The 125,611-nt window shown below is 45.7% G+C and overlaps 13 protein-coding genes across 17 annotated transcripts; 4 read left to right on the top strand and 9 right to left on the bottom strand.

Annotated features, from left to right (window-relative positions):
• Positions 1 to 8,021: 8,021 nt before the first annotated feature.
• Positions 8,022 to 11,367, bottom strand: LOC311351871 (uncharacterized protein). The gene is made up of 2 exons (XM_084472030.1): positions 10,568 to 11,367; positions 8,022 to 10,345 (listed from the first exon to the last, which is right to left on the bottom strand). The coding sequence occupies exons 1-2, from the start codon at positions 11,019 to 11,021 to the stop codon at positions 8,958 to 8,960; spliced, it is 1,842 nt and encodes a 613-aa protein (XP_084328156.1). The 5' UTR covers positions 11,022 to 11,367; the 3' UTR covers positions 8,022 to 8,957.
• A 1,632-nt stretch (positions 11,368 to 12,999) lies between these two features.
• On the bottom strand, positions 13,000 to 49,457 carry megf8 (multiple EGF-like-domains 8). 2 transcript variants are annotated; one of them, XM_084472023.1, is made up of 44 exons: positions 49,082 to 49,457; positions 48,264 to 48,453; positions 47,914 to 48,077; positions 47,395 to 47,604; positions 46,865 to 47,045; positions 45,883 to 45,971; positions 45,453 to 45,666; positions 44,740 to 44,923; positions 44,309 to 44,454; positions 43,580 to 43,690; positions 43,186 to 43,340; positions 42,972 to 43,073; positions 41,607 to 41,754; positions 40,922 to 41,085; positions 40,022 to 40,228; positions 39,187 to 39,387; positions 38,367 to 38,606; positions 38,045 to 38,163; positions 37,450 to 37,581; positions 36,743 to 36,856; positions 36,411 to 36,494; positions 35,820 to 36,062; positions 34,956 to 35,140; positions 34,094 to 34,310; positions 33,703 to 33,943; positions 32,461 to 32,593; positions 31,702 to 31,955; positions 30,888 to 30,998; positions 30,627 to 30,745; positions 29,649 to 29,886; positions 29,374 to 29,545; positions 28,448 to 28,611; positions 27,832 to 27,967; positions 27,023 to 27,254; positions 26,441 to 26,567; positions 25,593 to 25,803; positions 25,083 to 25,297; positions 23,060 to 23,255; positions 22,433 to 22,601; positions 21,396 to 21,588; positions 20,445 to 20,615; positions 19,454 to 19,584; positions 17,438 to 17,570; positions 13,000 to 15,699 (listed from the first exon to the last, which is right to left on the bottom strand). In XM_084472023.1, exons 1-44 carry the CDS (start codon positions 49,109 to 49,111, stop codon positions 14,062 to 14,064), a joined length of 8,814 nt encoding a protein of 2,937 aa, XP_084328149.1. In that variant the 5' UTR covers positions 49,112 to 49,457; the 3' UTR covers positions 13,000 to 14,061. The 2 variants fall into 2 exon arrangements, with proteins under 2 accessions (XP_084328149.1, XP_084328150.1); XM_084472024.1 differs by lacking the exons at positions 13,000 to 15,699; positions 17,438 to 17,570 and adding an exon at positions 18,659 to 19,006.
• A 409-nt stretch (positions 49,458 to 49,866) lies between these two features.
• On the bottom strand, positions 49,867 to 54,120 carry trim35-28 (tripartite motif containing 35-28). 2 transcript variants are annotated; one of them, XM_084472033.1, is made up of 7 exons: positions 53,803 to 54,120; positions 53,189 to 53,645; positions 52,997 to 53,092; positions 52,506 to 52,736; positions 52,373 to 52,395; positions 51,751 to 51,869; positions 49,867 to 50,826 (listed from the first exon to the last, which is right to left on the bottom strand). In XM_084472033.1, the coding sequence occupies exons 2-7, from the start codon at positions 53,612 to 53,614 to the stop codon at positions 50,291 to 50,293; spliced, it is 1,431 nt and encodes a 476-aa protein (XP_084328159.1). In that variant the 5' UTR covers positions 53,615 to 53,645; positions 53,803 to 54,120; the 3' UTR covers positions 49,867 to 50,290. The 2 variants fall into 2 exon arrangements, with proteins under 2 accessions (XP_084328159.1, XP_084328160.1); XM_084472034.1 differs by having other exon boundaries at positions 53,189 to 54,120.
• A 5,025-nt stretch (positions 54,121 to 59,145) lies between these two features.
• Positions 59,146 to 60,042, bottom strand: LOC311350987 (uncharacterized protein; the record flags this gene model as incomplete). The annotated part of the gene is made up of 2 exons (XM_084471076.1): positions 59,146 to 59,630; positions 59,898 to 60,042. The coding sequence occupies 2 exons, from the start codon at positions 60,040 to 60,042 to the stop codon at positions 59,146 to 59,148; spliced, it is 630 nt and encodes a 209-aa protein (XP_084327202.1).
• An 8,000-nt stretch (positions 60,043 to 68,042) lies between these two features.
• Positions 68,043 to 70,893, top strand: cxcr3.1 (chemokine (C-X-C motif) receptor 3, tandem duplicate 1). The gene is made up of 3 exons (XM_084472037.1): positions 68,043 to 68,070; positions 68,875 to 69,246; positions 69,630 to 70,893. Exons 2-3 carry the CDS (start codon positions 68,884 to 68,886, stop codon positions 70,368 to 70,370), a joined length of 1,104 nt encoding a protein of 367 aa, XP_084328163.1. The 5' UTR covers positions 68,043 to 68,070; positions 68,875 to 68,883; the 3' UTR covers positions 70,371 to 70,893.
• A 127-nt stretch (positions 70,894 to 71,020) lies between these two features.
• Positions 71,021 to 76,088, bottom strand: LOC311351874 (C-X-C chemokine receptor type 3-like). 2 transcript variants are annotated; one of them, XM_084472036.1, is made up of 4 exons: positions 76,018 to 76,088; positions 75,603 to 75,646; positions 74,816 to 75,160; positions 71,021 to 74,117 (listed from the first exon to the last, which is right to left on the bottom strand). In XM_084472036.1, exons 3-4 carry the CDS (start codon positions 75,152 to 75,154, stop codon positions 73,065 to 73,067), a joined length of 1,392 nt encoding a protein of 463 aa, XP_084328162.1. In that variant the 5' UTR covers positions 75,155 to 75,160; positions 75,603 to 75,646; positions 76,018 to 76,088; the 3' UTR covers positions 71,021 to 73,064. The 2 variants fall into 2 exon arrangements, with proteins under 2 accessions (XP_084328162.1, XP_084328161.1); XM_084472035.1 differs by having other exon boundaries at positions 75,951 to 76,066.
• Positions 76,089 to 79,038: 2,950 nt separating this feature from the next.
• Positions 79,039 to 81,420, bottom strand: cxcr3.2 (chemokine (C-X-C motif) receptor 3, tandem duplicate 2). The gene is made up of 2 exons (XM_084472395.1): positions 81,305 to 81,420; positions 79,039 to 80,459 (listed from the first exon to the last, which is right to left on the bottom strand). Exons 1-2 carry the CDS (start codon positions 81,338 to 81,340, stop codon positions 79,359 to 79,361), a joined length of 1,137 nt encoding a protein of 378 aa, XP_084328521.1. The 5' UTR covers positions 81,341 to 81,420; the 3' UTR covers positions 79,039 to 79,358.
• A 3,478-nt stretch (positions 81,421 to 84,898) lies between these two features.
• Positions 84,899 to 86,188, top strand: cnfn (cornifelin; the record flags this gene model as incomplete). The annotated part of the gene is made up of 3 exons (XM_084471075.1): positions 84,899 to 85,022; positions 85,430 to 85,566; positions 86,099 to 86,188. The coding sequence occupies 3 exons, from the start codon at positions 84,899 to 84,901 to the stop codon at positions 86,186 to 86,188; spliced, it is 351 nt and encodes a 116-aa protein (XP_084327201.1).
• A 2,048-nt stretch (positions 86,189 to 88,236) lies between these two features.
• On the top strand, positions 88,237 to 91,035 carry tlr21 (toll-like receptor 21; the record flags this gene model as incomplete). The annotated part of the gene is given in 2 exon segments (XM_084471074.1): positions 88,237 to 89,280; positions 89,284 to 91,035. Coding segments are annotated over 2 exon segments (2,796 nt in total).
• A 603-nt stretch (positions 91,036 to 91,638) lies between these two features.
• On the bottom strand, positions 91,639 to 94,462 carry prr19 (proline rich 19; the record flags this gene model as incomplete). The annotated part of the gene is made up of 3 exons (XM_084472158.1): positions 91,639 to 92,295; positions 92,904 to 93,034; positions 93,292 to 94,462. The coding sequence occupies 3 exons, from the start codon at positions 94,460 to 94,462 to the stop codon at positions 91,639 to 91,641; spliced, it is 1,959 nt and encodes a 652-aa protein (XP_084328284.1).
• Positions 94,463 to 95,145: 683 nt separating this feature from the next.
• pafah1b3 (platelet-activating factor acetylhydrolase, isoform Ib, gamma subunit) lies at positions 95,146 to 97,508 on the top strand. 2 transcript variants are annotated; one of them, XM_084471131.1, is made up of 6 exons: positions 95,146 to 95,181; positions 95,463 to 95,554; positions 95,775 to 95,864; positions 96,011 to 96,127; positions 96,274 to 96,396; positions 96,489 to 97,508. In XM_084471131.1, the coding sequence occupies exons 2-6, from the start codon at positions 95,474 to 95,476 to the stop codon at positions 96,747 to 96,749; spliced, it is 672 nt and encodes a 223-aa protein (XP_084327257.1). In that variant the 5' UTR covers positions 95,146 to 95,181; positions 95,463 to 95,473; the 3' UTR covers positions 96,750 to 97,508. The 2 variants fall into 2 exon arrangements, with proteins under 2 accessions (XP_084327257.1, XP_084327258.1); XM_084471132.1 differs by lacking the exon at positions 95,146 to 95,181 and adding an exon at positions 95,227 to 95,247.
• A 1,309-nt stretch (positions 97,509 to 98,817) lies between these two features.
• On the bottom strand, positions 98,818 to 104,901 carry ceacam1 (CEA cell adhesion molecule 1; the record flags this gene model as incomplete). The annotated part of the gene is made up of 11 exons (XM_084471073.1): positions 98,818 to 98,906; positions 99,130 to 99,387; positions 99,780 to 100,064; positions 100,207 to 100,461; positions 101,803 to 102,072; positions 102,430 to 102,681; positions 102,929 to 103,201; positions 103,316 to 103,579; positions 103,695 to 103,979; positions 104,308 to 104,613; positions 104,847 to 104,901. The coding sequence occupies 11 exons, from the start codon at positions 104,899 to 104,901 to the stop codon at positions 98,818 to 98,820; spliced, it is 2,592 nt and encodes an 863-aa protein (XP_084327199.1).
• A 1,636-nt stretch (positions 104,902 to 106,537) lies between these two features.
• On the bottom strand, positions 106,538 to 111,027 carry LOC311350983 (cell adhesion molecule CEACAM2-like; the record flags this gene model as incomplete). Its single annotated transcript, XM_084471072.1, has 5 exons — positions 106,538 to 106,638; positions 106,910 to 107,173; positions 107,534 to 107,812; positions 110,431 to 110,739; positions 110,976 to 111,027. 5 exons carry the CDS (start codon positions 111,025 to 111,027, stop codon positions 106,538 to 106,540), a joined length of 1,005 nt encoding a protein of 334 aa, XP_084327198.1.
• Positions 111,028 to 125,611: the final 14,584 nt, after the last annotated feature.

Genomic DNA, 125,611 nt, shown 5'->3' with positions numbered 1-125,611 from the left:
TTTAGGGTGAATAGATTTATAGATTTTTGTCATGAAATCTAAACACACACGCAAATAAAGTAACTTTGATTGACGGTGGAAGACAATTGTTGGTAGCCTGGGGTATCACTGAGTGGAAGTTGAAAATCAATAGTAAAAAAAAAAGGTAAGATGATTAAGGAGGGACTGTTATGATTTATAATATGCTTATAGGTTAATTTAAAAAAATCACAAAGTAGCCTTCTAAAACAAAATAGACGGGGGGGGGGGGGGGGGGTGGGTTCCAACGCTGGAAAGTCCAGCAGTGGAGAAGTGGTTACATTTGGGCCGTTGTGTTACCGAGCGGGTGAAAAAATAATAGGGGAAAACTTACCAAAAAAGAAATGAAAAGAGGCAAAAGCGCAGTGACAAATTGGTCGAGTGTGTCGCGAATTCCCTTTTAGATTAAAGCCGCATGTAGCCTATCGTCATATCTTTCCAGAGTAATTTATTTTCTCATTTCTCTCTCTCTCCTCAGCCCCGCCGACCCTCTCCCGCGCGGTGGATTTATCTGGAAGCCCCCGCGCGCGCTCAGTCACGTGGCGATTGAGGAGGGAAAAAAGTCAATAAAAGTCCTCGGCGACAACTGTTTCCCCCGTCGGCTTCTTGTCTCCCCAGCATTATCTCTCATGCTCCGATCTTCTATTTGTTTATTTGCCGAAGTTGCTTTCTTATTCTTAACTTTTCTACTCTTTTTTTTTCTGTGCCCATTATATTTCCTTTTATATAAAAAGAATAAGTAGCGTTAAGTCTATTTCCCCTCTCATATAGGCTGCTGGACTTGGTCTCGGGGGAGGATGTATTGATTTTATTATTTCACTTACAGCAAGCCCATGCTTTGATATTACAAAATACGGGAAGCTATCAAATCTAATCCAGATGTTTCTGTGGCCACCACTTTTTTTTCCCCAGAGAGATCAGTTTTTAGGTCCAGTCTAAGGCAGAACGCGGCGTTCATGATCACCATAATGAATTACAACTGGACTGATGATAACACTCACGAGACCTATAAAATACCGTTTTTATTTCATGGAATGTCAAATAAGTGAATATCACTGAGGGTCTAATGCAAAAAAAAACAAAAAATAACATCTACTGGGACATCCAATTAAGAAGAGTGTGAAACGTCTGGGCAGAACGCTACGTGTAGACGACGCAGTTCTCCACGTGTGTAAGTGTACATGGTTATGTAGGCTAACTCATTAATAGGAATCCTCCAGACATACCCTTGTACTTACACTTCAAAGACAAAGCCCCGGGCGCCCCCCAGCCGCATCAGAGGATCTCCCACCAGCTGCAGCCCGGGCTGCCCAGGCTGTACGGTTGAGCGGAGCGGGTGTGGGGGACAATTGATAGGTCCTCCAAGTCTCCTCAGCACCCTTGGGGACATACACTTCCACCTCAAACAGGACTGATGACCAGCGCCACGCGGCAATATCACTTGTTCACCCAGGCCGTCTAACACAGTGGGGGGGGGGGGGGGTCCCTATTTCAGTGACCACATCTGTTATTGTCTGATTCTTAAGAAAAAATAAGAAGCGAAGGGGGGGGGGTGGGGGGGGGGGGTGTAGGTAATGAAATGAAATCAAAGTCCAACACACACACACACACACACACTGGTTCAACAAGCCTCTGGTAAGAAACACGCTGTGTCAATATTAATCTCTCGGACAGAAAGTCGAAAGATGGGTTCTGTCACACATCATCTTTCCTTGCTCCTGTCTTTCGGTGGAGAGTGGAGAGAGATGGAGGGATGGAGAGAGGATGGAGAGAGGGGGTGGGGTGAGAATGAAGAGAGAGGGAGGAGAGGGAGGAGGAGGAGGAGGAGGAGGAGGTTTTGGCTGAGAAAGGGAGGAAGTGCTTGGAGATTCATGTGACCGTGGAAAGTGTCAAGGGCTCTCAGACCCTCAACAAACATGTCCCATCTTGTAAGTGAACTGGTGGATTAAGAACGGCCACGCAAACCAACACTGCAGTACGTAGTGTTGATGGCCCAGAGCTCCAGAAGGGACCTGGATCCCCTCTGCCCATGGAGTGTACTACATGTCTGTGTTTTTATGCAGGTCCCATAGTGCTGTCCACAGACAGGGCTTAGACTATATGGAAGGGCTTGATTGCCAATATGTGTTACAGTATACTGGGGCAGGATTGTGTAATGGTTAGGGTGCTGGACTCGCAGCGATAAAAGAGAGTTGAGGTGAGTTTCTGCCGGCCCTATGAACACAGCAGAGCAGGAAACAGCTCGTATCTCATGAACTTCATCAGGAATCAACTGGCGAAAGTTTTATACTATTGCGGATAAAAGGCCAATGAAATGACATGAATGAAGCACGTAAAATGTTTAATTTAACAGATTCTTCAGTTCTACACTTGCTCTACACCTGAACACTATGATGAACCAGTGATGTTTGTTGTGCACACAGGTAGATGGGAGAATGCTGATGAGAGACCCAGACCATTGGCAGTCGGGTAGATCTAGTGGTTCAGAATCTAAAGCATAGGCCGGGTCCAATTCGACCATCACCTCCTCCTCGGGCCACGGAGGGAGTACGAGGAAAATCAGACTGTGGTAAACATCATGGATCAACAAGCCTTGGTGCGATGACCTTCTCCCCAATGTTGTGGCGGGAGTGAAATGGATTCAGATTCAGAGGGGCAACAAGTATCACCACCACCACCACTAATACTACTACTACTACTACTACTACTATATGCCATCAAGCAGCCGTCATGGTGATGGACCGCTAATGAGTGATAACAAAGGCGGCTTTCCTTGATACAAGGCTCAAAATGTCCTCCCCTATTTCATCCACCGCGTCAAAGGGTTCGCTGCGCGCACGCGCACACACACACACACACACACACATCTTTTATTTAGTCTGCAATCAACGCCATCTTTCCCCACCCCCCCCCCTCACAGCAGGTCGGCTCCCACTCGATCCGTCAAGAACACTTTCCTCTCTTTCACCCCCTTCTCCATCTACTTCCGTTTTTTTTCTTCCCACCTTTCCTTCTTATTCTTACGCCCTCCCCACTAGCTTTACCTGTCACGCTCTCCCTCTCTCTCCCCTCGCTCTGCCGACTTCCCCTCCCTCCCTCTCACACCACCCCCCCCCCCTTTCTTTTTGCTTTCTACTTTCTTTTTTCTCTCCCCACCTCCCTTTTTTTTCTCTCCCTCTTCTTCCTACGCACGGCGCCGTCGACTTAAAGGCCCCTTTCCTCCTCATAGTCTCTCTCCCTCTCTCGCTCTGTCTTGTCTCCCTTCCATCCATCCCTCTCCCTCTCTCTCTCTCTCTCTCTCTCTCTCTCTCTCTCTCTCTCTCGCCTCGGCATTCCCTCTCTCTTTCCCCCGTGATGAATGAGTGTGTCGGCTGGCTGCAGTTCATATTTACTGAGCAGGGGAGCGCCGACTGTCAGTCCGCCCCGGCCCTCCACATCTCTATCCCTCCGCTAAAGAGACACAGAGAGCCAAAGGTTACCAGCGGGACAAGAGGAGGAGGAGGAGGAGGAGGAGGAGGAGGAGGAGGAGGACGTGCTACGGTCCGAGGCTGGAGACAGACCCGCCGCGGTAACCACGGTAACAGTTGGCTTGGTGGCCAGCTGCTCGGTGGACCCCGCCCCCCCCCCGCGCTATACCTACGCCCACACGCTGCCGCCGCCGCGTCGAGGAGTCAAACGGGTGCTATGACCTGTGTGCTGACCCCTCCCTGAATGAGAGGGAGGGGGGGTTGGGGGGGGGGGGTTGGGACGTGGGCCGGCGAGACCCCAAAGGGATGGGGCCGAGAGACACCCCCCCCCCCCCCAGCCCCTCCGCCCCCCCCCCCCCGACTCCAAAGCCCTGCAGAGCCGCGGTCTCTTCCCACTCACTGACCTCTGAGGCCGGCTAACACCACAGCCGCCGTAGCGTGACCGGCGCGCTGACACCCCTCCGCCCCGCGCGGCAGTGTGTTCCCCCCGCCAAATTGACAAAAAATATAGACAGTAAATACGAGGAAAATTGGATAGCTCAAATTACCTTACAAAAAGAAAATCCACCGACAACACCCCCCCCCCCCATTCCTCCTCCTCCAGCCCGCCCGCTCCAATTGGACTTTTATAAGATCCAATAAGGGGTAATTTAATTTTATATATTTTTTTTCAGACCACAACACCAAAGACAACCCGGCGTCTGTCAAGGAGGTCAAATTGAAAATGCCTTTGCCGTTCGGCTGTTCAACCGGGAAAGGCTAAATAAATGTTGAGTTTTGGGTTTCCAATTGCTGGCGATTTTGAGTCCTATCAGGGTTTATATATCTGGTAACAATAAACCAGAGATATAGTCTTTGTAGATATATATACAGCGAGGGGCTAAAAACTGTACGCTGCCACTCTGAATCAGAGAGCAAATAGGAGCAGAAAAAGAGTGGAAGACTGAGAGCATGGAAGGAAAGCATCAGCCACAATCATCTAAATATTAGGGAAAATTGGACATGGAAAAGGGGGAAATTGGACATGGGAAAATATATTCTTTTGTTGCACAGCCCTAAATGCACCAACTAGGAAGACAATGTCTCAGAACACAGGAAGAAATGAACAGATAAAGCCCTATCTGTTTACCACTATTACACAGCTATCTAGACACAGGGGAGATAAATGCTTGACTGATTGATGATATTGTTTATATACACAATAATATTCAGTAATAGTACTGAGGCTGTCAGATGGAGAAATACGACCTATCTTTCCAAGACAATATCCAAGACAACATAATCCCTCATTAAGTACTGCATTCCTCTATTCAAGAGCGCATCAAACAGGGGCCAGAGCCATGCCTCATCTCCACAGCCTCAACTTTACTGAGCGCGGCTGTGGAGTGTGGAGACAGATCTTCTGACATGGCCTTCTCCCACAGCATCCGTTCTGCGGCTATCTGTTTCCCCCTAATGTCAGCTGGGAGGAACTGCTACTGCCGTTTCCACACACACAGACACAGACACACACACACACATACCATACCGCTCTCCAGAGCCAGCGAAGCCCTATCAGCATCCGGCCTGACACAAGGCTCCCACACGCTCCCCTCTCCAGCAGTACAGGGCACAGACTGTGAAACCAAAGAGGAGACACGCTGAACACAAAGCCAAAGCAAAAAGCACCTTGATCTGTTAGCATCCATCATCCGTTGCCATGCTTACGTTCCATGTACCCCCCCCCCCCCCTTCTGCACACACACACACGCACACACACACACACACGCGCGGCTCTAGATCATATTTGTCCATCTACCTTCCACGCCAATGGAACATTCCAGAAACATCTGCTGTGCAATCTATCTCAATTTTCCAAATCTATTAACTTTCTTTGTGTGGCCTGCTGCTCCTCAGGCCCGATCTTTAAAAGCCGTGGTTGTTCAACAATTATGAGAACTGCGACAGAGGGGGGAATTAGAAGACGCTCCCATTCATCTCTGTACCCCTCCCCCCCGTACCGACATGACGCAGCTAAATGAAAAATGGACACGCTTTAAGAAGTATTGATTCCAGCTTTAAACAAAGGTACACTCAATATTATTTACCCCTAAATACATCTTTGTTATCCGTGCTGTAGTCGTCGTAGCCGGCTCTGTCCAGGTAATCGCGGACATAAAAATAATAGGCCAATTCTCTTTCAATTGAGCGAGACAGGCTTGTTTGGGGCTGCGTGTCGTTGTGATGCACGGCCTGGCGTCAGTCAAGGTGTGTGGGGAAGAACGGCTTCTGATGAGTTCTGCCCTATCAGGGGTCCGTACAGCCACAGACTGACAGCTAGAAGCAAACAGGAAAAAAAAAAAAAAATAGTAGTGAGGGTTTTTTACAAAAAATAATTATACACCAACATTTCCTCCACATTTGATTGGTAATTGCTTTTCATCCTTAGAGATTTTTTACGTATTGATTTCAGCGTGAATCTTTTGAATACGCTTTTTCCTGTTTCTCTCAAACAAATACTTTCGAATAAAAATGAAGACACTTTGTTTTTGTTTAGTTCACATGCACAATATTTAATCATCTTATTCCTTTAAAGTGTCCAGGGTTTAAACCAAAGCCAAAGAACAGAATAAAGCCTCTTCACACATGAATGATGCTCATGCAGGCACACACCATTCGTTGTCATTGTCAGTTTGCTTGTCATATTAAATGTTTAACCAAGAGGCATTGCAATAAAACAAACATTTCACAGCTGTTGGCTTAATGTGGGTGACCAAAAGAAACAGTGTTGTCATCCTAGGATTTTACAATCCATCCTAACACATTGCAAAGCGGTTTTATACATATACAGGTACATATATATATATATATATATATATATATATATATATATATATATATATATACAGTATATGTGTTTGTTTTTGATGATACAATTGGTATCTGGGTTTTCAGACTTAACAAAGTAACTTGATTCTTTCACATGTTAAAGGATGATTGTAGCTTGTAAATATGTATCACTATAAATACATATTCACAAAGATATATATACACAAAAATTATATTTTTGTGCGATGAGAGTAAAAAAGAAAAGGTTGTACATTTTACGTTACGTTTACCTCCATGTAATTGTTAGATCCCAGAGAGTAACACATCTTCCATTCTCCTCCCAACTATTTTGTTCAATATTAAACTAGAGCTAACGTGATGCCATTCATGGCATTTCCCATGGGTCTGTTGAGGAGCTCCTGGGCTGATGGTACACTAATGTGTATCATCAGGGGCTCGCTGCGTCCGACGCGCCCGTCACAGCGGAGCCACTGACACTGCCTTGTCATCCAAGTGGATCTTCTTGTGCCTCCTGGGCTGAAGTTGCAGACAAAATGCCTTCTGGCACACGTGCGGCTCTTGCCCCGTGTGTATGCTCTTGTGCCCGGGCAAGGTTGCTGGACAGCACCTAGGCCTCCTCGCCTCAGTCAAACTCGTGCAGACTTTCGCCCCATGTGTGTGTGCTGGTGGTCGTTCAGGTGGTCTAGGGGTTTGAAGCAGGGGGGGGGGGGAGAACATGAGGAGCTTCTGGGGTGGAACCCCAGGGTGGGCCTGGTTCCTATGTGGCCTCATGTGCCCCGGAGACTAGGAGGTGCAGCTGCAGCGGGGACAAGTTTCTGTTGTGCTAGCCGTAAAAATTGCACAAAATATTTCATCATTTACCTGAAGACTCCGACCTCGTTGACCCACATCTGACCCCAGTCTGCCTCTTTTGGTTTTTGATTTTGATCTTGGTGGATGAATTCTCCTTCAATGGCACAGTCTTTGTAAGGTTACTAAATGTGTCATATTTTTGTTCTCCATCTTCCTTTCAACAAAACAAATACACAAGCAATTGAACAAACCATAACGTCATGCACGCAACCACGTAATGGAGAAGTAGACACTTGTGAAGGCAGCGAGTGTATAAACTGTTAGCACTAGCTTGCATTTATCTTTTAATTACCAGACAGGCTGTACGTGTGTTTTGTGCGACACCAACGCACATTTGTGTAAAAAAAAAGTTATTTATTTATATAAATAAATTTATAATAGAGGATGGAGTCGTGTGGAAATGTGCATTCAGCATAACTTAGCTCCCCAAACCACCACATGAAAGCTCCTGTTCCACTCGGAACAATAAGAACTTAAAGCTCCGTTTTGGATGGCGTTAAGAGATTCCGTCTGGCGCCGGGCTCCAAGACCCTATGGCCCGGACCAGCAACAACTTCCATCGTCACCAGGACCACATCTGTATGATGTAAAATGATACTGATGTGGCCATTATATTACTAAATATAATTGATCTCAGGAGTTCATTTAAAATCCAACTTCTTTATACATGTCTCTTTAGTATCCTACCCAAGTGACTAAGTATTGCATTATTTGCTGTGTCAACTGTGCCCATGCACAAATGAAAAATTAATGTGTTAATGTATGTGGAATATAATCAAGGCTCAGACTGACATCATGATCATACCCGCAATGGCCTGCTATTCAAAAGCAACCCATATATACCGGTACCTTTTATTGATATATTTAACTTCACAAATACAAACTAACTAATTGAAATCAGGACAGTTAGTCATGTAATTATCTAGACAGATTTTACATTTCCCACATTCATTAAATACAAAACAATGAGATATAATGAATGGCTTGATAAATAATAGCAACTGTCGTAGAGTTTTTTTAAATAATGAAGTGCTGTAGCAATAGTGTTGGAATTAGAAGTATACACGCACACAATTACCCAACCCATTTATGAATTAAAGTTTTCAAATTGCGTGACATAGTTGTCACATGCAGTAAAACAATATATTGATGAAACTACGTTCCTCAAAATAATTCAACTGTAAGAGATCAGGAGACATCGACTGATTCAGTTATACAAACACTTACTAATCTACCTATGAAGCCAGGGATCTGTGTGTGTGTGTGTGTGTGTGTGTGTGTGTGTGTGTGTGTGTGTGTGTGTGTGTGTGTGTGTGTGTGTGTGTTATTTCTAGAACCCTGTGGACCCAAGGAAGTGCAGAGTCTTTCGTGAGGTTGTTTGAATGACTTAAGGAGCTGCAAGCTCCAATACAGGACCCAATGAAATCAGCCCCTTCTGACCGGGCACTGCACTAGTGAAATCTACACCAAATCTACACATCTCTTTGAACCAAACCTGGTGACCTAAAACACTGATCTGTTGCCTGGCCCCTGGTTCCTTGCCCGTTCATATATTGCCGTTTCAATTTCTCCAATTCTGTAACTCGAACTGGTCACGGTTAAATGATAAAGTGGGTCTGGGTAGGAAAAGATACAGCAGCAGATGAGCTAATCGTCCACGTCGTGTCTTTATCTTTTGATACCAAAGTGTTTTTTTTTCCCCTCCAACGCTACTCTAGCATCAAAAGGACGCGTCACACATCGGCTCGGAGTTCTAGGACCAAGTCATTCACAAGCACCCCCCAGAGTCACTCAGCGACATTTGGCCACGTGCCCGGTGAGGTGGTGAGAGCGGGCGAACCGGCGGTGGCACTTGGGGCAGGAGTGAGGCTTCTCCCCCGTGTGCGTCAACATGTGGGTCTTCAGGTGCCCCGAGAGCCGGAAACCCTTCCCGCACTCCTGGCAGGTGTAGGGCCGCAGGTTGGTGTGGATCCGCATGTGCTTGCCCAGGTCCCCCGACGACGTGTAGCGGCTGTGGCAGTCGGCGCACTCGAAGGGCTTCTCCCCGGAGTGCGTCCTCTTGTGCTTCACCAGGTCCCCCGACTGGGCGAAGCTCTTGCCGCACTCGCCGCACTTGTACGGCCGCTCGCCGGTGTGCGTGCGCTGGTGGTTGCGCAGGTGGGCGATGCGGATGAAGCGGTGGCCGCAGACGGTGCAGTGGTAGGGCCTCTCCCCGGTGTGCGTGCGCAGGTGGATCTTCAGGGCTCCCAGGTCGCCGATCTTCAGGCCGCAGTCGCCGCACTGGTGGGCCTTCTCGTGGGTGTGCAGCTTGCTGTGAATGCGCAGGTTCTTCCGGGACTTGAAGTCCTTGCCGCAGGCGGCGCAGTGGAAGGGCCTGTCGCTGGAGTGCGACCGGAGGTGGATGTCCAGGCTGGCCTTGAAGCCAAACTGCTTGCCGCACTCGGGGCAGGCGTAGTCCTTCTTGCCCGAGTGGGTGGTCAGGTGGCACTTGAGGTGGTAGGAGCGCCGGAAGGCCTTGCCGCAGACGTCGCACTTGTGCGGCTTCTCGCCCGTGTGGATCTTCGCGTGGTGCCGCCAGCCGCTGCGCTCCGAGAACCGCTTGCCGCAGTCCTTGCAGACGAACGGCCGGTCGCCCGTGTGCGTGCGCATGTGGTCGCCCAGGCTCTGCGGCGTGGCCATCTGCTTGCCGCACTCGGGGCAGCCCACGCCCGTGTCGAAGCAGACGGGGCTGTCCGGGGGCCGGGCGTCGGCGTTCTCGGGCTGGTGGCACACGTGGGGGCCCTGGCCCCAGGTCTTCTCGAAGCTCTTGCCGCAGTCGCCGCAGCTGAGGTGCCCGCCCCGGGCGACCACGGACATGTCGTGCCAGCGCTGGCAGTGGTTCCGGAGGTTCTTGAGGTACTGGAAGCTGCGGGCGCACATGGGGCACGGGTGCAGCCGGCGCGGCGGCGCGGCGGGGTGCGCCTGGCGGCCGTGTGCCCGCAGGGCCACCTTGGAGGCGAAGGCGCCGCCGCAGTCCGGGCAGCTGTGCTTGGGGGCGGGGCTCAGCTTTTGGCTGGAGAGGCATTTCTTCAGGTCGTCGAGGTATTCCTTCTGGTGGACCCACTTGACGTGGTTCTCCAGGAAGTCCCAGCTGGTGAAGGAGACGCTGCAGTGCTGACAGGGGAAGAAGGGCGTACCCCCTGAGGAAAACGAGTGTCAGAAGAAGTCAAATGTCAATTCTTTGATAGCCATATTATGTGCAAAATGGTTTTTTTTTGTTTTTTTCTTTCACAAAAAGGTTACAATTAATGCTTGGGAGAAATGTAACACAGAACAGTTCACTAGATTAACTGATCACATGAATACATCGATATGTTAATTTACTAAGTGTAAATATTGAAAATTCGTTTTCAGTAACCTACCTTCACCGTCCTCTGCTCCATCAGTATTTTGGTTGTTCTCTGCATCTTCATCGTCGTCTTGTAGCTGGCTACCACTCTCCTTTTCATCATTGGACTCTGGTTCTTTCTTTACCAATGCAGATGTGATATCTGGTTGCAGTTCTGTAGCAGACTCCTGCTTAATGTTATTGCTATTTTTTTCCGCAGATTGAGCTGCCTTGGATGTAATCGTGTCAGAGTCGTTACAACTCGACGTGGTGCTGAAATGTTGTTGCTCGCTGATGGCAAGGACCTCTGGCTCCTCTTTTATGTCAATGTTCAATTCAAGGGCATTTGCGTGACGTTGCCCAGTGTCTTCCTCTTTACCAACATCCAACTTCAACGTGGATTCAGTTTTGGTTATGACCAGCTCGGCACGTTTAACTGTCTTAGTCTTTCTAGGCAACGACTTCCTTCTTGCATACTTGATCTTCATTTTGTCACTATTTTCATCTCTGCTTGTAGCCTAACATTGTCGTTGTGCACTGCACACGAATAAACACACAATTTTCAGATGCGTGTGAAATAGTTTAGATATTGCGCATTCAAATAGTGTACCAACATTACATAAAACGCCCCTGAAATGATTCAAAGTGCGTTTGATTCTTCCCTTGTCATCATGTCTGTCTAGCAACGCTCAAACTCAACTAGTCCGTACTGCTGCCAGATTCCGTTATCCGCGGGTTTCCCCTTCCGTCTACGATGTGGTGTGCGTAAGAAATGAGAATACCTGCTTACTCTGAGCGATAAAGCTGTGGTTGCCTTTGAATCGGGAGTGGTAGTTAGCTGGATCGCGTCCTGCCGACGGACACCGTGGTGGTCAGTAATCACAAGAGCAGCTTTGACAATTTACCGGAAATATGTCGGGAAAGCCAACCACTTCCGGTGGCTCTGACCAACCAGCAGTCCCCTTGTCAATCACGCAAATGTTATGGTTTGTTTATTCTCACTATGTCTGATTTCATAAATAATGTGTCAATCGAAATAATATAGCCAGCAAGTGACGGACAGAGATATGTTAGTATTTGTATTTAGGTAAAACAAGTTTTCTTCCACTTTGACTTTATTGCCGCCAACTCATCACCAGGACATAATCTGCAGGCAGTCTTTACAGTCTTCTGTACAACACGGTTCCCTTCTTTGAAAATACAACACAGAAAAATAATCCTATACAAAGATAAGACAGCATGTGAACGAAAGTAGGAAAAAAAAATTAACTGGTAAAAAAGTTGTGATGCTTACTTGTGTGTTAATGTGGTTTGTAAATACATATTTTCATTCAAACGAAGTTCGTTTTAGTGAGATTTTAGTTTGATACAATTTTTCCTTGCTTTGATAAGAGATACAATAGCACCATTCACACACGATCAACCACAACTGCATGCCATTCAGCCTCTATAAACAGCTTATTATCGTGTAGGTGGATGAATATCGATGCGGAGGAACCACCTCACTCGCTTTCACATAAATAACGGATGCCTCCGCCGAGTGCACAAACAATTAAATTAAGACAAACTACCAGTACAATGCAACAAAAAGCACCACACACTCCTTGATATGGAGGGTGGTCAGAAGTTCAGCAAATAAGCATGTATTTTTTCTTCTATAACACATTTCTCACCAGGAGAAGGCCACTTTCCCACTTCATTCACTGTACTTTTCCAACATCATTACAATATATGAAGAACAATTCCCATGCTGTATATGCATCTCACTTGTTTAAATTAACAAACCATTTTTTTTAATTGAGCCATTGAGTCAACCCCATGAAAGGGATTTGCCATCCAAACTATTACAGCAAAAGCCAAACATTCTTTGAAATTTTAAATCACGAAAATAATGTTCAGTCCTTCAATTGTTTAGCTTCATAAAGAAAAAAAAAAGAAAGAAGCAATCCTTTAACTGCTCTGAAACAAAAACAAAACCACTTTTTAACGTCCTCCTCTATAAAGCCCAGTGGTGGATGTTCACATCCAGACAGTGGAGTCTCTCTGCTCCTCCAAGGCTGACGTCCTTCATTACAGTGTGACTCTGAGCCGCGGGGCGGGACTTTTTATTTTCCACTCCGAACCCTCCCAGCCCCCCCCCCCCCGGGGCGCGCCGTACATGCGTACATGACGCGTTGTTGAACTAACATAGTTAAGCGTGCGCCGGTTGACCACGGACAAAGGCGAGCGGACGTGAAGGCAGCAAATGAGCAAATTGAGCAAATGAACCCAAAGACAAACAAATAACACACACACACACGTCCGAGAACGCCGACCACGCTCACATGGTTGACGAGTAACAGCTCACATGAATGAATACGCAAAACTACTCTAAAGTTTTACACGGATGAAGTAGCCTGCTATACATTAAATAATTGCATTCACACAGGATATAAATCCAGCGGGTAGGACCAATCATTCTCTCCCCCCCCCCCCCCCCCCCACCCACCCATCGGACGCAACCGAAAGTGTTGCACATCGCGTTGCAGTGATCGTACGTATCGTCAGTTTTTTCCCCCATTGCAACTGATGATTGTCGCTTTGACAGGTTTAAAGCACATATTGGTTCCAAAGCAACTCTACCCTGCATGGGCCAACGTGACGGAGAAGAGGAGCCAAGGCTGTCCAGGCCCCCCCGGTCCTGTCCGGCGTGGACCGCGCCAGGCTGGCCGGCCACTCAGCGCACTCACGCCTCACAAACACAGAGCGCAGCAACGGTGTAGCTGAGCAGAGACGGGGAGAGCGGGCGCGGTGCATTCTGCAGACAGCCGGCTTGGTCGTGTGCAGCATTGAAACATAGCGATTCATAACGCAATAAAGGACAATCAGTTCATAATAACACAGTGTATGTACAAATAAGTTCATAATGCTGACCTCTACTGACATTAAATACCTCATCTTTTGGCCGTTTTTTCTTCTTTGACTTGCAGCTTTTCGTTATTTTCCCCGTTTCCTTGCGGTGCATCTACACTGAAACACTTTGAAACTGTTTTTTTTTTTTAACCTCAGGGGACGTCGTCAAAACATGCTACATCGTGTTACCATGGACACGACCAACGTGTGGAGAATTGATCTCAGTCCATCGGTTAAGTAGTAATTGTGTTTCCTCCGCAAACATTGAGTGCTTCCATTGTCTGTTCACCAGTCCATCCATGTCGTCTACGGGGCTATAGTGGTGAGGCGGTCCATCCACCAGTCCCCCTACAGGACCATAGTGGTGAATTCACCAGTCTCCCTACAGGGCACATCGTGGTGAATTCACCAGTCTCCCTACAGGGCACATCGTGGTGAATTCACCAGTCTCCCTACAGGGCACATCGTGGTGAATTCACCAGTCTCCCTACAGGGCACATCGTGGTGAATTCACCAGTCTCCCTACAGGGCACATCGTGGTGAATTCACCAGTCTCCCTACAGGGCACATCGTGGTGAATTCACCAGTCCCCCTACAGGGCACAGCGTGGCGAGGTGGTCCCGCTCACCGGTCCCTCTACATGGCCATCGTGGTGAGGTGCTGGTGCCCCAGCAGCCCCTTGCGCCCGCCCCCTCCCCCCGGGTGTGCGCCCGCGTTGCCGTGGCCGCAGTACTCCTGCAGGTTCTGCCGCAGCGTGACCAGCGCCGAGCCCAGGCAGGCGCGGTTGGGCGCCAGGATGCCGCCGGGCAGCTGGATGAGGACGGTGGCCACGCCGGCCATGCCGTCGTCCGTGGGCTCCAGGGTGATGGGCCCCACCTTGAACGACGAGTAGGAGAAGCCCATGAGCTGCGAGAGGAAGGGGTCGGAGCGGCAGAAGTGCTGGTAGCCGCTGTGCGTGGACGGGTGGTGGTGGTGGTGGTGGTGCGTGCCCGGCCCGCCGCCGCCGCCGCCGGTGGCCGTGCCGGTGTAGTGGTGCGTGTTGAGGTAGTGCAGGGGCAGGTGCTGCCCGCTGTTGCCCCCGCCGCCGCCGCCGCCGCTACCCAGGTTGAGGTGGTGGTGGTGGTGGTGGTGGTGGTGGTGGTGCGCCGTGGGCCCCGAGCCCGGGGAGGAGACGGCGCCGGCCCGGCCACGCTGGCTCACCACCACCGCGCCCAGCTTGCCGCTGCGGGCGTGGGCCAGGGACACGGTGCCGCCGCCGCCGCCGCCGCCCACGCCGCCGCCACCCACCGACGGCAGGTAGATGAGCTGCGGCTCCTCGGGCTCCAGGTACACGGTGAGCTTGGCGAAGGGCCGCGACGCCATCTTGGTCATCTCCTGGATGTGCCGCTGCTGCTCCCGCCGGAAGTCCAGGAACTGCTTGACCTTCCAGAGGAGCACGCACACCGACAGGAAGAGGAAGAAGCAGGAGAAGAAGACGGAGAAGAAGACAAAGAGGTCGATGTGCGCCTGGTCCTGCCGCAGGAACAGCAGGCCCTGGGACTCGCCGTGGCGCTCCGCCGCGCCCACGCCGCTCAGCGCGATGTAGAAGCGGCTGGACTTGAGCGCGTGCACCTCGTGCGGGAAGGTGACCACCACGCGGTCCCGCACGCCGCGCACGATCAGCACCGTCTGCGGCTTCCACACCGTGATGTAGGAGATGAGCCCCTCCGCGCGCTCCTCCCGCACCTCCCTCTCCGGCGGCCCGGCGGGGGACTGCTTGGCCGCCTGCTGCTGCTGCTGCTGCTGCAGCGCGTTGCCGGACGACGACGACGACGACGACGTCGCCGGGCCCGACGCAGAGGCGTTGGCGAACACCTTCATGGGGGACGGCGGCGTCTCCTTCTCACCGCTGCCGCCCACCACCGCCCCGGCGCGCGGTGGCGGCGGCGGTGCGGGGGCCGCCGCCGCCGCCGCCGCGTCGTCCTCGATGCGCACCGAGTGCACGCCCGTGTGCCGGTCCACGTCCACCGTGAAGGTGTCGTGCGAGTTGGACACGTACACCTCCACCTCGCCGAAGGTCACGTCGATGGTGACGCGGATGTCCACGTTGGTGAACTTGGGCTGCGCGCTGAAGAAGACGGTGCGGCCGCGCGGCAGGTTGCGGATGGCCGGGTCGTGGAAGCAGTTGGTCTGCGACGTGGGGTCGAAGCAGCACTCGCTGTCCACGTTGAACTGCCGGTAGCACTGGCGCCCGTTCACCGGCGTGCCGTTGAACGAGTCCTTGCACTTGGCGCACTGCGGGGTGGGGGGGGGGGGAGGGGAGGGGTGGGGGGGGGGGGGGGGTGGTGGGAGAGGAGAGGGCGGTTAGGGGGGGAGGTTTGATAGATCGCTTGAAGAATAAATCCCGCCTCCCTCGGTCAAATGTCTATGGGGAATAACGTGTTTTTTTTTTTTGAATGATCGCGTACATAGCAAACCTCCTCTGCCACTGTAGGTGGCAGAGGAGTGAAAGCTGCGTCACGTTTTAAACGACACATATTTTCCATCTAGTTTCGACTGGCTTTTTGGATTGTCGGTGCCGTTAAAATAGCATTTATAATCGTTTACTACTTTAACGGCACCGACCAATCCAAAAAGCCAGTCGAAACTAGATGGAAAATCTGTAGTTCAAAACGTGATGCAGCTTTTACTTCTTCGCCACCTACAGAATTTGCTATGTACGATCATTCAAAAACCGATGTTATTTCCCGTAGACGTTTGACCGAGGGAACCGGGAGCCTCGGAGGCGGGACTTATTCTTCAGAGGTCTATTGCGTCAAACTAGGGCCTGGGCGATATGGCTGAAAGACATATCACGATGTAACTTGATCGTATTGATAACTATTGATCATTTGAATGACCTAAAGATACTAGGAATTACCATGCTGGATTTAAACACTTCTGGTTAACACTCATTATTCTACTTTGTTTGAGAATGCTTGATTCTGATTGGCTGGGAGGAGGGCATTAACCCGGCAGGTTGCCCGCTGACCTGTCGGTTGTACTGGCTGCTGACTGAGCACAGCGTCATCCAATAGTAGATCAATACGCCGCTTGTATTTTTTTTCTATCACAGAAATTTCAAACATGAGGTCCATTGTAAAAATGAACCTTGTTTAAAAAAGTTTCTAAAATGTGTCGGAAATCTATCCGAGGGTCAGTCGATGCATAGTTTCGCAAGCGAGATACAATGTAGCAACTACGTTATTAAACTAGTGATCAGATGCAGCCTTGTGTGGTTGCTATAGAAACTAATTAGCTACAGCTGAGCTAACGTTATTCACCGTAGTTCTAAAGGGGACTACTTTTTGAGGGAGATGAACTCAAACAGAGTATACATTTAATAAGCATGCAATACGAATAGGAAAAAGCATAATTATTATATAAGTATTTGAATTAAAGTATTTGAATTGTTTTATTATGTTGGCAAGCAAGAAGTAGAATAAACAGGATAATCACCTCAAGGCAGGGCAATAAACAGTTTGATATGCCCGGCTCGTGGAAGGTTACCGTGAAGGTAAGCTGTCCACGAGCCGGGCATATCAAACTGTTTATTGCCCTGCCTCTCGGTGATTATCCCTTACACATGACCTTGCACTGTTGCACACTGTTCCACATTGATAAATACTCCAATGTCCATACAACAATGAAAAACCCTCAAATATTGTAAATAAGTATGGAACCGTGTTTGTGTAACAAACCCAGCTGCTAGATTCGGTGGTCCAGACTCTTAATGATATATATATTGAACATGTTTTATATTGATATTGATCAAAAGTCTATCACGATACGATCACTTATTGTTTTATTGCCCAGGCCTGCGTCAAACTGACCTCTGTAATCATGTTGGGGTGTTTTCTGGGGAAACCACTGGATGGAGCCAAAGGCCCATCTCTCTCCACCCAACGGACCAAATACATCTGTTCCCCCCCCCTCCCCATTCATCGTTCATTCCTGCCTGGCCCTCGGGGGGGCCCTCGGGGGGGCAGCGTACCTGCTGTCGGTAGCAGTCCTTGCGGTCGCTGGACGAGGTGCTGGGACACTGCACCGTCTCCGTGTTGTTCTGGCAGGGGCAGCCCGTGCCGTCGTGCTCGATGCAGGTGTCTGCGTGGCCGTTGCACTGGCACCTGGGGGGGGGGGGGGGGGGAGAGAGAGACGGACTCAGCAGGAGACAGCAATGACACGCCAGGCGGTGATCCATCACCTGAAGCTCCGGGGGAGGGGACACCGGGCGCCACGAGGAGAATGAATAAAAGAGGTGGGGAGTAAAAGGAAGGACGATCTTCCAAATAATCCCACATCGCGGTGGAATGTCGTCTGTTTTATTCATGCAAAAGCATAAGGAAATGCATGAATATTGATTGTATGAATGTATTATGAAAATACATGAATATATATTGTACACAATGGAGGATTTGTTCCTTGAAAGTTAACTCTAAATGACCACCACCTCCATTTTCTTCATCAAATAGTAATTTGTGAATGAATAATTGGCTATAGAGATTAAAAATATGACATGGATATATCAGGGATAGTAAAAGATATCAATAAAACAGAGCACTGCTCAAGAGGAACAGTGGAGTTCCTCCCTTTTCAACTCAAACCTCTTTAGTGTATAGTCTCTCTGTCCCTCTCAATGAGAGCTATAAGTTATTAAGTTATCCTTTATTGTCCCTTTTTGGGGGAAATTCTTTCTCTGCTTTTGACCCATCCGGGAGCCGGTGACCACGCCCGGAGCAGTGGGCAGCCGCAGTTCAGCGCCCGGGGAGCAAGTGGGGGTTTCAGGTGCCTTGCTCAAGGGCACCTCATCCGTGGATGAGGATGTAGGAGAGTGCTGCACAACTACTCCCCCCCCCCCCGTCCATATTTTTGCCTACCGGTCAGGATTCGAACCGGCGGCCACCATCCGGTTACCGGTCCAACTCCTTAACCAGTAGGCCAACCAATGACGTCAAGTATCAAGATTCATCTCGAAGACCTTTAAGGTCGATTCAAAAGTGAAACAGAACGGCAAGTCCCACGTCATGATGGAATATTGTCTGTTTTATTTATGCAAAAGAATAAGGAAATACATGAATATTCAGTGTATAAATGTATTATGAAAATACATGAACATATATTGTATACAATGGAGGATTTGTTCCTTGAAAGTTAACTCCAAATGACCTCCACCTCCATTTTCTTCATCAAATAGTAATTTGTGAATGAATAATTGGCTATAGAGATAAAAAAATATGATATATGGATATATCAGGATAGTAAAAGATATCAATAAAACAGAGCACTGCTCAAGAGGCCCAAGAGGAACAGCGGAGTTCCACCCGTTTCAACCTCCTTAGTGTTTAGTCTCTCTGTCCCTCTCAATGACAGCTGACAGCGGGCTGGGCATTTCTCAAACAATGACGTCTCAAGATTCATCATTCATACATTCAATGAAGTATCAAGATTCATCTCGAAGACCTTCAAGATCGACTCAAAAATCTAACAGATCGGTTAGAGTCCTGCCATCTCCCCACTGGGCTCTGTGCAGCACGGCCGCCCGGTCTGTTGACCTGACACGCCCCTGGAACAGCAGGGGGTAGGGGTGTAACGATACACAAAAGTCACCATTCGGTACGCACCTCGGTTTTTAAGTCACGGTTTCGGTATGTTTTTCGGTACAGCAGTTTTTTTTTTTTTTTTTTTAAACAATTCGATTTTGATTTGATTTATTAAATTGTATCAAACAAATGCCTTACACAAGACATTAAATACAATTGAGGATAAAAACACAATGAAGTCCAGGACTTATTTCCATTGTGGTCCTCAACACAAAACATCAGGACAAGACGAGACACTCACAGAGTGTGTGATAATCAATAAAAAACGGAATTAATTATTATTATTATTAATTTATTTTTTCTGTACGTACCGAAATGAAACGTGCATCGAACCGTTAGACCCGTAGCGAAAGATTTCGGTGCGAATTACGTGCATCGTTACAGCCCTAGCGCTAGGGGGCGCTACTCACTTCTCACACTTCCCCTGCAGCAGGAAGAAGCCACTGAGGCAGCTCTCGCACTTGTCCCCCACGCTGTTGTTCTGGCAGCTCACACACATGGCGCTCTCCTCGCTGGGGCCCTCCGACACCCAGTTCTGGATCTGGTTAGGGGAGCAAAACAAAGGGGCAGATATAAACAATGTCTACTTACGACCAGCATGGTCTAGTTACTATGGTTATATCTACATTTAGAGCATTTAGCAGACTCTTTTACACATTCACACACCGACGGCCGGCGGTGTCAACCACGCAGGGCGACAAGCCGGCTTGTCAGGAGTTGGTTTGGGTGCCTTGCTCAGGGGACACCTCGACACTCAAGATAGGAGGAGCCGGGGATCGAACTAGCAAGTTCTTGGTTCGAAACGCAACGTCCTCTCTCTACTGCATCCTTGAGAAAGATGCCTACAGGTTCACTGTGAGTGTCTCTGTATAGAAGCTAAATCTGCTAAATACAGTACTGCTCAGCAGGAGTAGTACAAACAACAAGCGGTTATCTTTACAGGCTCTTATCCAGACGGAGCCGTAGTGATAGGCCTGGGCGATATGGCTGAAAGACATATCACGATATAACACGATCATATTGATCGATATCGATCGAACTATTGATAATTGTAATGACCTAAAAAGAGGAATTACCATGCTGGATTTAAACACTTCTGTTTAACATTTAATATGACCTTCCACTGTTCTTCATTGAGAAATACTCCAATGTCGATACAACAATGAAAAACACTCAAATGTTGTAAATAAGTATGGAACCGTGTTTTGTGTAACAAACCCAGCTGCTCGATTCGGTGGTCCAGACTCTTATCGACATATATTGAACATGTATTATATTGATACTGATCAAAAGTCAATCACAATACGATCACTTATTGTTTTATCGCCCGGGCCTACGTAGTGACCACAGATACACGCGACGCGGGCGCAGAGAGAGCCGCCACCGCCAGCAGGTACTCACGCTGACCGCGTCCAGGGGGAAGGCGTTGCTGTTGTCCAGGGCCTTCTTGTGCTCGTCGCGGGACAGACACAGGGCGCTGTTCCCCCGGCAGAACTCCCGGCACGGCCGGCACGCCCCGCCGCCCTTGGCCGAGCCCACGAACAGAGGCTTGCACTTCTCACAGTGCTTGCCCTGGAGGAGAGGAGAGAGAGAGACGGGGGTCGGTGCAGGTCGTTGCCATGGTGAACGACGCCGACGTGCGAGGCATGCGTGTGTCTGTTAGCGATAGTTGTCAAACCAAATACTTTGTTGTCTTTAGTTACAAGTCGTGTTTAAATTGGTACGTTTCAATACTCTTTTGCGCGTGGAGGAAATCGTTTGTTTATTAAAAGGTGCCATGACATGCCACCAGGTGTGGTGTGATTAGCCGTTACAAGCCTTTTAGTTTTGGAAATCAGCCCCTTAAAACATCACAGGTGTGCGTGTCCGCCTAGATGTGTGACGGATAGATGAGCAACGTTCACTACAGTCCCACTGGGTAGACTGATCTATCCACCACGCATCTAGCTGGACACGCCCGCTTTCTGCCCCTTATGACGTCATAAGTGGCAGATTTCCAAAACGGCTTGTAAGTTGTAATGGCTAATCACACACCACACCTGGTGGCATGTCGTGGCACCTTTAATAAACGATTGATAAGCAAACACAGGCGATCGCTTTGATTACCTATGCTCTGTACCAAGCAGCTTACTCGGCTCACAACATCCATCTTAAATAAAAAAAAAAAAAACGAATTCAACAACGAAAGATATAAACCCAACCTTATACATCTACACCTTAGATGAGGAGGTCGACCCTCCCATCGATGTGACGCCAGCACACCCCCATGACTTGTCCGTGCGTGTGCGTGCGTACGTGTGTGCGTGTGCGTGTGTGTGTGTGTGTGTGTGTGTGTGCGTCCCGTCCACTCACTATGGTGTTGTTGTGGCACTCCAGGCACTCGTCGGGCCTGTTGACGCCGGCGCAGTTGCTGTGCTTGTTGCAGCTGCACTGGGATGAGCAGTTCTCCCCCACGAAGCCAAAGTGACACTGACACACCCCCGGGGACACGCACGTCCCGTTCAGACAGCCCTGCACGCACTGCGGCTCGCACTGCCCCGACGCGCTGGAGGACGGAGGTAAGGAAAGGGGAGGGGGGGTGGGGGGGTGGGGGGGGGGGATAAGGGAGTAATAAGAGGGATAATCAGGAATAGGAATGTGGGGTTGAACACCTGTGGCACACTGTGAAACACATTACTTTCTCTTCGGCCTGAGCAAGAAGGCCACAAACATTATCAGCGTATTTTCCGGTACATTAATACAGGCACACGCATGACCTCTCACTCACTGATTGACATTGTTTCTCAACACTTTCTCTCTCACACACACGCACACACACACACACACGTAGGAAGTGCGCGGGCAGCTGATACAAGGCCATGCCATTTATAGTCACCGGTTCGCTGTAGCACTGCTTGAGGGCCGCGATCACGTTATTCTCTCATGACGACTATAAATCCGATCTCGCCCAGGACTCACTCTCACGCACTTAGGCCCTGTCCCAATGCTCCGCCTTCCCCAAGATTTGAGCCCTAACCCTAGATTTTACTCGTTCCCGCGAAGGGGTAGGGTGTCTCAATACTTAGGGGGAGCAAGGGGGGAGTGCCTATTTTCCCTTAAAATCAACCCTTGAACACTAGCCAGCTCGGGAGCTGACGTGCAGCTAAGGGCACTCAAAGCAAGTGTTCTTGTTCAGGGGAGAGAAATGGGACTGGGCCTTATTCTCACACAGTCCACACACACACACACACACACACACACACACACACACACACACACACACACACACACACACACACACACACACACACACACACACACTCTCTCTCCCTCATTATATCTCCCACACTGGTTCTCCCCCTCCTCCTCCTCCTCCTCCTCCTCCTCCGGGGTCACGGACCAGTGCTCACCTGCTGAGGAGGTAGCCCTGCTTGCAGGTGCAGTGGAAGCCGTCGGCCAGGTCGTGGCAGTCCTGGGTGGCGTTGCAGTGGTGGTGGGCGTTGGCACACTCGTCCTCCTCGGGGCAGTAGAGGAAGGACCAGCTGCCGTTGTCCCGGGGACACGCCGCCTCGCCCACGCCTGCACGACCGATCGGAATGGACGGCGGTCAGCGCAATTCGGGATTCGAGTCGCAAGTCGCGACCTTGACCCGGCCTTGATCATGAATATGAGGCCTGGGTGTCGGTGCTTGTTTGTCACACACAGACTGAAAGTTGTCTCTCACAACAACACGTGGGATTTGTCCGGCTGTTGGTCTGGCGCTGGCAGTAACTTTGAGTCACTAGTTCAGACTGGTTCCATCCTGTGTGGAACCATTCCATTAGCCAGGCCTTAAATACTGTGTTTGGCCATTATACTGTATGACACTGGTTCAGTACTGTTAGACCCCTGGACTAGCCTCGCCTCCAGTACTGTGCTTAGCCATTATATCGTACTGGTTCAGTCCTGTTGAACCAGTGGGTGATCCAGTGCTGTGTGTGTGTGCGTGTGCGTGTGCGTGTGCGTGCGTGCGTGTGCGTGCGAGCGGTGGTCCTCACCATCCAGGCCTCCCTGCTGGCAGCGGCCGGCTCCGTTGCCCCCGCGGGCGGCGCACCAGCCGCACTGGGGCCTGGCGATGCATCGGGAGCACTGGGTGAGCTGGGAGCACTGGGGGGAGCAGGAGTCCCCCCCGGAGAGCAGGCGGCCGCACTGGCCCGCCTCGCAGCGCAGCGGCACGAAGGAGGGACTCATGCACTGCAGGGGGGGGGGGGGGGGGGGGGTTAACAGGTTAACAGGTTAACAGGTTAACAGGCCGGCTCAGACCCACCGGCGAGGGGTCAGCAGCTCATAGTATCGTTCATTCATTCATTGCACTTAATTGTGTAGCATGTACTTAATTGTGTTGTGCATGCATGTTGTGTAGCATGTACTTAATTGTGTTGTGCATGCATGTTGTGTAGCATGTACTTAATTGTGTTGTGCATGCATGTTGTGCAGCATGTACTTAGCATTGTGTAGCATCTACAGTAGCTAGCTATCGCTGCTGTACACGGGGAATGGGGTCGGCCTGGCGATCGTTTGTACTCGCACTTGGTGCTATGAGCGTCTTTACTGTACCGACGGCGATACACTGTTTCACTTCTTATGACAGTTGTACTTACTGTAAGTCGCTTTGGATAAAAGCGTCTGCTAAACGCCCTAAATGTAAATGTAGTTATCGGTCTGTCGGACATCTGCTAAATCTCTCATCGAGACCCAAGTAGTCTTGTTTCCTCTGTTCACCGTCTTTGTATTGTCAGGTCCTGTATATTCATTTGTTATGAACCGTGCTACAAGGGGATATTGAGCGTCCTGAAAGTCACCCGCACACAACATGCATTATTATTATGATAATCATTATTAGCTAATATTCACCGCTGACCCCATCACCCGACATACAAATCGTATTTTACACGTCATAATCACGAGGATCTAAACCAGGGTTTCTCAACGGGGGCGGCAGCGCCCCCTGGGGGGCGTTCGTAGAACCTAGGGGGGCGCTGGGAACGAACACGGGGGACCTTTCATGGTTTTCAAATATTTTCGGTGCAAAAATAGGATAACTGAAATAAAAAGCCTATCTTCATATGGGTTTCTAACCCCTCTATCGTCACATCTACTTTTTACTTTATGCTCAGTGCCGTCATGATCGCCATAGTAACGCCGATAAACAAATCCACCTCATCTTAGTAGCGTGGTGCTTTCCAAAACTGTTTCGCCCTCCCCTGACTTCCACTGGTTGGTTTGCGGGACATGCAAAGCAAGCGGTGGATGGGGCATTACGCTAAGCAACATGAATCTCATCCATATTACATAGTAAGGCAACACAAGACGTGAATAAAGCTAACTCCGCTTAGCATGCTAATTGTAAACAATAGAACGTGCGCATTACATGTAGACCACTGCAACGTCGCTCATTACGTCTGCGAACCGATAAACACTTACTTTCATAAGGTACGCACACCAACCGGCACATACGCATTTAACACTGATGTTACAGGCGCTTAACTTGTATAGTAACAAACTACTTTAATTACTATTTGGCCGCGAACGAAGCGGATAAAGGCTGCACATGCGCAGCGTTGCTAGGCAACGTCACGTAAACAAAGGGAGTCTTTCGTGCACAAATTGAACCCAAGTTCGCGGGTTAACAGTTCAATAACCAATAAAAATGTACACAAGCACTGTTACGTATTAAACTTCAATAGCTCAATAATAAAACCTTTTAATAAAACTCTGAATACACATCTTCTTGTCCAGAAGAAACCAAAACGGCACAGAAGTTTTTTATTCAAGCAATGTAGCACGAGTTGGAGTGGAGTTGGTAATGGATATAGCCTACCCACGGGTATCGCAATTTAAACAAAATTAACAATAATAATGGGGGGGGGGGCGCCAGAGGATCAGGGTAAGGTAAGGGGGGCGTTTGCTCAAAAAAGGTTGAGAAACACTGATCTAAACCCTCCAAAATAGCCTTCAGCGACACCAGAGAACCTTTGACAAGTGTGGAAGGTACGCAAGGTGAGCGAACCGCAGCCCTACCTGCTCCAGAGCCATGCTCCACACGCAGTGCTGCCACCCCCCGTCCGAGCCCCGGGAGCCCAGGCACAGGCTGCAGTTGTGGAGGCTGTGGCAGGGCGGGGGGCAGGGCAGCGGGGGGGAGGACTCCACCTGCATGGGGGAGACGTTGAGCAGGGCGTAGCTGAAGCACGTCCAGTCGTAGGTGGGGTTGACGCTGAGGATGCGACGGGTCTCGCCTGCAGGGGACAACACGGGGGAGTAACGGTTGATTGGTGGGACGGTGGACGTTTTATTGTGTCGTTATAGGAAACCGGCTAATGGGAATCTGCAGGACTACACTGGAGCACAGCAGCCCGTTTTATGGAGGATGGACTTATACATAGCATGTATACAAAAAGGGTTTCTAATTATTCATGACACAAACCTTATTACACACATGCAAAACAAATGACGTGAATCAGACAACCCACAATAATCCTTTGGTGTGGCGCTCGATTCAGAATCGGTGGGAGCGCTCTCTAGTCGCCGTACCTGTGCGTTTGAACTGGCGGGTCCACATGCACTTCCCCGAGGCGGTGCACTTGGGGCAGTCGGACGCCTCGCAGCTGGTCTCGGTGCAGTTGCTGGAGAGGAAGATCTCCCTCTGGTTGATGCGACAGTCGTGCTCCGACGTGCAGCTCACCGAGCTGCTGATGCAGGCGCCCTCGGGACAGTTGGTGCACCACTTGCACTGCAGGGCCGGCTGGGGAGGGAAGCACGCTCGCCGGTTTGACTCCCAGGTATTGTCGCGATTCCCCTTTTCACTTTTATTTTGAACATTTGAAATGTGTTGTTCTTGTTGCATTGTTCTAGCCTGGCTATTGCCAGACCAAGCTCAAATCGTAGATTGCACGTTGGTCTGGGGAGGCTGCTGTCATTTTCTTCAGCACAAGAGGCATGATCAACAGGCGGAGTTCAAATGACTCTGTACGCAATTGGCTGCTTGCCGTCGCTTCCCTGTTGTCATTGTGTTAAACCAGCCAATAGTGTGCCAGAGGGAAAAGCCAGCTTGGTGATTGGCTCCCGCAAAAACGTATCGAAACTAGAAAGGAGCTGTATTGCTCTTCTCCAGGGAGAACTCAAATCGCCGGCAGAATGGGCGGGGCTACCCAGTCTAGCATTGCGAAAGCAAAAGCGCTCCATAAATAAAGTAACATGTCGATGTGTGATGATGTGAGTTACACTTATCACTGCAGCAAGAAAACTAAAGAGACTGCAGCAGAATCAGTGATGACGGGACACTTGCTCAGCCTATTGGTACGTCTAGCCCCGTGGTACCCAAAAGCGTTCTGTGACATGTGCAGGACCCTTTGTACGCTAGCGCTGCTGCTGCTGCTCACCTGCACGGGGCTGGAGAAGGCTCGGGGGTGTCTGGCCAGACACTCGCTGCAGGTCTTCAGCCTGCGACACTGGTCAGGCTGCTTGGGGCTGGGGGAGCAGGGAGCCAGGCTGGAGGAGCAGCCCATCCTGGAGGAGGTCAACATAGATTCAACAAGATTGTTTATTGTCATAGGCCTATGCACAATTATGGAAGCAGTCGCTGGCAATGGAATTCTTGTGTCTCAGGCTCCTTAAAAGTAGAAGAAGTATAAGAGAGCAGAGACCTAAAAGCAAACTAAAAAAAATAAATAAATAAACTACAGTACTGACACGAGTAATAAGAATAAAATAAAAAAATATAATCATAACTGTAATGTGTAAATAGTCAATATGTAGTGTCAAAATGTAACCGTAAACAGACATTTGTATACAGATGTTGACTGTTGTAAAGTGGCACAATGGTGAGCTCAGGAGTTCAGCAGAGTGAACGAGGGAGTGGGGGGGGGGGGGGGGGTGCCATCGGATGCAGTTCTGCTCCCTGACACTAGGGGGCGGCGGCGGCGTCTCATCAGGCGGCAAGTGTTTCCCTCGAGACCAGGTACCTCTCGGCGGCGTCGGAGGAGGTGCACGCGCCGCCGCACCACACGCAGCTGCCCGTGGTGACGTTGCAGGACTCCGGCGTGGCCAGGAGGCCGCAGGGGTCGGCCGGCACCGTCAGGGTCAGCAGGCGTCCCAGCGTCACCCCGTTGAAGCCCCCCGACAGGAACAGCCGTCCGCCCAGGCCGGTCATGGCCAGAGACACCGACTGGTTCACGGGCTCGCCCACGCCGGGGACTGGGGACCGGTGAGGAGACGTTGGAAAAGGATACGTTTGGGACGAGTGACAACTAGCCCATACTTCTTTCAGATGCGTGTCATTAATGAGCAGATTGGGCCTTTTGGTAAATGGTAAATGGTCTTTTATCCAAAGCGCTTTACAGTGTCGACTGACATTCACCCATTCATGCACACATTCACACACCGACGGGTGGAGTCGACCACGCAGGGCGACAGCCAGCCAGCCAGCTCGTCAGGAGCAGTCAGGGTGAGGGCGTCTCGCTCAGGGGACACCTCGACACTCTAGCTTAGGAGGATGCCGGGGATCGAACCAGCAACCTCGCGGCTACCAGCCAACCCGCTCTAACCTCCTGAGCTAATGCCACCCGAGTCTTTTGCTCAAGGACGCAGGGCCGCGGGCAGACTGCAGAACAAGGAGGTTTCCAACCCACCACCTTTTTCCACTAGGAGTCAAACACCCTAACAACTGCACTGTCCTGCCCCCCCCCCAAGTCTGAGCAATGCAATATAGTTTCTTTTTTTGGACCGATGGATACTAGAGTACGGCGACGTCCGGCGGAATCCAGATGCGTACCTGCGTTGATCCAGGTGTTACAGTTGATCTGGTAGAGAGACACGGCGTTGCTGTAGTCCTCCTCCTCGCTCCTCCCGCCCACCACCACCATGGTGTCCTTGATGAGCGCCGCGGCGTGGAAGAAGCGGAACATCGGCTGCAGAGAGGAGACACTAAGAGGTCACATGGTCCGCTTCCTTCTGCCCTTATATAAACAGATAAGTACAAAAAAAAGTAGCTGTGTAGCACATCCCACCTTCTGGCCAGGTGCGGGACAAATAAAGTAGTATAGAGCGAAGGAAATGTAATGTCCGCAGCAGCACCATTAGGTCGAAACGTTGCTGTTGAGTTTTTCATTAAATTAATATGGTAGCTTAAGCAGTGCTGTGGACATTACATTTTTTTTCACCTTATAAACAGATAGCCCAGACCCCACAAACCTAAAGGGGGAAAGCAGTGTCTCTAGTGGAAACACCATTTAATGAAATGACTTCCACTGACACAAACACCGCCTGATTATATCACCACCACACAAATTTGATAAACATGGATGCCGCCCCGGTGGTCTCGACCGCAGTGTGTTGCTGCCTCTTGAACCCCCCCAAGATGGGAACCCGGGGCGCGGGGGGGGACCTGCCTTGTTGCCCTGGGAGGGGACCAGCAGGGACCAGGTGAGGTTGGGGTAGTACAGGCTGTACAGCTCCCCCGAGGGCTCCACCGTCTCCACGTGGAAGCGGTATCCGCCGAACACGTACACGGCGTCCGTCTGCTCGTGGTAGACCGCCGAGTGGCCGTAGAGTCCTGGGGGGAGGGACGGGAAGTACGTCAGACAACAGGCTGAGGGTTCAGTCATGGGTTTGGGCTTTTAGAAAAATAACTAGTGCGGTCAGTTAAACGCGTTATTAACGGCGTTAACGCAAACCCGTTTTAACGGCGTTCGTTTTTTTTAACGCAAGATTAACGTTTTTTTATTTAATTTTTTTTGATGGACAGTGTTACATTGTCTGAGAGATGATTTGCTCCGAGGGTGAATGACTGCTCAGAGTGAGAATGTTAGTGTGAAATTTAACACTACAGTATATGGCAATGTTGTTTTCAATAAAAAAAACATTTGCACAAAGCAAGCCGATCCACTTTTCCATGTTGATAAGAGCATTAAAATGAGAAAAATTTAATGGGACAAAAAGAAATCAAGGGACATTTAGAATAGATAAAAATGTGTGATTAATTGCAATTAATCACGAGTTAACTATGACATTAATGCGATTAATCACGATTAAATATTTTAATCGTTTGACAGCACTAAAAATAACCTCAGTTCATTATTTCCGCCTAAAAATGTCAATCCCATCTATTCCTCTACATCAATTGTGTTAGTCCTGTCTAGCTCAGCTGGTTGCGCTCAGCTTGGCATTCATTTTGTCAGGGTAAGGGGTTTCATTCCCGCTGGGGTCACCCTGATGCAAAGAAGGTATGCAGTCACGGTATTGCATTGACGCTTGGGATAAAAGCTATTGACTTTAGATCGGATGTTAAAAGTGGGTGTAAATCCATCCTCCTGACCTGTAGGGGGCGTGCCGATGTGCGGCGTGACGGTCCAGTTCCCAGTCTGCACGCCGAACTCCAGCAGTTGGTGGTTGAATCCGTTCTGTGGCGAGTAACCTCCGATCAGGAGCACCGTGGCTTCCCGCCGCACTGTCAGCGTGTGACCCGCCAGCTGGGGCAGTATCGAGCTCTGGAGAGGAGGAGGACGGCGCCAATCAAACCGAAAACGTTAATCCATCCTTCTTCGTCTAATCCCGGTGTGGCGTCGCTGTCGACAAGAGTCGGCCGCTCACCTTGTACTCCCTCCAGACCAGACTGCTGAGGTTGAGACTCCAGGTGTCCATGGCGACGCCCTTCTGGGTCACCCCGCCCACGACCAACATGAAGTTGTGGCTGGAGCCCTGGCCGCCGGAGTGAGGGTCCATGTTGGACAGCAGGGCGGCGGCGTGCTGGTAGCGGGGGACGGGGAGGGAGCCGGCGTCCAGCGAGCTCGTCAACATCTGGGTCCACTTCTGCTCCGCTACGGCGTATCTGAAACACACCCGGTGGGGGGGGGGAAGGGGTCAGGGCCCATGAGCAAACTGAAGAACCACCATTCTTTTAAACATTTGACATGGGTTACATGAATTCCTCATAAGCAGTGTTGGGAAGGATACTTTTAAAATGTATCCAGTTACAGAATACGTGACCAAAAATGTAATTTGTAACGCATATTACAATACTTCCACGTTGAATTGCATTTTATAAGTGTAGGAATGCGCCATAAAATCCTGCTTACTAAACAAGCCTATTCTGGTGTGCTCCAGTTCCAACTGGCTGAATGTGTTGGGCCCAAGTCTCCCTGAAAGCGCACTAGATTATATAATTTGCTGTAGAGGAACAAAAACTATAAGGGTATGTTTATGCAACAGAAGACCAACAGACGAATTTTGAGAGAGAGAGAGAGAGAGAGAGAGAGAGAGAGAGAGAGAGAGAGAGAGAGAGAGAGCGAGAGCGAGAGAGAGAGAGCGAGAGAGCGAGAGAGAGAGCGAGAGAGAGAGAGAGAGAGAGAGAGAGAGCGAGAGAGAGAGACATAACGCCGGTACATGTATTCCGTTACTCCCCAACACTGCTCACAAGCATAATTATAGGATAAACATTTTAAAAACAAGAGCTCGTATTTTTGTTTTTGCAACACATGCTTTGCAACGGTTTCCCTGCCTGGTCATTACAGCACTCCTCCTCCTGAGGTCTGATGAGGTAAACCCACCCTTCTGGTAGCTTCCATTTACCTGTACACATTTCCCAGGATCCCCTCAGAGAGCGAGAGGCCCCCGTACATCCAAAGGTTTCCCAGGGGCCCAGAAACGAGAGAGTGGCCCATTCTGTGGAGGAACCTGTGAGCCTGGTTCTAGGGTACAAAACACAGCATCGCCATAGAAAAAGGTTACCGCTCCACCGTCCACAAAGACTGTAAAGCGTACGTGATTCAAACATGGGTGGAGGAGGTGGGGGGGGGCTGTGAGGGGGGCCCCCCCGAGCGGCGGTCCTACCGCTTTGAGCTGCGTGTCCAGGAGGGTCTCCCACACCAGGCTGCTGGGGTCCAGGGGCGCCGAGCAGTCTGACCCCGCCCAGTTCTCCGAGCACACACACACCCCTGAAGGCTGAGAGGACACAAGAGACGTAGAACCGTTACATCACAGCGCTGCTCTTGGCTACATGGGTTCATGCAGTAGGTTCCCTCATGATCGCCGTTCATTAGAAAAGTAATGTTGACAATGTGGTAAAGGTTTGAAAGTATCCAATCTAAATCCCACCGCTCCCTTTAGGCCTTCCTCCAATGCCAGGAAGGTAAACAGACGGGTAAGCTATCCAATCATTTAATTTGGGCCGGATTTAAAGAGTGGACAGGGTTTTAACAGACCTGCAACAGCCACAGATGACAGATTTTTTGATTTATGTCGTTATGTAAAGAGGATTTCAACAAATATGACAAAAAATACTTAAATTAAATGTCTAGCCTAGCTTTGACTCAACTCACTAAACTCAGGTAATCTAACTGGTGTTCACTACTGACCCCCAGTAAATGGTCCTCATTTATATAGAGCTTTTATCCAAAGCGCTTTACAGTGTTGACTGACATTCACCCATTCATGCACACATTCACACACTGACGGCGGAGTCAACCACGCAATGCCGCTCGTCAGGAGCAGTCAGGGTGAGGGCGTCTCACTCAGGGACACCTCGACACTCAGCTAGGAGGAGCCGGGGATCGAACCAGCAACCTTGCGGTTAACCAGCCAACCCACTCCAACCTCCTGAGCTAATGCCGCCCCCCAGCAAAGAAACCACAACTCCCTCTCTTACCAGATTACAGGATCCTCTTCCCTCCGTCTCTCCGCAGTCCTGAGGGCACAGGGGCCGGTCGCAGAGGGGCCCCCCGTAGCCCTGGGGACACTGGCACAGGCCTCCCTGGCATTGGGCCCTGGCCTGGCACACGGGGGCCCCGTCCTCCATGCCCCTCTCGGAGCCCCGCGGGCAGCGGCGCACCCAGAAGGAGGCGTTGAAGCCCTGGGGCGTGGCGTCAGACACGTTGGTCTCAAAGTAGACCGAGATGATGCCTGGAGGAGGGGGGGAGGCGGGGGGAGGAGAGGGGGGGAGGGAGAGGGGGAGAGGGTGAACAGGAGATGGGGGAGGGGGAGAGGGGGAGAGGGTGAGCAGGAGAGGGGGGAGGGGGGTGGAGAGGGTGAGCAGGAGATGGGGGAGGGGGAGAGGGGGAGAGGGTGAACAGGAGAGGGGGGGGGTGGGGGGGGGGTGGAGAGGGGGGAGAGGGGGAGAGGGTGAGCAGGAGAGGGGGGAGGGGGGTGGAGAGGGTGAACAGAAGACAGGGGAGGAGAGGGGGAGAGGGTGAGCAGGAGAGGGGGGTGGAGAGGGGGAGAGGGTGAGCAGGAGAGGGGGGTGGAGAGGGGGAGAGGGTGAGCAGGAGAGGGGGGAGGGAAGAGATTGGTGGTGTGATTGGGGGGGGGGGGGTCTGTTGAGTCATCAATCAAAGCTTTTTGGGGGAACTGCACAGTGGGTGCCGCGTGTGTAAAGCAGAGCTCTGGGGGCCCCTGGGCGGGCGGCTACCTGAGGTGGCCTCCACGGTGACGGGCTGCGTCCTGGTGGTGCCGCAGAACGCTCCGATCAGGTTCTTGTCGGGGTGAACCACGCCGTTGCCCAGGAAACGAGGAAGGCCGTCAAACACGTAGACATAGGAGCTCTGACACCAAACACAAAGAAACACAAAGAATACAAAAGTGCACTTCTCGACAGCTGAGCCTGCCGCGATGAGACAAACCAAGGCCTGTGTAAGTACAAGGGCAAGGATCCAACACTACGGGGTCGGTACGGTGAATCCTAACCTTGGCGTCGGGACTAGGGATGGGCATTTTAAGAAATTTCCTTGATCGATCATCGATAAAATTAACAATTATCGATCTGAAAAAATCCTGTTGGTAGACAAATCAAAATACTGCATGTTTTTTTCAACGATGCCTAGGCTGTGCTTGTCGAAAGAAAAGACGAACAATGGGCTCTTAAGGCCAATTTACACCAGAGCTGTTTTAGACAGAGCTGCTTTTAGTCGGCCGTCAGACAGCCGCCTTCAGCTAGAGATAGAATTCCATTTAAACTAGTGCACTGATTTACACCGGCAGCGTTCTACGCCCGTCTCTACTTTCAAGCGTTTCTGAAGCATTTCGGTTATGATGTCATCTGATGAATCTTGAAAACATAGCGAAATAAACGGCGGCGGTGTGAATTGATACGCCTACGTTACGCTCACGTCTCTCTCTCGCCTGCGGTGTAAATTCCCAGTAAGACACGGGAAACAATTCAAAAAGACAAAATATGTATTACAGAATAAGAACTTATCGCCAACAATAATCATACAAACCAGTTTAAGGGATAAACTACTTAAAAAATAAATTATAAATGTAGGCCTACGCGCCGAACAATGAACCTATGGCGCTCTTAAACGTTTGCAAACAATTAAAAAAGACAATCTGTATTCCAATTCCAATAAGAACCAAGGAACAGCCAAGCAACGGCTTGGCTTGGCTGTTCCGTTCTCACACTATGCAACACAACCTCCTTTTGATCGATGAAACTATCACGTGATCGACAACATTATTAACGATCAATCATCGATCATCAGTTAATCACGCCCATCCCTAGTCGGGACCCTACCCTTTCTGACTTAAAAGCAAATGAAGGGTCCCGCAAAGACCACATACTGTACACTCAAACAGAGTGATTTTGGGGTGACAAATGGTTGAACAACTGGGAGGTTATGAGAGCTCTGGACGGGCGGGGGTCTCTGTCACTCACGGCGCACTGTGTGTGGGAGTCCGGGTGCAGCGTGAGGGCCACGGGGGGGCAGAACTGGCCCTCGTTGCAGGGCGCCAGGTTCTCCGTCGTCGACAGGACCCACAGGCAGTGAGAGAGGCCCCCCCTCCCCCCGGCGTCCCCCCGCCAGCCCAGGGAGGAGGACAGGGGCAGCGGGGAGGAGGAGGAGGAGGAGAGCAGCACAGAGCGGCCCTGGCACTGGCGGTAGCACGTCCCGTTGTTACTGGATGGGGGGGGGGGGGGGAGCCAAAGAGAGATGGACCGACAGAGATGGAGAGAGAGAGAGAGAAAGATTGAGATAAGCGACCATACATGTTTTTTTTCTCCATTATACATGACAAGGCAGCGTAGGAAGCTAGAGATGAGCGTGTACCTGGGGTCTCCGTAGTAACCGGGCAGGCAGGTCTCGCAGTGCGCTCCCTGGGTGTTGTGCGTGCAGTAGCACTGGCCCGTCTGGTTGTGACAGTAGCCCTGCAGGGGGTCCCCGTGGCCGTTACACTGGCAGGGAACGCAGCCGCCGCCGCTGCCGGCCAGGGCCAGGCTGAAGCTGCCCGGGCGGCAGTGCTCGCAGTGGGGGCCCGTGGTCCAGTCTGACAGGGGGGCACACAGGATGTGGTTGTTGAGAACGAGACATGCTTCTCATTATGTTTATCATCATTATTTAGGATATGTTCCATCTTATGGTGGAAATGGATATAAGTATTGACCCTCTTAGGTATATGTAGGTGTGTGTATATATATATATATATATGTATATATATATAAATGTATGCATGTATATGCAAAAACACACTGATATAAGATGAAGCTTCTGCCCCTACCCTTTGGTTACGACCAATTAAAATGCATTCATTAATTCATTCATTCATTCATCCTTGCCAAAGTGACTTACGCAAAACTCTTTTGAATTCACCGCTATTCTAAAGCCCGTGCTCCAAGTAATACTTCCATTTTTTTGACAGGCGATTCAACAAAGTGCAAAGAGAGATACCGCTTAATGACATTGACCAGCACTGTCCGAAATGAGAAGACATGGTCTCTAGATCTAGTTCTATCTGGACAGGATCAACCCAATCTCAATGTTTTCTCGTCTACATCTTTGCCTGTGCCATTTGGTTTGATGTGATTCTCTGCGATTGCGACACACGCAGCATCACACTCCTCCCTGGACCACACGGGGCTATGCTCTGGTCCGCCCCGGGAGCGCCTTCAGGCTGCCGTGTGGACGGACTCACCCTGGCACTGGTCACAGATCCCGGGGGCCGTGATGCAGGTGGAGTGGAAGTTGCAGCCGCAGTCCACGTCGCACTCCACGCCGCTCAGCACCAGCGTGGCGGGGTCCGACGTCCAGCCCAGGGAACACTCGCACTCGAAGCGCGGGCTGCCGCTGCACCGGCCCTCGCGGCACTCGTTGTAGCAGCTGTGGGGGGGGGGGGTGCGGGATCGCACGTGGATACGTAGAGAGCCATGGGTACACAGGTAGGGAGCAGGGATGCAAGAAAGATGAGAGGACGCCGCAGCCACATAAAAGGTATTTCTGTGACGATTGATCCCTATTGGAGGCAGGACGGTGGTGAGAGGAAACCGTAGAGTTCCAGTGGTTAGGGTGTTTGAGTCCAAGCTGAAAGGGTCACGGTTCAAACTCAAACAGCATTAAAGTGTTGCTGTGAATAAATGTGTCTGCTAAATAACTAAATAATTACAGTAAATAGTAGAGCTGGGGGATGTGGAAAGATGTATTATGATGGAAATAAGGTGTCCTTTTACATGACATCATTTTATCAATATCAATATATGCTTATGAATTTAAAATACCATTATAAATCGTCTACCTGTGGGTAGAAACGGTATCAGACTAAAACTGGTTTTCCGTTCTCTTTGACGTTTCAACCCTCATAGTTGATTATTTGAAGCGCGTATCCTGCCACCCATTGTGATTCAGATATACTATAAAACGTGGTAGCATGATACGTCAATATCTTTCATACATGACCACCCGACACCATGCGAACACGCTAAAGGTTAATATGGAGGTACCGCCTGGCCCCTGGCCCTGGAGTCAAAGCTGGCACGCAGCGTGGTGCGGGCGGGCCCCTTACGTCTGGTTGCAGTGCATGGTGCCGTCGCCCGTGTAGCCCCGCTCGCAGTGGCACTCGTAGGCCGTGGGCGTGTTGACGCAGGTGGCGAAGGCGTGGCAGTTGTGGAGGCCCAGGCGGCACTCCTCCACGTCGGGGCAGGTGGGGTAGGACCACACGCCGTCCTCCTGGTCCTCCCCGCCCAGGTGCTCCAGCTCCATCTCCATCTCCATGGGCCGCGGCGGGGCCGAGGTCTGCGGCTCGGGGCTGGGGGGGGGAGCGGAGGGAACGCACCGGGGGGGGGTCAGACAACTCGGAGGCCCTAGCTAGCCTAGCCTAGCCTAGCCTAGCCTAGCCTAGCCTAGCTAGGGCATCCGTGGTCTACTGATTAAGGAGTTGGAATTTCCCCCAAAAAGGGACAATAAAGGATAACTTAACTTAACTAAGCTGGGATGTAGCAGGTGGGTATTAACTCAATCACTTGTTTTTCTGATATCTTCATGAAAACAATCGGCAAAATGTGGTACAAAGTGTGTGTGTGTGTGTGTGTGTGTGTGTGTGTGCGTCGTAATAGTGACGGTATTGTTACAATGTAGTAATAACAAAGTGTGTTACTTTGCAGCGCGTGCTTCAGCCACCGCCATGCTGCAGTTGTAGGCAGAGGAGTCGTCGATGCCGGCCCAGTCCCCTCTCAGACACCTGGGGAGAGAGGACAGAGGAAACACAACGCCACTGAGAACCTGATACAGTACACAGGATATACAGTGCCAGATTAAAACAAGTTTGAGAAATATAAGGGAAATCCCGAATGGCACATACTGTATACATAAATATCCAATAGTAAAAAAAGTAATATTGCAACGGGACATACACAGGAACCATGATGGGTGGCTATTTCCACATCATCATCATCATCATGAAACACCTTTATCTGCACGAACACTTACTTTCCGATGGTGGGGTTGTTGTGGTCGCCGCACCAGCCACACTGGAAGGTGCGCAGGCAGTCGCTGCACGTGTTCATGGACGCGCACTGCTTACACTGGGGCACCGAGTGCACGCTAGCCGAAGGAGGAGACGAGGAGGGGGGGAGAGAGATGGGTTTATGAGGACGACTTTACTTTTTTCTTTTTTTCCTCTTTGTTTACATTGCATCTCTGTTTACATTGCATTTCTGGAACTTCCAGAAATGCCACTTTATAATTTACACTTTATACATTACACTTTATAATTTACAATTTACACTTTTTTATATTTTATAACTTATAATTGATACTGTTTATACCGTCTATTTTGTTTGCCCCATTTGTTGTTGTTTGTTCTGTTTGTCTTGTCTTCTCCTTACTTTAGCATTTTGTTTAGCATTTTCCCTTAGTGTCTACTTTTGTTGTATTAATACTTTGTATTCTTATTGTATTCTATTTCTTTTTTATTCTGTGTTTTTCTACTGCTGCTGGGCTATTGCAACAAACAAATTTCTCTTACGGGGGGGATTAATAAAGTTGCATCATATCGCATCGTATCGTATCGGCTGGCTGATGTGTGGAGGGTCAGAATCCCCAACGCTGCATCCCAAACACGCTCCCAAAGTAGACCCGCTGCAGAGTAGGAGTAAAGGCGTGTGTGGCCATCCAGGTAGCGTTGGTTTTTTTACCTGTCATACCAGTGCCTGCACTCTCCGTAGGGGTACTTGGTGAGGTAAGCAGCAAAGTAGAAGCAGGCCTGGGCTGACTCACACCACGCACACTGGCTGGAGTTAGACAGACACTCGGCACACGACCCTCTCCTGCACACAGCGGGGCGGGAGGGGGAGGGAGGGACATTGTTAGTGTAGTGCCTCTTTTGGGCATTAACAAGGCAAACGCTGTTTGATTATGCAACCGTAGGATTGCTGAAAATCGCTGCTGTTTTGTCAGCTAGGTGATCTTCCTGAGTAATAGTTAAATATAAAATGAAATAGGAGGTTTACAAGGCAAAGGTGAGGATAAACACAAAATATGAAGCTATCCAGACTATTGGGAGATTATTTGTCCAATCTTTGTTGAGTCTAGGTGAGTGTTCAACTACTACATTACTCACAATCTGGCAACCGGGAAATGACAAACGCATATGCCAAAATGAAATATATGGAAAAAAAAACAAACAGATATTTCAGTAATTTAATGTAAAATTGTGCCAATCATAGAACGGTGTGAAGTAAACTCTCGAACCAGTGTAGGTAAAATAAAAAAAAGATGTTAAGTACTTACTGGTTACAGACTTTAGGACAGCCCCCTGGGTCACGAATGGATCCATCCAACCTTCCCCTCCGGCTGCACTGGTAGTCCCCCTTCTTGCTGGAGTTGATCTGCCACTCACAGTAGGGGTCCTGCAGGGACACGTCCACAGGGCCTCAGTGACAAATGAGACCTTTACAGCATCCTATCCAAAGTATACCTTGGACGGTACCATCATTTCTCACACACACACACACACACACACACACACACACACACACACACACACACACACACACACACACACACACACACACACACACACACACACACACACACACACACACACACACACCTGGGTGCAGGCAGAGCAGTCCCTGTACTCTTCGCACAGGGTGCAGTGCTGGGGGGCCAGCAGCAGGTGGCGCTCCCCCTCCCCCTGCTCCTCCAGGCAGGGCTGGGGCCCCGAGCGCAGCAGGCAGCGGGCCAGGGAGGGGCACCAGCCACAGGACTGGTCCGACAGGCAGGCCAGGCAGGACGTGTAGGCCGAGCAGGAGCCCGAGCGGTAGGGCTCCAGGAACAGGAAGGAGATCTCCTGCGAAGACGAGAGGCGAGGAAGGAGGTCACAGACTGACCATTGGGAACAGCTGCTCACAGGAAAAGGAAATCTCTCCTAGTAGGTGTTGCGTTAAAAGTGAGCGACCACCGCCTGTATGACTGAACATTGGTATAAGTGCAATAAACTAGACTAGAGTATCAAAACTAAGGAGAGGCGATGGAAAACAAATCACAATGGATAAATACCAGCTCAAATTTTGCTTAGATCATCAGAACATTTGTATTTATTTTATTTATTTAACCATTATTTAACCAGGAGAAAAACCTGTGACCTGGCCAAGACAGCAGCACAATAACCCACATTTACAGACAAACAGTTACAGACAAACACACAGGGACCAAATTAAAACAGCACTAAAAATAAAGCAAATCAAATTCACACTGCAACAATATTAATAGACCGATTTCTGTAACCATCACAAAAAAACACATACACGTTAATGTAACTTCAAAAAACGTCCATAGAAATCGTGTGTACTTTAAGCAACAATGTTAAAGGCTGATCTGTCCTCGGGGGGTCAGTGTCTCGGGGGGGGGGGGGGGGGGGCTGTACTCACACTCCCACCGGGCAGGGCGGTCCGGTTCCAGATCAGCGCCATCTCGCTGGTCTGCCCCGAGCCAGAGTTGTTGAGGTAGCCCTCAGCCTGGACCAGGTAGTGGTTCCCCCGCGTCAGGTTAGGGAACAGCCGGCCCCCGTCGGGACGTCCCAGCAGCTTCAGCTCCTTCTCCTGCTGGGCGGCCCAGCGCCCCACCACCTCCTACACACACACACACACACACACACACACACACACACACACACACACACACACACACACACACACACACACACACACACACACACACACACACACACACACACACACACACACACACACACGACAACCAATCAACACAATGTCAACAACAGATGACACCTGGCCTGGAAAACAACCAGATCATCAAATCAGACTGACTACTGTCGATAAGATATGATATGATTACCCAGTATTTCAGTTGAACAGTATCAAATAAATATTAAATATAATTATAATATAATTATACAATTATATTACATTAACTATGTTACAAATATTTAAGTTTTCTACTTCAATCTAGACATTCTGGAAATGTACAAATGTTAACCGTCCTTGTTTTCTAACTCTATGCGTGTCTGTTCAACTACTACATTACTCACAATCTGGCAACCGGGAAACGACAAACGCATATGCCAAAATGAAATATATGGGAAAAAAAAAAATACCTGATATTTCAGTAATTTAATGTAAAATTGTGCCAATCATAAAACGGTGTGAAGTAAACTCTTGAACCAGTGTGCGTAAAAAACAAATGTACAAATGTTAACTGTCCTCGTCTTCTAGCTCTATTGCGTGTCCCCTCCGCGGCTCTCACCAGCTGGCTGGAGGCGGGCCCCGGCGCCATGCGGGCCTCAAAGTGGAGCCTCTGGATGCGGGCCCACATGGAGACTGTGTCGGTGGGCGGGTGGGCCGGCGGCGGCGCCCCCCACAGCGGGTGGATGAAGCCCTCGGGGAACTGCAGGGCCACGTCCATCTCTGTGGTGGGACTGAGGCTGATGGTGGTGCTGCGGAGGATGGACACCTGGGGGAAGGTGGGCGGGTGGGTGGATGGGTGGACGGGTGGGTGGAGGGATGGATGGATGGGTGGAGGGATGGAAGGATGGATGGGTGGGTGGATGGAGGGATGGGTGTGTGGATGCGTAGGTGGATAAAGGGATGCATGGAAACACATCAACAAAAGCACTATCCACTACAGAGCTAGCAGGTACATTAATTAAATCCTAATTATTATTGAGATAAGAGACCATCTAAAGAAAAACAAATGGCTGGGGGGAAGGAGGAGGAGGAGGAGGGGGAGGTTGGAGCTCTATACGTGCGCAGTGGGAAAACAGGGGAAGATACACGCTTTTAAGATGAAAAGACAAAAAGACGCCAATGCAACGTTCATTATAAATGGGGATAGGGATAAACACAATATGAATAATAATAATGACATCTCATGCTGTGAAAGACGATACAAGCTTTTCTAGATAATAGAGGGTAGGTCCATGCAGCCTGCGTAGGCGGACACAGAAGGTGGGAGCACTGCGTTTGTTGGACGAGCAGCAGCGCGGTGGGGCGACCACGAAGGAGGACGGGGGGGGGGGGGGGTTCGGTAGAGAGCGCAGGAGAGCAGGTGGTGGAACAGTACGGGGGGGGGGGGGGGGGGGGGGGGGGGTGGGGGGTGGGGGGGGGTGGTGTGGGGGTCGGGGGGGGTCGGGGGGGTCGTCCATACCTTGTCCGGCTGGGAGTCGTTGCGGGGGTGCTGGAAGGTGAGCAGGTGCAGTCCCGGGACATCGTTGTCGGTGCGACAGGAGTTGAGGGCGGTGAGGAAGCGGGTACGCTCCCCCCACCAGCCGTACGCCCCCGAGATCTGGTCCACGCGGCACGCACTGCGCTCTGCCGGAGCGGAAGCACACGCAGCGGTTCTCATTGCCCTTGCCGACACCCCCCGTGCACGTGCACAACGCGTTCCCCCTTGGGCCAATTACCGTTCCATTCCCTCCCTTTCATTGTGATAATTCACAGTGCGACCAGTGAGGGCGCACTCACACTAGGCCATCTGTACCGTGCCCGAGTACGTTTGCCCCCTGAAGTCTAGATCGTTTGACTAGTGTGAGCACGCCGTCCGTACTCCAGTAGAGTTCAATCCTGTGGCCTCAGTACACTTCGGAGAGGTGTGCTCAGGCCACGGCACAGATGCTAATGAGCCGACACCTGAGCTGGATGACAAGAGACAAGAGGCAACCGTACTCAGGCCCGGTTGAGATTGCCTGGTGTGAGCACAGGGCCAGCGGCACAGTGCAGGGGACGGGGGGGGGGGGGGGGGGCAATCGTACTTGAGTACGGTACAGGGCAACTTTGCCTAGTGTGAGTGCGCCCTGAATCTCACGGCGTCCCCTCCCTCTCCCTGGGCTCACCTGAGACGGTGAGGCAGGACTCGTTCTGCACACACCAGCCGAAGTCTCCCGGGGCGCGGGCCAGCGAGGCCGGCGTGCCGCTGAACACCAGGCAGGACTGGCAGTCCGACAGGAAGCGGGCCAGGCCCAGGCACCCTGTGCTGCCACACTGCAGGAGGGACGGACGACAACACGTCAGTGGCTGGGTATGGTTCATTGGGAGCCCTATACGGATCCACCCCCATCGTGCGTCAGGGATAGGGTTAGAACAACCGTGGGTCTACGGATGCTTGGCACGAGACACAGAGAGCAGTACACGATGGGGGTCTTAGTTGGTCAATATTTGCTCGCAAACAAAAAGGCCAATCTCGAACGTCAAACTGAATTCATCACGCGGTTACAAGGAGATCAATGGCAAAAACCAAATCGACTGAATATAATTGGGTGTGTTCCGTCTGTCTGAAACAAACATTAAATGAATCAATCAAATTTGAGAAAAGGCCATAATATACAATTAAATACAATAAGTGCTTAAAGAGCCAATCACTGTTTCAGACAGAATTTGAACACAAAAAACAGTTAAAAATAGTTTTAGGAAAGAGTTATCCCTATGGTTACGACCAGCGGCAACATTATGATACTTTGTAAGTACCTTTGTTGTGTAACTGTTATGAGCGTTATAATCAGCGATGTTGTTCATGATCCACCGCACACCATAGTGTTACACAATAGGTGTCCGGGAAGCCTTACCCTCACCCGGACGTGGACATTAAATACATCGCTGCCGTCCACAAAGGCCGTGGCGTTACACAATGTGTCCACAAAAGCCCTTTCATGCGGGACACCAGTCAACCTTTGCCCAGACAGATAGAGTATTATTACGGTCTAATGACCGTTCAGCCCTCACACGGTTGGGTGACATCAGATACATCAAAAGATATTCTCTAGCATTTCTATGAAATAAAAAGCATTTATATGAATAGAAAAGAGTTTCAAAAGGAAAAAAATATACAATACAGTATTTTTCTTGAAGGATCACATCAGGTGTTTGTTTGACCCTTTGAAAATCACAGACAAACACCAAACACTTAGATGTGTTTGGTTATAGGAGTCACATAAAGGGTTGGCTTAGCTCAGTAGGTAGAGCGGGGTTGACTTGTAAACGGAAGGTTGCTAGTTCGATCCCCGGCTCCTCCTAGTGTCGATGCGTCCTTGAGCGAGACACTTAACCCTAACTGCTCCTGACCAGCTGGCTGTCGCCTTGCCGACGCTTGACTCCGCCGTCGGTGTGTATTAACCGTTGTAAGTCGCTTTGGATAAAAGCGTCTGCTAAATGCCCTAAATGTAAACATAAAGGAGCAGATTTAATATTAAAAAATACTTTACCGGATTAAGGGGCTGGTACTCTCGACAGCGGCCTTCACACCAGCTGCATTCTGGGTTCTTCAGACACATGCTCTCATCCGGTGCTTCCTTACAAACTGCATCCTGGGAGACACACGCACATTATGTTTCATGCACATTTTCCTCAATACCTAGTCTGCGCTCTTGAATCGCAGATCGTGCCTTAGCAACAAGCACGTCAACTTCCCCGACTCACCCGGTCTCCGAAGTCACTGCTGACGAACAGCGGAACTTTGTAGGCCACCAGGTCTCCGCGGGCCACCCCGCTGTAACCCCCGGCGACCAGCAGCACCCTGCCCTCCATCACGGTGGCAACGTGAGAGTACCGGCCCCTCACCGACTCCCCTCCCCCTAAGAGAACCACAACAATGGCTGAACGTTAACCACGCCCTCGTATCGTCTGTATCAAGAGCGTATAAATCTCCTGCATGTGACATCATCATCACAGCCTCTCTCTCTCTCTCTCTCTCTCTCTCTCTCTCTCTCTCTCTCTCTCTCTCTCTCTCTCTCTCTCTCTCTCTCTCTCTCTCTCTCTCTCTCTCTCTCTCTCTCTCTCTCTCTCCTCTCTCTCTCTCTCTCTCTCCACTCACGCAGTGACAGCCCCTCCCCCGCGGAGACCCACTGGTGACAGCCCAGGTGGTAGAAGAACAGTTCCTCGTCGTAGCACTTCTCCTCCTGGTAGTGAATGTGGACGTTCCCGCCTGGTTTAAAAATAACAAAAACAAAAAAACCACAATGAGTCAATTGTATTCGCGCCGCCCTCATATCAAGCCTGGTTTGTCAGTTGCCGTGCCATGTGAACTGTGCGAGCGGCGGGAACCAAAAGCCACGTAATCACGGCCACTCTGCAGGGATCATACAGTGATTTGTTTGCGCACTGCTGACATTTCGAAGCTCCGCGAGAACAGTGCCCAAACTGGGTGTCTGCTATAAACGCCGTGGCCGTGCGTGGACGTTCCCGTGCACTTCACCAACGGTGCATCAAAACCACCCATGAAAGGCAGATAGCAACCAGTTTTTGCCTGGACGGTGACTTTAGAGGGACAGGTCAACTCGGCGGGCGAGGCGAGCAATCAGACAAGCGTGGCTAGTTAGGAATGTAATACTGCAAAATGACAGATGTCATCAAGTCAATTTTGAGTCGGCGTTACCCAAAGCTACCACCCAAGCCTTCTTTGTATCTAGGAAACCCCCTGGATCAGTATAGAGTGATACCAAGTAAAAAAAAAAAAAGGAAAGGAAAAAAAAAGAAAGGGCGGGAAGTAAAAGGAAGGGAGAGACGGTTCATCTCCTCTGTCGCACTTGGGTCTACAACTCACCGTACACCACCATGTAGTTTCCGATGACGGTGGCCGAGTGGAAGGCCCTCTCCCTGGGTCCCGTGGCGGGGAAGCGAGAGCGGAAGGCCGTCCAGAAGCGTCGGTCTACGTGGAACGCGTCCGTATTGTTAACCCGGACACTGAACCTGGGAGGGGGGGGGGGGGGGGGGTCTGGTAGTTACCGATGGTGCTTCAAACTGTACTTGTTATTTTTCTCTAATCTCTTGGACTCTTTAGTTGCAACAGAGGCAATTGCTCATTTAATCACTGTGATTGTGAAAGTGTTAATTAAACACTCGTAACCATGAAGAACTAGCATTCGGTATATACACTCATTAGGAAAATAAGGAGGGAAGTTCATCAGTGACAACATCCATAACCACCAGAGTGTGTGTGCGTGTGTGCGTGTGTGCGCATGTGCGCCTGTGTACCTTGCGGTGGTAGGCCGGTGGCCCCCGTAGACCAGCAGCGTTCTGGAGGGGCTGTGGAAGACCATGGAGTGGCCGGCTGTGGCGGGAGGCTTCCCCCCGGTGGCCTGGACCGTCTCCCAGAGCCCGGAGCCCAGCAGGTCGAACCGGTGCAGCGTGGAAGAGAACATGTCCTCCTCCGTACGACCTAGCAACAGGTGAGGAGGTTTCGTGAGGCCGCCTACCTCGGGCCCTCGTGGGGACGAAGGCCTCAGCACGATAAGCCGGCGTCATTTCCGAGATTTCAAAAGGGCCATGTTCCTTATTCAAAAATCACAATGATTCATTAAATGAGGGATAAGTAGTAATTATTACTAGTGTGGCGTCCAGGGCTGTGTGCAGCATGGGATTACCCAGCATGCTGCACGGGAGTTATTATATTACCTTGACCTAGTAGCGTATAAGACAAAACCTCCCCAGGTTTTCAATATTAAAGTGGCAATGGCTAACAATGCTAATCGTGTGCTAGCGCGATGAAAAACAAGAGCAATTTCATAGCCGCGGCTGTCGCTCTCTAGACAATGAACTTTTTTTTAAGTCTTTTTTAATCAACCAAGTACATAATTAGTTTATTCTAAGAAACTCTGGATATAAAACAAATGGTTACACGTCATTTTCTGGTGAACAAAGACTAAATAACTACAAGACTTTTGGACAGCATCGACTGCTTGACCTACCTCCGAAAACATAAACGTAATGATCCACCACAGCCGCCGCGTGATTGGCCAGTTTCGGAGCTCCGGAGGAATGGGATAAGCCGAGCTGCTGCCAATCATCCGGCACTGGGCGGTACATCCAGACATCACTGGCCAGAGAGCCATTGGCCAACTCTCCACCAAAGATGACCATGTTTCCCTTCCATTCCACTGCTGTGTGGGAATGACGAGCTGTCTGTTGAGGACAGAGTAAGAGATAATGATAAAATTATTTAAAAGATTAAAAATTAATTGATTGATGACAAGGGAAAATCGAGATTCAGCATGAAAATGGAAATTAAGTCAAGAATGATACCACTTGACGAGATGGTATTTTCCGGTTTCAAGGATAATCTATTTAGTTTGGTGCTATTTACTTGTTTTGTTTTTATTTGTGAGCCAAGTGACTTACTGGGCAGTGGCCATAGGTCCTGTTGTCCCACTTGTTGGAGGAGAAGTTGTATTTAACCAGGTCCCCAAGGGCTCTGTTTAGGTCAAAGCCTGAAAAAGACAGATAGTATTATTATTATCATTAAGTTCAGAATCTCATTACATTACCGCATAACAAAGCCGGCAAAAATCATACTTGAGAGTTATAAAAAGTATTTATTCAAATCACTCCCAAAAACAATGTATTCTAACCCAACAGGGGGACTATGCAGTTACACGTATCCAAATCATTCCTTAAGTCATTCAGTCATTCAATAAGACCACTTGAGAAATATTCAACAGAATATGTTAGTAGCTTTTGTTATCAAACTAGGTGCATTTGTCCGGGGGGTAGTACGGACGTAAACATTAAACCGATGAACAGATGTTAAACAATCTGAACAAGACAACAGTATGAATAGGTATAGATGTAAAACTTGTATTTAATGTGCTCTATGGCAAATAATAAGCTATGTATGTAAAAAAAAAAAAAGCACTGCAAACAGTTTTGAATTGGATTCAAGTTATCAGTTAAAATCATGTTCCATGTTACCCTGGAAATTCAGAGATCTCGCGAGAGCACAATTTGAATTTGCGCAGCAAGGCACTCTGGGAACCAGCAAAGTAATCCCTCCCCGATGCCCCTCTCCCAGCACATTAACCAATCGCATCAGTGTATCTGCTATAGGCAGGCCAAAAGCGTTGCTGTTTTACCGATCGGATACGGCAAGTCTATTGGTTAGCTCCGCTAGTCTGGATACGTCACCCCTTGTATTCTTCTGATTGGTCGTGGTGTTATCCAATTGCGCGCAGTGATATTTTCAAATGCATGCTTGGGGCCGCCCCTCGAGTAGGGCCATTTTTCAATACTCGTTGCCAGACCCTACAGCTTTCTAGATGTGGGTCTGGATGTCCAGGCTAGTTCCATGTTTCAACATAGATGAAAAACAACATTGTGTTCTTACCTCCAAACAGGTACAAGGCCTTGGTGGGGGAGAGGTAGACCCCGGCTGAGCCGGTCCTGGGGAGCATGTTGGGGTTCCCCTCTGTCACCCTCCACCACTGGCCTGCGTCGTTTTCATCGCGGAGACCCAGCTGGCAGTTCTGACCAACAAAGCCCGAACTGCACAAACAGCTCTCCTTGTTCTGCAAGAGCCCACCCGAAACGAAAGACCCGTCCGATCAGTTGATTCACCACCATCAACAGTTTTATTTCTTGTTCAAATTAACATTTTCAGTTACAAGTAGGGCTGAACGATTTGTGGAAATAATCTAATTGCGATTATTTCAAACCTATATTGCGATTGCGATTTAGTGTGTGATTATTTTTTCTTTATGTTCTGTATTATTCACTAAACAAGCAATAAATCATCGCATTCATCATAGCGCATTCTATTACATCGCGATGTCGGCTTGAATTCGATTCATCGCTTTATAGCCCTAGTTAGAAGTATACTTGGGTTAGAGGTATACTTGGTCCAGTGGCATCCCTTACCAGGTCACATTCGCCGTGTGCAGAGCAAGCCTGGGAGCACAGAGGGGTGGTGCAGTCCGCGCCCCCCCAGCCCAGCTGGCACTGGCACTGGGACGTGGCCAAGTCGCACCGCCCGCGGCCCCCGCAGGCCCCGGGACACAGGGAAAAGGTGTAGGTGGCGTTGAAACCCAGGAGGTTGTAGTTGGCATCACTGAAGAGGTGGAGCAACATCTAGGGGGGGGCGGAGAGAAGGTTGAGAGTACCACCGAAGAAATTGGCAAGTACAACTACATACATATTTGCGATGCATATCATTAATTAGGCAGCTGCAGCTCACTGCTCCGGGTTAGTGTGTGCTTCACCTCACTGTGTGCTCTGTGTGTGTTTCACTAATTCACGGATGGGATAAATGCTGAGACCAAATTCCATGTATGTGTGAGCATACTTGCCCAATAAACGTTGTCTTGTCTTGTCTTGTCTAATAGAGCAGGTGAGGTTTAGGCCACAATCTGCCCCCAGTACCCTTGGCTTTCCTATTACCTTGCCAGACTTGGCCTCCATCGGTTGTGGGAGAGTGTTGCCACTCAGACTAGCCAGGAGGGGACTCTGGTAGGAATCCCCGTCGTACACAAACAGATAGTCGTAGGTGCACTCGGTATCCATGAAGGTGAAGTTCAACACAATCCGATGATTGTTGCTGGGAGCTAGCAGGAAAAACAAGATATGCAATGCAATTATAATTTGGCTCAGATACACTATTCACACAGGTGCTATTTGATTTATGACATGGATTTTAAACTAGATGTATAGCATATTAATTTGAGATTAAATAGTATCTGGTTTTATTTTATGCAATATAAATCCAAATGTTAGTGTATTGATTGTCATACCTTTGATGAGCCATTCACAGTTCCCATTGACAGAGTAGTTCCCCGGACCATCGGTGACATATCCTGGGGGTCCCCTGAGGACCTGCCTGTGGCCCTTACAGTCTCCCGCCCAACATCCTGGGGCCTCTGTCAAAATTAAAATCACCAGAACCAGGGAGACAGGGAGGACAGGGGCCATCCTTACCACCACCTAAAGCAAGGAGCAAAGGGATGAGCAATGACTTCACCAATGGTTATTGAAGCTGTATTACATATATTACATATAATAATCAAACAGTGTCAAAAGGATCTCATTGCTGGGACCAGCCCTGACATAAGAACAAAGATCTTATATTTGTTGTACATTACACTCAGATTGTGCTTTTTTGACATCTTAAATATATCATGATCTGAAGTGGGTGGAATGACACACCCGTGTTGGTTATTATTTGCTACGTTTAGATTAGAAATATGTCATATATCCTGCACAGAATGTGTCAATTCACTAAGTTGAGCCTAGTGTTTGTGTTTGATGCGCAGCAGATCTGTCGGTACCGTTAGCTTCTCCTCCATTGCCACAACATGTAACTGTGATGATATATTTACGTGTTACAGCGGGATATAATTCTATAACAACACACACGTACCGTACACATATCAGTATATGGTATAGTGGTTGCACACTACTGCATTGCAAATATTGCTATGTTTATCCTGAGAGTGCAAGACATAGCTGCAGGCTATAAAAAAAGAAGGCTAGCGTTAGCGTTAGCGGTTACCGTTAACATCAATGCAAAGGACCATTGGATCGGATAGCAATTAAACGTCCTCGTACTCACCAATACCCCTCTCGTTGGTCCAATTTTCATTTAGTTACATTTTCAGACACATCTGAAACTAGATAGCTTGCATGGCGGTTTGTCAGTGCTATATAATGTAGCCACCGCTGGTCCATAAACACTGGTTCGACTGTGAACGAAGGGGCTAGCAGAGGGTAGCTTCTGCTCTAGCTAGCGGTAGCTAGCTTGACCACATCCAGATGCGCAATTGTCACTCAGATGGAAAAACCAGGCATCGGTCCGCTGAATTACACCGATTCAGCGAAATGCAAATATGTCTGCGCTTGGGATAGTCTTAATATGTACCAACAATGCAGCTAATATAACTAATGTCGCTAAAGTTAAAACCAGTATCCGATGTTTCCATTAGGGTCGGGGTAGATGTATCTTGTTTTGGTGTTTTAGCTGGCTACAATCCAGTCGTTACCAATACCAACACAAAAGCCACCGTTGAACATATTACGTGCTTCCACTGCCCTCTGGTGGTCGTACTGTGTATGTTTTCAACATCTGCACAAAATCCAACAAACGAAAACCCTTTAGGGCAGTTTCTATCAATGGTAGTATGAGATATATCTTAAAGAAATGGCTGGGTTTGCATACAGGTTCTTAACTGTATAGCAGTTGAACAAGCCTCGGCCAGCCTAGCTTCAGTTTTGTGAACACTGCATCAATCAATAAGTAGTAAACGAGAATAATCCATGCCACTTCACATTTGACAAAATCGTGACAGTCGATTAGTTCACAAAGCTTCCGTATCACAGCAAGAGACTCTGAGCTTCTCAAAATATAAGTTGTCTTTATCGGAAATCATTGTTAGGTTAACATAACTTTTGATACAAATGACAACCTGAATTTAACAACAAACCAGCAAATTAAACCTATGCATTTATCATAGTTAATCAGTTGTGTAGTTAAAGTACTAAATAAAGTAACCACACTACTATTAGCACTCAATATAAGAATATAAGCAATATAAGCAGTCTTAAGCCCACAGAATATGTATTGATTAGAGTGTTGATTATGTGTGACGAGTAGACAACACATACTAGGTATTTACTTGATTTTGAATACTTTCCCCCAAAAGAGCCATACACAAATAAAATTAAGAAAAAAACAAGAAAACAATACACGATAATAAAAAGAAACACCGGAATAGCAGTACTGTGAGTGCATACATTCTTAGCATGGGTGGCCTCTTTGGTAACGTCAAGAGGTGTGTAGAACCACCTTCCCGGGGGCCAGAGCCATTGGTGTATTTTGTAGTCCCGGGCCGAAGATTGGGAACATCTTCTCGTTGAACTTGTGATTGAAGGTGCAGAGGTGCGTCAGCGATCCGCCATGCCAAAACGACACCTCCCCTTTATCCATGTCCAACTTGACGCGCACTTTCTCCACGCGCGTCGCCACCTCGATCTTTGTGGGCTCGGCCGAGAGTGCGGTCAGCACGCCCTTGCTGAGGGCGATGCTCCACACGCCGCGTTTGGGGGACACAGTGAACTTCTTCTTGCGGGCCAGCGACTCGACGCACACGCCCACCATCCACTTGGGGTTGTCACCGACGACGATGTCCCAGCGGTGCTTGCCCTCGGTGAAGCCCTCGGCTCCCATGAGGAACACGCAGGGGTCGAAGCGCTCCGGGTTGTCCGGGACCTCCTGGCGCTGCTGGCTTTCCTTCATGCTGGTCAGGTCGGGAGTCAGGTCCAGCCAGGGAGAGGCCGTGTTCGGGTCCAGCACCACGGGGTCTAGAGAGAGGGGGGTGGAGAGAGAGAGAGAGAGAGACCAAGGGTTGCTGTTTAATGAAAGAAGGCATGAATTGCATTTGGAAGAACCAAATTCACGCTACGTTTAGTCACATTAATTCAGGTTATGTCATGAATGAAATAGCAACTTGGGGGTTGAAAGTGTTTTTATTAAGTGAAAAATACATTTGATAATCAACAGATATAACGTTAGTGTGGGTGTAACGCACAGACTGTATATAATACATATTAAACTGACTTGCCATGTGTACATTGGTGAAAACTATCGCAAACTTTATGTACACCAAAAAAACCTCTTACAAAACAAGTACATTAGTACTCATTGGGATTTAGACAGTGTATTCTAGAGTTTTTCGGTATTTCTGGCATCTCTAATACCTATATTCTTGAACTCCTGATTAATTACACTAGAGAATTCAGCAGTCAAGAAGCCAAAAATAATCCTTCTGCCAGTGAATGATCATGTTTTGAAACAGAGAGTACACACGGTCTGTTGTCAGTGTGTTGATGAGAGAGAGTGAGAGCACTCTAGGATGGAGACATTTTTTCCCAAGTAAACACCAAGCATTAGCTTGGTGGCTGGCTTGAGCCACTTGTCAGGGAGAGTAGCACATTGTAGTGAGCTAGGTCGACATTGAAATATCATATCTAATTAGGTCTCTACCGGATTACTGTTTTACTTTTTACTGTTTTACTGTACATATTATGCCATTGACATGTAACCAAATGTAACTGACCTTTGCCGTTGAATAAAACGTCAGATTCCTCTGGGTTTGAACATTGTTTGAAACAATTAAGAGTTTAACATTCAATTGAGAATTTGTCCAACAGGCCTGTCCTGTGTAAAATAAAACTGACTCCAAAAAGATCATCTAAAGCCCTGCTATAACAATGTCATGCACTCACTGTATTGGACATGGGCCTGCATATTTTTCCAGATGTTGAAGCCCAGGGAGCCCACATGCTTTCCCATGTCCAGCAGAGCTCCTGGAGGGTGCTGGAGGTCTTCGTGAGGCCACTGGGCGCTATGAGACACGACACACACACAACACAATTGACAACTTCCATTTCCCATATATCCACCCCCTTGGGATCAAAAACATAGATATTTACATATTTTTTTAGTTGTATCAAATCTAATATCGGTTAGCAGGTAGCTCTAGTCTATTGGCCAACAGGTTGGGGTCAAGCAGTGTTGTGTTTCAAAACAAAGAATTTGAATAAAAAAGCTAAAATATAAAAATAAATATAAATGCATAATAGAATGTATCTGTCTGAATATGTTTTAACAAAATATTGATAGTACTCATCAGTATGGAAAATAATTGTGATGTGAATGTCTGTCACAACGGGTGCTGAAAAAAGGAACCTTTCAGTAAGTCTTATATGAGCAGAGTGTGTGTGTGTGTGTGTGTGTGTGTGTGTGTGTGTGTGTGTGTGTGTGTGTGTGTGTGTGTGTGTGTGTGTGTGTGTGTGTGTGTGTGTATGTGTGTGTGTGTGTGTGTGTGTGACAGGATAATCTGTTTACCTTTCCTTCAAGGCGAGAAATTTCTGAAATATAACATACACGAGTAAGTTAGACATACTTTTCCAACACCCAACAGCATGTCTGAAGAATGCCCCACAATGCCAGTCCTCATCATCCACAACAACCAAGTCACCTGCATGAAGGTTGCGTCTTCATCCCCCATCTCCCTCTTCAGATTCTGTATGAGTTGGGTCAGAGCGGCGATACCCTCCTTGGCCTGGGCGACCATGGCCTCCATGGTGCCTGTCTTCTCCCGCTCCTCTGCTGCAAGGGCCTGCAGGCGGACCTCCTTCTCTGCATCCAGTGCACTGTGAAGCCTCTGGAACTCAGCCTTGATGCTCTCTGCAGCCTGCACGGCCTGGTGCTGGGGGAAGGATGCACACATAGGATATGTGGTACATCGTTTTCGATGACTGAATGAATGGCTCTGACAGGGACTCCATATTTGACCAGCATGTGTGATGTTGATCAGCCATTTCAATATTTTGCGTGTGTCTTGAGTGTCCAGTCTACCCAGATGGATGAATGGGTGTGGACATGGCTGTTGAACCTTGCAATGTTTGGCAATTATCGGAAGCTAAATAATAGTAAGGGCACTTTAAGAGGGTGTGCGAGGGGTTTTACCTCGATGAACTCCTTTGTATTGCTGAAACTTTTGGTGTTGTTCTTGTACAATCTCCATTTTTTCTCCAAAATCTTTATTTTGAAGTCAAGTTGTTCCTGTAATCAGATAGTCACATAGACGTTGGATAAATAAATAAATAAATACATAGGTCGATATAATAATTCTGGCATAACATAGTAACGTATATTTACCTTGCAGTAGGCCAATCCGTCTTGTAGGGGAACTATCTCGTGATACGCGTGTTGTGTCACACATTTAGGACACAGCCGTTCTTGGTCTTTCATACAGTACAGCTGAAATTCATCTCCGTGCATGCGGCAAATACTCTGCTGAGCAGGATTGTGTCTGTGGTGCCATTGTTTCTCCTTACGGAAAGACTCGCAGGTGTCGTTGAGCGCACGGTTGGGGGTCGGCTGCTCTCTCTCGAAGACAGCCTTGCATAAGGGACACGTCTTGAGATTGGACTTCCAGGCGTTCTTCAGACACTCGCTGCAGAAGCTATGAGTGCAACTTAAAAGCACAGGGTCCTGATAGATCTCAAGGCAGACGGAACAAGTCAAGTCCTGTTCCAGAAGCGAGCGCCCTGTAGACATATCTTGGTCCATAGGTTCGTCCATCGGTCCGAGGCCCTATACGGGTTTACTTTCACTTTAAAATACAAGGAAACGATAATTATCTGGTTGTCAGTTTGCTTGTGTCAGCGATATATTCAACGTACACTACTGAATGACGGGTCTTATACACGGGTTATACGGGTCTTACAAAATAGGGGCAATTCGGATGAGTGAGAAAATAAGTTCTTTACCAGAGTGTTGAGTCTTGAACTCCACCCGGAAGTATCTCTGTAGGAGTAAACTCTCAGCTAGAGCTTGATCTGATAGCAATATTTCCTCTCGCGAGATTAGTCGTTCCTCCACCATAACAAGGCTACTCCCCTACGACCATTTTTATATATTTTTTATATATATTATATATTAAACAATTCTACTCAGTTATTTCTGAATCAACGAGATACCTCAAAATCCCAAGAGATGACCTCACCTGCGTGGAGTACGGTTGCTGCTGCTACTCAGCCTTAAAATTCCTATGTTTTTGCCACTCTCCCCAACACTATGTGCGCGTTTCGCTCTGCTGAACGAACGCATGTGGCGTTATGTTCCTCTTCCGTATCTGTCTGACGTCATGACAGGACCACGTCTGTGTATATGGACAAGTCTGGGCACTTGGGCAGTGGGAAGTTAGCCAGGCTAGCGCCGCCTACTGGTTCCGGCAAATTTAATTTGCCTCAACCATATAGTCAGGGAACTAGCAATGCGTTTCGGTTTGCTCCGTCCGCCAGAGCGGACGGACCAATCAGCGAGCAGATGTGGCGATGACGGGCGATGACGGGCGATGACGTCGAACTGAAGCGCCCAAACTGAAATACCGGTGTAGTTCCCAAGCTGCGGTAAACAGTTGACGAGATGGATGCCGGCTTCCGGCGCATAGCATACGTCACCGCCAAGCAGCAGCGATTAGTCGAAGCAAACGGAAGCAACCGCCTCCCGGAAGCAAACGAATCTCTGTAGGCCGTGTCCCAATTCAGGGGTTGCATCCTTCGAAGGACGCATTTGAAGACCGCATACGTCACAGCGGCGCGTCAAGTGCTGTCCCATTTCGAAGGGTCCTTCGAATGCGGCCGAGATATGCAGCCTTCGTTTCCCGGATTTGAAGGACGCATCGGATGCATCCTTCACGGCCCCACGTATCCCAACATTCATTGCGCGTTGGATATTTTTTCAGAAATGGCGCGGAGAGAGCGGAAGCAGCAGCTGCAGCGAATACATATTTAATGACAAAACTACGTAAAACATTTTTTTATATAAAAGTAAGGTTGGGACCATTTTAAATATGTAACTTTATTGTCAAAGTTCAATTACATTAACGCTAGACATATAACGTTAAACTAATTAACGTTAAGCCAACGTCCTCTCTTCCTCTTCACCCGCCGGCTCCGGCGGTGAATCTTCTCCCACTCCTCCAATAAAAGATAAAACATAACCAATAAAATGATAATTTCTGGCTCCATATATCTCCTCCACTGTCCGGTTTGAACCGCAGCTGTCAGGGTTGCTAGGAGACAGGAGCGGCGCGTGGTCACGCAAGGTAAAGCACGTTAACGGCTGGTTGCGCAATCCGGAAATGCTCCGTAGGCTAGACCGTCCCATTCCACAACGCTCGTTCGGCCTTCGATGCAGCCTTCGCGGTCTACGAAGGCTGCATCCTTCGAAGGACTCATCCTTCGAAGGATGCAACCCCTGAATTGGGACACGGCCTATATGAAATGTAATGAAGTAAGCGGCTGATGCATCAGGCTAGTGGGAAGTTGGGCTGTTCAGAGATTAAAAAAAAAAAAAAAAACAACACAGTGTGGGTGGAAGGTAAAGCTCCGTCTGTGTAGCGATATTTATAAGTTCCTCGTCCGAGTGAGGGTATAAGGCTTCCCGGACACCTATAGTGTATAACGCTACGGTGTGTGGCGCATTTCACAACATCGCCTATTATAACAGTTACACAACGACGGTAGGCCTACTAAAAAAGTAGGCTAAGTATCATGAAGTGGGCGTGTTGTAACGTGGGATAAAACGCCCCCCTCCTTCAAACTCTCAGCCCAAAACACATTTTTGATTGAATAAAAAACGCATTTGTGATTTCACCGGCTCTTTAAGTGAAAGAGAGCTATCTTGGGATTTTGAGGTATCTGGTGAATTCAGAAATAATTATATAATAATAATATTTTTTATAATTAATTATATAATAATAATATTTTTTTTTGCCATGAAAACTTGTCTGACTTACAGGAATCGTAAATTAATCATAAAATGTTATCGGATTAATTACTTGGCAACACATCTTGTCATGTATATCATGTATAACTTTAATAAAATAAATTGGCCTGAGCATAGACTAAAAGATTGACGTGCAGACACAAACGAGGGCGAGGTCGTTAGAGATGTAATACAATCACCGACCAAGAGGGAGAGTCCTCTTCACAAAAAACAAGTATTTATCCGCATGTCTGCATACCATAGTTTATATATTTTCTCTCGACGCAAACTACATGCATGGAACATTTTACAGTCCGTTTTAGTCCGGGACCTGACCAAAAAAATAACACAGCAGCATATACCTACAACAAAACAATGAAACAAATATTAAAAACTACCTCAGCTAATTTAACACATTGAATCTGATAAAGAAGATGAAAGACATACTGCACACGACCGGTACTTTTTGCTGTATCAATTTCAGGGATTTATCCTTTGATAAGAAATGAATGACAGTTGAACACCACAAGATTGGCAAACACAGGAAGACCACATTAGATCAAATGGTTTATTTATAACATCCTCCAACAGCAAAAAACATTCTTTTCTTGTCAATCCGTGGTGGTGCAGGGGTCTTGGAGGAGCTCATTTATCTACTTGGTTATTTAGTTAGTCATGTACCACAAATATGCAAAAAATAAGGTTTCCTTTTGACATGTGATTAGATGATTACTGATGTGCAGAGAGAAAGCAAACCATACAGACATGCAGAGAGAAAGAAAACCAGACATGCACGGAGAAAGACAGAAGGTACTCAATACAGGTGTGGGAGAGGTTGTAAGATTGAATATATAATTACATGTTTTTTTATGTAAATGAAGACTGAGTGAACCAAGATAGGAGAAGGATTTAGAAAGAATAGTATGTTGGGTATATATATATACCCAAATTAAGACAGTGGGATCCTGCAGGTAGAAAAACGTACAGGAAGCTCAACCATAAACAACAACTTTTTAGTCTTTAGGATATGAAACCCTTGCAACCATAAGGGCTTTTTACCACTCCGCGTAGCATTGCTTCATGAACCACATCCAGAGTGCACATCTACTACCTTGTGTTTCTGAAAACACTATCCTGTCTAACCTCTACCACTCCTCGAGTCATATCTAGCCCTGAAACCACGATAGCAGCAAAAATAATGCTTCATCTCAGGACATACTGTATATTTATGACTTCCCCTAACCCTAGCCCCCAAAGGGTAAGACAAAACTCCACTAATTATCAGGAAGAAACTTTGAACTTGGGATCTTCAAGTCATGGTTAGGAGTGCAATAGGTGCCATAATTGACAAACATAGTATTACAAGCAAACAGCTGAAGTACAATTATTGATATTTTTATGAGGATTTTCCATGGTGATGGGGCACTGGCTGCCTGGTGGACAAGCGTGTAGCCCTCAGGTGATGGGGCACAGGCGTCCACTCACGATCAAAGCAACACACTAAAACAGAGACATGGTAAGAGCAGGACCAGGGTGGGCAAGGGACATGCGGGCACCCATCCAGTACCTTTCATCAGCAGGGGTTTGCTACTGAGCTGAGGGACACTCCTATAGGAGCCACATGAGAGAGCAAAGGTGTAGGTTTTGAGTTTGTATTTGAATTATTCAGCCGAGTCAGTTTCCCCGATTACATGTGGCAGACTGTATTGGCATAGGTAATAATTTAGTTGTGGTAAAAACATATAGAATGCAATGCTATGAAGGCCAATCATGACTATTAGTTAATAAAAAGCCCCTCGGTTCAATATATGTCCAGGGCAGGCTCAGAAGCATCCAAGCCATCCTGTAAAGGTGACCAATTGTTGTACCTTAACGTTTCCAGCAAAGCCACAGCCATCTGTTAACCTTTGGAATGAAAATGAAATATGAGTCACACTGGTAAGTACCCGACTATGCAAAGGTAGAAGGTAAGAGGGAATGAAATCTGTTAACAGCACATTGAGAACATCCTCCCACTGGGCTCTCATAAACATTCTCAAAGAAAGCAGCCAAGCAATGAACACAGTCAATGTACAGTCATTGGTGAACATTCTTAGTGGGGGACAGGGGTGTCCCAATGTAGTAATTATGCACCCCCCTCCCTTTCACTTTTATTTCAGGATAGATTAATAACAAGACATGCTCATTGTTCATGGGATCACATTTTCAATAAGTTCAATGATTAATCATACAAAAGTCATATTTAATACAATAAATACAGGAGAGAGAAACAGAGAGAGAGAGAGAGAGACAGAGAGAAAGAGAGATTGAGAGATTTATGAGATTTATGAGTAAAAGCTGTTATTTGGTAGTAAATGCTGACAGTATTGGTGTGTGTGTGTGTGTGTGTGTGTGTGTGTGTGTGTGTGTGTGTGTGTGTGTGTGTGTGTGTACAGGTCTGCATGTATGAGGCCATTAATTCTGAGAAACAGAGAGAGAAAACAATACAGGTTGAAGGTTACATGCACAGATTGGGTGCTGTGATGAGTCTGTGCTTAGTCAAGCAGAGCTTAATGTCCTGCACACACCGCGCTCTTTACCACAAATACAGCAGGTGCACAGCATGCAACAGGAACATGACAAAAGGTGTGAAATAAAAGACAGCGGCATGATTGAGAAGATGCACAATGTGACCGAAAAAAGAGCATTTGAGAAAAAAAACAGTTTCACAGGTGTGAATTTGTGAAAATAACTTTGCGTGTGCATGTGTTCTCTATGTGTGCATGTTTATGTGTGTTTGCATGCGTGTCTGTCTGTGTTTTGAGGGAAGTGATAGGAGGAAGGGGCTGTCCTCTGAGAGAGGATTAGAGAATTCTATACTCCATGTTTCTGACATTAGGAGCATGTCTTAAATTGGTCGCCAATCTTGATTTATGTCTTGCCAAACCCTATTAATAGCAACCTTGTAAGACCCAAATATAGAAAAACCTAAAAAAAAAATATTGACCTTTCAGATGTTGTTTTAGGAGGCCTTTGATGCAGAAATTAAAGAGTTTAAAAAAAAAAATGTTTATGTACGTTTTTAGAGAAATGTTGTAATATTGCAACATTGGGCTTAGTTGGGAGCAGAATTTCTGTTGTCTGAACAATTCAGAACAACTAAGGGTTCATTTGCAGGGTTGATTGCTTCCTTAGCCCCCTAACAGTATATAACATTAATAATAATCACACATTAGTCATATTTTTATGAAGTCATTTATTAAAAACAATAAAAATATTAAAAATATTAAACAAGATAAAACTCTTAAAAAACGTTTTTCCCCCCTCTTTTTTTCTTTTCATGACATTGGTCATGAAGACTTTCATTGGTGGTGAAAGTCCCAAAAACAGTCCCTGTCGTCTGTAAAGCAAAGGCGAACATCACACTTTCTGCATTGTGTGTTGGTGTATCCTTTATTGCAGTGTCTGCAGCGTCCTCTCTCTGTCTTCCTTGGGAAATGGGCAACTAGATCGTTGCGTACATCCAATAGGAGGTGTGCACATCTCTTGGATGGCCTCTTCTGAGCATTCAGAGGGCTTCCTGATGTCACTGTCTGTGTTGCTGGGCTCCCTTTGCCTGAAGATGGCCGTCCTCTCTTTGGAGTTTGAAGTGTTGCGTTTACCAGGATGAGAGAGGATGCTAGCTGTGCCTGAAACTGTCTCCTGTTCATTGTCTCTTTGCTAGACATCTTGAGCGCTTTACAGTCCCGCTTGTAGAGCAGCCAGGCATTGACCACAGCGAGGATGATGGTGTGCCAGAAGATGTACATGTACCAGCGACGGGATTTGATGGGGAACTTATATTTGGCTGTAAATGAGTCCAACAAATCCACACCTCCCATGTACTTGTTGTAGGCACCAACAATGTAAGGCCTCTCAACTTCAACGTAGGTTCTGTTGGCTTTGTCCCAGCGTTGAATCTTCTGCACAGGTTCAGGTCCAGCAAAGGATGACACAAGTGTGACGGCCCTGCTGTCATACCATTTGACAGCACAGATGTTGTGATTCCCCTCCACTCTGACGTCATAGCTTCCTCTCCCCTTTTTCTTCAAGCTCTTCTCGTCTTCAAGGTTACAGTTGGGTAGGCGCACCTGCCTGGCTGTTCCCACGTAATGAATTCCCCGATCAAGGAGCTTCACTAATAATGGAACACAGGTGAAGTAGTTGTCTGCATACTGTTTGTAGTTCTGACCTTCTGGAAGTGTGGAAGCAAGTTTCATCACAACCTCACCTGACAATCCAAGTTCAGATTTGGCTCGTATTCCGTTGACACTGCCTTGGTAGACATCAAAGTCACACATCATGCCAGAGATTCCAGTTCTCACCCACACTTTGAATCCCCATGGGTTTGGCTTGCCTCGCATATATTGCTTGATGCTGCTGAATTTCCCCTTGAAAGGAATCATCATCTCATCCACAGAGTTGTGCTCTTCTGGTACCACCTGCAGGCATTTCTCTCTGAATGAATCAAGCCACAGTCTGAGTTTCCATAGTTTGTCTTTCTTTTCCGTCTCAGATACTGTCATGTTGTTTACAAAATGTAATGACGTCAACAGGGATTGGAATCTGTTGCGTGGCATCACATCAGCAACAGGGGAGTACCGCGTCTCTGTCTCCCAATACATACGGGTTCCAGCCATTTGTACCAGGCCCATCTTCAGGTACATGCCAAGCATTTTTTCGATTTCCTTTGCAGTGGTGTTTACAGATGTTCCACGCTCCTGAAAGCTGTACTCATTCGTGTTTTGTGCCAGAGCCTCAACCATGTCTTCGGACACAAACTTCTGGAAGTATTCCAATGGTGTGTGGAGGGAAATGTCATCTGCTGTGATATCCAGACCAGAAAAATCAGTGTTGGGACTGATGAAATCTTTTTTCAGCCAGCGATACCTGTCACGGGACATGGTGTGTTTGTTTGTTTTTGGCTCGATGTCCACGTAATTATCAGCTGGACAGTCCATGGGTGGTTGGTTTTCTTTGTCCACTTCTTTACAGACATCTTCATCGCTTTCATCGGTGTCACTGCTTTCCATTTCCACCTCACTCTCTCCATTTTGGACCATTTCAATGACATCCCGCACACTGTATCTGGGCTCTCTCCTTGCTGGTTGCATTCTGAAAATAAAATATAAATAAATTAACATGTATATATATATGTTTTATATATTGTAGTACATAACCTGAAGGAATAGAATAGGGTGGTGGACCAAGTGCTCAGGGTAGAAATGTTTTCGAGGCAGACAATACTGTCTGCCTGGTAAGTCGCTTTGGACAAAAGCGTCTGCTAAATTCCCTAAATGTAAATGTGAATGTAAATGGGTTAATGGCTCTAATTATCATACTAAAAGGAAAACATGCATACCCCCACTTACATCCACACCCCACATTCAGGAACATTCCTTTCCCCAGAACTGAATTATCTGTTGATATCCTCTTTGTGGACAAAGTCATGGAATTTTAGGTCAGGCTGATCAAATTAACTACATTTTTTAGAGATAAAACTTTTAAATCAGTCAAATTTGACCATAACACAACAGAAGGGTAGAATGTATACTATCCATGTATAAAGAAAATACTCTCTTTCAGGCAGTGGTGTAGTGGAGGGAATACAACCTGTTTGAGCCCACTGCAACAAGCCAGCTATTTTGACTACCACATTCACCCAGTGTTGTATAATTGCAACAATTATATAACAAGCTCTAAATGAAATTTGATGCATCTATTCCACAATAACTACATATGTACATGCTCTAGACATTGTAATAACAACCAAAAAATATATAAAAGACATATTACTTACTTGAATCTGATGAATCCAGTCCAATGAAACAAATAGTTGTTGTTCGAAGGAAACCTTGAGAGGTTGTGTGAGTTCATGGCCAGAAGGCGTGACTTGTAAACAAATGTAAGATCCAATAGCATTGTGAGACTGAACAATAGGACCCAATGACTATGTAAATGTGGTAAAAAAAATAAGATAAAATATAACAGATTGTTTTTTAGGATGGTTAAAGGTAACGTTGTAATTTTACAACAAGGGGTGTTACAGGGTTAAAAACATTGATGATATGGTTTTCCACAACATTTTTCGTTAATCTTTGTGCTACTGTTTGATAACTCAATTTACAATGTTTGTAAATGTTAACGTGATAGGTAAAGTCTTCTTCAAAAACACATTTATTGACAATAACTTCTTGCACCTTTCTACACAAAAAGATGCAGGGGTGTTTTTGAGTAAGTATGTGTAAATGTGTTGCATAAAACCCCCATTTTTACACCTTGATGAGTCACTAAAATACAACACCCTAGTGTTTTTAGCAGTTTCAGGTTTTTCCCCAAAAAACTGTTTTTTAAGGTCCTGTGTTTGTCACTGTACTAACCATGTACTGTCAGAAGGCTATACTTACTTATAGCCTAACTAATGTGCAAAAATCCACAGTAAAATACATTATTGGCGTGACTGCCAGCCGTTTCAGTTGAGTTCAGGAGAGACATAGCGCTAGCGCGGCACCTATCTCTCAGCTGGTGTATAGTCCAGAGTTGGGATAACTTGGAGGAGGATGAGGAGAGGATAATTATACCAGCTGTTTTGTGTCAAAGCATTCTCCGTGACAGATTATACCCATTGGATATGTATGATGATTTTGACTCGTTTTCGTTTTCCATGAGTGGAGATACAGGGGATCACCGATAACTGTAATTTTCCTTTTACATTTAACGCGTTTTAGCACCTTTACCCTCTTCGCTGTTGCTTAGAATGTTTTAAGACACGAGCCGATTATACATCCATCGACAAGAGAGACAATACTGAAATAGGGCTTTTGACTGATTGGCCACAGGAAGTGAAAACACAATTTTCTGTGACAATGTTTCAGTTGGTGTAGAATACACCAGAGAAGTTAAGATGGACCTTACATCCCCATGGCACAACAAAACATCAACACAGCTTTAGTATCAAACTAACTAGTTCCAACATATTGTTTAGTGTGTACTTTGCATCGAAAAGGAAAACTTAGCTATGGCTGGTGCACCGGGCTGCACAGCATTTGCTACTTATCTCAGCTTCCAGATGATGCAAACATAAATCTAAGTGGGTGTGTATATCAATGAATAAGCTAAGAGAAGTTGTCATATTTTACAACAGTGTAAGTTACAGTTACTATCTCACTTTTCTGCTATGAATAACCACTTCTTCTTCCACTTCTTCAAATCAGTTATATAGTGGTTGTCAGGGCCATCTGTATTGTTGTGCAGAAGATATCGGAAGAAAAGCGGTAATTCAGAATGATTGCTGTCAGGATGTACCACTGCAGTATGTACGGGAGGTGTTGGAAAGCTGTTTGTCAAGTTCACTGTGGAAGCCCATGACTGCTGCAACAAAAAAAAATCGGATTTATGAGATAATTATCACCTTTTCGGAGGAAAACATGAGGAACACAGGGACTGACTCATGGTGGGAATTCTGGACAAGGACATACCCCAGAGGCTACACCCAAAATCTAGCTAATCCCGAACCTTAATATGGATATGAGGATTTGATGGTACAGGAGGTGAAACTAAACCTCCAAACAGAGAGGGCGTGTTCTGTAAAGGAGGTCCAGCAGGCAGCCTTCAAACTAAGCTCCATGCCGACGCGAGGTGCACTCAGAGAGGTAAAAGAAAAGGAGAGTTGGGCTTAGAGGTTTGAGAAGTTCCTCTACAGCTACAAGGTAGGTAGCTACACTACCTACCTTCAAACTGACCAAGATCCCAAAACCCTCATTCCACTGATGATCTCTAATGATCTCGACAATGTGCCATTCCGTTGCCAGAGACTTCTCTTGTGTTTGACAAGGTTCAACCAGAATGTAGTCCGGTACACATTGGAAAAAGAGCATAGGCATGGAAGAGCCACAGTCCAGAAGCCCACAGAGAGACATGAAGCACAGCCAAGACAATCACATATAAATTGAGTGTTATGTCACAGCTGTGATGAGCATGCTGTCAGCGTCACAGAAGATGAACAGCTTCCCGGCAGAGACAGCAGCCAATGAGAAGCTCCAATATTTGATCAGGTAAATACAAGAGCGGTGGCCCGAATACATAGCCTCAAGTGGTAATGAGGTGCACAACAGAAATATGGAAATGTGCGTGCATAATGAAAGTCGTTAATGAATTATGGTTACATTGGGTTACAGTGGGTTTTGCTGTCTTTCAAGGGGTACAACTCTTACGTCACACGGCCACATTGTTAAAATGATGAATAAAATCAGGACTGATACATGAAACAAACACACTCTAATATGTTAAAATTAAAAACCTGTTTGGTAACACTTTACACTTCAGTGGCCTTGCTAGAGTAATTATACAAGTAATTACTGCAATATAATTTCAACGTAAGTAATTACATATTATCATACTTATTCTCTCACTTGCTTTGAATTGTTATTGTTAGTTGTAATGTTAGTGTTTCCATTACAAAATGTTGTAGACACTCAAGGCATGTCAGCTGGGTCAACGTGGCGTTACAAATGCGTGCAAATGTTGCTCTTTTGTTTGGACATCTTGAAACTGCTCGTTTAATAAATCCAGGAAGAACGCACACACTGCTCATACTCTGCTGCAGTGAATGCTACAGATAACATTAGTTTCAAATTATTGCAAAAGAAGCGAATGCATAAGCTGGTAAACCTTTGCAGTTTCACTTGATGAAATGTCAACCATGAACGACAGATCCCATTGACATTTTTCGTCGCTCAGATGGGCCACTGGTTTCCCCTTTGTCTCCACAAGTTCATAAAATTGCATTTTGCTCAACCAGCGTGCTTCCAAGTAGTAAACCAGGTCTCTGTTGTCAGCTTCCAGATTCTTCAATAACATCTGGAACTGCTGGCTGTTCAAGCCTGGACACTTTTTTAAGTTGATGCAGGATACGGCGTCATCACATTTTCCATCTGCAGCAACTGTGCACACACATTAGTAACTTAATTATTGAATCGAGAGCTGTATCATTTCCCTTCTAACTTGTGCCCCCAAATCTCTTTGCAATACAACCATCACTGGTGCACCACAGTTTCCTGCCACCCAGTTTTTTCGAACAATAAAACCATAGTCCTTGCTGTACAAACTTAAAACTTAAAAATGGCATCACCTCTAATAGTCATGCATGCCGATCAAGGAAAGCAGTTCATCTTGTGTCTCGAAATTGTCTGTGATTTCCAGATGGCTCGTGTGAGTTATGACGGTTGTCTCATCTTTGGCTAGTGAGTAAAACTCCACTGCCATGTCATGATATAATCAGAAACAGTCTTACGAGATAGGCTTACATTCTGGAATTCTGGAATTTGACTATCCGCCGAATGGACCGTTTTGAAAAATGCAATACAAAAAGAAAACCATATGCAGGAACTTTGATTCAAAATTTTATTATTTCCTATTTGTGTTTTCTTGCAAAGGCGTTCCGAGAGCTGTATGAAATTGAAATTGAAAAAAAAGTAGAGTCAACTAAACCTTTCAAAACATTGGCTGGGAAACTATGTACTGTTTAGTCTTTTCAATCCATGACCACCTGTCCTGTTAACAGCAAGCTCTCTAGTCCGCTCTGACCTGTGATGCTGAACCAACTTAGATGTATCCTTTACACTCGTGTCGATTGTCGGCACCACACAGGACCTCTGTCCCATCTTCACTATTGTGCCCCTTGTCTCTTTGGGCCATTGCTCTCATCTCATCACACACTCAGTGTGCTCTCCATTATCAGGGCATCCTCTCTGTTTACCTTTGGTTGCAATGACTCTGGGTTTCAATCCATGCTTGGTGTTTCTGCAAAACACATCACCATTCTCTGTCTTAAAATGTAATGACCACTGGGTGTGACCACTTGTGGAAAGATCGGGGGTGGGGGTTGTTCAGAGACAGGGCTCTGACAGGAAGGGGGGAAGCAGCATGAGGCGAAACAATATCATAACAACATAACTGTCTAATAAATAATATAATCCGGTGTAAGTTCCCCATTACATCAGAGAAACATAAGAGTTCCTGTTTGACCGGTAGAGAGCCATGCCTGTTGTTCTTTTGTACTTCTCTGCACCTGTGCCCGCCGTGTTTCCTGGTGAGCATTTCCCGTCGCATAGATCCTGTCCCACTTGAGCAGAAGTCTGTCCAGTGCAGAGAGCTCTGACTGACTGTGATACCATTGTTTACATGACCCCTTCTTCCATGCATCTCTGGGGAGACATTAGCTCAGGAGGCAGAGCGGGTTGGCTGGTCGCCGCGAGGTTGCTGGTTCGATCCCCGGCTCCTCCTAGCTGAGTGTCGTGGTGTCCCTGAGCGAGACGCCTCACCCTAATTGCTCCTGACGAGCTGGCTGTCGCCCTGCGTGGTTGACTCCGCTGTGAATGTGTGCATGTGTGCATGAATGGGTGAATGTCAGTCAACACTGTAAAGTGCTATATAAATGAGGACCATTTACCATCTCTGGGATTTCTTATCACTTTCTCCACTCAGCCGATCCGGTGAAGCGGGTTATTCAACATAGACCATATCCACATGAAGGACCACATCCTCCTTTCACCTGGGCCGAGTCAGACTGACTGGACTCTGGGGCTGGGTCAATGCACACAGTTAGTACTCTACCAACAGTTAGAGTACTCTACCAACAATACACCACGGACCACAGCCGTACGTGGATGGAACAGAGCACACTGAGCTCGGCCCACAGCTGCACTGTAGAAGTAGTAGTACTGAAGTAGTGGTAGTACTGTAGTAGTGGTAGTACTGTGGCAGTGACGGCACGCTGAAGTTTAAGCCCTCCTAGTTGTAGGGTCGGCCCACTGGAATTATGGACATAAGCTTAATATCACGGGCTGTTTGCAAGCGATATCAGCGTCATAAGATATGGCAAGTTGACAGGGGTGTAGGTCATTAAGGCCATTAAGGATGCTAACCAGTCTGACTCGGTCCAGGTGAGGTGGACGGAGGAGGATGTGGTTCTTCATGTGCACATGGTCTATGCAATCATTTGTTTGGGCCCACCTAGTGCAATCCAATGGGGGAGGGTAGGTGTTTGGACTGTGGTCTGTTTAGGTCCGGTATTTGTTTTTATTAGGCAAGGATAAGTAGTAACTTGGGAATGGCTGTAAATGGTCATGTTTTTTTACTTTAACAACATCAATTAATCAATTAATGTCTTCAGCATGTGGTGGCAACCCCCAATGGACGCCAGAAAAATCCCGCAAATCTCACTCAAAGGTATTTGAACACTTGGCAGCCCTGTACATGAACATTATATATTATATGAACACAATATTCTTATTGTATCGCCTGAATTGATTGGTCCTTGCATGTTTCCTGCAGGAACGGGACGCTGTGATGAGGTACATAAATCTTTAAACATAAGTACTGTTCACGTTGTTTACCCGTTTATAAGTTCTGCGTATTGTACCATTTAAACAAACCCAGATGAAGATTCATCATCTTAATAGTTGGATAATTTACCAATAAACCAAAAAAACTGTAAAGATGAATGATTAAAGTCCACTAATTAGGTTGACGATACCACATCTTTGGTTGTGTACACTTGACTTAGAACTGATGAAATCGTTGTGTGCTTCCAATTGAAACATCAATGTATCTCATCACTGAGTCCCGTTCCGATCACAGGGATATATATATATATATAGGGCATGTTGTGTTTAAATAACAGTCATGTTGATGTACCAACCAGCGCTTGTGCATGTATACCAGACCTGGGAGACTGGGGGTTTGAAAGCTGTGTTGAGTGCCCCCAGAAAATAGCCTAGCCCCTTCATATTCCCACAAAACGCCAACAGTGCATAGAAAACTGTTAAAACAAGTTGTATATACGGTTATCGAGAAACGTTGATATAAAATGTATCTTTGGTTTATAAACGTTGAGATCAATGCATTTGCAGAAATGTAAAAATAGCAATGGTTTCTTCTGGTGACTGGAACAGAATGTTATTTATTTATTTTATTCTATATTTATAAGGTATGAATAAATATATGCTTAATTATTTTTTCTTATTACACATATTAATGCATTCTCCTTTCTGAAATGTAAGAAGTGTGTTCTATGATGTTATCCCGACTGTCGAAAAACAATGTACATATACTTACACATACTCTAGTCGCTACTTCCTATTTGCGACTGCCTGCATATAACTGTTCACTGTCGTATGCCAGAGCTATTGTGTGGTTTGCAGCCTCAAGCATAAGGGCATCGAGTGAACGTCAGTGGCACATATTTGGTGAGGCTTTACTTTATAACTACTCTAAGACGTCTGCTATCTATTAGTGGAATGAGCAAACTAATCTGTATAATGTTAATCTTCCAAGTTGAATGTTGAATTACTCTTATACAGTATATATTTTTATGAATGACTTGTGTGTCTATATATATATATATATATATATATATAGACACACAAGTCAGACACACATGTCATTAGTAGACTGCTTCACAGTCTCATTGTAGCCCATATATATATATATATATATATATATATATATATATATATATATATATATATATATATACTGCTACAATGTGAAGCAGTCTACTAATTGTTGATAATGACAATAATAATAATTGTTTCCCTAAAAGTACTGTACAATAGTGAATTGTTATTATAATTATTATTACATGACTATATTATTCTATCTGAAATTATATTGACCCTTTTACAATAATATATTATTAACTCAAGAACTAATAGACCTATCTCGTATTTCTGGAATTAAGTCATTTCTTATTGAATTGTATGTAATTAGGCTTGGTGCCCGTCTTTCCCTAATTTATATCATAATGAATTGCTATAATAGGCCTACACAATCATATGACATAAGATAAGATGGTAGGCTACTGCATTAATCCCAGACGGGGAAGATAATTTAAATGTTTTTTGAGAACACGAAGCGTCATCGGATATATTGTGAGGTACTTGAACATGCTGCCACCATGTGGTTAAAATATAATAGTACATATACTTTATACGTATTATTTCTGTTATATAAGTTTTTAAACTTTTCCATTCTTCCATTCTGGTTGAAAGATTGAACAAATGGAGCTGACCGAAGAAGACTTTTTAAATATGGCCAACTACACGTATGACGACAACTATACGTACGATGAAGACTGTTGCGGGGGTCTGTGTGAAGTTGAGGAAGGCATGTTCTTCGAGGCTGTGTTCATCCCAGTCGTCTACTCTCTGGCCCTCCTGGTCGGCGTCCTGGGGAACAGCCTGCTTCTCTGTGTTCTGGGTCGGAGGAGCAACACCTGGAGTGTGACCGACAACTTTATCGTGCACCTGGGAGTAGCCGACAGCATGCTGCTGGTGACCCTGCCCTTCTGGGCCACGCAGGCCACTCCCGTAGGGTGGGTGTTCGGGACCCCTTTCTGCAAGATCGCTGGAGCTTTGTTCACGGTAGGCTTTGGTTTAAACAGAACACTTAAAGGTGACATATTATACCACCAGGTGTGAGTGTGATTAGCCGTTACAAGCCATTTGTAACGGCTAATGAAAATCTGCCTCTTTTCTGACATCACAAGGGGGCGTGTGCACCTAGATGTATGACGGATAGATGAGCAAGGTTTGCCACAGTCCACTGGGTAGGCTGGTAGACCGATTTATCCTGCCCGTATCTAGGTGGAAACGCCCACTTGTGATGTCAGAAGTTGTGAGGCAGATTTTCAAAACGGCTTGTAACGGCTCATCAGACACCTTGACAAGTTTTTCCAAACATAATAGCAGAACAGTTCCTCTAAGTGCTAAATGCATTCACACCTCTGCGCCTCTTGTTCTCCCAGATCAATTTCTACTGCGGGATCTTCCTGTTGGCCTGCATCAGCCTGGACCGCTACCTCTCCATCGTCCACGCTACACACATGTACTCCCGCAGGAAGCCCTGGATGCTGCAGGCCAGCTGCCTGTCTGTGTGGTTCCTGTCCCTGCTCCTCTCCATCCCTGACTGGATCTTCCTGAAGGCCATGACCAACGAGCGGATGGGGAACAGAACAGAGTGCGTTCACGACTATCCTCTCCGCTCTCAGTCGAGCGTCGACTGGCGCCTGGTGTCTCGCCTATTCTACCACATCGTGGGCTTCGTCCTGCCCTCCGCTGTCTTGATCTTCTGCTACTCCTGCATCCTGCTGCGGCTTCAACGGGGCGTCCAAGGCTTCCAGAAGCAGAGGGCCGTCTTGGTCATCCTGGCGCTGGTGGTGGTCTTCTTCGTCTGCTGGACGCCCTACAATGTCACCTTGATGATTGACACGCTGCACATGAACAGCACCGTGGAGCAGTCCTGCGGGAGCCGATCGTCCTTGAACAAGGCCATCATCGTCACCGCCTGCCTGGCCTACCTCCACTGCAGCCTGAACCCTGTGCTGTACGCCTTCATGGGCGTCAAGTTCCGCCACCAGCTCCTGAAGATGCTCAGTGCTCTGGGCTGCAGGATGAAGACCAGGGCCTGGTTACAGCCCGCAGCCAGCTCCAGAAGGAGCTCCACCTGGTCCGAGTCCGGCCACACCTCCAACTCCATCGCTATCTGAGCGGGTCTGAGACGGAGAAGGACCAGCAGAGAGCGCTGTTAACACAAGAGGCCCCTTTAGGGAAGGGACAAGCTGTTAGGGGACCGGAAACAGTCATTCAGAGAGAACAACTGTATTATTATGAACTAGGCATAACGCTCCTGTGTCGTGCTGTCTTTGATCATATTTTTGCTACCCTATTATTGAGTAATAAAATGCCATGTCTTATGTTCATATAGGTAAAGACTGACATTAAATGAGCAGTATATATTATGTACAGGTTGTGGAATGGAGGTCCAAGGTTTTAAACTGTATCTCCTGTTATTGATGGTCTGTGTATTTTCTGAGGTGGTCAATGGTTTTTATTGTCAGAAATCATTGTTACATTTTGTTTCAATATAGTCAATTTTGTAAATGTAAATAATATAGTGTTGTACTTTGAGAGCAAGGGTTAACCAAAGTCAAATTCCTTGCTTTTTTTTTACGCAAACCTGGCCAATAAAGCTGATTCTGATCTATGCTGAAATAACATACAACTATTTGTTATGCTATGGTTAATAATAAACGGAAAAGTTGGCACTGTTAACATGTAAAGACAGTTTAACTATGACATATTTTTCAAGTTTAAAAATGTAATGGTTACATTAAAATAATAAAACAAGCCTTCAAGAAGCAGTCATGTGTATTTTAATAAACAAATGTGTTGCCCTTACCCTAGCTACATTGGAATAAAGTACAACACTGGCAGAACAACGTTCAGTCATACAAGTATCTTCTGCCAATGTAACAGTAATCCACTTAAACATATGATTCTAACTGAGGCGTTTATATGACAGTAAATGACAAGCACAGAGGCTACAGTGTAAACAGCCATAGGATATGATTGATTGTTCCTTTTAATACCAGTCTCATTTGATTTGCAAATAGGCCTACTGTAGTTTCTCTGGGAAAGACTGAGAGAAAAATAGTCCTCACTCATACCATAGTGACATTGTTTAACAAAGCTTATTTGCTGCAGTGCTTCATTCCTTTGGCTGAAAGCGTCTGCTAAATGACTAAATAGTGAACGGCTGCTGTATTTCTAAACTCTGTGCATCACTGTTTGGCCTTCAGAGGAAAACGGATGTGACCATTCACCATGAACAGATAAGTGGCGAGGACAGAGACCGATAAAACACGAGACGACGACGACGACCGAGAGAGATTGATGTAACACCAAGCAGAGGTCATAGGCGTAGGCTGCTTCCTACTTCAGCACAGCTCGAAGCGCTCTCTGAGTGCTGTTTCCCAAGGTATCGAGAACAGTTTCAAGAGAAAAGAGAAGGAAACACCGTCTGTGGTTGGGTGGGCCCCAGCGCTGACGAGGCTCAACAAAAAGAAACATGCCTTCCTCCTCGAGTGATAGTGCTACGATAAGTTCACAAGGAAGATTCTACACCTGTCAGTCAACTTCCCTTCACGTCTCTGGTTGAGACCAGATTTGCATATACTTTAAATAAACACCCTTTGGAAGCAGGGTTGGCAAACGGCATTGTGTGCAGATAGGGATGACAAAAAAAAGTATTATTGTGGACGGTTAATCCTTTTTCAAAAACAATTAATTTCTTTTTTTTCCCGACGCAGATCCATCCTTCTGTAGGCTTACTCTCCCTGTAGGTTGTTGTTGTTTCAGGGAACAGAGCACGCTAGAACCGTCTCCGATCTCACACCACCAAACAAACACGACCGATGGCTATCATGTTGACGGTGACAACTCGGTAGCGACACACAATGCTCTTCTCTCCTTCTCGTTGCCTCGCTCTGTCTCCCTCACCCCTCCCTCGGTCCCGTCCCGTCACCTGACTGATGACATCAGCCGCCTAAGTGTGTTGTCTTGGCTACCGACTCATGTTGCAACAACGGAAACCCCTCAAAATTGAATAGAGGACAGCAGGGCTTAAACGAAGCGGCCCAGACCGGACCCAGGGTTTATCATAAGTGTACACTGGGATTTCAACTAATCACTCAAATGGAAAGAAAAAAACAAACAAAGTTAATTGTCCCCTTCTTTTCAATCAATGATTACTCTATAATGACAATATAAAACCACATCAATTATCGGAATTACTATAAACACAAACATTCATAGCAAAATAAATAAGAAAATAAAATGCAATTTAAAAAAAAACTTTCCATAGATTTGGCACTACACTGGTCAAAAGGGATCCCATTAAAGCTGTCCCATTAAATAGCATAGAGTCGTATTTTGACTGCCGGACTGTCAGATGTTCTCAGCCTAATCGCGATTCAGTAGAGAATTAATCAGCAATACTGATGCATGATTTGAATCTGTACTGCAAATCTTTGCTAATAAAATATGAAATATGTCTGAATATCATTTCACGTCTTTTAAAAGTGGATTGTTCAAGAAAACAACTCTGGCCACTCACTTCCTGACATATATATATATATATATATATATATATATATAAACCCTTTACAACATCATAATACAATATTCACTAATTATGCACTATTACAGCCACATGTGTAGCCTTACAGTTCTTACCCCATGTGAAAGTTCCATGACCACATGCAGCTCAAAGTGCAATTATTCATGATTGATTTCAACATGTAGGAGTGTCCCCTGCCCATCTTTGACCCTTAAAGTATCTTCCCGTTTATGAAGCGATTTAGAGGAAACAAATAAATATTTCCTGTGTGGGGGCGAAAACGTCACAATCTCCCATCCTCTTCATAATCATCAGCATTGGCTTGGTGATCCTGCTGCTCTGCAGCCCTGGCCTGGGTCAGGGCTGACTCCTCCGCTTGGCTCTGGTTCAGCGCTACCACCTCCTCAGGATTCTCCTGCTCTGCGGCCCTGGTCTGGGTCTGCGCTCCCTCCTCCTCCTGGTTCTGGTTCGGCGGTACCACCTCCTCTAGGTTCTGGTTCAGTGGCACCTCCTGCTCTGTGGCCCTGGTCTGGGTCTGCTCTGCCTCCTCCTCCTGGTTCTGGTTCTGGTTCAGCGGTACCACCTCCTCGGGGCTCTGCTGCTGCCGCAGCGGCGGCTCCTCTTCCACACCAAACTCCCACAGAGTGCGGCTGGAGTCGGCCTTCTCCACCGGCGGTACGCAGTAAAGCATCTCCAGCACCGCTCTCCTGACGTTCTGGCACAGGCCAAAGTAGAGCAGGGGCTGGAGGCAGGCGTGGAAACAGCCCAGAGCAAACATGAGGAGCAGGGCTTTCCCCAGGGCGCTGGTAGGTTTCCCACAACCACTGCCACCGCCGACCCCCCCCGGCTCCGGCCGCTGCTCAGTGGCCCGGACGGTGTGTGCCATCAGGGTCAGGTTGTAGGGCGTCCAGCAGAGAAGGAACAACCCCACCAGGCCCAGGAGGACCCAGAGGGCTCTCTGCTTCTGGAGGTCCAGGCGGGGTCCTCGCCAAAGCCGCAGAAGGAAGCTGCAGCAGCAGAAGATCAAGACGGTGGAGGGCAGGAGGAAGCCCACGATGTGGTAGAGCAGGCGAGAGGCCAGGCGCCAGTCGACACCGGACCGAGAAGCAGGCGGGGGGTAGTGGTGAACACACTCCACTCTGCCTCCCGCCCGGACCTCCTCCAGGAAGACCCAGTCAGGGACGGAGAGGAGCAGGGAGAGGAGCCATACTGACAGGCAGCAGGCCTGCACCATCCACGGCTTCCTGCGGGAGAAGAAGTGTATGGAGCGGAAGACTGAGAGGTAGCGGTCCAGGCTCATGCAGACCAACAGGAAGATCCCACAGTAAAAGTTGATCTGTAAGAACAAAGGGAGAGAGGGGGAATTACAAAGGAACAGAAACAGAGAGAAAAAGACAGAGACAGAGAATGAGAAAGAGACAGAGTAAGAGGGAGTGAGCAAAAGAGAGAGAGGAGGAAAGAGAGATTGAAACCGAATGGGAAAGTGAAACAGAAACAGGGAAACAGAGTTATAAAGTCAATAACATACTGTTCAACACACTTGCCAAAGTAAAACAAATCCCCTTAACATTTTCAATTCAGAGAAAAGCAGTATGCAGACCCCTCCTAGACAATCCTTCTCTTTCTCTACTGGGGAGCAAAAGTTCTTCCCAGTGGTTGATCAACAGCATCTAGTCCAATGACACTGTTCCGTTTGTATCTCCTGCAGGTAATATTGGCCAATAGACACATTCCTAAAATCTCCACCCGTTACAGTTAAAGTGATAGGCTACTAGTTGCACAGATATGACTTTTCAGTTCCCAGATACACTGCAGCCTTCCCCCAAGCTTTATAAAAATCAGTTAATTCCAATATGATTATAGATTATTAAGTCCCAAATAAATTGTTCAAGTCTCCATGCACCAAAACACACTGCACAGAGTAAATGTGCAGATCAGATCAGTTGTTTAAACTACACTGTGTAGGCTATATTTACAGGCAACCAAGAGAAGCCAGAAAGCAGAGAATACAATTTCAAATCCAGGTATACCTACATTAAAGACAGCTCCGCTCATCTTGCAGAAGGGCGTACTGAAGGTCCATCCGCTGGGGCCGCCAGCCTGCGCAGCCCAGAAGGGCAGGGTCCCCAGCATCAGACCGTCCGCCACAGCCAGGTGGAGGGCAAAGATATCCATCACACTCCAATGACGTCTCTTGCGGACAAGGAGAGTCAGAAGTAGAACGAGCCCCGGGAGACCGATGATCAGGGCTAGGGAGCACAGAAACGGTAGGAAAACGGCTGGGGAGTCCGGTTCGCATTCCTCTTTGTACACGTAGTCTCCATAATCGAATGAAGTGTTACTTAAAAATATTCCGTCGAGATCCAGCTCCATGTTGGTCTGTTAATGAAACAAAAAAAAGTTGAGTGTAAGATAAGATGAGCAACAGACAACCGTGCGCTTCTTCACGCGTTGGCGAAGTGTCGACTGCGCTGAGCGAGCGCTGAGTGAGAGAATCACATGCTCCTGATGTCATCGCGGGGGGAACGCTATTGTCAAACGCCGCTGGGAAGTACAGCGTGTGTAAATGTGTGTGGAAACCATGATAATGATGCCATCTCCATTTGTTATTATATGTGTTGTTACGTATCGTGACAAGGAACCACCATACCTGACTAAACAGACACGCAACACGATATGTATGACTATGAATATGGAGGAATGTAACGTACAGGCTAAACGCTTACGATTCTCTCATGAGGTAGGCCTGTTGTAAAGGAGGATTCTTAAAAAGAAATACACAACTAACTACGCGGATGTACGTCTGCCTGTAAGGACATACCTTGTATCATCAGGGGCGGACGTTTATGACAGGACCTCGCCGATCTAAATAAAGAAATAACTAGTGTTAGTGTTCAAGCAGCAGCAGTGACGGGCTGGGTGTAGCCTGCATCAGAAACACCAACATGCTAATAAATGGCCAATTAAACACACAGAATACACAATACAGATCATAGAATGAGGGCATTAGGATACATGATCAGAGACAGAAACAGAAACCGGGTGGCACCGGGTGGCACCAGGTCAGACCGATTGAACCGACATTTCCGCGGGAGGTTTACAAAACATGTTTCTTTCGAGGGGTTACAAACTAGTTGTGCAAGACAACTACTGTCGAGCGCATACTTACACGCAAACCAACCGCTTTGGTGTGCATTCTATTAGAAGATTAATGATTGAATAACACGATAGCATACCATGACGACCTGATCACCTCAGACGCGAAAGACCCGTTTAACACGAACCAACACGTCGTTCAACCTCAGCACAACAAAGCCTGCAGCCCGTCTCGGACACCAACCCGCCGTGGTCACTAGAGGGCCCTGTGGCTCCTTTACAAACCAGATTGTGGGAACAAACTGTGTCTACTGGTGACGGGGGGTATGAGGGGGGACGCTCGTCATAGACAACGTTTTTAGCGGATCAATTGGGACGTTGATTTAACGGGAGGTTTTTGGGTTTTTTTGGCGTGACATTTGTTGCGTGTGCGTGAGAGCGTGAGATTGATGCTGAAAGCGTGTGTATCACGCCAGATGCGTGAGAGTTGGCAACTCTGTTTCCGTCTCACACAACCATGATCATAACTCAAAGATTTATACCTATAAAAAAGTATCATGTTTGAAATACTACCAGGCGTACTTCTACAACTACTACTACTAACCTACCACTACTAGGCCTACTAATACTACTACTACTACTACTACTACTACTACAACAACAACAACAACAACAACAACAACTACTACTACTACTACTACAACAGCTGCTTCTACTACTAGCCTACTGCTACTACTATTACTACAGCTGCTTCTACTACTAGCCTACTACTACTACTACTACTACTACTACTACAGCTACTTCTACTACTAGCCTACTACTACTACTACTACTACAGCTACTATTACTGGCCTACTACTAGCTTAGGGTGACCAGATTTCCTGAAAACCGGTACACACTGCGCGTGACCGTAGTGCGCGTGCATGTGAGGTCATAGACCGATGTTTCAGGCTCAATCTCAACACGTAGCCTACCAGTGGCGGCTGGTGATTACATATGTTGGTGGGGCTTCGTCAGGGAGGGGGTTCCTCCCCCCGAAAATTTTGATTTGGTAGATGTGATTTCCTGTATTCTGGTACATTTTGAAAGCCACTACCTAAAAATGAATTCGGATTCATAGCCTACATCCTGACTTGCAGGGCCTTTACACTGCATACAGACTACTTTATGGCATTCTACCAACCATTGCTATATGGGTGTTATTCTGATATTGAGGCAAATCATGATCACTGTCCTATAGGACATCTGCTCACAACAAAGCCTAATGGGGAAAAAAACATCTATGTTTTTAGGCCTATTTACACATTTATGAGAAAATATGAAAATACATTGAATGAGTTCCGTGTGGGACTATATTTCTATATTTTTTATGAATTAGCCTGAAGCTTCAGAAAGTTTTTAAACAAAGGATAGTTTTTTTTAGCTTACAGCCTGCTGTGGAATTACGGACTGGTGTCATCAAAATTGACCCGCGTAACAAGCAACGCCTTTAATGTGGGACGATGGAACGGTCATGCGGTTCCTGTCGTCGTCGGTCCAAGTATTGTTCATGATGGAAAGATCAGCTCAACGGGAGCATTAGTGCCAGGCTGACACATGGCAAACTGACAAATTGGACGTATATTTTTGTACGGAATCTCCCTGCTTCTGAAATGCGCGAACATCTCCGCCCATTCAATCTGCACAGTGGAATACAGCGCTCGTCCACTGGGTGGTGGAGCGCTGCATTCCACTGTGCGATCATCATCGCTGTTGCGAACGCCCTCACACATTGTTGAAATCACATGCTGGATGCTTTAATCGTTTTATGTGTTTTTTATGTGTTAATGATCGGCTATAAAACGACGTCTGGTCACCCTATACTAGCTTGCCACAGCTACTACTACTACTACGACTACTAGGCCTACTACTTACTACTACTACTACTACTACAGCTGCTACTACTACTACTAATACAGCTACTACTACTACTACTACTACTTACTACTACTACTACTACTACTACTACTACTACAGCTGCTACTACTACTACTAATACAGCTACTACTACTACTACTACTTACTACTACTACTACTACTACTACAACTAGCCTATGGATAATAATACTCTTAATAATAACATTTTACAAAGCTAATTATTATTAGAATTAGAATTAGAATGTATGCCGTATTTTATAAAGATCCTGCAGCAGAATGTTACATGGAAATATATGTTAGATTTAGATCTTCAAAGATACTTTTTTTTTTTTAAATGGTGAAAAGTTGCACACACACATACACCCACGTTCAAGAATAACAGTAATACTACTACTACTACTACTACTACTACTACTACTACTACTACTACTACTACTAATAATAATAATAATAATAATAATGATAATAATGAAATTATTATTAACTACTTTTATTTTGAATATGCTGTTTTAAAGGTATATAGCAATGGCATACAAAAGTGTTATTACTGTGGTAGACCTTACACAGCCACGTTGAAAAAGTAATACTTCTCCATATGCCACATATGTATGTGTACTAACAATAATGAAATTGAGAAAAGTCACAGACTGCATAAATACAACAACAAATCATTTTCGTTTCCTCTTGTGTTAGTGGGATAGAAGGACACTGCTGAAGTCTGCAAAACTTCATATTTTTTTTTCTGTCTTAAAATAAAAAAGGTCTGTTTAAAATGAGCAGTGTGCACAGACCGTTGACCGACTGAAACAGGAACCCTGCACCGCTCTCTCAGTCAAAGGGATCTCTACGTGTCTTGGTTCTATCAAATGGGCCCCAGGGGGTGGGTTGCAACTTGGTATTGACAAAGGATAGAAAATCATTATATTACCTAATTAATAATATAAGACAAAAGCTTGTGTTTACCTATTTACTTCATGCTACGTGTTTGTATATATATATAGTTTGTATGAACAACTGGTTTGTTTGGGATATGTTGCCACATTTTGTGGATGGATTGGCTCAAGTAGTGTTACACTGTCGGGGGGTCCATTGGGGGGGGGGGGGGGAGTTGAGGAACCATGGATCAGACTTCTCCAACAACAGTTTCACTTTGAATCACTGAGCAAGCTGTTTCACAAGGTGTGTTGCAATGTAAGAAGTGAAAAACAACTATTGAGATGAGGAAACTTCTACTACTGACCACAAACCTAGGTTATTCATCACACAGCATTGTTACAAACACAGGAATGTTACAAACAAATATATTTTATTTTGCACAAATGTAGGCAATATTTTGTAAAAAAAAAAATCTAGTAAGTTTCACATTTGAATGTGAATACACAGTATATGCACACACACACACGCACACACACACACACACACACACACACACACACACACACACACACACACACACACACACAGACAGAGTTCACACCATGACAGAGTATGAGGTGTGCATGCACACACACACACACACACACACACACACACACACACACACACACACACACACACACACAGTTCACACCATGACAGAGTACGAGGTGTTCTCGCTCTCAGCAGAGCTGAAGGACCCGGTGGTCCTCCTGGTCTTCCTCACGCCCCACTCCTGCCTGCCCTTCCAGCCCCTGGAGCCCAGCAGCTCCTTCACCATCTTGGCCAGCTCCCGTCTGAACTTCACCCCCACAAAACCGTACAGCAGGGGGTTGAGGGCGCAGTGAGAGAGCCCCACACTCTCCGTGACCATGATGCCCAGGTCCACCGCCCGGCCAAACTGGCAGCCGCCGCTGATCACGCCCAGCTTCTCCAGGCTGTCCGCCAGCTGGAAGAAGTTGTAGGGGGCCCAGCACAGCATGAACACCGACACCAGGGACACGATGAGCCGCAGGGACTTGCGCTTCTGCCGGCGCGGCGCGTTGCACAGCGAGCGGAAGATGCGCACGTAGCAGTAGAGCATGACGAGCAGCGGCAGGCCGAAGCCCAGCACCATGCTGATCAGCTGCAGGCCCACCTGCCACTCCCGGGTGTTGTCGACGTACCAGGTCTGACACATGAGCTGGCCCTCCTGGCCCAGGGCGCCCACCTCCGCCAGCTGCTTGAAGGTCACGTCCACCCCGCTCAGGCCCAGGCAGAGCCCCCAGATGAGCGCGCACGCCACGTGAGCGTGCCAGGCCGTGCGCTTCCAGCCGCTGCGAACGGCGTGCACGATGGCCAGGTAGCGGTCGAAGCTGATGCAGGCCAGGAACAGGATGCCACTGTAGCGGTTCAGGGAGAACAGGCCCGCCGAGATCTTGCAGACCGCCAGCCCGAAGACCCACTTGTCGGCCCACTGGACGGCGGACAGCGGCAGCGTGAGCGACAGCAGGAGGTCCGCCACGGCCAGGTGGAGGAGGAAGATGTCGGTGATGGAGAGGGCGCAGGCTCCGCCGCTCACCGAGCTCCGGTAGCGGGCGACCACGCACAGCACCAGAACGTTGCCCACTATGGCCAGGAGGAACACCAGGCTGTACATCACGGGGTAATAGCTCCGGCCGAAGCTGTACACATCGCCCACGAGGCAAGGAGCCGCTACTGCTTCATACGGATCTTGCGTGCCGTAGTCCGTGTAATCGTCCTCCAAAGTCTGCACGGAAAATATGCTTTTACAAAACCTCAATGTGATCTTTTACTTGTAAAGGAAACCTGACTTTGAGTATTTGCTGCTGACTGGTGATGTTTGTTAAAATCATATTTTATCATTTGGGCTAGCTAGTTCACTATGTTTGTCCTTCCTTTGTTCATTCCATATAAGAAAGGAACATCTGCAGATGTCCAAGTAAAAATTTACGTCAAGGGCGTAGGTTTGGATTCAACATTGGGGGGGGGGACAAATTTTCAGCGGGGGGTCTGGGGGTTACCCCCCAGAGAATTTTGAGCGTCAAACACTTCATTTCCTGCATTCTGGTGAATTTTTATCAATTTTTAATCTTGATAAATAAATTTATTTTTCATCCATTCATTACTGATAATTGGACACCTCGTCAGGCATTAACTCGTATACTTTTGTGGTGTCACCTCTATACAGTTAATGGGACACTAATGCAGACACCTGTTGCTCTTGTCACTGTCTGCACCCGCAAGACTGTATAAAGACCACGACTCCTAACCTGACCGGACTTGATCCATTGACCAAGAGTAAGCGAGAGTAACGTGCCTGCGCACGTGCGTGTGACTGTTCGGCAGGGTTAAGATGGTATGGTCCACTATAGAGATGTCCGGAATGATTGGGAAACGTATTTACAGGTCAGACGGATATATAAATGTTTTGAGCCCCCCAAAAAGTTCTTCTCCTTTTTCAACCTTTTAAAAAATATCTCTATTTTTTGGGGGCTATTTTGTGTCGCACCCAAAATCTTACGTGCACATTCATTTTTCAGTGATAAAAAAAAAAAACGGATGTCGGATAGTATATTAAAAAAACGTACTCACCCAATAATTGTCTGTGAATACCTGTGAGCTATTCATGCTGACGTAATAAATGTGGTAACAGAACACCTTAAATTTTCACCAAACACGTTTTACCACCTTACTCTCAGTGGGTCCCCTGCTCTCTGTTCCCTTTCTTTTCACACCCTTAGCAGATTGGTGGATGAAAAAACAGAAGTTTACTTTCAGGAACTAAAACTGCTTGTATTCCAAACAGATATGTATAGCTTGTTATAGATAGGCAGCGATTGTGACTGACGGAAATAAGTAGTGACATAAAAACTGGCTGCAGACAATGGAATGGAATATCTTACAGATAGCACATGTCCACTTAAAAAAAACCAAAACATTTAACGTTGATGGTGTATGCAGGCTCACCAGACTTTACCCATTACACAAAGGTTTTTCATGCCAAGAATATTCCAGTTCTGCATGAATTGTGAAATTACATAGCAATAAGGGCTTTTAATAACTGCTCTTTTTTCATGGTTATTCAAGTTGGTAATGAGAAGGACCTGATTAGGGGACTTGAAATACTTACTTGGACCTTAAGTGATGTTTTATTAAGCTTTTTTTTAAATATAAAAGTGAGTAACAAAATCACAAAAATCAATAATAGGGGAACTTAACGTCCCCCTATTTAAACACCTTGGGTGCTCGGCCAGTACAAGCCATTTCACAATGGCTGGACACTGCCACGTCTAGGCCTGAACTGGCATTCAGAGATACCAGGAACTTTCCTGGTGGGCCAACGTGCTTTTTGGGCCGACAACACAAGTATCGATTTTGTTAGATACCTAATCACCATGACAGGCCATGTTGTTGTTGTTTTTTTTTTTGGGGGGGGGGGGGGGGTGGGGGGAAAATTAAGGTTAATAATTATTACATTAAAATTTTCTAAATATATAAACGAGTTAGGAACAGATCCACATTGTTATTTCGCATCGGAGGCGGAGCACCCTTTATCAGCGCAGTTACCCCCCCCCCCCCCCCCCCCCCACGCCAACAACCAGCGGATGTACAACCCCCCCCCGCTGTGTGTCTCTCTAATTAATCACACTTGAAGGTTTTCAGGCAGCCCTGGTTAGACGAAAAAAAAAGACATGCCCTTCAGAGAGATGCTGCCAGATTTGCCAAACTGGCAGATATGTTGAATGCAGGACCTTCAGCAAAGTGGGCTACAGGTGCTGGAGAACTTTACAGGACCCCTCTGGTGCCTGTATATCCTCCAGGCAGGGCGCGCCTGGACTTTGTGAGTAAACAAAACACATGAGCACGCGTGAAAGATTGGGGTGGCCAGGATGATTTTCTGTCCCAATCCAGGGTAGAGGGTAGATTATGAAATGTCTTGCAATGGCTAAGCCATTATTATTCTGGTAAGCCTATAAACCTGGTGGTAAAATATGGGTACTTTAAACACATTATTTTAAAACGGTCAACAATGTTGAATAGCCACAGTGTGTTTTCACTTGCAGGATGATAAATGCATGGTTTGCCAGTGCCTTCGATTTGGATGTAAGAGAAGCGATGCATCATGGAAATATGCAATTGTATGCTATTATATATATTTAAAAATAAAAAATATATAAAACAATCATGTTCCATAAATCAATATACAGTATATAAATAAAAAGTTAACAATATCTAATATGGAATAAAAAAGTTCCATATTAGAAATTTTTCTAATTTTCTACATCCCTTATCTATAGCCCATGTGCTAATCCTAATCAAATCAGCGTTATCATTCCTAACCTCAAACGTATATAAACCATTTATCTTGTTGTAACATGGTCCTAAGTGACCTTTATTAGTCCTTGTCTGGCTCCTCCAGACAAGGATGCAGGTTGGTGTTAGAATTCTTTTTTGTAAAAGTTGCTGCAAATGAGCATGAAAAGGTTGCTCATTGATGCCATGCAGGAGATCTACCCTGAGAGGGTGTGGAGATGGCTGGTTAAACCTGTGGACACTGATACTGATACTCGATGTGCAACAGGTGTGCAGCCTCACCCAGCCCCACAGTGAGGTTTTTCGCAATTCCAATGTAAGGCCTCAACCAATCAAAAGTGAATTGCACAAACCATTACCAATCCGATGAAAAGCACCACCCCTTTTTTACTTTCACCAACTGCACACAGAGGCGCGTTTCTGCTTTTCTAGCCCTGCTTTCCAATACCCATACTACCATACTATTTAGTATCCTCATCTCATCCTCATCGTCATCCGCTTATCCGGGGTCGGGTTGCGGGGTGCAGCAGCTCAAGCAGGGGGCCCCAGACTTCCCTTTCCCGGGCCACATTAACCAGCTCTGACGGGGGGGATCCCTGGGTCTTCCCCGGGGTCTCCTCCCCACTGGTCGTGCCTGGAACACCTCCCGAGGGAGGCGTCCAGTGGGCATCCTTACCAGATGCCCGAACCACCTCAACTGACTCCTTTCTAAGCAGAGAAGCAGCGGCTCTAATCCGAGTAGGATTAGAGCCACTATTTAGTAGGCAAGAACAATATTTAGTATGATCCTAATCTAATCAGTGTATCCACCTGTAGTATGTGCCGATTTTAGGCATACCGTGTGAAACAGTATGTACTTTGTAAGGGTATGCAGTGCATACTTTTTTTCAGACTAATTTCACTGTTGTGAAACTGCTGGTTATAAAGATTTGTCACAGTGGTTAGAAGTGGCTTTATGATCATTTCATTTCCTCTAAAAGCCATGCATATTAGCCTTTTAAGGATGGTCAAAAACTGAAATCTCCACACCCACGTTTCCTATTCTGGTAAAACTGACCAAGCCCCGTTCCCGCAAACCTCAATACGGTTGGAATGAGCCGACAAAGACAGGCCTGAGTACACATGCAGATACGAATATAAAATACACACACATGGAGCTGCGCACAACACAGCTGTCAAAGTGACTGAAAGTGCCTGTACATCGCTCATTATTATTATTCAATCCATTCTAAGTGTACACACACACACACACACACACACACACACACACACCTACACACACCTACACACGCAAACACACCTACACACACGCAAACACACCTACACACACGCAAACACACCTACACAAACACAAACACACACGCACAAGCACACGCACTTAAACACACACACACACACACACACACACACACACACACACACACAATTGCACACACACACCTGCCTGTAAATTAAAGGCTATTATAAGTAGCAGGAACACACAATGTATGACAAAGCCACTTAGTCAACGATTCCACTGATAAGAGTTCTCTACGCCCTATAGCCAAACATTCTTTGTTTTCTTTTTTCTTTGCCTCTCAACAAAGCTGATGGTCATACAGACCTAAAATGGGCAGGGAGTTCTTTTTTTTTCTCCCGGCGCTAACACTGTCCATATAAAACCCCAGGTTCACATGAAACTGTGATGTCACACTTCAAGTCCGAAGAGGTACGCATCGCGTTCTTTTCCGCTCCGGGATACGTTCCAAGCCAGCAGGTGAGGCAGAAAGTCAAGGTTTTGCGTTCCGGGTTTAAGCGTTGACCACCACGGTGATTGTTTGTGTGTGTGATCTGGTCTACGTGGTGGTCGTGGTGCTCTGCTGTCCCCCAGCGATGGCCTTCCAGTCCAACGTGATCAACTCCCAGCCCCAGGTCTCCGTCACCAGCTACTCTGTGACCTCAGGCTCCTCCGACTGGAGCTCCAACACCTGCGACTGCTTTGAAGACTGTGGAATATGTATGTTTTTAAAACAAAAAAAAACCTGTGTGTGTCCGTGTGTGTGTGTGTCCGTGTGTGTGGGAACCCAATGTCCTGTGGAAGGACATCCTCGCTGATCACAGTTCACGTGGAACTCAAATGCAAGGAGAAATGATACGTCTCTGTCTGTGTGTGTGTGTGTGTGTGTGTGTGTGTGTGTGTGTGCGTGTTGAAGCTCAAATATCGGGGACTGCTGGGAAGAAGACAGTGGAATATGTGTTATTTTGAGTGTGTGTCATATGTGTCTGTGAGTTTAAGCAATTGAAACATATCCCAGTGAAGTGCTGCTGCTCACAACCCTGGGGTGTGCGTGTGTGTGCGTGTGTGCGTGTGTGCGTGTGCGCGCGTGCGTGTGTGTGTGAACCCTCGCTCCCCCCCCCTGCCAGGTCTTTGCGGCACCTTCATACCTTGTATCCTGGCCATTCAAGTGGCGCAGGACAGCGGGGACAGCTGCTGCCTGCCGTTCCTCCCCGGGGCCATGATCGCCCTGAGGACCAGCGTGCGTGGTCGCTACCGCATCAGCGTAAGCACCGCACACACACACACACGCACGCACACACACACACACACACACACACACGCACGCTCACACGCACGCACACAACAAGCGACTCTGGGGATCCCAGCAGAATAGTGAAAACCCCTTGGTGGTTTGATTTTAGTTTGTGTGTGTGGTCATCCATGGTGACATCATTTTATATATATGTATGTATATATACTGTATATATTTGTAATTGTTATTACGGTCCTGTACTTTTGGCTGTGACACCCTCATTACCCATCTGGGATGAGATGCATTTTGACACCGCCAGTGAATTCAGGTCCGTGTCACTAAGGGCCAGGGTTAGGCGTCTGGCTCAAGGATATTTACAGGTAGGCTGCAGACATCGGCGGTTACATTTGGTACCTTTTGGCTGGGAGCAGCCCACACCAACACACTTTAATGAGCCCTTTTCCTCCGGAATACCCCCTTTTTTGGGAGCCCCTTTTGCTCTCTAGATGGTGTCTGAGGGTGACGGGCGTTAAGCTGGTCTTTGCCCTCCGTTTCTCCCCAGGGCTCTGTGTGTGATGACTGGATGGTGATGGCCTGCTTGCCCCACTGCGGACTGTGCCAGATGGCACGGGAGCAGAAGATGAGACAATGAGTCGACACAAAGGATTAAAAGTCACTGTGCTATTATTGTTAGTAACAGAGCAGAAAGAGTTGAAAAGGCGTGTTCTCTTGGTCCAGACAGCCTTTCTGTTTTCTCTTTCTTAGTCTTTAATTAAACTAATCCATGTAATGTTAATAATCAATCAGGTTTTTTTTGTGATTCATTCTTTTTGGGTAAATAAATAAAACATCTATAGAGAATGTTAATTATGTTATAATATCTTTAATGTCATTTGATATATATACAGTATATATATATTAAAAAAAAGATAAATGTTTATTTATTCTGGACCTTTGGATCATTTCTTCAGATGAAAAGCTTTGTTTGCACAACAGTAAAAATGGAAACGACATGCATCGCATTCAGTGAATAAACGAGCGGTGTGATAAGCGTGTCATATTGTGTGATTACTGCTGGTCTAATAAGGCATTCAGGAAGTGCTTCACATGACGCCTCCCTCCTCTCCTAATGCTCACACCAGTGAGAGGTGCACAACATATTGGGGAACTTGTGCAGGTAAGGCTAACATGCTAACCTTGTGTCTGTGCTCATGTATTTTATTGATTTTGACATTACCTGTGATATCAGGCCCTTGCGTTGTAGAAATGATCCTTTTATGTGCCTTTTTATTTGAACGTATTGAAAATTGTAATGCAGATGAATGTTTAGGACATTGCGGGAACATCAGTTCACAGTCAGTGCCATGTGTTTTAATTCTTCCATGAAGCACATTATCACAATCTTAATAAAATAAATCATTGGTAAATAACAGAACCTCGATTCTAAAAATCGCCCAGATTCGCACATAACACGATTGATCAGAGAAATCTGATAGTTTTGTTATATTCCACATTGTTAAATTCCTATTCCACATGTTGATGCCATGCAATACGGCCTTGTCTCATGATGTGCATGAATGATAGCATATGGAAAAAGCCCCTGTGCTTCTGTCTCCGATAAGCCGACCGACTCGAGGAGTGGCAGGGCGCTGTCCCAGACCATCCCATCTGCCAAAGGTGTAGTGAAACACAGAGGGAGTGAGGTTAACCCCAAAGTGGGAAGTGAATGTCTAATGAGGCCAGGGGAAAGCACCTTGCGGAACACTCACACGTTTATTGAACATCCACCATGTAAGTGTTATAGTTATCGTATATTACTCTGATGCGTGATTGCATTGCTTAAGATCAATATGTTAACAATATGTTTGAGCATAGTAAAACAGTTGTTGGGAGCAAAAATATCCTTAAATGGACTATGTGTAGGACTTTTAAATTCATAAATTACTTTTAATGGCCAATACCATGTTGTAGTTTGACTTAAAAAAACTGCCTGTGTGCTGATTTGTATTACATTGGAACTGGGCCGGTTCTCGTAGTAACATGAAGGAATGATTGCAAAGACATCTCCCTTCTTTCAGGACTTTTGGTTTAGTTATGTTAATTTATGTACATAATATCCACTCACAGGGCCACTGTTGTCTGTTTCTAACTAACTTGAATTCATGATTATAGCTAACATTATGTTTTTGGTATTGGTATATGTTGGTATATGTTTTGTTATTGTTGTCAAAACCCATGGGGTTGCGTTGCACTACGAGCTTTCAACGTGTGAACTGCAGCAGACTGCAATTAACTTACCGGCCAAAGGGGGCAGAAATTACCATTTTTTATTCTTACGCGTAGTCCCTTTAAGCATTGTGCAATGCATTAAAATGTGAATACCGAATCATCATTTTACATATTTTTTTCTGCATTAGGTTCCTGGACCAAAACTGATCTCATCCAAATCAACAATGAGAAGTGTACGTCGTTGAACAGAACAGCTATCCAGATTGAAAAAACATACCCAGGAAATAGCCTAGCAGCTTCTCCTGAAATCAATATTGATCAAAATGGAAATGGAAAATGGTTTCAAGAAGCCAACTGTTGATATTAACATTGGGACTTTTAGTAAACTTATCTTATCAGTACAGCTTTCAAAATTGCAATGGAGCTAAAAACTCAAATAATCAAACATTTGTCTGCTACAATCGCCACAACATGAACATATCTAGAATTGTGGGTGACCTGCCAGCGTCTGCCTACAACATCACCATCTCTTTTAATAAAGTCTCCCACATTCCTACCGGGAGCTTTCAACGTTTTTTAAAACTGGAAAATCTTAACATGGGCCACAACGACTTAAAGTCGATCGACGGGCTGGCTTTCCGGAACCTGCATCACCTTAAGTCCCTCAATTTGTCTTTCAACCTCATATCAAAACTCAACAGCTCAGTTTTCCACGACCTCGACAACCTCACTTCTCTGTCACTGGAAAATAACTCATTGACTGATCTCCCAGAGAGTCTCTTCCTCGGCACCCCTCGCCTGAACACCTTGATCTTAAGAGAAAACCAACTGAACAATTTCTCTGTCATTGCGCAATCCATCTCAGCCCTAAATAATCTGACACACCTGGATCTTTGCTTTAACAAATTGACATCCCTCAGTAATTTAAACATTGTATTGCCTGAGAGCCTCACTAAATTGTATGTATGTGGAAATAAGTTGTCAGTCTTAGATTGTACGGGTTCATTTCTGATGCACGTCACGCTCCTAGATTTATCACACAACTTTGAACTCTCGACTAATGCTTTCAAAGGAGTAGACCTAACACAGATACGCTATTTACGGATGCGATCAACAAAAGTAAAGATATTAGAGTTTTTGAATAAGACCAATGTTAATGCTAAGTATGTGGACTTCTCTGGCTTAGGCTTAACCAACACAAGTCTGATCGATAACCTATGTAAGTTCTTAAGTGAAAGGGTAGTAAACATCAGCAGAATAACACTAGTAAATAATAGCATTTCAGAGTCACTTAATGATGCATTATCCAATTGCCCTCAAATATTAACTACTTTGGATGTCTCCTTTAACAATCTGAGAACGGTACAATGCCTCGACTTTCTTAAAGGACAGAAGCACATAAAAACGTTAAATGTGGAGCACAACCACATCGGCTATCTCTTGTCCTGCAACAATACGAATAAGTTTCCCATAACAAAGCTGAATTTTCGTAACAATCACATGCTTAAGGTCGAATAGTACGCCTTCGCTCACACACCGAATGTCACAACTCTAGACCTTAACATAAACATCATTGCTGTTTTAGAGCAAGATGCTCTCAGAGGGCTTACCCAACTTCAGACTCTCCGTCTGGACAACAACATCTTAACTGATTTGTATAAGGACACTTTTCAGGATCTATCTAGCCTGAGAATCCTGAATCTACACAACAACCGTATCGCAGTGATTTTTAAGAGAACATTCCTGCAACTCGTTCAGCTGACTACGCTGGACCTAGGTTTGAATAAAATAACTCACTTTGAAGAAGGGGGCCTTGATGGATTGAAAAGTTTAACACATTTCTACTTGAATGGAAACAACCTTAAAAAAATAGAGAGTGGCCAGTTCACTGGATTCCAAAACACCTTGCAGGTGTTGGATCTACAGAATAACAAGATTAGTTTCCAACATGAAACCACCAATTCTCCTTTTGTGAATCTCAGTACCCTCACTTCTCTAAATTTAGATGGACAGCGACCCTACGGAATTAGCTTGCTGCCTTATGGCCTTTTCCATGGTCTTCACTCTCTGAGACTTCTGTACCTTTCCAACAACCGCATAGCTCCCCTCGCTTCTGACGTCTTTGACGATTTGACAGCCCTACATTTCCTCACACTAGATAACTCGGGCAATGGCGTGGTAAAACTCAGGCCAGGGCTCTTTAAAAATTTGAGGAATTTGACAACGCTGAGTATGGTAAACATGGGCATTCCAAATCTGTCAAAGGATGTTTTTGGAAATCTTACCCAGCTCCGAATCCTGCAAATCAATAAGAATGTGATGCAGAGCATTGATGTGGACGTTTTAGACGCCCTCCCTAGTCTCCTATACCTTGACATAACATATATTCCCCTCAGCTGTTCATGCCAAAACAAGCGACTGCAGAATTGGGCACTGAATCAAGACAACGTTCAAATGATATACTTGCAGAGTCAGCCATGCCAGGATAGACAAAATGAGCTGTTCATACATTTTGATACAAAAGTTTGTTACATTGACATTGAAAAGTACCTATTTCTCACAACCGCTGCTGTGTTGTTTGTGTTTAGTGTAGTCCCTATACTTCACGTGAAGCTATATTGGAAAATAAAGTATGGCTATTATGTGTTCCGTGCTTGGTTCAGCGAACAGTGGCGCAAACTGAGGGAAGATGAGGAAAACTGTGAATACGACGCATTCATCTCCTATAATTTTTATGACGAACACTGGGTCCTGGAGCAGTTGCTCCCGAACTTGGAGGGAAACGGCTCTTCGTTCAAACTCTGCCTTCATCACAGGGACTTTGAACCGGGACGCAACATCATCGACAACATCGTGTCCGCCGTGTACGGCAGCCGCAAGACTGTGTGCGTCGTGAGCCGGAACTTCCTGCAGAGCGAATGGTGTTCACTGGAGATCCAGCTGGCCAGCTACCGGCTCTTAGACGAGCACCGAGACGTTCTGCTGCTGGTGTTCCTGGAGCGTATCCCCGACGGCGAGCTGTCCTCATACCACCGCATGAGGAAGGTCATGTCGACCAAGACGTTTTTGCAATGGCCCGGCTCGGATTGCACCGACCCGGCCCAGGCCCAACTACTGTTCTGGAAGCAGCTCAGGAGGGCGCTGAGGACAGGAAGCAGAATGGAGGACGAGGAAGAAGCGGGTGAAAACAAACGCTCTGAGATGGAAGAAGGCGATCGAACCGCCTCTTCTGTCAATTATGCCTCGGATGAAATCTATTACTTGCCATGATTTTTTATTATCTGCGATTGATCAATTCAATTCCCGATTACATTGTTACATTTTTATTTGCATTCATTTCCAATAGGGTTTGCACACAATTTTAGATATACTATTGTTTTTCTTTTGCTTAAATAACGTTGGAGATGAAAGAGATAAGTGAAACAAGGTAATAACAGAAAAGCAGGCTTGGCAAGAAGCCAACAGAACTCCACTGTCTTGTATTACTTGTTTGATTGCATTTTCATAAAGGAACGTTGTTAAACTGTTAATGAACTGTACAGGCCATTATAAGAATGTGAAACAACAAACCTGTGTGTTCTTTAAGGCGTTAACATTTATTATTCTAAAATTAGATATCCACATTGTATCCAGATGTGTCTTATAATGAATTATAATGAAAATGATACATAATTCTGTTTTTCTTTTTTCATTGGCAATGGTACAGACGAGGTTCACCAGTAGTTGTTAGATAAACATTCAACCGCCACATTTAATATGTGCGCAAGGTAACAGCACACATGTTGCAGTGATCACATTCCAATGCTGATTTTCTCAAATAGAACTCACATACTCCTTGTAGTGTGCCAAAACACGTCTTCACTTATAATATTATCAATACAACCTCATTGGGGGGAAGCACCATCGCTCGGGACTGTTGAAAGAAGCCGGGGGAGGGGACGGTCCTCTGTCCAGCAGCTCAGACGGGGGGTAGTGCATCATGTCAGCATGGTAGGGCTCGGGAAAAGGGTGGGTCGGACGACGACTTAAACGGTAGAAAGGGTGCCCATGATCCTCCTTGCGGGAATACCGTGCAGACGAGGAAGTGGCAAGAGAGCACGGGCCGATTTCTGCGGTGGCGCGCCCCCCAGGGTGGAGCCAGGGGTCAGCGAGATGACCACACGGCTGCCCTGGCAGGTAACGGAGGAAGGGGTGCCTGCCGAGATCTCTGTTGGCCTCTGGAGGTCCACTGCTTCCAGGGCGCACCGCTGCGGCCCGGTTCACCCGGTAGCCTTCATCACGGCCCATAAAAGAGGAGTCTCTCATTCTTGTGCTATTTGATCTCTTGTCCCAGGCGGCCTGAGGCACGGGTGGGTCCACCCTCACCCATTGTGACACGGGAGAAAAAGATAAGTAGTGGCGGGTTGGTGATGATGCAGAAGGTCCCAAACCCAAGCCGGACCAAGAGCAGGTACCAGGTTTCAGCAACTCGTCCAAATCATCCCTGACTTCCACTCTATCCACGCTAGGACCGCTCATCCATTCCACATCCTTCACAAGCAACACAAGAGAAAAGAAATATCAAAACAGTAAATATATTGTTGATTATTATATAAGGCAAGGGAATCCAAGTGGGAAAATCAAAAGAAATTGGTTAAAGGGCGAGTTTTAACCAATTTTTGCTTATTCCTTGATAAAGCAACAAATTAAATAATTTGAAATTATTATTATTTCTAGCTATGACGGGTAAACGAGCAAAACAAACAAAAAACAAGTCCCAGGGCCCTCGTGTTGCTGCAACCAGCTCACCTCAAACCAACCCCTAGGGTGTACTAGGCCAATCCTCACAATCCAATCTTCGGTAAAGTCACTTACCCAAGATGTCAAAACATCACAGCATATTATAGGTTCCAGAGTACCAAAGCTACAGGTAGGAATTATCTTTGACTTTTTTTTAATGTGGGACAGCCATGAAAAACCATGGCACTGAATATAATGCAAGCATCTGATCTGCAGTTTTACAAAACATCGCACTAATTTCAATTTCAGGGATGGCAGCAATAATAGAAACAAAAAGTGACACCTGTGGTATTATTTAACTGGAATCACAACAGTAGACTCACACTGTGGTTTGGATCATGTAAGGAACCAAGCCTTACCTGGTTTGTCTGCGGTGGAGATTTCCAGTTGGTATGGTTCTGCTTCCTGCTGCTTTTGCCAAAGGCCTTTTTATGGGTCTCAAAACATGACTGATCAAATGTCTTTCCTTGGATGGCAGTAAAGGATTCATCTGAAAGAACAAGTTGTAGAGTTAAAAGTTAATACATTAATATGCAGAATGGCCCAAACGTATGGTTATTTAGTAAAAAGAATATAGAATTAAGATACTTGCACTGTATTGCCACATCTCATGAAGTGATTGGGTAATTAGGACAATCAACACCATAGGAACCCATTCATAACATAACAGCATACATATAATTTTCTTATTGGAATGAGTCAACACAATATTTGCATGTTTGGCTTTAGGTGTATGACAAATCCTACCTGATTTTATGGTGGGTGGTATTGCCTCCGGTCCCTGGACAGTATGGTTACCAAAACTGAGCCGTCGCTGCACCCCAAGCAGATGCTCTTGGAACAGGGGGCCATGCCTCTCCTGAATGGTGAGCAACAGCACTTCTCTGCTTTCTGCTAGCACGTCTCTTTTTCTTGGCAGTTGTAGCTTTAGTGAATGACACAAATGTCCAGCTACAGCACTGATGGCGTTGTGCCAGAGCTGGTGTGGGGTGTCGGGACTGTGTTTCCACGCTAGCGTTTGGTTCTTTGGAGTGGGGGCATTCACCTGTGTGTTTACCTTCTCAACTTCAGGCCTCACATTTTCTTTGACGAGTGTAGGGGAAGTCTCCCTCTCCATGATGGACATGACAGCTTTGGCCTTCTTTCTTTTATGTTTTAATGAATAACATGGGCTGCCTGTGGGTTGTTGGTTTTCCTTTTCAGCTGAATTACCAGATATTTGTGGCCTCTGTCCTGGTGTGATATCTGACCCATATGTATTGGACTGACAGTTCACACCGGATTTCTCCGGATGAAGAGCCACATCTGAATCCCTTGCAATTAAAACACCTTCACTGGAGTTGGCCAAATTAGCTTCACTGCTAGAGCAAGGAGACAACAGGGGGGAATTTGGCACCGGACAAATAGCATCCAGGTTATTTTCCTGTAGCCCTGGCTGCCTTTGCCTTCCCTGCTTCCTTTGCTCACTCAACAAGCGCTCGATGTCAATAGACTTCACCTCATGGTTGAACAGGCCCTGGTGGCCTATAAGTCGGTTGGTCGTGATGACACTGGCCTCTTGTGCAGAAGGAAAGAGCCGTGCAAATCTTGCCTCTTTTCTCTGAGGGCAATGAGCGATAGTCTTGCTGCAGCTATAGGATTGTTGCTTATCTTTGCTAGACATGTGATTTCGGTGGTGCTGGTGTTGATGGTGTGATTTCCTATTTGACACTTCAGCCCCGCTGCCCTTGACTTGGTTTCTTTCTTTGCGAGTCCTTAGTCGTTTCATCTTGTTCTTATGACTCTCATCCCCATCCATAACAGCAGGGACTGAACGTGAGCAGTTACAGGAGTTAACTGAGACACAGTTTTTGTCAGCTGTTTTTTTTCTGGAAGCAGACGTGACACTTGCTCTGCCTCTTTTAGATGGATGACTCATTCTGGATCAGACATAATTCATGTTAGCCAATTAGCAACGTGCCGTCATCTGACATAAAATAGCTATAATCCAGCTCTAATTTCAATATGGTATTTGTGCATATCTAGCTTTGGCTACTGTTACCACAACATCCAGCTTTGTATTATCGTTTGAATTTTTAACCTAAAGTACGTCCAAGCCCCACGCTACAATTTAAAAAAATAAGTTAATTCTTACCTCAATTCAGCACACGTGATGAGAGAACAAACGCTATTTAACCTCTAGTGTTTTTCGTAGCAGAGATACATGCGCTACAAAATGTTCATCAGTAGAAAGGTATTGGTATTATTCAACCTATAACATTACAAAGCTGTTTACTGAAGTAAAAAACTGTTGTTTCTGGCTATAGATATTTAATAATTGAGTTGCTGGGCAACACGCAGTTTATGTGTCTTTTTGCGCAGTATGCACCCTCGCGAACTCGACTGATAGGGTGAGTCCACTTCGCTCGTTGAGGAGGGATTTTAGTTTTTGAATTTACTAAATATGTTCTGTATTTATGATTAATTTAGCGTATTTTTTGTAATCTAAGTAATCTGACCTGTTTTTGCGTTTAATAAAATATAGATGAATTTAATTATATGAATAAAAACATATTTTATTCATCCACAGTAATTGATGGTAGATTCCGGCTGTAGCGAAATTTTACTTCCAGGAACTGAATTAAAAGGCTGCACAAGGTATTTTTTTGTTTGGGCATATTTAACAGTATTCGTCAATCAATTCAAATGCAATATTATGCTTTGGTAATGTTATACGCAGACAAATATTGTTTATGAGCAGATTACGTGATATTTTGTAGTTATGCGTGACAGCGCTCTCGCTGTTGTGATCTAGTGATTCAGCAGCCATTTCTGTCCGTCCTTATTTGATCACAATTAAAAGCTTATTGAATTTTGCGTGTTTCCATTCGAACGAAAGGAGATCCGCCAACGAAACCTGCCTGTTTTTGCCAACACAGATATCAAGGTGATGAGTGCAGGAGACTCAAATCCGGCCGCCACACCCACTCCGTGTGAGGACATTCAGGGAGATGGACGATGGATGTCTTTGGTGTGTGTCAATTATTACCTCGGCATTTATATGCTCAAAATAATCAATACGTGTATTAGCTCCTACTGTTATGATGTCAAGTCAAAAACGTTGGTGTCATCTTCAGAAGCAACAAGCTATCAAGATCAACATTTATCATGTATCATTAACATATAAGATTGTTTTTTTTGTTTATGGATGTCATTGCCATAAGTTGTTTACTTTATCCGTTTTTCTACAGCACAACCGTTTTGTATCCGACAGTAAAGACAAAGAGCCTGATGTGCTCTTTGTGGGGGACTCTCTTGTTCAGCTCATGCACCAGTTTGGGGTAAGAGTACTCAAGATGCTTTGTGTTTCATGGCAGGTGATAGCAGGTCAACATATTTTGCATTTCTTTCAGGCTCAACTTTAAGCAAGTATTTCAACCATGCATGATCACACTTATTGGACATTGTGATCTTCTCTTATCTGTAGGTATGGCGAGAACTCTTCTCTCCTCTCCATGCTCTTAACTTTGGGATCGGAGGTGATGCCACACAACACGTCTTGTGGAGACTGAGCAATGGGGAATTGGACAACATCAGCCCTAAGGTAAACGAAAAAATAATAATATGTAACGTTACATTAACAGCTTCATGTAAAGTCTCCACAATGGGCATTTCATGATTGCCATTTCTGATAATTGTATGGAAATATAAATAATATTTTTGATTGTACCTATTCCTCTCTGTTTCCAGGTTGTGGTACTATGGGTAGGTACCAATAATCATGGCCACTCTGCAGAACAGATATGCGGAGGCCTCCTGGCCATTGTGCAAGTCATCAAGAACAAGCTGCCCAACGCCCGCACACTCGTGCTCGTAGGTTTAAGTGTTAAAGAAAGTGTGTGTGTGTGTGTGTATAAGTATACATATGTGTATTATAAGTCGATTGCATTTATCTGTTTATCCAGGGAATCCTCCCCAGAGGAAAGCTGCCCAACCCTCTCCGTGAACGCAACGCCCAGGTCAACCATCTTGTTGCGGAGGCTGTGTCATCCCTCCCCCATGCCACGTTCTTCAGCGTGGACCCAGGCTTCGTCCACTGCAACGGTAGCATCTCCCACCAGGACATGTACGATTACCTCCACCTCACCCCTCAGGCATACCAGGCTGTGTGCCAGCCCTTACACGGCCATCTCAAATCCATGCTGGACAAGCCAGCTGAGATCTGAGGGACAATCGCCCCAGCCATAGAATACCCCCCCCCCCCCCGCGCTCGCAAACTAACACTACTTACTGCAGTGGTTCCTGGTCCTGTTTGTGGAGAGCGTCACACTATGATGTTGCTATTAAGGGCTTTGAGTAATGGCTGATGTTCACATAGCCCTCTCTCCATGGCCAGGTTTGGTGGCCACTGCTGGTTATAATGGGACCATAAACCTTTTGGTGTTACAAAATGCTACAACTTGGAGTTAAATGTGCTGCACTTAATCCCAGAATGTGTCTGTATAGAAGAGTAGAACACATCCATCCCTACTTACCTCCCCGTTCACAATAACTTTTCTCTGCCTGTTTTTTTTTATTATTTTCTCTGATGTGTTATTGTTTGCTTTAAGTTGACCAAATATTTTGTTTTCACATGACTATACTTGTTGGAATGATGGAAATGCACCATTAATCTCACCCTTTTGCATTGTTTTACATTTTGTCATTTTATGTTTATGAAAAATTGGACTTATAGATTTTGATTTGAATGAGGATTGTTTGCTGCCAAGACAAAATGTGTGTTTGACTAGGATGTTGGATGTGTGTATTAGTTGTTGCTTGTGCTACAAGTTCCTTCGACTCCCTTAAAACCAAGTGCGCTCTGTAAAAGGCTTCACTTTACTGTGTAAATTGCTTACAAACTCAGATAAGGATTGCTTTACTGAACTCTGCATATGTTTCAGGGGACTGCTGTTTCTGTAATGTCACAGTGCATTAAAAGTGGGAAAAAAAAAGTTATTGCTTGACAAGAATTATTATTTATATGATATGTTTCTATTTGTTTTTACCATTTAAACACCCATTTTCATGGGCATTTCTGGATGTAATTTTGAGCCTGAACAGAATAATGCAAACAACATCTTTTAAATTTCACTATGCGGCATATTGTGTTAAAACGACCACATTTGTGTGCCAGGAAAATCCTAACCACTAAAGGTTTGCTATTCATGCAATACTTGTGTGCTGACACCTACAAAAGGACCAAAACCCTGGCAGACTGAAGGCCTGTGTTGTGGTTCCACAGCAATGCTGGTAGGTCAGTATCATGTGGGTGCCCCACTCCCATGCCTGCTAGAAATTATTCAAATATAAGTATTCTACAAATACTTACAAAAAGTAGTGTTAAGTTAATATATGATCTTAGTAACCCTAATTCCAATAACCGTAACTCAAATTGAAAACCATAAATAAAGAGTAATGCTTCACTAGCAGTCATTTACAAAAAAAAACATTGGAGATTGGAAAATCTCAACAACAAAAGGAGATCAAAGTTACGACGCCACAAAGAATTTGTTTGTTTAATTGGATTAATAAATCAATAATAAACACTCAATACATAGATTGCACAATACCCGTAATATATTTCCGATTATTACTTAATAAGCAGCTGGTGAACTCAAATTGAAAACCATAAATAAAGAGTAATGCTTCACTAGCAGTCATTTACAAAAAAATATTGGAGATTGGAAAATCTCAACAACAAAGGGAGATCAAAGTTACGACGCCACAAAGAATTTAGTTTGTTTAATTGGATTAATAAATCAATAGTAAACACTCAATACATAGATTGCACAATACCCGTAATATATTTCCGATTATTACTTAATAAGTTACAAATACAATGTTAATATATGGCAGAATACATGTTTTGCCCTTAATCAAATTATTGAAAGATAATCAAACATATGTATCTCTATTTAAATAATTATATATCTTATAACCCAAAAATTGACCAACAAAAAAAAAATTGACCAACAAAAAGGACTATATATTGAAAAAAATAGAGCTCATGATCACCATAAATTATTGGCAAAGATTACAGTCCCTGAGAAATGACGCACGCATCATTTGAATTCTAAACTGCAATAACTGACTTGTTTTTTGGTAACTAACAGCTGCTCTCTCAGGAACAGGAAATAGAGGGGAAAGAAAGAGAGAAATTGCTGTTTTCCAAGCCAAGCCATTCCTTTGTACATGTGGGATGACAGTAGAGAGAGCAAGAGGACTGGTATACCAGCTAACAGTGAAGGCCTCTCAGTTGCCAAGCATGGGGACAGACAGCGCTGCCAGGATCACAAACAGCAGCACACCAGGAGAGGCCGATGAAAGGCCAGCAGCGTCACCTAAGATGGGAGAGAAAGCGAAGGTGTTGTTTTATGTTCAGGTCTCTAATATCGTAGCTTTAGCTACTGTACACTGAGACCCTCTAATGAGGTCTCTTGTAATTACAAACATTATTGATTATTATTGGGTAGACAAAAAAAAGGTAAAAACGTTGTTTTAAGCCATGTCAACATGAGAATTGTAACTACAAAGAACGCATAGAAATCCCAGCCTGCTACTCACTGAAGGTAACTGTTTTATTCTGGAACATGGAGATCTCGGTCACATTGTTATAAGCTTTGCACTTGTAGTTTATAACTTTTGGTGTCCGGACCAAAACAGTAAGTACTGGGCCTTCCCCTTCGACCGTTGGAAGAGAGTCAATGAACCACTGGTATTGGCTAGCAGGTCTGGAGTCCGCAGAGCATGTCAAAACCCCAACCTTCATAGCGCCTATGTTGATTACATCCGGGCCGCTGATGCTCACGCTCCACGGTCCGTCTGCGGAAACAACATTCAGGCACATTGTTCTGAGGAAAACATTAAAAAAAAAAACCTGTGCAAACATTTTGGACACTTTAACTTCATAATCTTGGTCTTATTGGAACCTGTAACCCTCCATCCTTTTGTTGTTTTGAAGGCTCAGTTTGTTGTGGTTTGATAGGATCCAATTGTTTCAGCATTACATAATATAGGGCTACTCGCCAGCAGTTCAGCGCTTTGTATGCAGTGTATTAAAAAAAAAAAAAAGTAATCCACCGACAAATCATCAAATAATGATAATAATAATATCGAACAAATAATAATGTCCAAATGTAAATGTCGAACCAGAGAATCTTTGCTAACAGATATAATACAAACCATGGACACATCACTGTGGCGGATGTACTCACAGTTCACCAGCAGCTGGTGTTTAAGGCTGGTATAGTTGCGAACAGCGTTTTCAGCGACACACCGGTAGTAACCGTCGTCGAGGGTCGTCACGGGACTGAAATGCAGGGAGTTGTTCATCATGTACATGTGCGATTTGCTGTCGGATGAGTTGGCGTCGTCGAGTGGAACTCCATCCTTGGTCCAAGATATGGAATCATAGAGCCCGTCCACCGAGCAGCTCAGGGTGAAGTTGTGTGACTGAACGGGAAGCGAGTCCTCCTCGATCGCCACGTGCTCAATTCTCTCTGAGGGGAACAAAGCGAAATCCACGCTTTAGAGTGTGGTCATTGTACAATGGTGTGAACGTCGTTGTACATCGTCGCATCGAACAACGGCGACTAGGTACGGGACAAACATGACACCGAGCGTCACTGGGGGCTCTCTTACCGATGACCCTAAGCGTCTTGAAACTTGTGCTGTTTTTCCCGGTGACTTTGTTCATGGCCATGCAGGTGTATGCTGCTCCACTCATGTTTAGACTTAGAGGACCAGTTTCAAGCATGGAATCATTGCCCACAAGGTCTCCTCTGTAGTACCAGTGGTAGTAGCTTGGAGGGTAGGAGGAGGCCATGCAGTTGAAGACCACCTTTTCTCCTGTCTCAGCTACACCAGGGCCCGTAATGATGGGAGTATACGGTCCAACTGGAAAGGCAGAACATCATGGGCAAGGTGACATGACAGTTGGGAGCTACAAACATACGATCAAAACACAATTGGTTTGTTGATTGATGGGCAAAATAACCCGATGAGCACGACACACTATAGAAACACACCATACAAGGCATATACATCACACCGTTAACCCTTATCTGCCCCAACACATCAGTAACCGGCCATCCTCCACATCAAGGCCCGAAGCACAGGCAGGAGGACACGAGTGAGCACATACAACCCGATGACCACGACACATTATAGAAACACACCATACAAGGCAACACATGAAGGGGGGATCAAGAAACATATTACCAGACATGGTTAACCTGTACATCAAAAAGACACACCACATAAAACCTATACATCACGTAGTTAATCCTTGTTTAAACCAACACAGGAATGACTGGCCATCCTCCAGATCGAGGCCCGAATCAGGAGGCCAGTCATTAAACTCAGAACAATGCACCACACACTCGCAGACCCTGGAGCCAGTCTACTGATAACATAGCACCCATAACTCCCAAGATATTCCTTGGGAACCCCTCGCACCTGGTCTGAAGGAACACTGAGCACTCATAAATTGTATCAGTGACCAGAGACTCAAGGTCAAGATGTGCGCTCAGAGACACACACAAACACCCACCTTAAGCACACACACCTCGTTAGGAGGAGAAACACAGCATAAGACTATACCACACAGATCATCCCCCACTCTTCTGAAGCGGAACTTCCAAGGAGGCAAAGCTCCAGACGACCTCAGCGCTGATAGGGACTTAGAAATATTCGATCTCTCACGCTTTATGTACCTGTATCACTTTCACCATTTTACTCAATAAATCCGAGGCCCTCGTGCTGATAGCATTTATCACCTCTCCGTCTCATTTTCTCTGGTCAAGTAGCTAGACAGACAGATTTTTCCCAACATGATACACCATGTAATCTGTATTGTCACAGTCAGCAGTCCAAACTATTATGCAAGGACCCCGGGTGTGCCGAAACTTGTGTGCCGACCAAGTTATGCAATTACTCACATTTGGGTGCTTGCCTACCCAGATGGGTGCGGAGAGTAACCACAAAGACATACTTGTAATTTTGTCTTGAGCAGATGCTTTTATCTCAATTGACCCGCTGGAGTCCTAACCACGAGTCACGAGTGAAGCTGTGTTTCATCAACAAGCCATTTATCTTACCCATAATTTCACTACAATACAGCCCTACCTCCAAGGTGGCGTCATTGGGCTATGGTACTAAACAAGTTCAGCACAGCTTGCAATGAGCTGTGTAAAATATTAAGCGCTAAACTCCTTTTCTTCTTAGTGTGCCACTCACAAATGACATGGAGCATGTACGCGGGGCTGGTCATGTTGCTCACAGCGTTGGTTGCTGCACACCGGTAGTATCCGTTATCCTGTCGCTGGACTGGATGGAAGGCGAGCGTGTTATTGTACATGGAGGTGGTGTTGCCCGTGTGTATAGCCGCTCCGTCCTTCATCCAGTGAACATGTTCCACCACCCCTGTGGCGTCACACGTCAGTGTGAACGAGAGCCCTTGTATAGCGGAGGTCGAGTGGTCCTTGATTTCGACGTGTGTTACAGGATCTGCAAGACAAGCAAACCGAGACAGACAGCAACGTCAAGCGTGTTTCCATGTCCACGAAGACCTCATGGTCGAGTTGCTATTCATCATACGTCAATGAATAATACAATGACCAAAAAAACATGTGTCTAGTGGTTAGGATGTTTGACTCCCAGCCTAAAGGTTTTAGGTTTGAACACCGATGTCCATGAGAAAGACGCCTTACCCCGACCTGCTCATCAATGAAATTTTGCAGTGTCTGGGAAATGACCAAATAGTGGAGAAATTAAATACTCCCAGATTTCCCATCTGGGATCAATAAAGGATAATATTATCCCAGTAGTAGTCTTAGAGTAAAAACAGCGTGCATGAATAGTTACCATAGACGGTAAGCATGGTGTAGGCCGTTGTGTTGCGGCCGGTGATTTTGTTGAAGGCCATGCAGGTGTACTTCCCAGTCATGGCTGTGGTCAGATTCATGGTGACGTACTGGGAGGCGTTGGCCACCAGAGAGCCGTTGAAGTACCAGCTGTATTGGCTCGGGGGCTCGGAAGAGGACGAGCATTTTAAGGTCACCTGTTGTCCTGTCCGAGCTACGGACGGCCCCCATACCACCGCCGCCTCGGGTCCATCTAAGAGGGCAAAGACCAAGGGCTTGACAGGAAGTGCTCTAGACGGTTTCATTCATTGAATTCCTCCCGTGCAACTGCTCCCATGCATACGTTCACGCCTCATTATGGATTGTTATGTACCTGTATACAACATCTAGGACGGATGGACATTCGTCCATCCGGCACCAACACACACACACACACACACACACACACACACACACACACACACACACACAGGTAGAAAGACTGATCGATTTGTACTTACAGTTTACAATGAGCCGGTACGGACTACTTGTCATGTTGCTCACGAAATTGAACGCCTGACATTTATAGTCCGCAGCATCTGATTTAGTGACTGGGTCAAGGGTCAGACTTCGGTTGCTCAGTGATGTCATGTTATGCGCCATCATAATGGCGGTGCCGTTCTTCCACCATGATATGGATGCTGCACTCCCGTTCACGTCACAGCTCAGAGTGACCGACTGGCCCAGGATCACGGGCCCCCCCGCACGGCTAACGGCGACATGGTAAATAGGGTCTGGGGAGGAAAATGTAAAACTTCAGATGCACTTTGTATGTTCAGATGGTGACGCTAAGTACTTGATTCGAACATCCAAATACAGGATTGTTTAAAAATGCCTTCAGCTCTTACCCAAAATTCGGACCATGGTCTTGACGCTGTTGTACCTGCATGTCACAGCGTTGTAAAAAACGCACTTGTAATATCCTGTTTGGTTTTCCTTGGTGTGTTTGAGGTGAATCTCTGGGCCAGACAAGCCAAGGTCCATGTCATTAAAGTACCAATGGACAGTCGCCATGGGGATGGACTCGGCGTGGCAGGACAACGTGATGTTGGAGCCCGTCTTGTAAACGGCCATCATCGGGCTGGAGACCATCTTTGGGTTACTCGGACCGTCTGGCCAGGAACACAAAGCAAAGTGTTACTTTGATACAGTTGGCATCAACGACACACGACATCTTTTGTTTGAGCCTGATTTGTTTGACTTGTGTTGCTCAACATTGACACGTACAGCTGATATGCAACATGATGTGGGCACTCGATTCACGGCTCACGCCATTGGACACCGTGCACACGAAGGGTCCCCGGTCGTATCGGGTCACGTTGGCGATGGTGAGAACGGCGCCTCCGCCACTAAACAGCACCCCCGCAGCAGCCTGCGGGACCACGGAGCCGTTGTTGGTCCAGGCATAAGACAGGGAGGTGCCGTTGGAGACGGAGCAGGTGAAGACTGCCGAGTCATTGAACTCCACCAAATGGGCTGCGTTGACGCTCAGGGTAACGTTTGAAATGGGCTCTGTGGAGACAGAGAAGGAAAGATTGAGGAATGAATTATTTAATTTGACTATTTCATCATATTTGGCAGGGGCGGGATAGAAGGATAGTGTTTTGACTTGACAGACTTTGATTGCCGTATCTGGAGGCAAGCCCTTTGTCTTTTTTCCCTTTGGGGAATTATTTTCCCAACTACAGGTATTTGCTCTGAATAAACTTCAATGTTGTCAGAAGGTTATAGTTGCACCTTATTATATTGATAATTATATCGATGTGTACATGGGAGTTTATATGTATACGCATGGATAGTGTAGATTAAATACCTGTATTATGTACATGAAGTGACCTACCTTGGACGGACAATTTGATATCTGTTACAAAAGACGGCATCCCTCCTAATAGTGTATATATTCCAGAGTCGGACACTTGTAGAGACTTGATGGACAGCTCTGCTGAGGTCCGGTTGAATGTAATCTTGTCTCGCCAATTTGGAAATATGAAAGTTCCGCTCCCCTCGGTCATGACCAAAATGGTATTTGATTCAAAAGTCCAGGTGCCAACAATGATTGTGGTTTGGTTGGATAGGCTCAATGTCACGTCGCTACCAACAGGTAAAGGGTTCCGAGAAGCAATGATCGACTCGCCACAGACTGGCTCTGGGGAAAGAGAACAGTATTCATATTCTGTTGTATCTTGTTTTGTTTTGTCTCAAAATCCCAGAGATTAGAAACAATGATTGAAAGCGGTTAACAATTTGTAAAATATTCCAACATGACTTTTTTTTTTTTTACCGTTTATCCAGTCTTATACATCATCCATTACAGATTAGTGCCAATCAAACATTTCCTCTAATTGCACTATTCATATCTCAAATCCTGTGTAACCTCACCTGCTGCAATTGTGAGCAGTATTATAGTCAGGAACGGTGCCATTGGATACTCCATGTTAGTCCTGGTAAAGTCGTAACGCTTCTGACATAAGATCTCCTTCTCTTCCAGCAAAAGGACTCTCAGTCTGACTTGATTCGGCCCTATAGTTAGCTATTGTGTCTCTGCAGTAACCTTCCCATCAAATATTTGCTCAACATCACAGTCTTGTGGTCTCATGGTCTCTTACCGCTCACACCCACATAAAGCCAGTGCCTTGTTTTGCCATGGTCGGCAGTGACTTGATGTTATTAGTAGATGCAACAGGGAGTGTCCATGCACATTTACTGTAAACCGTTGGTCATTTAACAGGGACAGGTGCGTCAGGATACTTTTTTTTTTATCATAAATGTCATGTGGTGCACACACATTGGTGTTTGTTTCAGAACAATACAAAAAAATGTAAATAAGGGGCCCATTGAAAACTTTGCCTTGTAATTTTGGGAAATAGAAACTTAACATGAATGTCAATAATACCTGTTTAGACAGGTATTTAATAAAATAAGTAAAGTTACTTATTCAAAACTAAATATTTGATGAAGATATTTTAGCAAAACCGTTTCATAGATATGAGTGATTACATTCATATTCATGGGACTGTCTGACGATGACAAATGTAATGACCAGTTATAAAACCCTGAGTTTATTTACTTTTCCAAAGAATGGTATTGAAAAGAAGTCCTCCCCCTGGTGTGTGTCTTTCACTCTCCCTCTCTTTGCTCTCCTTTCTCTCTCCTCTACTATTTTTCTTTCTATTTCTCTCTCTCAATCTCACACACACACACACACACACACACACACACACACACACACACACACACACACACACACACACACACACACACACACACACACACACGACAAAAAAAGCAATGCATATTTCTATATTCTGGATATTTCATATCCAGAAAATACAACTGTTTGATGGTTCAGGATTTTTTATTAAATTTACTTACACAATAATACATACACATTGTGGAACCAAAGTAATTAAGTAATAATAATACAAATTGTTTTATCCCCAAGTTATTTGACTTGTTTTTAATACACCCAGAATAATGGATGGCCTAATGGATGAAACTGATTATAATAACTAATGTTTTTATAATATAATAATACATTCCTGTCTACATCTTTTCATTTATACAAGTGAAATCAATTTTAATATCTGAAAATCCACATTAAATAAAAATTCTATGTGTAGGCCAAATAAAGTCAACGATTAAACAGAGTATACATTTTTTACCATGTAGCTTTGTATTGTGCCAACAGTTTTGTAACATAACAGCAGGGTAAAGGATTATCTAAAGGTTATCTGTGAAACAAAGAGATGAAAATAAAGTTAGCATTCACGTAAAAGCCGTGCTGTTGATAGCGCAGTGTGTGTCTAGTATGTTTAATCAACTACAATAGGGCTCAAACATATTTTTCCAGTTTACGCATTATCACACTGTTAATGTTTAACTACGGCTTCACAATTCAGTGTTTACCACACTGCGTTGCCCACCATGCCAACAGCATGACCCTTATTATTAAAACCTTCCTCACGATGAAAGGCCTTCAAGTTTGGCTTCAAGACAGCAATCATGTTCCATTGGCACATTAGTGAGCTGATTCATGATACAGGAAAATAACCTGTAATAACAGATGCCGTTTAGTTTGCATAGGACTTGCCTGAAAACGTTGAGAGGAAGGCAGACAGGGAGAGGAAGGGAAGGAGCCACACAGTCATTCCACGCTGCTCTGACCCTGACCCTAAGGAGAGAAGAAAAGCAAAGAACACAACTGAAGTCGGATGAATTTATAGCTGGATGCTATATAGATGAATGAATGATCTGAGGACGGTGGATGGATGGATAGATATTTGAGGAAAACCATGACAACTGCTGTAAATAGACATGCATTCTAAATGGGACCTGGGCGGGGAAAAGACTGCAGAACTTAAGAACAATGCTTTGGCTGGTAATGGTTTCCAAAGATGTGTGACGGTTTCTCCGCCCCGACCAATACGGCCAGAGATTCCTACCTATGTTGATGGACTTGGTGATGTTGCTGTACATTTGGGTGAGGCTGTTGTAGGCCAGACAGGAGTACAGCCCGCTGTCCTTCTCGCTGACGCTGTAGAGCTTCAGGTCCGGACCGGTGGTGTTGAGGCGCTCTCCCTGGAAGGCCCACTGGAGCTGGGCGCGGGGGTGAGACTCTGCTGAGCAGGACATGTTCAGGTCGCTTCCCAAGAGGAAGTCGCTGATGTTCTGACCGTTGCCTCTGAGCTCCATGTGGTCCGGACCGTCTGAGGCAAGGAGGAGAAGAGTGTAGAGGATTAGGGAAGTAGGACTGGGGAGAATGCATTCTAGAAATCTATCTATCTATCTATCTATCTATCTATCTATATATATATATATATATATTGATCTATATATGATCTATCTAACTTTCTATCCATCCATATTTGTATCTAACCATCCACCCATCAATCCACACACCTATTTATGAATCCATCCAACTATTTAATTTTTCATTCATCCACACAATGGATCTTTCTATCTATCTCTCCACCTTATATACTGTAAATGATTGTGTTATTCTTGTATATTATTTTATTGGCACTTCAAATTGAAGCACGAGAGGGTCAGGTTAGCGAAGCGCTCACAGTAGATAGTGAGGTTCAGCGATTGGCTGATTTCACTGCTGACGGCGTTGGACACGTTGCACGTGAGCGGCCCCTGGTCGTAGCGGGTTACGTTGAGGATGGTCAGGGTGGAGTCTCCGGCGCCGATCTGAACCCTGTTGCCCGCGGTGACCACTGAGCTGCCGTTCATCCAGAGGAAGGATGGGGAGGAGCCCTTGGCCGAGCAGGTGAAAACTGCAGAGTCCCGGAACTCCACGGAGGCAGTGTCATTGGTCGTCAGTTCCACGTTGGAGATGGCCTCTGTGGGGGAGAGGGAGAGAGAGAGAGAGAGAGAGAGAGAGAGAGAGAGAGAGAGAGAGAGAGAGAGAGAGAGAGAGAGAGAGACACACACACACACAGAGACAGAGAGAGAGAGAGAGGGAGAGAGACACACATACACACAGAGACAGAGAGAGAGAGAGAGGGAGAGAGACACACACACACACAGAAACAGAGAGAGAGAGAGGGAGAGAGAGAGACACAGACAGACAGACAGAGCGAGAGAGAGAGAGAGACAGAGAAAGAGAGAGAGAGACAGAGAGGGAGACAGAGAGAGAGAGAGAGACAGAGAGAGAGAGACAGACAGAGAAAGAGAGAGAGAGAGGAAGGAAGTGAACGTTATAGGGTTAATGTAATAATAAAGTTACTATTAATAATTAATAGTGTTAGGACGTATGCGTCATATTGACACAGCAGAATCGGGTGCCGTAGGACTGATAAGGTACAGAGATTGCTTTGAGCAATCCCCTTACCATACACTCATAAGGGCAGAGGAGAGAGAAGGAGATAGAGAAGGAGTGGGAGAGCTAAAGAGAGGCAGTGGAAGGGTTAAGAGGGGGTTTGTGAATGACTCAGAAAGACCAACAATGGAGGAACAGTCAGAATAGATTTCATCACCATTCATAATACGTCATTGTGAAGACTATCTATCCATTGATCAATCTATTGATCAACCTATCTGTCTCACATGAGGGCACGTTTACACAAAAACCACGCCCTGAGAATGACATTAAATGTATGTTTAGTCAGAATAAATTGAACCAAAGCCATTAGCAGGACCCCATCAATGGAGCTGTGGTAGAAAGGGGCAGCTACTTGAGGTTCCTCTGTTTGCACATCAACGATGACCCTACCTGGTCTGGCCACACAGGTAAGGTGATCGAACCAGCTCGCAAACGACTCTAGAGCAGTTTGGTATGGACCCAGTTATTCTCATAAACCTTTACAGGTGCATTGGTGAGAGCACAGTAGCTGGCTGAATCAAAGCCAAGGACTGTAAGGTCTTACGCAGTGTTGTCAGGACTGCAGAACCCATCAATGGCAGAGAGCCCAGCCCAACAGGACATCCTACCACACACACTGGCTCATGAAAGCTTGCAGGATTAGTAAGGACTCCTACCACCCAGCACATCAACTTCTGTTCCATCACATCTCTACTGGTACTGGTAGCGGTACCACCTGCAGACTGACTGACTGTTTGTATCCCAGAGTTTTCATCTGATGTCTTAGCAGTCTGTGATTTCTTACATTCATATAATTTAATATAACTTTGACTTGTGACATAAAAAGGATTTGCACGCAATTGAAATTTTTACATCATTGGATTTAGTTCATTTTTGCAGTCATATTATTACCCTGTATATACTTATATACTTATTGCTTTCTAGTTCTTCTAAGTAAAGTTGACTTAAAGTGACCTGACTTGCACGCTGGCCTGGTGATATTTGGTCTATATTTGTTTGAGCTGATTGTATGATTAGTTCATTCGTGTTTAATGCGAGGGTGTGGTCCCTACTGATGGGCTTACCAGGTCACTTACTAGGTTCACGAATCAATAGTGGTCCACTCCTCGGTGCCAGTTCCTGCTCAATGCAGACACAAGTGTTGAGTGATCATGTGAGTCGTTGTCTTCTTAAGTTTTGTTTTGTCAAATTCTAAATAAATGACTTGTCTTCTGCGTTCAAACCCTGTTTAGATGGCTTTTTTTTTAGGGAATCTGTGTGGGGGGGGGGGGGGGGGACAACGTCCATGTAACTGGCTGGTTCCCCTAGGCCGGCAAACATCTTTCAGGCCTAGGGGCCAGTAACATATCTAATGCCAGAGGGGCCAACCCTGCTTCGCCCTGACCCTTCCCCGTGGGGCATTTGGGGCCCGTTCGCCCATAGGAAAACCTGTGTAGCCTACTTGTCCCTTCGAGATCAACTCTTCGTCTCTAGTGAGAGCCGAGAGAAGAGCATTAAAGGACAACTGAAAGACTTTTGCCCACAAAACATCTTGGGGGTGTTTGATTTTGAGGGGGGAGATGTTATGACCCTTCGGTCATAGTTGAAAGTTATGTGTTTGTGTTAATGTCCCTCCCTGCGTTCATCCTTATTTGCACGCTAGCCTGCTACGTTTGTTTGATGGGATGATAAGTTAATGAGTGTGTGTGTTTACCGTGAGGGTGTGATCCCTTCTGATAGTGGCAGCTAGGTTTACAGATCAACAGTGGAACACACCTTGTCGCCTGTTCCTGCTCAGACACAAGTTTCGTTTAGTTAAATGTTAAATAAATTGAGTTGTCTTCTGCATTCAAACCCTGTTGGGATGGCTTAATTTGTTGGAATCTGAGTAGGGAGGGGACAACGTCCATGTTCCTGGCTGGTTCACCTCGGCCGGCCATAACACTAGCATTTAGATGAGTATTTTAACATTTAGATGAGTATTTTTGTCTAGCACTTTTTATCTTTCGGGGAATATCACGCCCTCAATATGTAGCTGCCGGTGACCTGTGTCCTAAGAAGGTCAGTGCCCGGTCTGCCTCTGTGTGCTTCTGTTGTTTCTGGCAATAAGACTCCACCTTGACCAAAACACCAAACAGACAAACGTGTCAGCCTCACCCAGGGCAGTGATGGTGATGCTAGCGCTGAGCGCCGCGTCGGTGCTCTTCACAGTGTAGACGCCCGCGTCGGCCAGCGTGACGGCGCGGAGCGTCAGGGCGTTGGTGGCCGTGTCCACTGACGCCCTGCCGGTGTAGCTGGGGGGCACGGCCGCCTGAGAGCCCACCCAGTTGAGGATGACGACGCTGCCCAAGGTCCAGGTCCCGCCGGTGACCGCCGTGGCCGGGGACACCGCCAGCACCAGCGTCTGGCCCACCAGGACGGGGTTGGCGGAGGGCTTGACCTCCGCAGCCCCGGAGGCCAGGGTCGCTTGGGGGGGGTGAAGGGGTGAAGGGGTGAAGGGGTGAAGAGGTGAAGGGGAGATAACACTGTGATGTGGATGGATGCTGGTCAACAGAGCTGGCTTGATAAGAGAGCGTTACCGCTTGTCGTACTGCAGTAACTAAATAAAACACCCTCCTGTTTGACGTCTGCGTGTTATTTTTCTATCAAGCAGGGATTGAGGCTCCAAAGCAGAACACAGATTGAATTGTAGAGGTGCCTACCTTGCATCAGAAGCAGCAGGAAAATGGACGTTCTTCCACCTGTAGTCTCCATTTTGCATCGGCGGTCTGGAAAAGTCCCTGAGAGCCCCCCACTAATATACCTGTGTTGACCATGTCCAGCCCCCTACTCCTTCTGGTAAAACGGCAGAAATGTTGTTATCTCCGCAACCCTTATTTGAGGTCCAGTCTTCTAAGCCTTCCTTAAATACTCTGTACAAATATGGTTTCTTAGTAAAGCACTGCAGACCGTCAATAAGTCGATAAATTGTGACACAAGGTATGCTTGGCATTTAAGGTGTGGCAAAGCCCCTTGTTATATGTGTCTATAATGAAGTGTATCACGATATTTCACTGTATTATAGACATGATAACAGCCTATACAATTAGAAAAAGTAGCTGTTTTGACCCAAACTTGTTCTTTGTATAAACAACCTTATTAGTTTCCATTGGAAAACTGAATTGCAATCAGCAGCAATCATTTCACAACTCCTTGACACACACCCTCAGTGTAAAGCTGCCATGTCCACTTGGCCGTGTGTGGCATGTATACAAAGCTCATGTTCAACTCCTATCTGCAGTTTCAGCTATGGAGAAATGTGTAGCCTTTTCCTGTCAGTCAATACCACCACCTCGTTAAACATACACACTCGGCAGGCCCCCTCACGTAAACACCCGTGGCATTGTCCCGGTGGTTATCTAGTAGCAGGACACTCCGGGGCCCTGACACATTGCGAGAACATATGGGAGAAGGAGATTAATGACCAGGGTTAGTGATTTGTGGACAGAGTATGAGTAAGGTCTGAGAACGCCTCAAGGGTCGAGCTAATGTAGAGGAGACTCTATGCCCTCAAGGAGTAGACAGAGGTTTAGTATGGAAAATATTGAAGGGGAAATGATTTGAGGCACCTGCACCCATTAGATTAAACATAAATCTCTCTCCTGTGTGGACATATCATAGATACACTTTTATTTGTGTCTATTCAGTGTGTACAATATGTTATTGAGGAAGTATGACTAGTACTGGCACTTTATATTGACACATAACTGAGTCAATATACATAGAAAAGGCTCAATGGATGGTCAAACCCTGAGCATCTTATTGAGGATGAAACATTTATATGGCAGTATATTGCCTGGTCTTTCATGTTGTCTTTTTCAATGAGTGACCTTGATACAAGACATCTTGCAATAAGACACCCATTGAGCATTAAGAGGAACTGGATATTAAACGGGATTTGGCCATGGGGGGTGACCTGTTGTCAAATGGTCACCATCACTTGTTTCTTTTCTGAAACTCTTAGAAGTTATAAACATAAAATGGAGGTCAAAGAGAACATGTTTTTTTATGCTGCCTTGAATCTTTCCTAGCTGGAATTTGAAGGGAGCATAACTAACACGTAGTTTATTTTGGTAAGTATAACAATATCGACTGATTGTGTGGAGCATAAAGTCTCCAAACTTTTTAAATATCGTGTCATGAAAATACAATACAAGCATAGCACCACCTTGTGGCATTCGTAAGGATAGCACCCTGATCGGCGGTAGTGCCTCGTGGGGGCAGAGCTGATGACTGATCACTAAGAGATATGCTAAAAGCATAGTGAAATAAGATAATAATAATAATAATAATAATAATAATAATAATAATAATATATCTTGTATCTGTATAATCAGTGGTGAGTGTAGCCGCAGATGGATGAGGGGAAAGCGTGCAGTTGGGATGTTGTATTGTGTAAACACAATATTGAACCAAGCAAAAGACTTTACAAAACCCAAACGGAACTACCGAAACCTTAAAGCAACAAAATCAAACAGAAAGCAACTCAAACCAAAAGCCATACTGTCTGCGTGGAGGGGGATGGCTGAAGCAGGAAGCCTGCAGGCTTCTGTCTCCCAGCAGAGATAGGCCTATGTGATAACAGGAGAACCCGGCGGACAGGAAGACTGAGTGGTCCGTCACAACATTCACAACGATTATTAATGATAGCTTACAACCAGAGTTTAGGCCTACCATACGCCTAGTTAAATCTGCCATCGCACGTTACCTCTGATTCACAAACCCACTCATGATGATGCCACACTACAATACGATTATTTCATTCTATATTATGTGATATTGCGGCGACCGTGGGCGTGGTCGCCGTGATGCTGCGAAGGTTTGGACTGTCGCTAGTTGGACCTTTGGCGCCCTCCTGGGACCTTTGCGGCATTGACAAATGCGGGACCTATTTAACTCCACCTCGGTGACGGTGGAGTTGGAGAACATTGACACTGTCAGTGAGATGCTCGTGGTGGTGGGTTAGGTGGAGTGTGTTTTGTGTGTGTGTGTGTGTGTGTGTGTGTGTGTGTGTGTGTGTGTGTGTGTGCGTGTGTGTGTGTGTGTGTGTGTGTGTGTGTGTGTGTGTGTGTGTGTGTGTGTGTGTGTGTGTGTGTGTGTGTGTGTGCGTGTGTGTGTGCGTGTGTGTGTGTGTGTGTGTGTGTGTGGAAGCACACAGAGGCAGACCGGGCACTGACCTTAGGACACCGGTCACCGGCAACTACATATTGAGGGCATGATATTCCCGAAAAATAAAAAGTGCTAGACAAAAATACTCATCTCGGCCTTCCCGTGCTGCTCGCTACAATATTATATTCAACAATTGGTTCACTATTGCATCAAACGTGGGGTACTTGGTATTTCCTTCACATTGGCCTTTTACGAAGACGTGTCATGTGTGTAATTTAGTGCCAATTTGATCCGTGTTGTAGGCCTATGGCCGATTTTTTTACCCACGTAGGCCTATGCGAGTATCGCCCGCTGGCGCATGCATGTAGAGGCAGAGCGAGTGCAGATAACCTATTCGTATAAAATGATCTGTTAATGGATAACCATTCAAATAAAATGATGAAAATAAATCAGATTATTGCTGAATTATTGCTGTAGCGTAAAAGCGGGAGATTGATGGTCAAAGGCAGCGTTCCGCCGGATAGTGCCAGCTGCGTGAGACTGGCCCACAGTGACGGACTGGACGGTCTGGCATTTGGGCAGATGCCAGAAGGGCCGCGGCCTCTCGTGGGCCGCTTGGCTTCTCGTGGGCCGTTTGGCCTCTCGTGGGCCGTTCAACAATTACCCGCGGCCGGTTATAATGCGCAAATGCCCGGGCCATTTTTTGCTCCCAGTCCGTCACTGCTGGCCCACACTGATATTATACCAATGCAGGTCCTTGTATGAAGCCGTCCCTGACCTGCGTGACAGCTGGAACTCAGCCACTTTGGTTTCAACAATAGAACAAGCAAGATAAGATAACAGTTCACACATTAGTGTTTGAGTAGCACTACTTAATTTGCTCTTTGTACAGTACAGATTCAAATATTAATTGTATTATTATAATATCATATATATTATTTTACATTAATTAATTTGTTACAATGCCTTACTCATTGGCATGGTGCGATTTGTCCGGGGAATGGGAGGGATCCCGTTTTTTTTTTGTTTTTTTTTGGAAAATGAAAATTTCATGTATTTTTAGTTTGCATTAAAGATGAATGTTCAACTGTTCGGAATGTTTTTTTTTTTTTTTGACAAATCGCACCCTGCTCATTGGTAACAAATGAATTGTCATGAAGTCAGTTGTTATTACAAACGATCCGCCACTAGGAGGCGTCAATGAGTCACAAAGATTTTTGTTTGTCCACTTGAGGACAACGCCCCTTAACTGTGGTATAATGAGCGTATACCACAGCCTGTCGTGATCTATTGCTTAATTATACACCCCAACATAACGTGTTGATTTGGAGTTGGTGAGGTGTTTCGGTATTTCTCCGCAGCAATGCCAAGTAGGCTACTTGGTCCTCACTGGCTGCCAAAACCCTGGATGGACTCTGGTGACCCGTGGTCAGACAATTTATGGCATGATAATCTATCTCTCCATAAATCTAAATGCTTCATGCAAATTGTGTTTTTTGTTTCACCACTCCACTGTAGGCCTACATTATATCACCTTATGTAATATAAATCATGTAAGGTAAAGTAGATATCAAGAATATAAGTTAATCATTATACACAAAGGCTGAAGGTCAATTTAAAGAGCCAATGGCATTTTTCTGAATCTTAAATACATTATTTGTCTACATGTATTCAAAAAAAACATTTTCTTTTGAAGTACCACTTGCCTGACAAAGAAAGATACAAATAAAAATCAATGTCAGCGCACACAATATGGATTAATATTTGTTACTCCTGTAGTTCACTCTAAATGGTGATCCTTTTCTCATCAGACTCAAATAACTTCTGCCCTTTGAGTGCTAGCAGCACTGGAACCATCTCCGGACAGAAAGCCATCAATACCTTCCTCCTGTCCAACTTTTCACCCACAAATTGACGACACAATAAGCCCATAAATGAGGTTTAATGAGGTTGCCTGTAACACCTAATTGTCTTCAAACCTTACGAAACGTATTCATTTCACAGTATCCTCATGCACTACAATGGGATTTCATGTGATGGAGTTCAGACATTGCCAACTGGAAGTCACCTCTTATCATGACTTTATGACCTTTATGTCTTTTTTTAATGTTATGAGTTTTTATCATTTAGAATTCTTTATTGTATGCCTTTATTTCTTTTTATTATATTTTATACATTCACATTCACAATGAAAACACTCTTTCAAGATACTTCTAAGCTATTTAAGGCAACAAGGATAATTTCGGTATTTTGAACATTGGGTTGTCTAGGATGAAATAGAGTGGTTGACACCGAAATGTTGACTATTGGTCCTGTCTCGGGTATTTGGCTAATTTTGAATCGCCCCTGCCTGCTTCAGAATGGCTGGCTACGGGCATGATCAAAACTGTCCTTAAAACAACCCTAAACGTTAGTTTTCAGAAATGCGCAACTCACAGAGTGGTTAGTGGAGTTTGTTGATGTGCCAAATCAAGTATGGTAGGGTTGTGCAACTATTTCTGAAAACTAACGTTTAGGGTTGTTTTAAGGACAGTTTTGATCATGCCCGTAGCCAGCCATTCTGAAGCAGGCAGGGGCTATTCAAAATGAGCCAAATACTCGAGACAGGACCAATAGTCAACATTTCGGTGCCAAACACTCTATTTCATCCTAGACAAACCAGAAAGGGGGTTCAATGTTCAAAATACCGGAATTGTCCTTTAAGAGAAACAACAGTTTTGCTGAAAGAGCATAACATCTTCATAGAGCATAAAATGTCCTTTAACAATATAGTTATTCTCATAAGATTACATTTCTTCTTTATTCTTTATTATTCTTTATTCTTCTTTGTTTATTGATACCTTATTGATATTTTTAACCTCCATGGTGACTTTATGATTACATCATGAAGGTTTAATAATGACAATAATGACTTTCCTTTTGTAAAGGAATCTTATCTCATTTATGCTAGAGGAGATAATGGTTTGACCCTCTTATCTCCTTTATGCTATAAAGGAGATAAGATCTTATCTCCTTTATGCTATAAAGGAGATGCTATAAAGGAGATAAGAAAATAACGATTTAAGCATCTTTCCTTTTCAATTCAAACAGCTCTAATCATGGCTGCCACTTCCAAGATACAACTTGGTGATTGGTCAGTAAAAAGGACTATTGACTATTGGACCGCAGCCCCAGTCTAGAAAGTGTCTTAGTTACTGCCAGCATTTTGGATTGTTTTGTTACATTTTTGGGAAGAAATTAAATTATCCTTAAATTAGACCAATATACAATAGTGTAAATATTAAAAAATATATTCAACAGTGTAGTTGCTCTATTTAACGAATGTTCAGTGGCGGAGCAAGGTGCCACCCCTCCCGCGTCCGACCAAGCACCCCCCCCCTGTCGACAATCGTGTTCGCCTACCTCCCCCCCCCTCCCTCCCGTCCCGTCAACAATTCAATATGTACCCCCCTATAAAAGCCTCGGCCACCCTCTTGCCACCCCTTGAAAAAAAGTCTGGCTCCGCCACTGCGAATGTTAAGTTATGATTACACAAAGGCTATGTCTCTGTGAACTAGTTGTGGGCCCGACACATTTCCGGTTAACTTGAGGTCCCTACACATTCTGTTCTTCCAATTAGTAATCCAAAACATCCTCAAAGTGCAGTACTTCATGCCACTGACAAGTGTTTAACATTTAAATACTTAAATAAATACATAATTATTTGCAATCAAATAACTTCGGTTTAAGATCATTTGTGTGTGTGTGTGTGTGTGTGCGTGTGTGTGTTTCAGTTAACATTTGCCCTTCATCTTACAAAACAGTGCATATAATTATGGAACAGGCCCGTGGGAACTGAACCCTACGGTGTTGAGTCCGTTCCCTACCCTGCGTCGAGTGAGACGTGACCCCACCATATGCATCACATGGTGTTGTGCTACTGTTATATCTGACTTGGGCAGAGCGTCCAGATGCAGAGAAAAACTACTTTGGACCAGAGTTAGATGGCTAACCGACCATATAGCACAACACAGTTAGTTTGAGGCCCTGCTAGGGGCTGTTTAGGATCTGTGAGAGGAGCTCATAAGTGCATGTTTGGGAGAAAATGGTTTGACCTTTAATGATAAGTAACTAATAGTGGGCAAACCAATGATATTGGGTGCTTACTAGATAACTCAAGGGGGAGAGGCTTATAACACTTGAGCAGGGGAAGTTGAGGACGAGGTGAGTTGAGTTGAGGTGTTTGAACATGGTAAATACACGTAGTTATAACTTTAAGATAGCCTTGTTGATGTGTGAACAATTAATTGCATATCCAAAAGGCTGAGACAATAGCTCAAGTGAATCACAAACACCATCACAACATATTTGGCAACACTGTGCTTAAAATGTATTTCAAAAGTGGCTTCATTTTGATCACATTATACACACTGGAATTCATTTGGAATGTAATCTGTATACACATACATGTAATCATATGGCCCAAACACGTATAATCAAATACAACAGTTCTATATAGTAAAAGTACAAAAAAAAGGTAAGGAAGCTGATACACACATAGTGAAGGTTCCGAGATGTGAATAAACTACATGATTAAATACAGCCATAACATCATGTATCGACTGCTGTGACTGGATCCATTGGCTGTTATACTGTTACACACATTTGGATATTATTTACATGTCAGTCATGTAAATAATATCCAAATCAAGTTCCTGTTTCTTGTTTATGCGGTTTCACAGCAGGAAAAATTACATTACAATGCATTATAATATACATCTGATAAGGTGACCCAGGACTCTGTTTAAGCCTGTTTGATTACATTAAATGAGAAACATACAGACAGTCCCACTCATGATAACACAGTTATAGAACAGAAAGAGACAAGAAGGAACTGTGAAAGTTTTTGAAAAATTGTGAAAAATAAAAAATATTATCAAGTCATGACCGAATCATTACTAGCCAAACTAGCTACTAGCTACAACACTCTAGGAGGATTCTAGGTAGCAGGCGATTTGGTCTCAGTGTAGATTGTGGATGTGTCTGGGAATTGCATTTTCACGCCCATATCCGTGTTCTTCTTAAAGTAGCTGATATCGGCATAGTTGATATTCTTGGAGAGCAAGGGAGGAAAGAGGGGGATATGGAATATAGATGGAGATGAAGTGTTATGTTTGTAGAACCAACAGGTTAGACCACCCTGCTGTCTATACTAACAAAAGGCCAACTATAGGATGCTTATGTGTGTGTGATCTTTACCTGAGTGCCCACAGAGTCCTGGACATAACCTCCTGGTAAAAAAAGAAAACGACCACAAAATTAATTAAATCATAACTTCTATGAGAAACAGTACCTTTCTATGAATATCATGTTTATATGACATACTGTCTATATTATATATAGACAGTTGATGCACACACGCGTATGCTTATGCAACGTTACCGTTGGAGAGCTCTCTTTTTGAGACGTTGAACTTTTCTTTCGTTGTGGTTCTGTGAAGGAGAAAAGAGGTGACACGTTTACGCTTCGATTCCGCATCCATCGATGGACACTCCATAACATTTCTAAATACTACGACAAAATATCAGCGCTAATGCTAATCCTAACATTATTGCAAGTGTGGCAATTTTTTGTTAAAGTCTAGGTATCACATAAAGTAAACTCTTCATTGATGCACACAAGTTCCACATCTCATCGTTGTGTACTTGTTTTGTGTAACTTTACTATGTTGACTAATTCAATTACTAACTTGACTCGTGAACTCAAATGAATGGGAGAACTAGGCAATCTCAGATCTAACAAATCTTGAACTCTTTGTTTTATTTATTGCGGTGATTATTATGTGAATAATAACAGACTACTTGAGTGCGACAACACGAGATCCTTCTTTGCATGATTGACACGTGGGGTTCCATTCCATACTGCACACCTGCTTGCGTGGACGCGATAAAACAGTGCGACTACTACTAGCACTACGGCTAGTATCACTGCAATGGCTATACCAGCAATGGCACCAGATGACAACTGGGGATCACTGGGAAGCACTGCCTCCGGAAAAAGAGAGAAGATGAAGGGATTATGGGTTGTAAAGAGGAAACATTCAGAGAGGGGAACAGATTGGTGTTTGTGTGTGTGTCTGTATCAATCTGTGTGTGTGTGTGTGTGTGTGTGTGTGTCTGTATGTGCACGACTGTCCATATAAGATGAATGGTAATGATGTACCTGCGAGAGTTACTGATATGTTTTTCACTGCTCTAAGCTCCAACTTAGTGATGTTGTTCACCGCTACACATGTGTATTCTCCACTGTCAAAAAGCGTTGCCGTTTTGGAAAACTCAGGGCCAGAGCCGATTTTCTTGGTTCCATTCATCCAGGTGAAGTCTGCACGAGGGGTGGACTCAGCGCTGCAGGATAACGTCAGCACCTGGTCGATCTCCACTGGGTCTACCGGACCTAAAATCTCAATGCTCACCGGTCCGTCTGAAAGCCAGATATGACCACAGATTCAGATTCTAAACCTATGATGAACCACAACAAAAACTAGTATAACAAATATTGACACAACAAATTAATTATTACTAGGCCAGCATTAGCTCCATCGTGCTTCCAGTTAAGCATTGGAGCATTCTTTGTGGTGGGTAAATCCTCCAAAGGGTCTTCTTTGGGCCAACTGGGGTGCGATAAATGTGTAGCAAAGAGCTAAAACCATACAAGGGTCATTTTAGCAATGCCTGCACATTCAATATGAATTGAGGTGAGTGCTTTGAAGTTATGCAATTGTTGTAAAGTTAAGATCAAAGTTTCACCCAATCTTCACCCAGAGTTGAAATTGCATTTTTTTAAATAACATCACGAAACAGTCATTCATTCCACAATCCAACAGCTTTTTAAACCAACCATATGGAAGCATATATGTAGTAAAATTCAAATGGCAATGCAATTTGCAATTTGCAATTCAATAAGTCATTACATTGTGCAATTGACAATTCATTATGCAATTTAATAATGTAATTTGTAAATATGTTATTCAAAGTGTATTTTCTTACATGACATTTTTACCATTGTATTTATTTATTCTGATGGCATGTGCAATACTGGCCACTATGAACTTTGCGATCTGTAGTTTTTTTGTATGTTGTTGTTGTCGTGGTTAATGTGTCTCTTGTCTATTGACTGAGAAAAATGTTCCCCAAGGGGACAATAAATGATCTATCTATGTATTCCATCCCATAATGTCTCACATGCATGTGCCAGAATGTAAAAGGTAAGGCAGGAGGGTTGGATACTTACAAACGGGGTGCAGTGTTAACGGGTCACTGTCTTCACCACCGATTGGGTTCTGCACACGGCACTGATACGGCCCCCCGTCGTTGCGGGTCACGTTGAGCAGGGTGAGGGTGGTGTTTCCGTCGTCGATCTGCACCCTGTCACTTGATGCAGTGATCTCAGAGCCGTTATTCATCCAGCGGTAAGACAGGGAGGTGCCGGCGGAGACGTTGCAGGACATCGTCACAGAGCTGAACTCCAGCAGGTTAGGGTATGTGTGTGGGGTGACGGTTACATTGGAGACTCGCTCTGTGGGAGTCAGGGGGAGGCGGGTGGACAAATATACGGAATTCACTGGTATATAACAGTAATGGCCATCAAATGCTACCTGCTTGGTAACTGTAACATCTTAGATAACCCTAACCCGGATTGGCCTTTACTGGCAGTTTGCCAAACTATGTTGTGTTCACAAACAAATGAGAGCCAGACCATAATAGAATAAGGACGGATGTTTATCTTGCAAATATGATTACGGAAAAACCAAAAGCCATTTTATCAGAAAGGGTTAGAGTTGAGGTTGACCGTTAAAGACATGTTGCTATGCTGTAACATCCTCATTTATAGAGACAGGTAAGCTATATGAACGTGAGTGCTATTTTCAACTGTTCTACTCACCATCGACCTGCAGGTTGCATTCTCCATCTTTTCCATGTCCCAATGAAGGAACGAGGGATACACTGTAAAATCCACTGTCATCTAGAGTCAAGCTTGAGAGATTCAAAGATCCGGATGTTTTGTCCAATTGGATCCTAGAAATATAGTCTTCGCCAATAGTGTCTTCAATGGTTGATGTTATGATAGGTATGTCAGCACCATTATCCAATCCCTTGAATTTCCATACCACTGCAATCATTTGGGCTTGACTGCTCTGATCTGTTTTCAACATGACACTTTCTCCCACAGCTCCAGTGAAAGAATATGGCAGCACACCAGCTCCATCGCTCCGTCCTGCGAATGAGAGATACCAATGTGGACAGGTTCGGTATTCAATGTCAAGACACGTTGAGTACATCTGTTTATTCACCGTTGCAGTTTGCTTTATCGTAGCAAATATGACTTGAGCTATATCTCAATGTTTTTAATAGTTACACTCACAATCATTTTTTTAAACCATGATATACGGTGTATAAAACACACACACACACACACACACACACACACACACACACACACACACACACACACATACATACATGCATACACCTAATGCTCTTCAACGTCCATTCTTACCTGTTAAAGCCAAACATACAGCAACCATGCAATAACCATGTGATAAATCCATTTTATTTTTCCAATCCAGGAACGGTCAGTACTTTAGTGGCTGCCGCTTGACTACTTAGGTTGGTCTCCAAATGACTGTGTTCTGAAAAATTGAATTATACCAAAGTAAGTCACAACGAGTGTGTTGAGGCAGAGATACACCCAGTATGGCATATCTCCAAAGGCTAATGCTTAAATAACCATTTGTGGCCAGGGGTATATGTAAGGGTTGCCACTGTAAACGCCACCCACTCGAGTTGCTGACGGAACAGTTCGTTCAGTCCTTCTGCGACATCTAGTGGTCGTCAGGCCACATTGACGTTATAGTTTGAGAGACTGGACAGTGTTTGTTGCGCACAAATGTCCCTGGATAAGTAGGCCAACCAAACAACCCTTACCAAAAAGCCAGTACTAATTATTACGATTCAATCTAGACTGAAGAAAGGTGAACAATGAGTTATATTCAAACATGCCTCATCTTTAAATACATGTCTAAAAACATGAGCAATAAACCCGGCACACCTATCAGCTGACAGAAGGAAAAACTAGATGAATTTGCTACACTAAAGAGAAACACTTCTGCCAAACCATAAATACTAATTTCCTCATAGCACTTAAGTAGCACGTAGCGCTCTTAAAACAGATAATAAATCCCTACAAATGTAGACTTATAATTTACTGAAATTACTTTCTGTGTTTTTATATATATATATATATATATACACACACACACATACACACACACACACGCACGCACGCACGCACGCACGCACGCACGCACGCACGCACGCACGCACGCACGCACGCACGCACGCACGCACGCACGCACGCACGCACGCACGCACGCACGCACGCACGCACGCACACACACACACACACACACACACACACACACACACACACACACACACACACACACACACACACACACACACTATATGTGTATCTTCCTGTCTTTATCTCTGTCAGTACATTTAATGTATTACTACCGGTCAATACGTGCTGCCTTTCAAACTTTTCCTCATTCGCATCCAAACTCCCACCAACCAACAGTCACCTGTCCCCCAAACACAGAGGAGACGAGTGTTGTCACGTTCTAGTGTGATGATGGAAAGACCAGCAATGCGAAACAGTGGACAAGAGATAAGTCCCAAGTGATAGAATAATTCTGTCTCTCTCAACTCATTCAGGTTTAGGTCTAACGTCCCTGACAATAGTCTTGTCCTTGGTTGGTCTCTTTCTACAACAGGTCGATGGTACATGTTAACATTAAAAAAAAAAAACGTATTTGGCTACGGAAGGTGAAAAGTCGCCTGTTATCAGCATAATAATTGTACCATCATAGAATTTACTACTGTATCAAGGGTAATGAGTTATCTTGCCTTGAAATTCCTTAACCTGCCAAGCTAGGGGAAATTAACTCTTTACCACAGTGAATGATTATGCAACTTGCATCAACATACAACTTAACCATTGATACTCAACTCATTTATAGATTTATAGGTTTATTAGTTTATAGATAAATCTTGTTTGAATGACAACATTTAAATCCAACTCATAATCATATACATGTGGTTTTTGCTTTGGCTAGGACAGAGAGCAAAAGTGCAGTTTACAGAACCAACAGATAGTCTGTCTTTTGTTCTGACAAAAGGCCAACAAAAGGATATTGTATGTGGGATCTACATAAGTTCCTCTTAAACCGCCTGATAAAACACAAACAAACACAAAGTTAATATTCATTTCTCAATTCCTCATACTTTGTGTGAATATCACTTTGTATGTGATATACTGTATCTATTATATAGGGTTTAACCCATCATTCACCATTTTACACAGCTTTGATCACATTGTACCGGACCAGAGCTTAACCATATATTAGACAGAGACACATTATGAGACAATCACTTCCAGGTCCAGAAAGCAGAGTAGTCCTGCCATGATTAAGCTACAGCCAGAGCTAGTCCTCATGGTTGTGATAGTTTTCAAACAAACAGAAATAAGAGAGATAAAATAGGGTTATTAACAGGGAGGAATTTCACTTTCCTGGCCTGCAGTTTTTGATATAGTGTATAACGATGAGGATGATACAAATAATAACTATTGTTATTACTATGGCTCTGGCTCATGCAAAAGTCTTGCTCAAACCAATGTTTTGCAGATGGAGCTCTGGCCAGATACGGGGGAGCAAACACGACGCTCTGTCCCACAGCTCCATTGAGAAGATCTGGCTGACCGCTGATCTGAGATACCGATTTGGTGTATTTAACGTCAAGTCCTGTGAGGGGTAGCCTGGCGTAGCCAGTCTATACTCAAATGCGATTGCGAAGATGCATTACCAACAGCAGACAAAAAAATAAGTAATGTTGTATATAAAACACACACACACACACACACACACACACACACACACACACACACACGACTGGTTCGGATCATTGAATTCTACCAGCTAGTCTCTAGTGTGTTAAGGCAGAGATGCACTCATTATTGCATGTCTCCAAAGGATTAAGCTGAAAAAAACATTTGTGGCCACCAGGGGTATTATGTTAGGGTTGCCACTGTAAACGTCACCCACTGACGAGTTACTGACGGAACCGTTCGTCCAGTCCTCCTGCGACATCTAGTGGGCGTTAGGCCACATTGACGTTATAGTTTGAGAGACTGGAGAGCGTTTGTTGCGCCGCGCGTCAAATGTCCCTGGAGCGTATTTAACCACCCTTAACAAGAAGCCAGTCATTTATCATTATTATAACTTAGTCTACACTGAAGTAAGGTGAACGACTTTTAATATTCAAGCATAGCTCATCTTTAAATACATCTCTAAATACATAAACAATAGACCCAATGGTTAACATCTACCACCGGTAGAGCAGAGCTGATTTATTGGGCATATTATCAGCTGGAATGAAGGTGTAAAAACCAGAAGTAATTTACTAAGGGGAAACAAGTCTGCCTCACCATGAATACTAATTTCATCAGAATATCCCTTTTTACTTGTTGCTTCTTACAACAGGTAATAAATACATACAAATGTAGCCTAGACTTATTATTCTGACTGTAATCATATCTTTATCTGTATAATATAGGATTTTATGAATATTTCTGGTCTTAGAGCTGTGCTTTGGGAACATTATCGATGGCCTCGTGTACGGTACCCATGGAAAGAACACGACGTTCACGACAACGATTAAACCAACGAGCGACCCATTCTCCTCTGTGTCCTGGGCCGTTAACGGGTCTTTCATAATCACCTCGACCATTTCCAACACCATAGTCGAGCCAAATTATGCGGACAGGACAACCTTATTCAGAGAAACCGGCTCCCTGCAGCTCAGAAACCTGACCAAACAGGACTCCGGGGAGTACACTGTACACATCATACCGGCCTCAGGACATTCAATGTCAGGAACCACCGTGCTGGAGGTGCACCGTGAGTAGACCGCCGTGAAACTAGCCGACCATCGCCTTTTTTCCCCTTTTGAAAACCAAATCGCGTCTTGAAATTATTCCGGGTTATTTTTTGGTTATTTCTGTTGTAAAGACTGGACATTTGGGGATATTTCACACACTTAGTTTGCTGAGTATCACCAACTATTCCGATTATATTACAAATAAACGGCTT

This window comes from Micromesistius poutassou (genome assembly GCF_964030765.1).
Source record: "Micromesistius poutassou genome assembly, chromosome: 8".
Taxonomy (NCBI): Eukaryota; Metazoa; Chordata; class Actinopteri; order Gadiformes; family Gadidae; genus Micromesistius; species Micromesistius poutassou.
Note: the sequence above shows the minus strand (reverse complement) of the source record. Positions and strands in the feature narration are given on the sequence as shown.

Coding starts and splice junctions, on each gene's coding strand:
- LOC311351874 (XM_084472036.1), bottom strand. CDS start 75,154: ATGGAGCTGGATCTCGACGGAATATTTTTAAGTAACACTTCATTCGAT. Junction 74,118..74,815: donor TGAGCGGAGCTGTCTTTAAT/GTAGGTATACCT, acceptor TTGTTCTTACAG/ATCAACTTTTACTGTGGGAT.
- cxcr3.2 (XM_084472395.1), bottom strand. CDS start 81,340: ATGAATAGCTCACAGGTATTCACAGACAATTATTGG. Junction 80,460..81,304: donor TATTCACAGACAATTATTGG/GTGAGTACGTTT, acceptor TTTTCCGTGCAG/ACTTTGGAGGACGATTACAC.
- trim35-28 (XM_084472034.1), bottom strand. CDS start 53,614: ATGGACGAACCTATGGACCAAGATATGTCTACAGGGCGCTCGCTTCTG. Junction 52,737..52,996: donor ATACAAAGGAGTTCATCGAG/GTAAAACCCCTC, acceptor TCCTTCCCCCAG/CACCAGGCCGTGCAGGCTGC. Junction 51,870..52,372: donor TTTCTCGCCTTGAAGGAAAG/GTAAACAGATTA, acceptor CGTGTCTCATAG/CGCCCAGTGGCCTCACGAAG.
- megf8 (XM_084472023.1), bottom strand. CDS start 49,111: ATGAAAATTGGACCAACGAGAGGGGTATTG. Junction 47,046..47,394: donor CACACGGCGAATGTGACCTG/GTAAGGGATGCC, acceptor GGGCTCTTGCAG/AACAAGGAGAGCTGTTTGTG. Junction 25,298..25,592: donor CCGCCAGTTCAAACGCACAG/GTACGGCGACTA, acceptor TGTCCCCTGCAG/GCGAGACCCGTCGCATCCTC.
- cxcr3.1 (XM_084472037.1), top strand. CDS start 68,884: ATGGAGCTGACCGAAGAAGACTTTTTAAATATGGCCAACTACACGTAT. Junction 69,247..69,629: donor TCGCTGGAGCTTTGTTCACG/GTAGGCTTTGGT, acceptor TTGTTCTCCCAG/ATCAATTTCTACTGCGGGAT.
- pafah1b3 (XM_084471131.1), top strand. CDS start 95,474: ATGAGTGCAGGAGACTCAAATCCGGCCGCCACACCCACTCCGTGTGAG. Junction 96,128..96,273: donor TGGACAACATCAGCCCTAAG/GTAAACGAAAAA, acceptor CTCTGTTTCCAG/GTTGTGGTACTATGGGTAGG. Junction 96,397..96,488: donor ACGCCCGCACACTCGTGCTC/GTAGGTTTAAGT, acceptor CTGTTTATCCAG/GGAATCCTCCCCAGAGGAAA.
- LOC311351871 (XM_084472030.1), bottom strand. CDS start 11,021: ATGAAGATCAAGTATGCAAGAAGGAAGTCGTTGCCTAGAAAGACTAAG. Junction 10,346..10,567: donor TGGAGCAGAGGACGGTGAAG/GTAGGTTACTGA, acceptor CGTTTTCCTCAG/GGGGTACGCCCTTCTTCCCC.